Here is a 135,382-nt window from a genome sequence, read left to right as displayed (position 1 = left end):
AAGAGATGTTCAACTACTGTACACTGTATTGAACAAGGGAGAGAGAGAAAAAACCAAAAAACACTAGCACACTTGAAAATTGCATGATGTGTGTGTTCCATATGGACACACGATTCTAAATGCTCATAGATGAACTAAACCCCATTGGTTAGTTATATGTTGTCTAATGCATGTACAAGAAAAGAGAAACGACCAGAGTGCAAAGAGAGAGAGAGAGAGAACATGTACGACATATATTTTTCGAGTCTAAATTTTCGCGAATCGGGAATTTCGTGCGTGGTTAAATAGTGTGTGTGTGTGTGTGTGTGTGTGTGAGTGTGTGCGCTTGTTTGTGTCTGTGAGTATCATTTGCATAGCATCATGTACACCTTAAAGGTTAAGACAATGCTTCTCAGCCATTTTCAACCCAGGGCCCACTTTAGCTCAGACAAATTTCTTCCAAGCCCAGTTAGATATAATACAAATATACTTTGTTTATTTTTTGGCTGACGTCGGGGCCCACCCTAGAGAGAGCATCACGGCCCACTGGTTGAGAAGCGGGGTTCTAAAGGTACATGTAAAGCAGCCTATTTTCCTCCTGCTTTCCCTCACAAAGGAAGACCCCCTTACCATGCTTTACCTCCTCCCCCCATTTCCACCTGTCAAATTAAATTCCCCCCAGTTTGTGTGTTCAGCAGAAGTATGATGCCAAATGTGATCCAAGGGGCTTATGTGATTACATGACATTTGCTCCTCCGACACTTGCTCTGGTCTTTGCTTTCTCCGAGGACTTTTGTAGGGTTAGCATACCTGCCAACCCTGAGACTTAATAAATCTGAACAAGCAAAGAAAAATTATTTAAGAATCTGAACTTTCATAAATTTGATATACTTTACTATTAACAGATATTTCCAACAAATCCGAACACAATGAAATTAATACATTTTCTTTCAGTGAAAAATCTGAATATTCAGATTAAAACTGAACAGTTGGCAGGTATGGGTTAGGGTTGTGATAGGGTTTTAGCTTTAGTTCCATGTGATGATTAGCATTAGGGTTAGGATTATGTTTTGGGGTAGGTTTTGTGTTTGGCATTCATAGCATACAGATATTTCATTGGAGCAATTGTCGCAGGAGCAAATGTCATGGCAAAAGAAGAGGGTGCCAGCATACTATAAAAGTGGATATTTTCGCACGAGTAATTTTTCGCGCTCGGCCGGGTAAGATTTTGTGTGTTTTTAATTCCGCGGAATCAGGACATGAACTACTGGAACATATGGCATGCAAAAATATTTGTGTGCCTTCATTTTTGCGCTAGCGTATGGTTGCGCGAAATGCGCGGAAATTTCCACTTTTACAGTACTTCTTTTGGGACCATTGTGAAACAGAGTCCTGTAAAACCAGAAACATTCTAGAATTGCAACTGGCATTCAGTGCATCGTGTAGACAAAAACATTTGCACGCATTTAACTTTCGCCTATCTTGGCTCCTCATGAAATTTGTGAAAGTTTCATGCATGCTAAAAAGTTTTGGCTTTACAGCAGTTGTCTCAGAACCAGTGCAGCAGTGAGAGCTGGGGGGGGGGGGGGGGGGGGGGTAACGAAAACAGACCTCCAGTTGAGGAAACTATGTTATCTTTAAGCACTTCATAAACTAATTTATGAAGATTTTGTGATCATTGTTTATACACTTAAAATGATTTCAGCTGCCATGGCAATGTCTCTCATCCTAGCAGCTGATTGGTTGTCAGTAAGCTGTTGCCATGGTTACTGCACTTCTTGTTTCTTGTGATCATTTCTAGTACAGAGTGGAATTAGGCCTAGATATAATTCTGATTTTATTGTTCTTGTAATGGAAACATGTCACATTTGTGTCATGTTATATTGTACTTGTACATTTGACTTGATCATAGACATTATATACCTCAGGTTTTTTTGTACCTGTAGTCCCAGACATGCAACACTGCGTGTGGTCTTTGTCAAATAATGGTTTGCGAGAGCTATTCATGGGGCAAGTTGAACATTCCTGTCAATAGCCTTTAAAGTGAATGAAGAATTGTTCATTTGTTTTCACCATGAAATCTTTCATTCCTCACAGCTGAAGAAACAAAATTAGCAAGTATAAAAGACTGCTTCGAGGAATTGTGCTGTACCGTATACTAAGTTCACATGCATTTTCATGCAACCAACTTGTAAGAATAGGCTACTTTTATGAGTATTGCTTGCAAATTGGAATCCTCTATATTTTGGTGCAGTTAAAGCTACAGAAATGCAATCTTTAGAAATTAAGTGTTTGAATAGCCGTGCTCCGAGTGCTAGATTTGAATAGTTTCAGCCTGCTCAGATGAAATTGGAATTGCTGTGGGAAAAAAAAAAATTATGAATTTGTAATTGAGTAGGTGAATCTGATAAATCAATTGAATTTAGCAGGACGATGAAATACCATTGGCGCACTATACAACAATACCTTGCATTATTCCTTCCACCATTACATATAGCATGCTATCAAAGAACTATAGATGTATTGAAATAGATAAAAATGAGCTACATTATTACTGCCTATGTTTTATTATTTAATCCTTAGCTGTGTGTTGGTTTGACTGTCTAGGGGCCTACTCCATAAAGAGTTGTGATTGATTTTACGTTCAATCTTTATGAAACAGGCCCCAGAGTTTGAAATAAGCCACACTTCATACTTTGCGGAAGATCAATGAATATTAGCAAGGAAATGGGCCTGTTTCAGGTTTCATGAGCATTCTTTATTATGGAGAAGGCATTTGAATTCAGATAGAGATGTCACAAAAATTGTATCTTATATCTGAACCAACACTGCACACAAGCAGCATTGTACGTACATGTAGAGTGTCGTATTTTTTTTTTCTTTGTAATAAAATGATGTGATGCTTCACAAACACTTATTAAATGTGCTTTGGCAACTTTCTTATGCAGTGTGATGTGATGACCGGTGCTAAAATTGCCTTTAACAAAATCTGCGAGTGTGTGTACACTTCAGGAAACATCCTTATTATCCTGTTCCATACTGAATTCTGAAATTCCCATAGACTTAATATGCAGGCCACCAGGTTCCCGTATGGAACGGGTTAACAGAATTGGAGCATTCTGAGGGCTGAAAAGGTATATTTTTAGAGGAAAAATAGTGTTTTGACCTTTGACATGTGTGTAGTAATACAACTTGGGAAAAACACTGTTTTCCATGAAACCTGCAGTATTTTTGGCCAAAAAGGTCCAAAATACTGCAAAAAAGTAACAATCGGTATCCTCGATAGTCCTTACCTGGGCTCCTATATCAACATCACTGCTCTATTGTCATACATTGTGTTAATTGGGGTGCTACAAATCAACATGCCTGCCAAGTTTCATAGTTGGGCAAGTAGAAATAAGCCAGTTCAGATTTTCAGTTTGCACTGGAGCAGAAAAACGCCTGTTGCATTTTAAATTCACTGAGATATAAGCTTATGTGAAATAAAGATCATTTATGTAATCCTTATACATCAATTGTAAATTTTGCTTCCCAGTAAATCCACCTGACAGCAAGCCTGGCAGTTGGCAATAGGAAAAGAAAAAAATTGTTACAATGTGTACTGCCTTAAATGCAAAAAAAAAAACAACAACAATAACAACAGCAACAACAAACAAATAAACAAGTGAAGTGAAATGAATATTTCCTAAAGTGATAATTGACAGACTATTGTAGTCACTGGTCTCTGCAAGTTCATTCTTTCCTTTAAAATCAATTCTATAAATTGTCAAGTTGGTCAAGCGTATGCACTATATCACTTTGAAAATGAGTGAAGTACTTAGTAACCAACTGAGAAAAATGAAAGGTCATTTGTACCAATATGCACTTGAGCTAACTCCAAACTGGCTTAACTCCAAACTGGCTTCTTCAACTGTAAATCAGATTCTGTGTTTGCCTAAAAGACCATTCCAAAGGGAATGGAAATCCAATGAAGTGTATTTACCAGGTAGTGTAATGCCCTGGATCACGCGCGTGTGCGTGCATGCGTGTGTGTGTGTGTAGATATATATATATATATATATATATATATATATATATATATATATATATATATATATATATATATATATATATATATATATATATTATATATCTTTATATATGTTCTATATATTCTACATAGATATAGATATAATAGATATAGGTATAAACACTAAACCTGTTCTAGTGACCACCTGCCCTGCCCATAGCAACCAAATGGAAATATTCCTGAAAAAAAAATGTGCTGTTAAAGGTGCATAGTCCCGGTAGTGTAGAGGGCGCTGTTGATGACACTGCCGATCACCGCTAGCATGGATACGAACATTACCGAAGTTGAGCTGTCATCAAGAATAAAGCTCGTTGTCTGCGTTGTCTTCTCTGCGCATCACGCAGTCTGTAGTAATGCAAGGGTGCGTGCATATGTGCTTCTTATTATGACATCACAAAAGAAGTTTGCTAAAGCTGTCATCCCCCTCAGCCGAATCATGAGCCGAACTGTGATCTTCTTCGGACTCGGGGAAGTGGGCCACAGCGTAAGCGCTAAAGAGGAGTCGATAGCGTAGGTCTCTATAGGAAACTCGCGCCATGTGCCCCCGTACACATTTGACTAAAACACCGGGACCATGCACGTTTAAGAACCTGTGCTTAGAGATCACCTGTCTGTAACAACCACATTCCATTTCCCTACAGACAGACAGACAGGCAGAATTGAAGAACTACAGTAAAAGTGGAAATTTTCGCGGTGTTGAAATTTTCACGCATTTCGCGGAACCAGAAACTAGCGCGATAATAAAAGCATGCGAATATTTTTGCTTGCCATAAGTTCCTGTGCGTGATGTCTTGATTCCGCGGAATTAAAAACATGCGAAACTCTTCTTACCCGGCCAAGCGCGAAAAATTAGTCACGCGAAAATATCCACTTTTACAGTATAGTCATTAAATATGAATGGTTTCTCTGGTCACAGAGCATTCTCAACATATAGAGCCATGGAACAATGTTGTCCAATTTATTCACGTAAACAGCTACCTCACTTCTTCTATTTCACACTGATTATGAGCTTCCAGAAAAATATGCTTGTTTGCATTTTGTCCAAATATAAATATAATAAGACCAAAAAAAACATTTCTGTATTGAAACTAGCACATTCTCTCACACAGTGGACAAGACACACAGTGGACAAGACACACATCACAAAATGTTCTGGAAAAAATAACACTGTGACACCAATATCTTATCAAACCAGCATTCAAAACTGACTTTTATTATTTCATAGCATTTTTTAAACACACTTTTTTTTTCTTCTTTTTTTTTTCAAATTAGTTTACAGATTTTACACATTGCAGAAATATCAAGATCACACAAAAATAAACAAATCTGTTTCATCACTTCATCAGAAAATGCATTGACTTTTGTGGGGGACAATGCTCAAAAAAAGAAAAAAAAAGAACAACTTCAACTCGTATCAATTCAACAGTTTGACAAGTCTTTACACAGTCAAAAAACAAAAACAAACAACAAACTGTTGAAATTCCTCCTTCCCCCAGTAAAGATATGAACAGAGAATATGTCCAACATCATCTTTCGCTTCATCCAAATCTTTTCATCTGAAGTGCTGATTCCATTTTGTCAGTCTCTTGCGATCACCTCTCTTTCATCACCTATACAATATTGCACTACGAAGCTACGTGAATATACATGTAGTTTGCTTTTACACCAGTGGCCTTCCAACGCGCAAGTTACATGATCGGCGACCGATTTCGTACCCTCCAATCTACCTACTCGAATCTTCAACACTTTCTTCCCTTCTGTTGCATCACTTGCACTCAGCAAGATGAACTGGACAGATCCACAAAGTATTTCTTAACATCCTCATATATGGCAATAGATACAGACACGGACAAGTTTGTGTATATTTCAAAAACTCGGAACACCTCATAGTGAGCATATATCACTCTCGGAAGTGTTCAGTTATAATCACTCCGAGATAATATCACTGACAGGGATTTGAAGTACCTAGTAATTGTGGTTAGGCTAACTTTACATTCATGCATTTCTCATATGACAGATTTTGCCACGACTGATGATGGCATATCATATATACTACCCATAAATGAAGACGGTGAATGTGACAAATATTACCCAAGATGTTTCAATGGCCTTTAATATGTGTGTGACATGCTGTACAGCAGTTGCATCATCATTGTGAGACATAAGGAAACTTAATATATCACCCACACTGTCTTCACAGCTCTTCACTAGCTGGCCCAGAAAGCTATAAACTTTTCTGCCTCAGAAGAATGTGCTTACAACACCAGCTGATGTACAGAAAGGGACTTTCGACGGTGCTCACAGAATAGATGCTCATCAAATGCCATTAAAATGACTGCAAGTTATTTCTGGCTGAAATACATAATCTGTAGACTCACAGTTACAAAAGCAAGTTGAGGACTAATATCACTTAAATATTGAATAGGTGTACTGATTTAGTAATATTGGTCTGCACAATGTGCTCTATAGTCCCACCTATGTATATCTGTGCATGTACTTTATTTCAAGATGAGAGAATATTACAGGAGCATCTGCAAATATTTCAATAGGTTAAAGCTCTCAATTTTTGTCTCATACATTCATTGATAAAAAAAGCCATGCGATACCAGCAACTGACCGATGTCTTAGTCGCACATCTTAAGCTTCGTAGAAGACTTTGTTACATAATACTTTTGCCTGATACAGCTCTCTGTACTGGTCATGCTCTGAAAGCATGAGACACAAAATACCGTAATGAGCCCTCAATATTCGCTATCAAATCCGCAGAAAAACACCATAGTGAAAGACTGGGTGCGTAGCTTGCGAGAATACTCCCTTACATACGGCATGATCTTGCTTTCTAGAGTCTTATTGCAGTACTCAAAATGATTTGCTTTTGCACATGACAAGCAGAGGATATTACTGCATCATTATAGCCGCTGCTATAAACACAACATGAGCAGAAAAGTGGTAGCATGGATTACACACACACGCCAGACTGTTCAACATTAGCACGAGATGACACAGTGGCGTGTGGTTTAAAAGTTTTGCAACAGCGCCTGGGATTTTGATGTGCCGCGAGCAGTTTTTGATGCATAGCTACGGTGTGAACTAAACAATGTCAAAATAATCCACATCATCCCGGAACGAGTTAATTCTCATTCAGGAGTGACGTCTCTAAGATACGATATTATGCTGTTAGACAGGGTCACAAAACAAGCAACTGAGGAAAAATTTTGGTCTCCCGGGGCAGATCTTCGCTCCCACTTCTGATTGGTCCTCACAGATATTTCGTCATGTGTTATTGATAATTGTACATTACAGTATATGCCAAATATTTCACAAGGTTTTTATTTTCACGAATTTCCCGTGTCAGGTGCTATTCGCGAAATTAAAGACACGCAAAAAACTTGACTCTGATCTTGATATGAATGTGACGTACATTCCCTGTTCAGTTCAGTATTCCACGATCGCGAATTTAACCACATGCAAAATCGTCGGGAAGTCCCGATTCGTGAAAATTTAGACTCATTAAATATATGGCATATACAGTAACTACTGGCAGTTCATTGGTCAAGAACTAAATGTGAAACTTAAATGGCATAATCTGTTGAATATTAACAAAACTGCCACATTCGTCTCTTTCATTTATAGGAATATAGTTCCTTAGCTTGGGGGAAAAAAAAAATTATATATGTAGGTCCTACTGTACATGTATATACTGTATACATATATTCAGTGGAGGTAACCACACCAGGTTCATTTAATAAATTAGTCGATGTAACATATTATGTAGCAACACAAATGAAACTTTACAGGTTTAAGAGCATTAAAGGTGTCTAGAATGACCTTCTGTTTTATCATACAGGAAAAGACAAGACACTACCATTGAGGTCTTCATATCCGTTCACGCCTACTGATGGGACTGTAACCTTTGAAAATAGTATTCCAGATATAAATTGTGAGTTCACTCTCCTGTGTTTTTACCAATGTGAAGTCCTGTGACCAATCCAATGCTTCAACAGAGTTTTCAGTGAGAAAGAATACTCAGTACTGCGCAAACCAATAATGAATTGTAACAAAGAACAAGAGGGAAAAAACTACTAAACCATCTTAATATGCAGACTTAACAAGCAGAGAACTCTATATCAAAAGGTATGCACATATGTTCATTCCTACAAAATAACTGAAAAATGCCCAATGAATGGTTAACTTCTCCAAGCCACCCTGCATTCTGTTGGATTCTTTAAACATGCATGCCAAAGCTATCAAGTAAACCGATTATTCTGATTTTCCCTCAATCACAAGCTAAACAGCAATCCAGCAAAGATGATACAGTACCAACAAATGCATCTCGACAAGTAAGAAAGCAAATGAGTTTCTCTGTTGCCTCTTGATGATATTTTGCTCGGTAGGCCAATTTATAGAAATGTTTACCAAGCAGTGTGAGGTTGTCATGGAAACCATTTGTGGTAAAATAATGCATCTACAATGTGTATCTCAATGAATTATTGTACTGGTCTATTTCCTGCCCTCTACTATGATGCCATGGCATAAAGAGAATCGAGATGATTTAACTGCTAATCTGTCATTGCTTCACGTTTTCTCTTTCACCTTTGTGATAAATCAATCACACACACATCAAATATCTCGGTCAATATTCTCTTACGGCTGTCAATATTCCCTCACACCAGTCAATACAACATAATCGTAAAGCCAAGGCCACATCAAAGCCTGCATCTGGGGTGTTATGAAATCATTACCACTTCATTTCTTGCACGTGTGAGAAAAGGGGGGGGGGGGAGGGATGCCCATGGAATAATGATGGCACACTCTCTGACCAAAAAAAAAAAAAATGAACAAACCTCAGCATATTCATCTTTGTAATACTGGCACTTTCTCTGAGATATTCATCTGTTTAAACCTCTCTTACACCAATCTATTTTTCTATCGATCTATTTACATCCCCTTTCAAATGCTAGTCTTTCAATATGTACCATACATCTCCTGTATTCTTCATCACTACTCCCTTTCCTTCACTTCACATTTCCCTTGACAGGTCTGTTAGGGGCGCAAATATTGAAAGGATAAGGTACCGAAATTTTGTTCCCCAAGGAGCAGAGGAGCAAAAGGCTTGGCTTAGGGACCCTCAGTCTTCAACTGCCGAAATTCCAATGAGTTTGGCAACTTAAGAGATCAAACAGAAATGGCATCAACACCAAAAAAAAAAACAACAACAACAGCAAAAAAGACATAATGAAGGAACAAGTCAACTGCTGTGAGCATATTTCAGGTCATTCTACGTAACAATCACTCCTCAAAATACATCGTCATATTCTTCTCTACATTTCCAACACTTCATCCTATTAGAGTTCATCTCTATCAAACTGAAGTATCTGAATACAACATCTTACCTTCAAATACGAAAGGAAAAAAAAACAACAACTGAGAAGCCTTAACTTTACATACTGAACAGTGGAGTACCTAATACATACAAACAAAGGGCGTGGCTACATAATACGCTTTGAGATGTTCACTTAGATAGAAAGTATTATTTACTGTAAGAATGTGGAGTACAGAAAAACAGGGTGCCTAGGATGGATTGGGAAAAATAATAAAAACACTATCAGCAACCCTCAAGCTTTGAGTGCACTGACCATTCTTGAATTGACACGGCAGGAGAAAAAAAACAACTGCCACATCAATATCAAGAAATATTAGGACCCCATGCCAAGTAAGATTATGATACGTTTATAACCATACTGATATATGATTTGATCAAAACATAAGCATTTCCTTTGCAGAAACTCAGAGTAAACCTTACCAATGTGTTTACACGTTTCCCTGAGAGAATGCAACAACAATGTAAAGGGGGAAAAAACAGAGTAAAATACTGTCATGCTTTCTACATTTTTGCACTTTAGAAAGAAAAATTATTCAAATAATTCACAAAATTCTTTGGTCCGTCCTGAAAGTACATTTCAGTTTCAAACGATTTCCTATATTTCAAGGCTTACAAAAAGATTACAATGATCACCATCTCCAAGAAAAAGTAAGTTCTTCAGCTCACAAAATTATTCTTTTATCATGGATTAATCTAACAATAATTTTACTACCCAATAAATAATCAAAATATCTACCACAGTAGAAGGGTTTAAGTACAGTTTGCAATGATCTACTTCTGAACAAATTTGTGTCATGAACAGTTTGAAAGGAAGGTTGCAGAAAAGTAAATTTGAGCATCTGAAGTAAAACCGTCTTTCGGAGAAGATTTGTTCGGCTTTGTGCTAGGATCCAAATTACACATCATGAAAGTCCTACATATTTCACAAGCTTTGTTTTTATTTTGTGTGTGTGTGTATGTTAACAAAAACTACAGGTAGAACACTGCAGCTCATGCAGGTTTTTCAGAATCTGCAGCAATTCAACAACCAATATCTTAATGTTCAAACAAAGTAACACATATAATGTGAATTAGGATGTAAGTGCACACATAAAAATGAAAATCCATGTTAATGTAAAAGGATTTTTGGGGCTTTTTTTTGGGGGGGGGAAGCATTGTGAAGCAGATCATTCTGAGTTCTTCATCATATGCAATCTTAACATAGTTTCTCTGAAGTAGACAAAATACAAGTAGACTATGCATTTTATGACACAACAATGTGATTTTGACGAGCAAGCACTTCCACTGGCCAGAGTCTCCATTGCATTACTGTAGATTAATTACTTACAATTATAGCTTACGATAGTAACAACTACCATGGCAACAAGCAAAAATAATTGTGATAATTGATTGGTTGTTGGCTGAGGCAATTGCCAGAAACTACTGGTATGGAAAGTTAAATGAAGTTTATCAAGTAAATCAAGGCTTGGAATATCTTTTGCTTTTTTTTTTTTTCAAAAGCACAAATATGAAGCAATTTGTAATCACGTGAATGTGTTTTTCACAAAGGGATTCTTTTTTTTTTGGTAAGGCATACACATTGATGCCAAATGCATGAAGCAATGTAAGTAAGCACAAGGGGAGGAGGATGGTTGAGAATAGATTCAAGCACTTAGTCAGCAGTAGCTCCCCAACATATGGACCTTGACATGATGTGATCGACTTGTCATAAATAAAAGTGACATATAGTGCATTTTATACAATGCCCCAACTAGCAATTAATACATAATCACATGGGAACTGGCATTTTGCTACAGTGTCAGCAAAATGCCTGACACAATTATAAATTCCTCAAAAAATGCCAAATGTGCTCGGCAAGTTACTGTAAAACGAGGAATGTTCGCGTGCATTCTAAATTCGCGAATTTCGCAAGGGCGAAGATTCACAAAATTAAAATGCACACAAAAGTTCTTGTTTACACTATATGTATTGAATGTTAGAGGCAACTCGCGAGAATTTCATGCCGCGAAAAAGGTTGTCAGCCCCAATTCACGAAAATTTCATGCCGTGATAATATCGTGTTTTAGAGTAATTCATGGGAACTCAGTCAGGAAATTGAAATATACATCTGTGTTGTCACAGAAAAATCACAGTTACTTCAGGCCATAGATCCCTCTGTCTGGTGCTGCCAGAGATTTGTTCGTGGTTAAAACAACAGTATGACCCTCAATTCTGAACATTCACATGGTCCACAGGTTTATACGGCTGCTGTCCCTTGTGACAAAACCTAGGACATTTTAACACAACTTCTCTCGTTCAAAAACATTTGTTATTCCCAGGGACATTGTTGCACGCAGTGCAAGAGAGAGTTTCTCAAATTTTCCCTCCCTTTTTTCCACCAGTCCACATGTCCAGGCGGTAAGACGCAACTCAGGTTTCGATTCTTCAATCAAAAAATGTCTCAACGCGACTGCAAACTGAACATGGTAATACCATGGCAGTAAGGGCTACCATGGGAGATTCTGTACGGGGTACGACGAACCAATTATTTTCAAGACTTGACAAGAACTAACTTGTGCATGACTACCCCAGGAAGGTAACCTTTACTTTAGCAATAGTCGTGCTGCATAAAATCAAACCGATCGCCCCGTTAGCATGACATAGTGCGATGACATCATCAATCTCCTCTCCCACACTTTCAGACGAAAACCAAGCAGTATTAGAACGCATCATTTTTCAACAACACTTATTTCGTGAGAACCTACAGCATCTCCTTTCTCTTCCTTCATGTCTTTTTTTGTTTTTGTTGAAGTTCCATTAAGTAGGCAATCACACACTCATACTGCCATCACATGGCATGTTATAATGATCAATTTCAGAGCTGTATAAACACATTTTAGTGTCTCTCTTTCTTCAATATAGATATGTATGTATATTTTCAAATATGTATATATTTACAATCCACACAGGAACCACATTTATACACACTGCTTCCTTCTGTACATTATACAAACACTTATCAGCAACAACAAAAAAATCCTCTCATTTAGAAAAAGAAGAATAACAAAGCTTTCTTCTGTTTCACTGGGGGAGGCATATCTTATCTGTACATTTGCACAAGCGCTGATCTCGCGTATTTCTGTCGTCAGTTGCCCCGCATCAAACTATGCCAGTCATTTATATTTGTACATGCATATAGAACTCCTACAACTGATTCACATTATGATACCACACACATATACAATGTAAATATATATAATATATATATATATATATATAAGTATATACAAACGGTAGAAAGAAAGGTGACACATACAAAAATGCCAGTATCTTTGGATGTAAAGCCGATATGGTCAGTGCTGAGTAAAGACATGTAAACACAAGCTACATCGTAGATAGGGATGGCATTGTTAACCACTAAGTTCATCACAAACTCCACTGTACACAAAGTAAACACATAGGGTCCCCGTTGTGCAGAAAGGTCGCACTTGAAATCAAAAACATGAGGGTCAGACTCGAGCCCTCAGAGCGGGATTCCCCGATGAGAACGACATCACACTTTGATTTTTTTACAATCAATTTGAAACACAAGCATTCATCCAACGGGACCCCAGAATGTGTATGACATCAATATACTGTACACCTAATTAGCTAATAATCACTTCATCTACCTAACATAGAGAGTTGTCTTGTAACACACTATGAAAACAGAGACACAAACATCCTATGACTATCTACCAATGCATAGAGCACTTCGCAAATATATGGCACTTACAAAATTAGAAGCAGATTTAAAGAGACAATGTCAACATCTTCACCTCCTCATTCAAATATGTCACTAGAATAATTATAACTTTCCATAACTCCTCTTTTCCCCCACCCACCCCACCAAGAAACACAATAAGCACAGAAGGACGTATGTGCGGGGATATACAAAGAGGACAAAAATAACAGACTTCCAGGGATGAAATCACATCATCCACGCAAAATGCCTTAAGTACAGATCTACCAAAAACTTGTTAAATTAATCCTGGTCATTTGTTATTTTAGTGTTCATTTCCTGTAGTGGTTAACATCTGTTCACACTTCAGCAATCTCACATTTCATGGCTGGGAAAAGATGGAAGCTGTCATAATGACTCAACAGGCACGTAAAACAGATACGTGCTTCACACATAAACACTTTCCGTATGGCTGCTTTATAGTGATCTTTAAAGATTTGCACCAGTTAAAGTTAATCGAACTTCTTTGTCGCATCTCAACTTGAGATTTGAAACATGACATAAGTGCACAATGCCATGCATCCTGCAGAGAGAAAAACAAAACAAAACAAAACAAAACCAAAACCAAAAAAATATTGTACCTCTCCTGGAAATATACATATAGTCACTGCATGACAAGTGTTTCCCGAAGCTTTCCAAAACACTCAGGGGCAGATATGAGAACCTAGAGAGAATATCACAAAGAAATGGCTCCTTACTAATATGGTTTCAGAGGAAAACTGCTTTGGTTAGCCTGTAGTCCAGAGGATATTTTTTAACTGAGAAATTTTTGTGGTCACATGATGTAGAAGCAAGAGAAATGAAAGAGAATACGAGAGAGAGAGGAAGAGACGGAGATTATTTCGATGGTGCATTCAGACAATCATCATCCGGTCTCTGTCTAAGCATGTTGTACGGACCTAAATGCTTGCATCACATGAAGACAAAAATCAGATTGTTTTTTTTCCAAGTCAGTTTGTGTGTCTCTGCTTCCGGCATTACCAAGACACACAACTTTGGTAGATAGTCTTGTAATCAAAATGCCATACCGTTCACATGAAAACATGAAAAAGATTGAGAGGATTTGAGAGACACTATTGATGGGTACCTTGTATCGTAATGACTGTTCTTATTATGGCACTGCAAATAAATGGACAGCTAAATGAAAGTCTTCCCCGCATTCATTTCCCCGTTCATTATCATTAGGCCCTATTGTCCTGTCGTAATAGCCATAACAGAGGGGAGAAGAGTCTACCTTAAGTTTTTTGCATTGCAACACATAAACATAGCTTTGCATAATAAACATCTCTACAACTAAACAATACTGACATTTGTGCTACGTGACTGATGTTATACTACAGTTTGTGCGAAACAATGGACCTCATTAAAGTAAAAAAAAACCTCTAGTGACGTCAGCTAAACTCTAGGGCGGTGGTGACGAAAACAGAAGATGAAAACAACTCAAAACATGCTCCTTAGACTATGAACTACGAAGGAAATATTGCAGTGAAATCATCACAGTGTGAAATCATCACATTTTGAAACACAGACATCTCGAGACTGTTGACGAGAAGGCAAATCATCGAAAGGAAGACAGGTTAAGTTCGATTTTTTTTAAGAACAGAAATGAAATGAAAAGTTGCTCACTGTATCTCTCACATTCAATGAAGCAATATTTGGCCTCTCTCTGGATAACCGGTATCAGAGAATCGCACTGCATCATCCATTTCTCCTGACTGTGTTACGTCTTGAGACGCGACACATTTTGACCCACTGCCAATTTACAAACAACAAATCACAATGCTCGCATGAAATATACAACTCTGTATGTGAACTGGCAAATTGTGCCTGCGAGAGCAAAAGTTCTCGAAACATTCTCATCTGCTGCAAGTGTCATATCTATCATCGAAAGTCCTCATCGCATATCAAAATAATACCACTACGTACTCCACTGATTTCTGATATTTCTATCTTTCTTTCCAATTCTGACGATCAAATATGCTGATAGTGTCAAGAGCACGCCTAGATATTCAGAGCCTAAATTCATTCAATGCTTTTATAATATTCTTCCGGGTTTTTTTCACAGAACTTAGCACTTCTGTTTAGTTGCTACCAAAAATTGTGCGCAATTTACACCTTTCATGCAAGTACGGTAAGCCCACGGCATATGCCTATCACTGCAATGACAGCCAAAAACACACACAAGAAAATAAGTCTTTGGTCCCAGAGTTTAGGGTGATCGTATGATTGGCCATGCTCTGCAGACTGATTGTACAGTGCGTAATACTGATATGATCGGTATCGTCCATGATTGTTGGACACTCATTCCTTTGTAGACAATGTGCTGAACAGACCGACAAAGTTCATCATCAGCTGCAACAACTGGAACTGATATAAGCTTCAGAAAAAAAAAAAAAAAATCAAGTCTGAATCACGCTGGAGTGACCTCCAGCTCCAATCGTACAATGAACGGCAGTCAAAGAACCATGAGACACCAACAGAAAGATGCAAGACTCAATGGCCCGAAATTCACGAAGGTGGTACAAATGAAACCATGGACAAAAACCATGGAGCGCCAAGTGTCGCACGGGATATTTTGTTACGAAATCAGTCATTTCGTCAATGAAATAATTATTTTGTAACGAAATGACAACATTTTGCAACTAAATGAAGATTTCGTCCACGAAATGATAATTTCGTTCACGAAATGATAATTTCGTTCACGAAACGGTCATTTTGTCAACGAAATGACCAATTTCGTAACGAAATATTCCGTGCAACACTTGGCACTCCATGGTTTTTGTCCGTGGTTTAAACCATGGTTTCATTTGTACCACCTTCGTGAATTCGGGCCAATGAGACCCCACAAGACCTCACAATTTCCCATTAGTATGTGTAAAATGGGCACTGCAAAGTTCAACGTACTGATGTGTCTCAACAAACGATACAGTTATTAGCCCAAGTATTTTTTCATCACTCTGGAAGTAATCTATACAGTACTCTAATGGCCAACATTAGACCAGTCAGTCGCCCCTGTCATACCAGATCCGTGGGCAAAGTTTGACAAAGCTTTGTACGATGCCTCTGAAGTGACTGCAGAAATTTTACAATTTAAGAATCTCGGTCAGACATACAACTCTTGATCTTTGCAAGATCTATCCCACTATCGCAACAGTGCTTACTCTCCAGTTGCTCATACTTGGACCAAGTTTGCCAATTGAATTTTTGTGCTACATTTTTGATGTGATGGCAAACTATCCTCACACAAGCTACCCCAGTGCCAATTAAAAAAAAAAAAAAAAAAAAAATTATTGTGCAACTGCTTAGAGTTACAAATTAAGTTTTGTGTGGCATCTAAAGTGATGGCAAACCTGATTTACCACCTTCATCAGATCTGTAAATAGATAAGAATAATAAGAAAATAAACTAATAATATATATAACAAAATAACAAAATAACAAAATCAAACAGTGAGTAATTTGTCCAATCACTACTAATCCCTGTTTATACAACTTGATCTAATCTTATCGAATCTTGCATTATTGCTTTAAAGCAGGTGATATTTTGGCAACTGACCTTGAGTCTTTGCGACCTATGCCTTCATTTCTGAAGATATGATAGGTTGGCTGTGTGGTCATATATGCATAAAGCAAGCTTTACTCCAGTCAGTCAGATACATGTATGTATAATTTTTAGGTTATTGTGAGATTAAGAAGTTTTTGTGCACAGGTGAACAACCAGACAGCCCCAAAGAAAGAAATAAACTCAGTCACTGCTGCATGGCCGCAGCTGGTGCCTACAAAATACACTTTCAATCAATCTCCTTTCATAACATGAACAGACATTTCTTTTTTCCCCACTAAGTAGTGGCCAGTTCTTGCAATTACCAGTATGAGAGAAGGTTTGTAGTTAGTACAGATGGCTGGACGAGTATGTTAATATGTGTAGTAAATAAATGAACACACAGTCTAAATTTACCGAAGACAGGCCTACGTATATATATATATATATATATATATATCACCTGCAGCTTTTGTCAAACTGCCGCACCGATGTTAACAGTACTTATGAAGTCAGAGAATATATTACATATAAATGTGCAGACTTGCAATATAGTCTCTTCAAAGTGCAGTAGAAAAATAATGAGAGACAAACACTCTGATTGGTCAAAACTCGTACCATATTCATGAAAGGGATGATATGCTCGGACACACAAAAAAATGTTAGTATCATAAATTAAGCTGACAAGTGTAAGATGGGTCGTCTTCTGATTGAAGGTGTAGAGCCTCCGTTTCAATCTCGCCGGACGTCCTGCTCGGGACGTAAGATGGCCGAAGCTTTTATGGAAGAAAAGTTCATCTTTTCTCCCTCCATCTCCAGGCGGGCTGAGTGGACCGATGGACGAGTGCACCACTGCGACACAAGCTGCAGTGTCCGTCAAGGGAATGATCTACTGCGCCTTGCAGGCACAGCTCAGCCGCGAGAGGATCAAACTCCTCCTCCTCCCTCTCCTCCCCTTTCTCCAGAGTGGACTGGTCCGGCAGGGAGACGCCACAGACACACTGGACGGGGAGGAGCCGGAATGTTCTACTGGGCCTTGCAGGTGGAGCTCAGCTTGCGTGTCCTGCTGAGGGGCTTCTTCTGCTTGGAGGTCTCCTCCTCCACAGGGCTGGGCTCTGGCGTCTCGGGCTCTACCACTATCTGAGGTACATCTTAAGGTGGGCACAAAATGGGAGGGACAGGTGTCAGACAAAAAACAAAACAAACAAAACAGAAGAAAGAGAACTCAGTACGGATGTCCTCTAGAACTGTGGTTCTTCCATTCTATGGAATGTTTACCTCCTAAATATTTACCTTCATACTTAAACATATCTCCAATAAAAAGAACATAAAGTATGTAGTGTCTATTCAGGAAAGCAAGATATCGTCTACGACAAACTGAAAGAATCCCTTATCGCTTTTTATTTGATAGTGTACATGTACCTCAATACATTCTCCGATAAATTGTCTCCTTTTTAAACTTTTTTCATTGAGGAGAAAAATGTTCCAATTACTATAGTTTGACTACAATGCACACCTGTGCTTATTTTATATTATCAAACAGAAGGTTTGCACAACATGATCCTGAAATAGTCAGAATATTTTGGCCCGCTCAAAGTATACACCCCCTGGTTATGAAACTTGCCTGTAAGCAAACAGGGCAGAGATAAAACGGACCCCTAGTCAGAGTAGACACTCCACCTGGGTTCTTTTGATTAGGGTGTTTGTTTGTGTGTTTTTTGTTTTTTTTTAATAAATCCTTAAATTAATGGTGAAAATTGGCAAACTTACATTCTGGATTATGTAGAACCTCTGTTTATCTATCCACTTTCATTCAACGTTTTTGCACTTTCATTCAACATTTCTGTACTTCCATTTCAAAACGGTAGTCCATGTAAGTTTGTCAGCTTAAAAAAATTTTAATGCTAAATCTGTTCAACTCAAATAATGAATGTGCATTGGCAGGAAACAAAAGGGGATTGCACAACCACAAAATCAAATTGAATCAGGTGAACAGAGAAGCAGAATCAGTCGTGGGACGAGTGGCGGCGAACACACCTTGTGACGTCAGTGGGCTGTACTGGTCTCTCTCGTCGTAGTACTCGTCCGAATAGGAGCCGTCCTCCGAGGGACACGGGTTGAACATGTCCTCCAAGTAGGGCACCACCGTCATGTTGCGCAGCTCGTCGCTGCTGTCCGGCAGCGGGGGCAGCTGGACGGGATCCCCTTCTACCGGGGGCTTTTTCCTCACCCATCTGTGACAAAGAATTTGGGAGGGTGGTGTGTGTGTGTGGGGGGGGGGGGGGGGGTTATGGAGGCATGGGAGGAGGGTGGTGTTTGATGGAGGAGAAGGAGGAGGGAAAAGGTAGGGATGTTGATGAGAAAAGATGGGAAGAGAAAAGAAGGAACAACAATAGGTGGAGATGAAAGGAGATGAGATGGGGGGGGGGCAAATGACAGAGGGAAGGAAATTAATCAAAATGGAGTACATCATGGACAGCAAGGTTAAGGGGACAAGGGTACAGGCAGAAAGGGGAAGTTAAGGGTTATTGTGGGGAGGGGGTGGTAAAAATGAAAGTGCACAGGGAAGATGATTTCAGATGGAAATGACAAGGGGGCGGGAGGGGATGGGATTAATAGGGAGAGGGCAGAGATAAAGAAATATGTTACATTTTATTGTGAAAAGAACAAAATACATATACATGTACATGGGTTGATATCAATAACTCATCAATGTTCCATTACAACCCCTCCCTTACCCTTCCCCACCCCCCCCCCCAAAAAAAAAAAATGACTTACAAAAAGTTTCAAAAACATCTTTTAAGGTGACAATATATCCTGCAATTGCCAAATCTCAATAAAAATCAGTTTGGAATGATTCAAGAAAGCAAGCAAGGCAGCCTTAAACTTACAGGTGACAATCCTTTTGAGTTTTTGCGAACCAATACATCCAAACAATATCCTACGATATGTTCTTCACGACTGAACACCCACAGGGATCGTGGCAGTCATTGAATATGCTCTAAAAATATAAATACTTCCATCAGCACTGCACATGCCGCTACAATAGTGTCACATTAATTCCAGATCAAGACCTCTTCCTGTATGAGATGACAAATTTAACTTCTGTGCCGAATTTCCTTCCTTTCTTGGCGCACAAATGCAATTGGCAGGCATGAACATCAAAATGTATGCCAAAAAAGTTTTTCAATTTTTCTCTCCAGGCGGTGTGACAATTGGCTGCAAGGAAATGTTGCAGCTCCTCCGCCGAGTCCCTCTGAAGTTAATAGTGGGTTTGTACTTGGTGGAACAAGATACCTCAGAAAGTTAGGTTGATTGTTGCTTTTATTTTCAGAAGCCTATTGTAGACAATAATGTTAGTGGAAGTCACCATGACCATTTACAGATGATTTATTTTCAAAGCATTTAAAAATACCTCCTAGAAGTTGTGTGACAGGTAATTTAGTCACGTATACCACAAAAAAGAATGAATTGATGAATTCACGAAAAAAAAAAATCAAATGTCCTGATACTGAATTTTGAAAGAATGCTATGTCGTTTGTGGACAACTATACTTCTGTTTTTGTTTTTGTTTTTTCTCATATGTAACAATTCCAAATTCTTCTTCAAAGTCATTCTGTCATCCCAACCAAATGGTAAGAGTAACTTAGACAGTAACTGAACATACACATGGAAAACTTTAAACAATGGAACAAGAACTGCGTATTACGCTGAGCGGAGCTACTCACACATGTTCCTTGATCTTTTGCACATCTAACCTGTTATCCGGCTCTATGCACAGCATGCCTGTGGGGAGAATTGCGGGGGGAAAAAAAGCATATGAAATTTGAGATTGGGGAAAGTTGACCGACTGCTACACAAACTTCCGCAGCAATCCACACCAGGCAAAATCGCATGGTGCAGCTACGTAAATCGCAAGTACATTACATATGACCCAAACGTTTCTTTTTGTTTGTTTGGTTTTATTTCTACATTTTTCATAATTTCAATTCAAAATAGCATCATGAATAGTATTTTTCTAAACATTTTCAATACAAAATAACATCATAAATAATATTTTTCAAAATTACGAACGAGAAAATATACAGTGCAAACATAACTTGCAAATCTATTATCAACAATTATAATCAACACTAGATAAAAGGGAATGTTTATAAGGAGAAAATGCTTCAGAACACATATCATAAGCATGTGCTTGAAATGATAGTGGCTTGAGAAATGTCACTCAACTTGTTCTCTGTTTGTGTTTTTGGAGTAATTGTAAAGAATACAAGTGGTTTTTTTTTCCCAGAACTCGCAGCCAATGAGGGCGTCCATTGCCATTTACTTTCATGAATACTCAGTATTTTATATCACCTTACCACTTCATCAAGCAACCATTTTTCTGCTATTTGGACAAGAACACAAACACACCTTAAAAGGCACAACAACATCCAAAACGTTTGCAAACTGCAGGGTTTGTACATTTCTTTTTCATCCTTTCTTTCTTTTACAATAAAGCAGCAAACCTTCTGTCTACATTAGGGAACATTTCATGCTGCAGAATGAGACAGATATACTGGGTCTGTTTGTTTGTTTATATTGTTCATTTCTTTTTGGCTTGTATGTGTGTGTTTGTTTTTGTTCCGTTTTCCTGGGGTGCTTTTGTTTATAAATCTCTCAATTCTCTTCTCTTGGCATTGCATATTGGTGACGCTTTCCACAAAGAAGTAGAGAAAGAGAGTGAAAAATAAAAGGTGACGGAGAGCAAAAAGAGAGAAAAAGAAGAGAGAGGGGGAGGGAGAGATGGAAGATCCAAAATGAACTATGTCAAGACTTTCCAGGTTTAATGCAAAGCTGTTTTGGTAGATTTCAGCTTAGTGTGTCAATATACACTCAAGTTTCCGGAAAAACAGGCAAGTTGGTTTTGAGAAAAACAAGTGCTCATACTCGGCTTTCAATCACAATATCCCAGCCATGAAAAATATCATTATTGCTGTTTTCACTGTCAAGTTATCAAACATTTAGAGCTCTTGGTAATTGATGCACTTAATATTTGCCATATATTTTCTCCTTTAAAAAAAAATGGGGAGTGTCCTATTCCATTCCTGCATTTTAGAGCCATTTCAAAGCCATTGCCACACCTGGACTGCTCCTGTATCTCTCTGTGAGGCTACTTTTGGCTGAGGAATAAACTACAAAACAAATAGCACGGAACATGGGCAGGGGTTTGATTAGGCCTCATCTTTCACTCTTCAATCAACTGAGCCATAGTCCCCTCCATGGACTTTGTGGGATCTTAAACCAAACCTCATGCACAAACTAGCTAGAGTCGGTAATCATGTCGTACCCTCACAAGTCTCTCACTGACCTGTACATTAATATTCACCAAACTGTTTATTGTTGTTGTTGCTGCTGCTACTGCTGTTTTTATGTGAATTCAATTCAGAGTAAGTTACATCCCCTGTGTGAAATTGTTGTGGTGCCATGAAAAAACAAGCCAAGCAATAATGACTGGGAGATGGAAATGCATTGGCAGTTGGTATGGTTATCATCCAAAAATATAGATTTTAATTTTACATTCCAGTATTGGTATACAAGTGACAAAGTTGAAAGGTCATGAAATCACCACCTCTGCTAATATGTGCATGAGTGCTTGTGACCAATATCACAAGTCAGTAAAAGCGTGTGAAACTTTGAAATTCCATAGCTTTCTTTGCATATGTCTGATTTGATGAAACTTCTACCATTCTATTTGTCTGATTTCACTCTACAGTATTTTACCAAAATCATTGTGATGTGGTATATAGAACTGCTCTTTAAAGAGCTGGTAGAGTGGGGACATCATGGAGTGGTAAGGCTAGCCTGGCTCAGATGTTTTTGAGAATCCCTGCAATGAACTGTGTACAGCTCTATCACTGATCTCCGTGTGAGTACACACACACAGCCCAAGAATCTTGACCAGAGCCGACCGTTACCGATAAGCGTATGCTTCCATGTGCATTATATTTGTTGACCAGTGCTATTCATGGTTTTCTATCAATTTATGTTCTACGGTTGGCAGCAAATGAATCGGGTCAGCCATGAATCCCCACACTACTACATCTTTAGATTCTGCCAGTCAGCATCGTCTCTCGAATGGTCACAGCAAAATTAGAGCCCTATTTCATTAAAGGTCAAGTTCACCTTCATAGACATGTGGGTTGAGTGAATGCAGCTATATTAGTAGAACACATCAGTGAGAGTTTGAGGAAAATCACACAATCCGTTCAAAAATTATGAATTTTTGAAGTTTCTGCTCAGTCACGACTGGATGAGAAGACTACTATAGCTTGTTGAATTCACATGTGTACAATGATATAAAGATAGAATAAAGAAAATTCAAAATATTTTCACTTTTCTCGTATAACAAAAGAACACTTGACTTCTCTCTTTCAGAAGGCAGGGGGAATAATATTACCCATAACATACATCAGTGACAAGTCGAAGAAATGTGCACTTTATTCAAAAAGTAAAGTTTTGTTAAATTCTCTTTTTATTTTCCTTATATCGTTGTATGCATGTGACATCATACACTGTAGTAGTCTTCTCATCCAGCAGTGACTGCACAGATACTTTAAAAATTCACAACTTTTGAACGGATTGTCCAATTTCCCCCAAACTTTCACTGATGCGCTCTACTAATATCATTCCCTTCACTCAATCCACATGTATATGAAGGTGGACTTGTCCTTTAACATCCATGGCTTGTTGGCATCACTTCTATTGGCTGCTCTTATTCTTCTCTCTCATCTTTCTTTCTCATAAGAGGAGAGAAGGAAAATAGACAAACTACAAAACGTCCCGGGGTTTAATAGATGACTTACCTTGCAGGAGGTCGGTGAGATGGGGTGGCAAGTCGGTGGGAATAGTGAAGTCCCCCTTGCCGATGTTTTCAAACAACCTGTAAATGGTGTCCCCCGCAAAGGGAAATTTACCCGTGACAATGTTATATCTGCAAAGCAAAAAAAAAAAGAAAGGAGAAATGTTGATAAAATAGTTATAAAAATGTTTATCCAAAATTAATAGGAAGGAAACACCAGAGGTCTGTTTCATTAAGAGTTGCAATTAATCTTACACTCAATTTATTGAGCGCAACTTGGTGAATAGAGTGTAAGTTCAATATTGAGCGCAAGTCCTGTTTCACAAAGACACTTACGCTTGATTTCAAGAAAAATCAAGTGTAACTTGCGATCAATCGCAAAGTTGTTTATGAAACGCAATTTGTGATTGATTGCAACTTACGCTCAATCTTTACAAAACAGGCCCCAGGAAGTAGAATGATGTGGTACATACTGTACTCTGATATTGCAGGAATCACCACAGAGATTGCCATGCATGAACATTGTTATCTTCTTCTAATTTCTGTTTTTTCAACAGAATTTGTTATCTGCGACCCATCAATGTCTTAAAGAGCCAAATGTTCTCATCACTTGCTTCATACAGTCCGCCACATGATCCTCTTCATTGTTTCAGGAGCTAACACCTGCTGTAAAATCAATGAATCAAAATACATATGCAGTCAAGTCTGGAGTTTAAGTTTGATTACCCTTAATGTCCCATATTTTGAAGTGATTTGCACAAATACAATCCAGCAAACCAGTGTAGAAGTAACAGTACACTTTGCTTTATTTTAAGATATCAAAACACATTCAGAAATATCCCCATCCACTAAACTGCAGATAAGTGAAGTTTGAAGAACTTTTGCCCACCATAAAAAGAAACATATACATAAATATAAATAAAGTAAGTCATGCGTAAGTTTCTAAACGCAGCATTTCTAAAACAATAAGTACAATGCTTTTGACTAGGCATACTTTTCCAGTATCGAGGGGAAGAAAGAAATGAACTGGCTTCACAGAAAAAATTTGATATGCGTGTATTCTCTGAAGCTGGAACAAAATACTGTGAAGAGAACTTTAATGTGCTGGCAATATAAAGTCCTCCTCCCTCCAAACACACAAACAGATGCAAGCATATTTGTAACTTCTTGCCAAAGTGCCCCATTTCTGAGAATAGGATCAGACGAACACATCAGACAGAGCAAAACATCAAACTAAAAGTGTCATCAATCCACATCCAAGTGCAAAAAAGCAACATCAACAATACACTGATCTACACTGAAGAAAAAACAAAAAAACAAAAACTAACGCAGCTGGTACACACGCCCATTATCTGCTAAAATTGACAAAAGTCTTCCAACAACAGATAAACTATCTGTAAACCATCTGTAAACTGTGGATCTCAACAGAATAGATTTCATAGATAAAAGATCTTTTTAGAGAGGAAAGCAACCAGCAGATAGTCACGTTGGATGCAACAGGGGCATCTTCGACATAGGCCTCGGTGGTGTATGGTTAGAGAGTACTTTGTTCATGTTCCAAGAGACAAAGGCAGAAAAAGAACAAAATGGGGAGCGGTTTCTGTTACAAGCGTCATAATCTCCACTTCCAGTTTGATTACCTTCTCCTAGGGCAAGGACGATCAGTGCAGTTGCTCCCCTCACTACACTCTCAACATCCAGGACAACCATATGCCCCTGGGGAATGATAATCCATCAACGGCACACAGTATAACGACAACAAAGCTTTCATGCAACAATAAATGGTTAAAGAGCTGCTTGGTCTCAGATAGAAACCGCCATCACCAACAACTGAAAAAAGACAACAACAAAAAAAAACACCATATATGTGAACGAACAGAGCTAAGGCACCATATGTGTATGTTGCATAATACATAAATAACTGATCGCACGACAGAGCGACAAAACACGTATATGTAAATCAGTAGACGCTGGATTGCGATTGGCCAATAACCCTACTGGAGAAAATAGCTTTGACTTGTTGCAAATCGCATGTGTCACGATATGAACATAGGTCTGGCTGGAGCCACAGATGGAACGAAGACGTGATGCAATGAAAAATAAAAATAAATAAAAAGTTGAGACACTGCATCTCCTTTAACTTTTCATAGATTTTTTGTTCAGTGAATTCAAGATATCAGAAAAAGAAAACAAAAGGTACACATCTGTATTGAACATATTTGCAAAGTGTCACAAAATATTTGCACGGTGGCTTTTCTTTTTCAATATTGTAAAATCCTCCGGCATATTTCTCTGTAAAGCAGTTCCCTCCACAATGTCATGGAGAAATAAAATCAGTGCCTGATACAAACAGTTTTTTAAACACTGGCAACATCCAACATTTGCTGAATATACAAACAGGGCACGAACTCTAACGTTCTAAACAGCAAAAGCCATCTCCGGATGCAATCTGGCCGAAATCACGCCGAAATCACGAGCTTTGAGAAAGACATCTTTCATCCTTACATCACATCCTACGTCAAGGCCGGGGCATAAACTCTACGTCGCTTTGTGTACATACGTCAGTTTCTGCCCATGCCAACAACGATGATCGTACAAAAAAGTCCCAGGGGAGGCTTGATGGAAATTCACACAGCTTGAATGGCAGGAATGAAGCACATTCACAGAGCAGATGCAGGAGAGGCAATGTTACTGGCGGGGTCACAATTTCGTCCTACTTCACAGCAGCAACCTTGCACTGCTTTTGGCCATCTCTCATACATACCCCCTTCACTCTCTCTCTCTCTCTCTCTTTCTACCTCTTTCCTTTTTTTTTATTTTTATGTCTTCCCTTTGTATGATCAAGCAGAACACACACACACACACACTACCACTTCTCCCTGTTTTGCCTGCTCCTTTGTAGCAGACATCCATCCGTATCGAACGCACACAAAGTAACCAGGGGTGGCTCCGTCTCTCTCCCTGTTGATACGTCTGTACTTCTCTATCTTCTCCACAGCCCCTCCCCCACCCCTCCTTATCATCCCCTCCACTGCCCCATCTTAACCCCCTCCACCCAATATCACCCCACCCTACCCCAACCCCTACAGTAAAAAACTCAAACAAACGAAGAAGAGAATAACATGAATGCATAAAAGATAAAAGCAGTCCTTGTCTCTAGCAGCTTGGGTTAAATTTATACCCCAGATGTATCTCTCATTTCCCTTCACCGTTTTGCCTTCCTCAAGGACACTAAAACATATCCATGTGCAAGGGTACCACTCTCCACCGTTGGGCCAAAACATTCGGTGCATAAATGACATGGACATGTTCGCAATGCCCAAGCACAGCAGACGTACAGCACGGTACGGGCCAGCCTCTTATCCAGAAAGCGTTTGATTGAGGCTGCACCCTTGCATTATACCAACATGGCTCCAAACCTAAATTTTGTCGAAATCTGGACTTCTTAACGACCTTCGTCATGACAATCACATAAATTTGTATGCAAATTGTCTCATTAAAGAAAAAAAAAAGACTTCTCATGGAGAGACGGCCTTTTTTTCCTGGGTGTTTTTTTTTTACAGTCATACATCTCCCCTTCGTGCCACTTCAGACTATATGGTACAATACCACTGCACCAACAATACTGCTCACTATGCAGAGAATTTTGCTTAAGAATGCAACGTGTAGTAAGGACTGCGCAGTCCTTTTCAAACTTTATGTCTCAAGTCTGGATTGAAAATCAGGCTATGTATGTCCAGAATATAACCATTCAATTCCATGATAAAGGCCTATAGACAACATAATCATGAGCGAAACTTATTTTTATATATTTGAGAAGTAAACACAAACAGAATTTTGGTTGAGGTATTATGGCCCATTGTTATGTAGATTGGATGATGTCATATCCATTGCCATTAATAGATTTGGCATCAACGGGCACTTAATTCCAAATCAATGGGTAAAATGTACACGAATACACACACACAGACACACCTCTTGATCCATGAAAATCACTATATAAAGGGCACTATTCCTGGCCCCGAGTTGGCAAATACATGCCAATATGTTCAAGCACTTATCGCATAATTCTCTCAGTACATCAAGACCGATTCCAAAGTTGCAGTTGTGTCTTATGATATACAGACACTCAATAAAAACTTGGTAATAAAAAACTCTCAACAGAAAACTAGTACATGATGTCACTAATGCGAGAACAATGATGACCATAATACATCCAGAAATAACCATTTCCTCCATCTATTCCGGGTATGTAAAGGTCCTTGCATCAATAAACATATATGATATGTATTCTTGATTCTCAAAAATATTCGGGAATAAATTTGAAGTCTGTGTATGGGGGGGGGGGGGAGGGGGTGGGGGGGTGGATGGAGACAGGAACATGCATTGCTAACAGAGGATCAAAAGAATACCATCTAGGCAAATAAATACATCTGGTATTTTTATCTTTGTTTTCATGCCATATCAACTCACCACTTAAGGTAAATATTCTCTCTTTATGTTTCATTTTTAAAAAGATATCTTTCTCATTCATTATCTAGAAGAGAGTACCTGCAAGTACTAGGTGTAATTCATGTTTGCCATTGCATATCTAATGCACACCAAATCCCAAAGAATTAACTGATCAGTGTCTGTCATCAAAAACAGTTAGAACTGATCCTGAATTAAATTTGCTTCCAACAAACTAATTGGGAATAGTTCAAATTACTTTGTATGAGATTGTGCGTTATACACTTAAATCTTATTTTGCAAAACACAGTAAACAGGGGTGCTGGGGAAGGGCGCGGAGATGTCACAATTTTAAGGGACAAGGACTTTTCTTTCAGATTAAGCACTTCACCAACCTCTAAACAACCACTTAGTCAAGATTTTCAGGGTTCTGTTATCTTGCTCAGCCCCAACCCTAACCACATCACTCTCAGAACCAAAACTGTACGTCACTGGCAGGGACGAGCAATTAATTCAGCTTCCCCCATCTCCCGAAGGCAGCATTTTGTGGCTACGTGGTTTCGCGTTACATCTTGCTTTTCAAAAAACAAACAATAAAATAACATAACAATCAAAACAACAACAACCTCATCTCAAGGCACGCATTCTTTTGTGCTCGGAAGACGATTCTTGGAAGACGAAGCCAAGTCTGCCGCAGATGGTGGGTAACAGCATCCAGCCATGATCAGGAATAATCACCTATACATCTTTCTGACGAAGTTAAGACACACAAAATTCCACTCCGGTCTGACTACAACGACAAAGACAACAACAACAGCAGCAGCGGTAGCCACGACAACTAAAGCAACACAATTGCCGCTGATAATCCAAGCGGCCTTTGTGCATTGCATGACTCATGCTACGAATGACATGCTGGCAAGCGCATCACAGAGATGGCAGTGTGAATGACTTTCAATTAAGACGTCGAAACGGAATCGACAGCAGCAACGGATCACTGAAATCTAATCAAGCCATTTTTTTTTTAGTGTGTGTATATGTACACATAACAGAGACACATGACAGCGCTCAATCGATTAGTCTGCATTTTTTTCTCCGGTCAAATTACAGTTTTGCATTGTTTTATCAAATCACATGGAGAATCACCACCTACTGCACACACAATTCTTATGAATGCAATCAAATCAATCAATATGAGACGTGCTTGATAAAGTGTGCATCATATTAGTGCAGTTGAATGAAGTTTAATAGAAGTTGCATGACATACTGTAAGAGTGGAAATTTTCGCGGTGTTCAAATTTTCGCGCATTTCGCGCAACCAGAAACTAGCACGAAAATAAAAGCACGCGAATATTTTTGCTTGCCATATGTGCCTGTGCGTGATGTCTTGATTCCGCGGAATTAAAAACACGCGAAACTCTTCCGACCCGGCCAAGCGCGAAAAATTAGTCACGCGAAAATATCCACTTTTACAGTAATCCAAACCCATGTTGTGGGTTACCAATGTCCTTTTTCGAGTGGAGCAGGCTGCGTTCTGATATCGATGATTTTTCTTCTTCTTTTTTTGTACGTTTCGACAATGATTATGATCAGGCAGCAAAGGAAATGTAATGCAAATCAGGCAAAATTTCTTAATTTAATACAAGTACCCAAAAAGCAAGTGTGTAAGACTAGATTGAATGAATCAAACTCATTTAAAATAATTCCTCTGTGATTCCACATACCAGCAAATACTCTGCTTTTCATGGAAATTTTCTTATATAAAACTATCTTACATACTGCTGTAACGTGTTCATCTGCCCTCATTTGAAGGTGACAGAAATACACAAATTAATATTTTTTGTATTAATGATTTACAAAATGAAAAGATGGCACTCAGACATATTATGCAAGCTATTAACTCAATACAGCTTTCTCCAGGACATTATAGAATACAGGAAAGAAATCAATTTTGAATGTACTATTGTCATTTTATAAGCCATGTGACTGATCTCTGCTTTTTCACAGCAAGGACAAAACTCACTGCATATCAGATATACAATGTACTCTAGGATAAGCAGTCATTTCAATATTTTTTTTTTCCTAGAGAGAAGGACTGTGCCCTCTGTCATTAATATTGCATTCATTCAGCAAATGTACTGCTAAAATGTCCTAATAAATTGGCTGGTTTGAAATGAGGAAGTCCAAATGTCAAACTGCAAATTGCATCATCGCAAGTTGCATCACCACTAAACATGGTTTATATAGTCATTCAAGTTCTCTGAGTTCTTGAGGTGTGGACGGCTTTTCTTTGTGACCGAGAACTTGACAGGACATACTTTCATCCACAGTTTCAGATATATTTTTGAGCAAGTAATTTTTCGCGCTCACCCGGTCCCGTCTCACATGTTTTGAATTCTGGGCTATCAAAACATTAGATAGTGTTACATATCACAAGCAAAATTATTCACGTGCTTGTATTTTTGCGCTAGTTTCTGGTAGCGAGAAATGCGTGAAAAATTCCACACCATGAAAATCTTCACTTTTACAGTATTGCTAAACTTTTTCTGAGGTACCATGGCCCAATATTTCAGACATACAAGATTTGCAGCATTAGAGTCTCTCCCATAAAGCAATGCAAGGCATCTTGACGAGTTGCAAATCCGCAGAAGTCACACAATACCTCTTTCAGAATACCTTCCCAATGTCCTGAAAATGCCACTTAATGAGATTCAAAATTCCCCCATTAGTCTTTGGAGGTGCAATGCTAAGCAGGGGTCTTCTGTAGAGCCTCGGCTCTTGAACCTGGATACCCGTTCCGACCCCGATCAAGATTCGATATCAATTGTTACAGCGGTCAGATTACCGCAATGGATACGGCTATTAAGCTGGCCATGTCAGGGTCTCGAAATCAAGTCAGACCTTCGCCGCGGGCCTCTACGTGTCCCCGTCCAGGTATCATGCACAGCAAGAAGTGTGTCTTTGGTTGGCACTGACATTTACATTTCATACAGGGACACTGGATATGCAACGTAGATGCAAAACATTGAGGGGTCTGGAGGGGAGATAGGTGCACCTAGCAAATAATGTTCCATCTCTGAATGCAAATTTAGGTTTCTGAAGCACATCCATGCAACGTCTTTACAACACTCCGATGATCCATTCTCGAGTTGAACCTTTTTACAAAGCCAAGTAAATCTCGCATCGATGTTCCTTGCCACAGGTACTGCAATGTTGCTTTGCAGCCATATTTCACAAGTGTGCATGAATTACTAAAATACAGCATGATATTAAACTGACAACGCAATGCCCAATTTATCTCACTCAGTCTGCTGAATGTGCAAATGGCTTTGCTTTCTTGTCTGCTTTTTGAATTACAGAAAACATTGCTAGATGAAAACAAAAAAAAGGTAATAAATGAACAATACAGCCAACATCAATATGACTGTACTAGTAAATGCATTAGTGGTAATATCAGAAATACTTAATGATGATGATGATTATAATCCTACTACTACTACTACTAGTAATGTTATTATTATTATTATTATTATTATTACTATTATTATTATTATTATTATCATTATCATTATCATTATTATTATTATTATTATCATTATTATTATTATTACCATTATTATCATTGTTATTATTATCATTATTATTATTATTATTATTATTATTATTATTATTATTATTATTATTATTATTATTATTATTATCATCATCATTATTAATATCATCATCATCATCATCATCATATCAATAATGATAATGATAATGAACTAAAAGAATATCTTTTAATGAAAAGTATGGATTCAGTGTACACATAATCATTAAGATTCCAACTCTCAGTTAACACCCAGATCAGAGTACGGTGTATGTCGACACTCAATCGTGCTAGTATGTGATGTCACATATTCTAACATGTAAAACGTACAGAAAATCAACCTACACCAGAGTGCAGGACAGCTTTGAAAGCAACACAAAACCAGATATCACTCTTTTTTTCCCCAATTTTTCTTTGTTAGCCCCCACCCTCAACCCTCCAACACACTCACATTATATTACTGCAATTGCTGCTAACAAATTTTGCCTCATTGAAAATTCTTCATCTCCCCCCCCCCCCCCCCCACCACCACCACCACCAAAAAAAAAAAAAAAAATCTGAATGACAAGACAATTGTTACGTACATGCGGCATCTCACTTACCTGGCACACAAAGACAGACCTAATATAAATTGGAGAAAACACTTCACCAGTTCTCCCCATTTTACGAGAGGGGGGTGGGGGGATGAAGATTGAGCCAAATCATGGCAAGCAGAAAAAATTGGGTTAATAAAAGAGGACAGTAGAATTGGTCTTGCCTGGGTATAGGGCCATTTCTGTAAACCATCTTGTTCTGATTTCCGAAATTCCTGACTGCTTAATTCACGAGTATGCATCGAGCGAGCTCTTCTTCTCTCGATTGCTGGAGGACCCCTTGCTTCATTTTAGAACAATCCAAGAGAGGATACAAATTATCCAAGGCCCTGATACATCAGGAGGAGTATCGGCAGAGGTTATTCCCCCCTCTAACAACACCAACCTCATAATCAGCTTTGGTAAAATATTGACTAATACTGGCTCCGGCATCTTCTGATCAGCAACATGGAATGCATTCATTTTCAGAATTGAAGATGCTCTGCACGTACAATATTGTAACTCATCAACACTACGGAAAAAAAAATAATAATAATAATAACTTCACAAGGTTATATGGTGTGAGCTTTAAAGTAGAATCTAATGTTATACTTCTCAAGCAATGCAAACCTATATAACAAAATTTGGCAATTACAATTAACATTGTCACTTGACCCATGACCACTGTCATTTCACAGAAATTTGCCATATGGCTCTTTTAGACTAGCATCCAAGATGATGAAATAAGAGCATCCCTCCTGTTAATTAACAAGCCTTCTGTCAAGATTAATCAATCAAACAGTCACAACTGAAAAACTCTGTTCATAAAATCACCGGTCTACATCATAGGGCAATTTCTAACTATGATGGATATGCCAAATGCACGGGGTGAGGTGTTTTCAGACAAAAGCAATTTCTCCTCATATGGAGAAGGGGGGGGGGGGGGGGGAGGGATGCATACAATTTGCAGTATCCACAGTATTATGAGCTTTTTTTTCCCCCCTCATGATTAAGACAATGCCACAACCATGCCATGAAGGAGGGTATTCTTTCTGCCGCGATGCATCAACTCCGTCTGGTCCACGAGGTATGAGTCATCGGTGCGGTGTTCGTCACCGAGGAGGGGAAAAAAAAAGAGAGTGTGGAGGGGGGGGGGGATGCACTAATGAGGGAAAGTGAATGCGACAGATAACACGGAGAGACAGACAGACGGTCTAACAGACAGACTTCCCACCAGAGCTACGGAGCTGCGGCCATTCATCAGAAGATCTGTTGAACAGCATCAGACGTAGGACATGAGGGAAGAGCATAAGGTCATCTCTTGACATTGGATGAGAGCGCACTTTCATGAAAGCATCACACACAAAACCCTCATGTGATACCCAAAATTCATCTCCATGGGGGGGGGGGGGGGGAGGGGCTCGTATCATCTGTCTGGTGTCAACTGTCCCATTGTAAACACTGGGAGTAGTTTGCATGCTGTGTCAGAACACATGTTCCTTAACAGTAGCCCCCTGCTACACACAATGCCTATACATACAAGCACAGTCAAAAGTCCACTCAAATTGAACAGCAAAATTTTGGTCTCTGTTAATAGGAAACCTCTTTCAGGTGGCCAGTTTTGATTTGAAGGCCAAAATGATATTGGCCGAGATGTCACATTTCCAAGCACGCCACATTTACAAATCAATTTGAGAGATCGATACAAGCTCATTTTCCCTGAAGCAATATATAAAACAACAAAACTGAATACAATGATGAGTTAGACACCCTAGGAAGGTTTAGGACTTTAGTGCACTTGAAAGCACCTGTACACAAAAACATTGAGGGTTCTAAATGGTCCATTTATACTGTCACAAAAAAACCCGCACAGTGTTTAGGACACCCCATCCAGCTCATCTATAGATAATTGTGTGTAATCATCTTGTGCTGTTTGATATTACACTTAGGCAACGGCACAGGAATAATATGTAAAGAAGCTCATTATTTTAGCCATCTGTAAAACATCTTCAGTATGAAAAAGAAAAAAAAAAAGCCAACACCACTTTTGGCAAAACACAAAAACCAGGTTTGCTATCTTTAAAAAAAAAGAAGAAGAAGCTAGAACATTACTCTGTGCTTTGTTTATATCTTGTGAACCCTTTGTGTTTCCAAGAAATCTGAAAATGGAGTGAGCCACTTGAACCGGAAGGCATCTTATATCCTCAAGTACACAGCGAGAGAAAGCTTAGCATCGTGACAATCCAGGCTTGTACAGCGTATTTCGCTTTCGGCAATCAAGACTGTGAGGTGTAAAAGAAAAGGCCACGACTACCCCCCCCCCCCCCCCACCACCCCCACACAACACGTGGAGGGTTCGATAAGTATCAGACATACAATGATTTATCATTGTTTTGCCATTGCCCTCCTGCTAGAACACACCTACCGCGGAGACATAAATAGTCAGGAGCCCTTTGGCGGTGGTACGGATCGTTACCGTAAGTCAATATATATCATAATTAACAGAAGCAGCTCTGCATGGGATGTAAAAACTACAGTGGGGGGGGGGGGGAGGGAGGGGGAGGAGGGATGGTGGATGGCTATGTAGGAGCCAAGATCTATTGCAGCCAAAAATAACTTGTCCAATGTGCTCCCCTGGCGAAAACACTTCAAGCGTTGGACGCGCGCCAAATCTGCACCCGATTCTCACTCCGCTGCTTTGCCATATCTCATCGTTCTCCCCCCCCCCCCCTCCTCGAGCTCTTGGGGTAAGAAGAAAAGAAGGGAAGCAAATGGAAGAGGAAGAAAGGGAAGGAAGGTGGGGGGAGGGTGGGGAGAAGAAAAATTAAAGGTACAGATATTGCAGGACTGAGGTCCATGGTGTCCCAACGTATCATGCCAGAAGGAATCTCATAAAGGACTGATATTTGGGAAGGCTGTGGATAAATGATCAGAATGTGGATGAGTACAATGTCCTTCTTCATAGTGTGTAGTGTCAATTACCATCCCCCATCCCACATCTCTCCCACCGAGTGCGCACTGTAACGAGGAACAATGCCCCTATTCTCCTATTTTCTGCATACTCACCCATGGTCCTACACAGAAGCAGAGACAATTGTCTGTTTCTTGCATACGCTGTACGTTTGTATTTCATTAGTACATCAATAGCTAAATTTTTTATGACATAAGTAGGTTTATCAATCATGTAATTTTACAAAAATCTAAGTGCTCAAAGGTTCTTTGCAACAGTACCTAACTATCACATTTGATTCCAGTGACATTCTTTTTTTTCACAAAAGATGGCAAAAATAAGAGAAACCTGTCACAGATATACGCTGTACACAGAAACATGGAACTCTAAGGTATATGCCTCCTATGCAGCATGATGTAGTACAATGTAAATGCACATTGCAGGACTGATACTGAAGTAGGGTATGAGGCATAAATGTACATTGTATACTTCTATTATATGCAATTTGATACTTCTTCCCTCACCACTCGAGATGAGCTTTACCAGAGAGTGCAATATACTGATGCATTTGGCTGGTAGGGGCTATAGGAAGGGTGGAGGTGGGGGTGGAAGTGGGGGTTAGGGGTGGGGGAGGGGAGGAGGAAGAGGATGATTCCTTCTGCTACAAACACTGTTCATTCCATTCCAGTATTGGTAAGCAGCACATTTTCTGAACCAGAAGGTCAAGAGTATCTCAGCATGCAATTTCTCCTGACTGCTCATGTTGGACCGTGGAGAAGACAAGCAGGGAATGTGTTACAACTGCCAAGGTCTCCATGTGAGAAATCCAGGGTTGGGTGGGGAGGGGAGAGGGAAGGAATGGAAAGTACAGCAGCTCCATATTATGGACACCTGTTTCGGTAATTCTCTTGTAATGACTTTTGTTTTTCTGTTGAGTAATGTCCTGACATGGAAATGAAACAGTGTTCTGTGCATTCTAAATAAAGATAACACAGAGAAATTAATGTCCACTTGTAGGTGTCTTTACGATGAGCAATTCCTAAATGTATCACTTCAATATTCAGATTCTGCTTTAATCCTTGATGTTGTGTCTCTCAACTACCCATTACTTTTCTCCAGCAAAGAAGTCTATGCTACAGAGGAAGTGAAGGAAGTTCATGGGCTAACCTTTGACCTCCGACCCAGGATATAAAACCCTCATCCCCCATCCCATACTCACAGTGTGATTCCAGATGACCAGATGTCAACTTTGAACCCTGAGAAAACGTCCTTTCCGTTGGCAATCTCCGGCGGCTGGAAGGCTGGGGAGCCCTGGCTGGTCCGACAGGCATCATCTTTGGTAAAATGACTCAGAAGCTGTATCAAGCGAGAGAGGGGAAAGAGAGAATGACGGAGAAAAACAGATAGAAACATATTACAAAGAGAAATACATACACAAAGGAATAAAGACAAGAAACACACAGACACACATGCACACACAAATAGAAATAAGAAACATATAAGGGAAACACATACACACATGAATGAAGACAAAGAAACATATAGAAACACATACACACATGAAAGAAGACAAGGAAACATATAGAAATACATACACACATGAATGAAGACAAAGAAACATATAGAAACACATACACACATGAATGAAGATAAGGAAACATATAGAAACACATACACACATGAATGACGACCAAGAAACACACAGAAACACATACACACATGAAAGAAGATAAGGAAACATATAGAAACACATACACACATGAAAGAAGACAAAGAAACATATAGAAACACATACACACATGAAAGAAGACAAAGAAACATATAGAAACACATACACACATGAAAGAAGACAAAGAAACATATAGAAACACATACACACATGAAAGAAGACAAGGAAACATATAGAAATACATACACACATGAAAGAAGACAAGGAAACATATAGAAACACATACACACATGAAAGAAGACAAAGAAACATATACACACGCACATAACGAGACAAACAAGAACATATGGACATAGAAATGAATAGACCGATATACCGAGAAAGTGACAAAGAAGAAACATACAAAAGTATGGGGTGATAATAGGAGAGAGGAAACAGAGAGAAAGAAAATAAAATAATCAGTTTACACTTCCTCAATTTCTACCACCATTCAAATCATCAAGGATGAAATTTGAACTCAAATATATATATCCAGCATATCTCAGTTTCTATTCATGAGATTTTAAGTAACATATAAGCACATGCAACTAAGTTTTTCTTGTGATGTGCAATGGCATTAAATCATAAAGAAACAAAGCCAAGATTTACCACGAGCCAAGGGCAAATGAAGAGCCAACATAGACAGACACTCATACATCAGCCCCGATTCAGACTTAACAAAAAGAGACAACATAGCACGCATGTGACCCAACAGTTGCAACCTACATTTCCAGGGACGCTTGGCGCTGTCCCACTACCAATACAGTTTTAACTCATGCAAAGCAGAACATATCGCATTACACTTGACATAAGTTAAAACCGGTACCCCCCCCCCCCATCACTGACTTATACTCAAACTCAAACATACACACACATACATACACACACACACACACACACACACACACACACACACACACACACACTCAAATGAGTGCCATCCAAGAGACAGACACTATGTACATATTGGTACAAGCACATCCCCAACATGACATGCCGTCATTTGTCAACTCCGATTCTCTGTGATTCGTGATCTGCACCATTGAACAAATTGTGTACTCATGCCATCCCAAACTGAACCATTTCTACAAGACAAGACTCTCTGGTAGGCTCCAGACATGCTGCATCACTTCAAGATTGATAGCTGCCAACACTCCATCAATTCTAATTCCTTATGAAGACTACAGCTTCAGTGCCAACCTTTTTGCTGTTTCCTTCTTTTGCTTGAATATTGCTTTGGTTTATGGTTTTGTTTATTGCTATACTACTCAAATAGTGAGTACAGATCATTTGTGCCTTCTAGATTCAGTAAGCTTTAGCTTCAAAACACAGAAGTCTACCAACAAGAAGAAAAAAAAATCAGATCTAGCTTGAAAATTATTGTCATTCTAACAATAACCAGACATGAAATCATAGATAGCTGAACTATGGGTGTGTGTATCACTGAAGATTTGTATGCACAGATCATAAAAGAAAAAGTATACATATTTTCAGCTTATTGTTGCTATGTTTGTACAATTCATTACGAGGGGAAGATAATGACGTGTGTTGCATAGTTTCGACAAGCATGACTGCATAATTTTGTGGCTGGGTGCGCTTGTTTATGTACCTCTACAATGTATCTTAAGTATACCACTGCAAAAAATCTGTTTCATGGTGGGTAATTTAGCTGCTAAAACTAGGCATCCCCCTTTTGTGACCATCTATTTTCTTATTTCTTACATTTTCATTTCCAAATACTATACGTGAGTTGTGTTGAATAATCATTACCAGGCTCAGAGAGAAAACCATACATAAATCAAACTCAAACATCCCGATAGGTGCAAGGGTTTTGGACACTGGAGGGCTACACTAGAGAGTGCAGCCATCTGGAGTAACTGGTTTTAACTCTCAATACTGCCAAGGCAGCTATATACACCACACCAGCTGTCAATGGTATTTTTGCAAGTCAGAGGCTGAGGGGGTTAATGCACAGCATTGAGGGCAAGTGCCATGAAGACGTTACACTTCTGACTCGCACGGTGGATCCTCAAACAAATCCTGTCAGATTGATCCCTCGTTCGTGGTACGGTATGGGACTATACGGTTTCCCCAAACCTAATGAGTCATTTTCTTTTGCCCTTCTTCTTCTTACTGCTAGAAGGTCCACCCCCCCCCCCCTCCCACACCCCATCATTCATATCAATGAATGATATGTCAGAGTAAACAGATTTGATGGCAATACCAGATTATGAGGCAAACTGTCTCTGTTACTTCTGAGAATGAAGACAGCATTAGTCTCATTCAAGGCCCTTACATTACTGTTTTTGGTCTGATGCAAAGGTTCTTCCAGTATACACGCAAATGTATCGCAGATGCATTTCAGAAACTTCACTTTAATACGCTTCTACTAAATCAGCGATATGGCCATATTGTGGACATGTTTCTTCTACCGCATGTCATTGTTATTAAGTAAAATAGGTCATAAATGTTTCCATGCATCACAGATATTCAGATGAGATACCCTTTTAGCTTGATTCTAGTTGTCATCTACATGCAAGAATACTGTGTATGAAATAAAATGTTACACGCAATATTCCAATGTGTAACATCAATGTGAAATAACGCATATTACACATAAAGGTCAGTAACATTAGAGAGTAATGAGTATTTCAGCCTGTAACAATTTGTTTGTTTGTTTTTTCGGTTCATCTCTATTGTACGCAGTCGAGAAACACAGCGGGCATCATGCCGAATAAAAACTATCCGGATGACAGATGGACGACTTGAGCCACGAGACCATCCAGTCCAAAGTCCGCTGTCTTGTCAATTACCCTCGGGGCATGCCTCAATGTAAATGTAAGCAAATTACCCCCATCGGCCATCCATCAAGCCCCTAGTAATGAGAGCGCAGGAGATACACGGGGTCTATAAACTCCAGTCTACATTTGCACACCTTTATCTATCACAGAACAAGATGTGAAACAATATCGCACTACTGTAAAAGCAGTAACATCCACGGCATGAAAGTTTCACAAACTGGAGCCTACGACCTTTTTTTTAGCATGAAAGTTTCGCAAACTTGAGCTGACGGCCTTTTTTTTTCGGCATGAAATTGCTCGCAAATTGCTGACCATGATGGCATACAGCACTATGCTGGCATTACACTTATTGTGTCGGCAAAAACTTTTGAGTGCATTTTACTTTTGTGAATCTTGGCTCCTCGTGAGATTCACAAAAATTATATGAACACAAATATTTCTGGTTTTACTGTATCTCACTTTAACTCTTCTCCCTCCAACCTTTTCTTCTTCTTTTTTTAAATCAAGGTAAGCATTCCATTTACATCTTTTAAAATCTGGAATAATTCAAAGAATGGCACATAGCTGCCTAGTTGACACAAATGACAGCTGAAGCTTAGATATTTATTTTGTTGGGCTAAAGTCTGCCAGAGAGTGAAATGTTGACACTGGGTCTGAGTCAACAGACTATGCAGAAGCTCTTAAAGTGAAGCTTATAACAACTGACTGTCAGCCGACTGTTCGATTCATTTCAATCAAAATTGAGCACTAAGAAGATAAAACTTCCAATTTTGCAGCATCCTTTGTTACGGTGTGCACAAGACTGCCAAAAAAATGTACCAAATGGATCCGTAAATTCAAAATAATGTCTCAACACTTAAAGGCATTGATAGTGAATAACTTTACACACCGACACCTATTTATTTCAGCAATCAAAACCATACACACTTTCATCACACAAATCTCACGGTGAAAGCTCTTCGAACTTATTTTTTTCAAAAACCAAATAAAGAGGTAAAGATATTTTCTATTTCCTCTTTATTTGGATATATACTGCCTTGATAAAAATATTATACAAATACTGAACGTTTATGATTGCAATGGACAGAATATTTCATGAGGTGGAAGATGAATGATCCATTTAACGAGGCGCAGCTAAGTTGACTGCATCAATAATTTCATCTTTTACCAAATAAAATATTCTGTCCATTGCACAAATGAAAAAAAAAAATCCCCAATTTGTTTTAAATAACACCTAAAAATAGATTCTTGTCATTTCATGTTTTATGAAACTAAAAACAGGAAAGAACATGTGAGATCTGAGAACAAGAGAGTGCTGAGCACTATACGCTAGCGCACTATCCGTCAATATGCTTGATCGAGCACACATTGCAAATGTAAGCATTTTGTGTACAATTTAACGTACATAGTGTGCCAGGCTCTTGGTATGTGTGCAAATAAAGCAAATCGCATGGATCCAAGATTGCAGGGTAAACGGAGCCAAAATGGTATGAATGATGACGTAATATTAGTATAATGGGACAAATGATTAATACATCAAACAATCAATCAAATGACTAGGATTTAGGTGTTATAAATATAATGCACTTTATTATGTTGTTACAGTATTTTGTAGCACATTTTCCTCCATTGGCACTTTGTTTCAACATCAGCAACATAATACTTTTGGCAATTATATGTTTGATCACATGACACTAAGCAGACCAATCACAATACAGGATTTCATAATGACGGATATAACAACAAATATGATCCTTAAAAACACACACACACACATGCTAGCCCTCTCAGTACCATCCACTCAAAATTCTATTGTTACTGTACACACACAGGTTGCTATGGTAACAAAGCGAGTTCAAGTGACTTGTCACTGGAGCGGATTGAACACTTTTTATGTTCCACGCTCCCCCTGGGCGCAGGTGTGTGCACGAGTTCTGATCAACTGTTCCTATCTTGTCTTCGGGGGATTGCCCAATTGTGTGGCGACACAACGATGCGTTTTCTGCCACAGACGCAGGTGCACGTGGAAGCGACGCAACACACTTCATTACCGTCCCCTCAGAAGGAACAATATCAATCAAATATGGTCAGTTTTACGGTAAAGGGTGTAACTTTCAATTTTTAGCCTTTTCGCCCACCCTGAACACATAGATTTACAGATCTCAAAGATTTTTTCCCATGTGAGTCACCTTATGAGTAGCCACCTTGGGTAGCATAATCAGGTCCAGGTATTGATGCGTTTTGTTTTGACAGTCACATATGTACCCTAAAAATGACTATTTTGTTGCATTGAAATTTATATAACAATTTTGAAATGTTAATAATTTTCTACAGCAACTGCAGAGATCTAATTTTTTATGTTAAAAGCATAGTTGTATGGTCAATTGAAATGACCAAATTAGTTTGGTTTGTATCTGGCCCTTCATTTTAGAATACTATGACTTCAAATTTGAGGTTTCGGAGGCTTCATTTTCCGTTAACAATTGTTTACAAACTTTGATGGACAGTAATGATCAGTGGATGTGTTTTGGTTACTTTCTTTTATGCTGAAAATAGTAAGGTACAGCTAAACTTTAGACTTACATCAAAGTTTACTTGATTCTAGGGCTATTTGAAATTTTGTGATAATTTTATTCCATCAAGTGAAATTTCCGTTAGCAGTTTTGAAGCCTCCGAAACAAAGTGTTTAGTCAAATAATATGAATATAGATAAGAGAAGCAACCTAATCTATATGTCAAAATGTAGGATATGGGGCCCTAACCTAATAGACCAAAAATAGTTAAGATCCGCCAAACTCTCTGAAAATAGGAGACAATACAAATTTTCCGTTAACACGTGAAGCCTCTGAGACGCATTGAAGCCTCCGAAACAGCAAAAACATCTAATTTGACATTTCTGATAAATTCTTTGAGTGTCTGCCCCAAATTATGCCATGAAATCATCAACAGACATGGACAGACAACAAAAATAACAAAAACATTATGATACTGCAATAATTTTTTGAGCTAATACACTTTATAGAGAAAAAGTGGTTTCGGAGGCTTCAAAAGGATGTTAACACTGCATTTTTGTGATTTTCTCAGGACAAAATCAAATTAGATTTATTGTTCACCCACCCAATGATCGCTTATGACATATCTAAAGATATTCAATCACATTCAGTTTTCTGGCTGCTTTGTTTACTCACCAATATAGATTTACTATACGATTTACCTATTTTTCTTAAATAGTGCAGACGTGTCACACATAACTCACCTTTTTACTCAGCAATAAGATATTAGCAGATGAGGATGTTGCCCCACAAATATGTTTAAACAGTGTATATCAACCAAAAAAGACACAATTTACCCATCACTTTCTACATAACATACATGATTTTCATAAAAACATACGGCATACCAAATTAATTTTCCAGATGTTTCGGAGGCTTCATTTTATGTTAACAGCATGTAAATGGAATGTTTTGATTATAATTTTGTAATTCTAAGTCTATCAAATAACTGTTTGGACTGAATGAGACTTAATGATTCCTCAAGCAAGGTGTAGATAGTTGTTTAAATGTATGAAAAGCATTTATTTTGTAGGTTTCCTTTTGAAACAATGGAACAGGCTAGATATTGTGAGTAATGAAAGTGACTTCCAGCTTGCGTGCATGCCTACATCATGCAACAGTAGTGCAACAAAGCAAGTAGTTGTGGATACATCAATGTTCTTAAGTTGGATAACTCATTTTTACTCTTGAGAGAAGTTGAAGTGTTGTGACCATATTTGCATCACTCTTTTGACTGGTTAGACTTTGTTAATGAAGACCAAACAATTACTTGATTATTTAGTGTTAAATACACTATTTTTTAAAGAACTAAACACTATTCCTGTCCTGAAGATTCAAGGACTTTAATAGATGGTTATTCAAGAGGGAAGCATACACTTAACTAAGAAATATATTACTTTTGAATTTAAGGTTGTATCTTTTATGCATGATCAAGAGCAAATGGTGGGAAATACTTTTTGGATTTTTACACTTTCGACTCACTATCATCTGAGTGTAATAGTTTCGAAACACAATCTTTTACATGTCCATTTTATATAACCCATTGACAAATCCATTCCATTGTTACTCACATGGCATTTGTTTTTTGCCATACTAAAATCTTGACTTTTTCAGCTTTCCATTTCTTAACAAATTCTTAGGCTTTCATTTCCAATACTTATTTGGAGGAAAGTAATTAATCAATAAATTTGTGATTGGATTTGAAAATAGCTAACATCTTGCAGATTATCATTTCTGTGGAGTGACTTGGATCACAGGGTACTGGTACAAAAGCAGGCCTCCTAGCTGTCACAGGAGTCACACAAACTGGAATTTTATAAAATAACTATAAAAAAAGAAGCCTTGAAGAATAAAAAAAAATAAAAATAAAATGATATGAAATAGGGGTGACTTGTATACCACAAATTCATACACAGTCATGGGTAGGGTAGGGGTACATTTCTTTTCAACAGGCGATTCAAAAAGATGAATGGGATCTTGACCATTTCAATTTCTATTGAGCTCCATGATAATATCACCAATATATAGATTATAATTCCAACTCCATTTTGATGATGACAGTTTGATGATGACCCTTACATGGAATGGCTGATCGGTGTTTAAGATTGCTGTTCTATGACCATGATCACTGCATTTGATAGCTATAGTTGGGGATATCAGGCATGGTCCATATGCAAAAGAATGTTTATATTAAAGCCTTTTTTCCCCTTTCTATATTTTACAATGCTATGTTGTAATCTAACCATCATGCCATTACATAGTCTATTTTCTATCCCTTTCTCATCAGCAGTTGAAATTGATTTCACATGTATATAAAACAATCATTATGATGGGTGGTTTATGTCAATATACATCCCACAAACTGCACTTATAAAGCAAGCAAACATAATCTTTGCATTAAGTCTATAGCTACAGTTCTTACTCACTGAAAGTAATTCTTACTGCATTATGATGAAAAGTTTGACAAATGCATACAGCTGTACATGTGTGTAGCCTAATCATGTTCTGCAATGCCAAAGTCATGGATATGCAAATACAGTGTATGTATACAACTGAGGATAAAGATTTAAAATATTTTTCTTTGTCTCTTAACATATATGTTGGAAAGTCTTTTTTCTGCATACAAATAAATACTATTTTACATGTTACAACATTGTTAGTTATTTGGAAACAATCAGCTGCATTAATGTACTTCATATCACCTTAAAATGGACCATTTTTGCATGTTAACAGTCATGATGAAGCCTCCGAAACATGCGTTGCTGCTAACTTTAAGCCGCAAAAAAAGAAAGAAAAAAAAAAGATGTTCCTAATCAGTGTACTTTTATTGCTACTGTTGCAGTTTCCTTTAGAATCATATTGCCTCATGTAATATCATAAATTCGAACTGAGCATTGCTCAAAGTGTACACAGTTTGTTATTCACTTTTGTGGAAGCCAATTTCCTTATAATTATAAGTACAATTTGTATGAAGGGTAAACATAATGCACTGCCATAAAATGTACATCTGTATACTGTTATTCACATTTTATTGATGCCCTGTTGTTATTCTAGCATGTAGTGATAGTTGCTTACTGTAGTTTTATTATTTTAAGTGAATACAGGACTAGAACTTTGTGTTAGCAGTTTTGAAGCCTCCGAAACACACTAGTTTGTTAACTGAAGCCTCCGAGACTCACAAGTCTGAAAATTTCAACTTTGTCAAAAATAATCAAATTTCTTTGGGATTTGGGTTGATAAATGTTTGTTACCAAGAGATAATTTAGGGCTATGTTTAGAGTGGCTCTTGCTTCTAGAACATTCTTTTAACTTAAAAATAGTTTGTCAGGTACCATTTTTACCTTGGAATTTGAAGTTCACATCCAAATAATTGCAAGAGCGAATATCTGTTGGGGGAAAAGTGTTTTGATATTTCAAATATATGTTCACAGCAAATGAAAAGTTGCATTACATCCACCATTTATCTTCATTTGGTTGCTGTGGGTGACCAAAACATTCTTGTTGTTTTTACCTAAATTTATCTAAAATTCCATAATAGTCACTTCATTTTTCATATTTAGCCTAAGAATTAAGCTCTGGAATGACAAAATATTGAAAATATAGACATTCCTATATAAAATAAAGGCAAAAATAAAAATGGAAATACAACTTTAATTTTTGACCCTTGCCACATCAAAGTTACACCCTTTACTGTAAAACTGACCATATAGCGCAATAGGCTTCCAAAAATATATTCTTTTCTACAATAATCTTCTATTTCATCCAAATTTAGGCTCCAAGGAACTGATAAGAGAAAATTCACACCAAATTCACAGCATAAAAAAAAAAAACATGTATATTCAGTTTTTCTATATTAAGCACACACAGAAAGGTTGTCTACTGACTTCCTTTTACTCAGTAGCAAAAAAGTTGAACAAGTTGGGTCATATAGAAGCCAATTTGTCTTAACTTGTTACAAAACATCACCGAATTAATCTGAGTTTAGCACTTTTCACAGGGAAAGGAATTCATAGCATTCAAAGTCCACACATTGTCCCAGTGTGAAAAATTGGATGCCATTTTAGATAATGATCTTCAAGGATCTTGCATTCCTCAGTGCAAAGAACAGATGAATCCTCTGCATATATTCTGCTTTTGATGGCAAATTTTTCTATTTATTTCCTCAAATATATTAAAAGAAGTTGTGTGTTTGAAGCCATTATGCAGGTGCAGCCACATTTTTGTGCATGAGACAATCCAGAAATATTGGACTATCATTACTACATTTTGTTGTAATTTTGATTTGATTTTGATTTGATTTATTCACAAAATGCATATACATTATTCACAAATATGCACATAGTTTGTACATGAAACATATTACACATTTTGTTTGTATCCCTGCTAGAATACATCAGCAGTTTGAGCTAAAATTTCATCTAAGTTACTATTGGGCAATATGTTTCACCTTAATAGAAAATGGAATGGCTCCAAGAGGAAAGAAGAAGGTACACTGCCAGAACCACAACATTAATAGCTGCAGTGAAATTGTTCTCTTTCCAAAGGACCTACCGTATTCCCCGTTCTGGTTGAGAAATTAAGGCCTCTGCCTTACATCTGTGGCATCACTGCTTTTAGACAACCATGTCACACCCTTGATATATATGCCATTAGCAGCTGATTGATGCGTACTTCACAAACCATTCTGCTGGACTCCAATACTGTCAGAGTGCTCGCTACCCAGTTCTGGGATCGTTCACACTAGGCACCAACATCATGACTGCACACAACATGCTTCATGTAAACCAAAGGCACGAACGGTGGTGGTGATGAAATGATCAACTTCAAATGGTCCTCAAACACTTGCATTTATTTATTTCAAAACCTTTCTTTTGTCTAGGAAAATTGCATCAGAATTGAACTCAGTAATTTCACGGTAAAACTAAAGGCAAAGCAAGTTTTGTATTTCTTTTTTCCTTGCATGAAAGTGACACTGGATAAAAACAATTTCAAGTTCAATATGTATGATTAGTTCACTAACAGCAATGACCATAAACTGATCTTTTGTATGTTATTTTGTCAACAAACTCTTTGGTTTTAAACTGTAAACAAAACTTAAATAAAATTTAAAAAAAGTATGACAATAAAACATGTCATTTGAACTTTAAATACCCAATTTTTTCAAGCTATGTTGTCAAAGTGGAAATTTTTTCACATTTTTTTTTAATTCTGTGGAATCAAAATTACAATGTATATTACTACATACATGTACAACAACACAAGAATCAAAATTTGTATTTCAAGGTAGTTTCACGTCGCGAGAAATGTGTGAAGATTTCCACATCGCAAAAATTTCCATTATTACAGTACACGATCCTTGGAAGGGTTAAAACTAGACTCCCCAGCATTGCCCTTCACTTATTTGCAGACATGGCACAATGCAGCCATCAAATATCTCTTCTTGCTCGCTTGGGTGGGGGGACTGGAGAAAAAGGACCACATCATCTTGACGTTTTTAGTGAGAAGGCATTCTCTTTTCCTCTCCTCGACCGCTATTGGTGATTGCATCGGTGGTACGGGACAGAGCCTATGAAGGTCACCGGCGGTAATTGGTTAAAATGTCACCAATATTTGAAGAAGGGTGGGCACGGCAGCTCAGCTGCTGCAGCACGCGCAACCTGCAGGAATGCATCTTCCAATGCAAATGGCCCATAATGAGCTACTGAATGGATATCAGATTGGTACTAAAAATGATTAAAACTTCTCAGGAAAAATAAATTCCAAATTGTTCATCTGTTTATTTGTTTGTTTATTTTCTTATTGTCAAAGGATGGGTCTTTACCATATATTTGGGGTCTATAACATTCTTGATCAAGTGCACGAGCAAACTTACAATGGAGTGCAAAATTCTAGATAATAAGTAAATACTATCAATGGATTAATAAGAAACAATAAACATGGATGAAAGATAGCAAAACCACTTTATGATAAGTAAGGTTCAACTTCAGATGCAAAATTTGTCAGTATGGAATTATCAGTAGTTTCCATGTTTTATTTTATTTTTTTTAACTATCTACACTATCTGATGTCCTCTATCACATACAAGTGTAAGATAATGATGCTGGGCTCAATCTCATTCTCCTACTGTTCAAATAAAAAAAATATGAAATTGTCATATACATAATATTATGTTTGTGTATATGTGTGTGTGTGTGTTTGTGTATGTGTGTGTTTGCATATCCATAGACAAATTACCAGGCTTTAAATGACATATATACTCAAAAAAGCAAAAAGCTTTTCCTTTTTCTCTAAAAATGCCCAAAACAACGCCTTAAATATGAATTTGGTTTTGTTTTGTCCTAATATTTCTTTTTTTTTTTGTATTAAACAGTTCTCTCTGGTCAAGCTGACTTAATGTTGTCTTAGCTGGCATCCTAAACTGATGTCGACAAAAAAGAAAAAAAAAATCACACACACACACACATACACACACACACAAAATGGTGAAGATCATGCACACACTCTCACATGTCACCGTCGATCTGGACATGCAACTAATACCACTATTTTCATATCTACAGAAGATAGTATATGGTGCACATGTGTGTGTGTATGTTCTTTTTATATTACAGCTCTTAATGTCTTCACTTCACATGATAACATATCATACAATATCGAGCTTTAGAACTGCGATGAGAACGCTACAAGGCATTAGGCAAAAAATGGTGTTCTGCAATGCACAAGACAACTATTTCCACTGTCCAACCTGGGAGGCTGCGTCATCTTAGCGTTCGCACCACATATCTAAAGCTTGCTATTGTCTTCTTTCAGATGTCTTTCAGGGTATTAAAGGGTGTGTACAGTTCTGGTCGAGGTGAAGATTTTGCTTTTAACATTTTGTGAGATATTCAGAAACTACTCTATGAGATGTCAAAGAGCATGCGGTTCTAAGGGGTATCAAAAGTTTATTCGATGAAATTCGGTTTTGAAATGGCTGAGATATCCAAAAACAAGGTGAAACAAAGATATACTAATAAAGTTGGGGCATGTCGCCTTTTATTATTAGCACTTTTTTGGATATCTCAGCCATTTGAAAACCAATTTTCATCAAATAAATGTTGAATCCTTCTTAAAATTACATGCTCTTTCATATTTCATAATAGGCTTTTCATTATCTCACTTAGGAATGTTCAAAACATGAATCCCTACCTCAACCAGTACTGTACAGTCCCTTTAACTTTATGCAGCTCGGCAGCATGGGTCCCCCACATATGAAACATGTGATGCATCGGCTTAACTTCCAATGTTAACATGTGGAGGAGAGGGGAGAGCTCTATGGTGGCTTGCGTAAGCTCCCTGATGGGAGCTCCAAGTACACCAACTTCCAGTCACATGCACCGTGATGTTATAACTCCAGAGTATCAAGGTTTTCCTGCATGTGATTTGCAGGGCTTCAATCATCATGTGCCAAGTCAACTATTAATAAGCATCTCAATATATATATATAATATATATATATATATATATATATATATATATATATATATATATATATATATTATGCAGTGATATATTTGAAATGCTGGCATGTTATTCTCAGCTCTTTCTGTTTGGCTTACAACACTTACAGTACTGCTCAGAGAGATTTGACCAAAAATAGAAATATGTCACCAGTGGTGTAATTTTGTCACATTGTCTGTACTATTTTCTTTTCAACTTTAGACATTTTTTTTTCTTTTCTTTTCCTCTTGTTTCAAGTCAGAAGCAGTCCATCCAAGAGCTCATCTTCAGTTACTAGTACCATCGACATCTTGCTAGCCTAACAAGGTGATGCAATATCAAGGAGACTAGTCTTCCATCAAGACTTTGATGTATAAATAATGTTCTTCACCACTGGCACGATACCACAAGATAGCCACCTGCCTGGAAGTTATTAAAGATGTTTATGAAATACCATACTCCCCACCTGCTCTCCCCAGGGTAAAGTTTTTGAAGCTGCAGGGCTCTAATCATGCACGATTTTAATACTCACTTCAGCTACGCCAAAGTCGGAAATCTTGAGAACTCCGCCGGTTGTCAGCAACAGGTTGCTGGGCTTGATGTCCTTGTGTACCACATGCATGCTGTGCAGGTATTCCAGGCCATCTACCAGCTGGACAAAGTACCTGAAAGCAGCAAACAGAGAACAGCAATGGATCAGTCTCATGAGTTGCATTGTTGCCCAAACACTTTGTATCCTCCTCAGTCCCAGTCCATTTCCTTTCTCGTTTTGTTTTGTAGACTGGTTGGAAGGAAACAATGATGATGATGATGATGATGATGATGATGATGATGAAGACGATGATGATGATGACGATGATAATGATAATGATCTGTTGATGTTGATAATGATGTTCATGATGATGTTCATGAGGATAATGATAACGTTGATGATGATAATACCAATTGCCATGGAAACCTCTGCCATCTTCATGATAACAAATGATCATGACAAGACAGTGCCCAAGACAGACAGCAAAAATGAGAGAAGAAAAGTCTGATGATAAAGACTATTCATAAGCTGAGCTCTCAAAGCATCAGAGTAGACAGTACAGTGAGACTAATGAAATATTTACTAACACACAAACTTGTAAATGGAATGGCAATGGGTAAGAAAGAATGACGAACAAATTTTACTCATCCAAACAAGTTTCAACTCTCATTAGTAATTTCAATATTGCACAACAGGTGTCATCCATGAAACAGCAACAGTGTAATGATTCAGTCTTACTACATTGTATTTACACTTAAAATCAACTCATTCTTCCTTCTAACATCTTTCTTCTTCTGTTTATATTTTTTCTGATTAATCTTTCTTAAATATTTCTTTGTTTCAACATTATAAATTCATGGTGCACTTAACGGTAGATGCCTTTTAGCACGACTTGGTGAACATCAATGAAATACCAAATTCTTCCTGAACAATCAACTTGCATGACTACTTGGTTGGGTTCTTTTTCATTCTTCCCTGGAAAAGTCCCCTGTTTTCATGCTCAATATTCTCGTTGCAGTTTTGCATCATTAAGAGATAGTCAAGTAATGAATTATGATATAATTGAGGTCAATTTCAAATGTACTTAAGCATCACAGTCTTAAGTCTTAATGCTCTTTCTATCTAATTATTGTGAACATTGTTGCTGTAATTTTATCAATTCTTTTGGAGTCTCTTATATGATATACACCCAGTAAATCCAACTTCAGATTTCAACATACTTAATGCACCAGCCTAGTGGTCTCTTACATGACTTTTTTTTTCTTTTTAAATAAAAGAAAACAAGAAAAGAAGAGAGAGAGGGAGAGAGAGAAGCAGTCCAATCCAGAACCTGTATTACGTGATCCAAATTGCTGCTGGCAGCACTCACATCAGACAAATGAGTTAATATTGTCATGGTACGGTTTTGTCTTCATGCATATGAAGCTGCCACAGCCAATCACGTCATCATTACAAGACGCTGCCCAATCTGCCTAAAGAACAGCTGATATCAGAACTCACAAGAATGGACGAGACGGAAGAACAGAAAAGATGTTGACAAGACAGCATATGAATCTGCATGTCGTAGAGCTGCGCATTGTACGGAGATTTGCGATATTGATGATGACAAGAAGACAACAGAGAATGCCAATATGCGGCACTTTAATTCGAGCGCAAACATGTTTGGGACTTTTCACTTTGAATTTATCAACGAGGAACGATTGTTGAAAATGACAAACAACTCCAAATTCAGGGCGGGTTTATTTTCCTGGCAAATGAGTTGACATTGACTTAGGAGAATCTTCAAATTTCAGGTGAAAAACAAACAACCTATAATATCGGTTAATGTAAACGTCATACTGTATATTTTGAGAATATTATGTTTGTACATTGTACACCTGATCCCATGCGAGCAAGTCATGATCATGTGTCTGATTAGTACAAACCTGTAGTTTGTAGCTACAGTGCTCCATATGCAGTACGTAAAAAGACGTTAGGGACTTGTACATTTTTGGAAGTGGGTCAATTGTCAACTGAGACCCACGCTTATGGAATGAGAAAGACGTAGTTATCAAGTTTTTAAAAGAAAAGTTTGTGATTTCTCTTTATGGAGATGATAAACAAGTGATGCATTTGTGTTATGGAAGGCAATATTTCAACAAGTTGTTAACTTTGCAAATATATCTGTTGACTTGAATACTGTATGCGTCATATATTTAGTGGGTCTAATTTTTCATAAATCAGGACTTCCAGACGATTTCGGGAGTGGTTAAATTCGCAATCATAGAGTACAGTACTGAATGGAGAAATGTACGCATGCATTCACATTCATGTCGGGATCAGAGTCAATAATTTTGCATGTCTTTAAATTCGCGAATAGCACCTGACTCGCGAAATTTGCGAAAATAAAATCTCGCCAAATACTCAGCGTATACAGTATTTTGTGAAAATAGAAACACCGCGAAATATATCACATACGAAGTATTATGCATTTCACAGTGACCAAAATGATCTCTGGTTCAAGGACAATACTTCAGGTAGGCCCTAATACACTCAGAGAGAGAATGAAAAAGAGAGGGGGAGGATGGGAAAGGAAGAGTATAAACTCAATTCAGGTCATAACAAAGCAAACTATACCAAAAAGTATAAACTTAATTCAGGTCATAAAAAAGCAAACTATACTATCATGATCATGCATGGAGAACAACCACATAGGAGAATTTTTATTTGTTTGTTTTTTTTTCTGCCTGGATAGAGAGAGTGGCAGAGATTATCAGAAAAGCAACAACGATAACAAAACCAGAATTCAGCTGATCAAATGCAGACCCAATGGGAGATCTCTGCAGAGAGGTCTTTTTTTTCTGACCATAATTGGATTTGATCCCCACACCCCGCTCCCTCTTGGTCTAATTTGTCTCCGTAAAGTAACTCCCTAATGACCACAATTCGCCGGTCAAATCTGACGGGGGAAAAAATGGCATTACCTTCGACTGGACTCTCTACTTGCAGTAACGCACGTACACACTCCCTACCAAAAAAAAAAAAGAAAAAAAAAGAATGAAAGCACGGCATCAATAGACACCACGCTCTTTTATCTCAGCGCAATGGTGGCAGAGAGAAATTACGATCGGCCAATCGATAGCGCCATGTTCCTCAAGAGTTCCATGGAATATAATGATTGGAAGAGGGACCGGTGCATTGATATCAGGCAGCGGTCACGCAGGGCCTGGAGCAAAGAATAATCAAATTATAGACCGCTATGGCTCCAGCATGGATTGGGTGGCAAACTTGTTGCATTCAAAACAGATACAACGTCTCAAGCCTCTTCAATCTTCGTCTAGATATGTTAGCTCTTGTCATATTTTGATCTCTGCTACCCTATAATTAAGTCAAGGTTACTATAAAAGTAGAAATTTTTGTGGTGTTGAAGAACTTTTCGCGCATTTGGCGCAACCAGAAATTAGCGCGAAAATAAAGCACGCCAATGTTTTTGCTTGCCACATGTTCAGTAGTTGATGTCTTGATTCAGTGGGATTAAGAGCTGGCAAAACCCATCTTACCTGGTTGAGTGTGAAAAATTAGTTGCGCGAAAATATCCACTTTTACAGTAATAGGAAAAATTATCTCACTATACACACTATGTATGAAAAGATACCACTTTTATTCTCTATGAAAACTGATATCAACACAGGTACTTCTCTTTTGAGGAAAGACAAAAAATCCTGCATTTAGTGGCAGAGAGACAGTTAGAAACATTGTATGAAAAAGTTTAGCTGCTGCCGTTTAGCTCCATTTTTGATCATTATCAAACTTATTGTCACTGCTGCTGGTACTCTTGTTGTTGTGAATTAAGAGATTGTCCTTGTGGATAGTTTATAGCCTCCCCCCCCCAAAAAAAAAAAGAGAGAAAATGATAATGATACTGAATGCAAAAAAAAAAAAACTGCTTCGTAGAGTGATAAATTCTTTGACTCCCTGCATAAAACACGATGATCGTTGCAAGCAAATGATACACTATATTTTTGTGATGTGTATCACAGGCACCTGCACGGTTGGACTATTAGAATAAAATAAGACAAAAAGAAATGAACAAATGACAAAAAAAAGGATCAAATGAATAAATAAATTGTGACTTCCTGACCATTTTGCGAGTGGTTAAATTCATGATTGTGAAGTAAACTACTGAATGGGGAAATGTGTGCATATATGTAACATTCATGTTGAGATCAGAGTCAATATTATTGTGTTTTCAAATTTGTGAATAGCAACTGACTCACGAAATTTGCGAAAATAAAAACTTCGCGAAATATTCAGTGCATACTGTAAATGGTGAATACTGGTACAATACTCTTAACTTACCCATGTGCTTGCCAGAGAGGAAACTTCTTGTTGGTTACACTATCCAGCATGTCTTGAAGACCTCCAACACAATACTCCATGAAGAGATACGTGATGGATAGAGAAGTCAAGGAGAACATGTACATGTACGCAACAGATTCATCATGCTCGATATCAGCCATTCCAAAAATAGGGAATGCTGTATTTATGGATCTAATTCATATGAAACTCACTCCAATGCTCCAAATACAGGAGTATCATCACAACCAACACAATAAACAAAAGCGCCACGAAGGTATTGAAACCTAAACGTAGTAAGTTGTTTGCACCTGCTTGAGAACATATCACTGTGCAAAACATGACCAAAAATTATTCGACTAATTAATGAATGAAAAATATGTATTTTTTTAAAATTCATACGTTTTCCATGAATTAAAAGGCCATTCACACACCCTCCATTGTATGAGCTAAGACCAAAATATCACAAGTTTTTACCTGGCTGACATAATAAGAAGTGACGTAGACATTTAATAATAAATTGTCATTCATTCCATGACAAAGCTTAGGGATACCATGATGGAATATTATGATGTTGTATTTTTGTTAGTTGGTTGATTGGTTTAAAAAAAAAAAAATAGGGAAAAATCTTTCATTGCAGGGCAAGTCATGGCAATAACATGTAGCAAGATGCTACAGTACAGGTCCTATGGAACAGTGGCGGTGGTGCATGCAGTAGTCTTGGCGCAGACTCCTTTACGACCAACAAGGGTTTGTGCCTGCAAAACTAGGGCATGACACTGATGGAACTCTACCATCCACCACTCTATTCCTATTAAAAAAGGTTCCTTTTTCTAGTTGCTTCACTCAGTCAGACAAACATACCTTTAATGAACGCACTTTAAGTTTTCATTACAAAAATTTAGTCACATGCAAATGTCTGATCCACATGAAAACAACAACAACAAAAAAGAAATGTCCATAGAATAAATGAGATTTGGCATTCCCCCACTAGCTGTTGCCATATATGCATTGCAGGCAACTTCATCTGACAGCAAAATTTTGACGAATCCCTCAATAGCCCCTACATCGTATCCCTGGAAACCAGCAAACACTCATTCAATAGTGATAGCTGCTTTGGCAGTTCGGCAATCAAAAGAAGCGTTTCACAATTATGCTACGTGACGGTGAGAAGTGCCCAATCTGTAGGCAGCATGAATGAACGCAATCACTACTGCGACAATTGTGCGCAATGAAGAATATGGGAAATTATCAGTGCCTATTTACACAAGCACCCCTGCCATAAAGCATGATTAGCAAAACTACATGTATCTAAAAGCCATTGTAACAACCACTGTGGATGATTGCTAAGACTACTCATATATGACCGTTATGTTTGTTGCTATGGTGACTGTTCTTATTTAAACCGTCATTCTGTATCTATCTCTTTATGCCACAGGGCTTCAAGAATACACTTGTATAGTCATTTGTATAATGGTACAGAAAGATACTATGTTTGCCTGCATCTATGTATGCATACAATATGTGTTGATCTCTGGGGCTTCTGATAAACAGAAAAAAAATGAACAATTTAGGAACAACAGAGGCAATTCTCAAATGTTTGAACACACAACACATTTTCAGGGAAAATAAATCTTGCGGTCAAATTGAGCTCTGAGATGATGTCTCTATCCAAATCATATGATTAGAACTACATCAACTGAATTAATGCTGACATGAAAGGTAGTAACAAACCACTACACTCATCAGAGAAATCAAGAGCCTTCAATGAATAAATGATGAATATGACAGACCCATAGAAACCCAGCATTAACATAAAACACTAAATTCCACTGACAAAAGACAAGGTTGTAACTGGCATGAATGATACCAATACTGCATTCTAGAAGGCATTGTCATACAATATGTATGTCATGCATGCAATCTAGACTCAAAATTTGAAAAGGATATATTTTTTGCTTCTCATCATTGTGTAGTACGTCCACTAGCTGGATGATGTTTGGATGGCGCAGACTCTTTAGTAGCTGGATCTCCCTGTATACAAAACGAGACAGACAAGCAATGGGGGAAAATATGATTAGATTATGCATAGACTATCACTATTACAACTGTATCGTTGTTGCTGTTCTCATTATCACCACTGTGAAAGAAAAAATGGTTCACAACAAACATCATCATTATCATCATCATCATCATATTGTAAACTAACACCATCATCATTGCAAACATCACCATCATTTCATCATCATGAACATCACCATCATCATCATCATCATTCACAATCATCACTATCATCATCGTAATCATCATCATCAATCCCAGCAACATCAGAAGTATCATCACCACCTATTACCTCACGTTGGGATGAAAACCACTGCAAAATTCCAACGTCAAGAAATATGTTGAACTCATCAAGTCCAAGGGGAATATTTGCTGCAGTAATCATATGATCTTTGTTGTCACTGAATTGCCATCTCTGAATTTCACAGCATGTTTTATGCTGGAGAAAGTTTTAATGAGCTTGAGAAAGATTTAATTTAATACATTGAATTCACACAAAGTTTGAAAGAAATTTACAACACTTTGGAAGTTTCACTGACTGTGAGGGCGACAGGACTTTAATGTTCTAATAAGTGTTGCCAATTCATGAACCTGTCATAAATTAGAGGCTTCTGATAGGCAAGCAAAGACTGCAAAGCAAAACAAACAATAATATTTGAACAGCAAACAGCTCAAATAAAAGAATCTTTTTTTACTCTACCTTATGAAGCATACAAAGTATTAAAGCAATAATAAGATAAGTATCAACCATACAAATGTGATGTCTGGGACTCGATAGATCTAGCATCCAATGGGCTGAAATACCACAAATTATCGACATCTTCTTAGCCAGCAAATGATAGTACATGGATTTAACCAAAGCTCTAATAATTGATAACTTTTAAACAAATTGTCCAGTTTTCCTCAAACTTCACTGTAAATGTCTAATACTAATATTTCTGGACTCATTCAATCTACATATTTAGCGGTATAAAGGTAAATTCCCTCTTTAAGCCACCACTGAAATATAAACAAAACAAACATCCAGGCAAGCAGCCTCAGAATAAACTATCTGTGTTTTGTTTACACATCAATAGCAAAACAATCAAGTTTCATTTTATACCTACATTGTATGTGAGCAGGGCCCTCCTGCATTAAAGGTGCAATTAAATATAGGTCAGAACATCAAACGTAAAGTCAAATAGAATTCAGTACTTAGAGACTTGTGTTTGGTATTCTGACTTTATATGTTTCATCTCAACTTTTATGCAACAGGGCCCTGGAGAGTATTGACGGTAGCCAGCATATTTTATCACTTTATTTTATTTTATTTTATTTTTTTGCCCTCATCTGGAAACTTGTGGATTTCTTATCTATGACATGTTGCGTATTGTTGACATTCTCCGCATTCTGTTATTTCTGTTTCATTTAGCAGCTTGTAACGGTAATACATGCCACATTTTTATGGCACACGTACAACTATAAACCATAACAAAACTGAGAGGGCAAATATAACGCAACACAAAGTTCTATTGTTTTTGCCCGAGGACACATGTTGCTCATAAAAATCACACTGCAGTTTTTTTGCCTTGAGGAAGCATATTTGCAATATTGCTCATAAAATCACACAGAAGTTATTCTTTAATAAAGTAGCAGCATGCCTTCTCCAATTTACCTGCCAAACAGCTTTAATACACAGAGTTTTAAAAAAGTGGTATATGTACACTAAAATCCACATATAACCCACTACAAAGGTAGATCCGTCTTCAGATCCTTTTCATGGCAATTTAAAGCAGATACTGAATCCAAGCAGCATTAAATCTTCCCGAAGATAACTGAAAGAGTAATTACAGGTGATTCTCAAAATTCATTACATTCATGAACAAGGAACAGATAAGTGCCTATCTTTAATGTCATTCCCAACAGCACATGTGCTATTTGGAAGTAAAATGTAGATTCATCCAATAAGCTAACACTCCCAACACACAAACTCTCCAAAATGAAAGTTGGGTTAATTGGCTGAGGCCTAATTACGGGCGGTTGGCATACACATTAGCCGCGTGCCGATATTGCGTTTGGACTGTGCATGCATTTATGCAGTGGGCATCCCACGTCACTCCCATCACACGTTCATTAAAACCACTGACATGAGTGCAATCAATTGAGAGCCATCGCTGTTTGCCATCCTGCCAACCTTTGGGGAACAGCACCACTGGGTCTACGAAACCTGCTCACGTGAATAGAAGGCAGGAGAAAATATTCTTTGAAATTTTGATACACTTTGCAGCATTTCAACATGGATATGCCGTAACAGATTTCATCACTGTCCCATCATCTTCAGTTGATAAAATGATAACAGTATGCAAATGGATGATATGGGGAGAAAAAAAAGACACAGGGAGCGAATACAACTTCTATGTAAATGCATACAGTAGAGCATATTCTTTGGACCCAAGTGAGCAAAACAGGATAGTTTTTCAGGGCTCGTTGGTTGCCTGCGCCAAACCCTACACAATTTCATTCTTTAACACGTACCGATTTTGATGTCATGAAATAATGTACCTGGGCTGCACATTATTGAGTATGTAGAAGTGTTACAACTGACAGTAAATTTGTTCAGTGCATACTACAAACTGGGTTACAATAATATTTCAACTTTGCAATCGAAGGAAGTTCGATGTCAACTCACTACCTAGGTAGGACTGAACATCACACTATAAATACCAGACGATATTCTTAAAGTTACCTCTTTTAATGTATTCAAACGTAAACTTAAGGAGAATTTCATACAAAATTATCATTCCTAACTTCTTGACATGTTTGGCTGGCATTATTTTATCTAATGATTATAACTCACTTTGTGTTTGTACTGTCTTAGTAATGTAAATGTAGTGTTTCGTGTATCATTGACACTGTATTTTTTTTTTTTCGTTCTGTTCTTACATCATATTTGTTCATCTCTTTGTGTAAAAAAATATGAAAATGATTACCACTAATGCATTTTTTATTGCTTACCTGGGTCGGCCAGATTTTAAGGAAACTTTTAATTCCTCGTTGGCTGCTTTCCTTCAGCCTATCATAAGTATTCCACAGATCCGTCTTTACTCTGTGCTTGTTATGATTGTTTATCATTGTCATACTTTGTTTTTTATGCTGAACAAATGAATTCAATTCAATTCAATAATATGTCATACATCTTAACAATGCATACATTCCTGTTCTTTAATACAAGAGTAGTAAGAATTTCTGGGGCTACAAGGAAAATTAATGAGGTAATCCAACACTGGATCATTTTGAATTATTGCATTCAATAATAGTCAAATTCATATCAAACTGATGATGACCATGAGTTTGACATGTGTCAGCAAACCAATGGCTGAAAGTGCTCAGATATCGATCAATCAATCAATCAATCAATCAATTAATTAATCAATCAATCAATCAATCAATTCAAATCAATTCAATACAATTTAATTCAATATATTTATTTCTGTACGGAATGGACAAGGGAGCTGAGCCAGATCAATCTAGTGGCAAATTTTACCCACTGGGCTATGAATGAAGGCTGCATTCTCTAAAGAAAATTTGCATCTCAAGCACACTTATAACTAGGCTCTCATGGAGTCCAATGCAGGACATAACACCTTTTGAGTAGCCACTGAGCCAAAGAGTGATTAATTGATTACTCTGGACACTGACATTTCTGGAATTGATTTCCACATCAAAACCACTTTGTCAAAGTGGCAAGGCACAATGCAGATTCACCCATCACATCCCCGCACTTCAGTTAAACGCCGAGTATCATTTTTCGGTTCTGAAAGCTTTAGACATCAAAACCAGCACCTGATACTACTGTGACGACACATAATCTGACAACCTTCAAGTCTTGGCAGATGAGGGATGCTGGGATCACCTGACTGTTATTCAGTGATCATGTGATATCAAACATAGTTTAATACTGAACCTTCAGTCCACACAGACACATGAGTGCAGTTTCTTTGAAACAAACGAGTTGTTGACTACAATCATGCACACTGGGGTAGTCTTGTTTCCAGACCTTACTGCTTCAAAGATGCAGACGGCATGGGGGTCCTTACGTGTTACTGCGCTTATAAGAAATTTGCTGGTTCTGTAATGATTGTTGTTACCATGGCAACACTTGTGAGGACTATGCATCCAACTATTGCTATGGCAAGTACAATTATTTGATGACGCAAGTCTCTTCTGTCACATAAACAACATAAACAACATAACCCGAATAAAGCACAAATTCCCGCCTTATATTGTTGCACCTTTCACCATGTGTGGTTAGGCCAATTTTTTGTTTCTGTCGAGCAAAAACGATGAAATTAATGTGATGCAATATCCTTGCTTTTCAATCACATGGGACAAGATAACCTACACTTGGAAGTCTGACGTAGTCTCCTGCATGCAGAATAACAAACTTCTTTGTTGGTGTCATACCATCACAACAAAGGCATATGACACTCAAAACAAAATTTGAGAAGTAGCTAAAATAGGAACAGAGTCAGCTTTCATCATAACAAGACACTGCCTGAACTTACGTACACAACTGGATTTGAGAAGAAAACAAAATTAGTTCTGAAACAGAAGATAGAAAAAAATACTTTTTTTTTGCAACAAAACAAAACAAAATGCAGCTGGTATTAAAATGCAGCTGGTATTAAAATTAGAAATATACTGAAGTAGTTCATAAACTGAAGTTAGAAAATAATTTTTGCAGTTGAAAAAAACAAAATGCAGTTGGTATAGTAATCATACACTTGTAGACATATTGGAAGGGTGCTGCTAGGTAATTTTTTTTTTTTTTTTTTTTTTTTTTTTGGGGGGGGGGGGGCTTTATACAGGTACACCATTCATAAATATACATCACAACTATTTTCATCTCAAAAATTCCTACTCACTCCACAACAGGACAACATTTTACCATGGAGGTTGTACCTCCATGATTTTACGCAATCTTCTCCGAGGTTGACACCCAGTAATGATATAAAATTTACGTAACGTAAATCGGCATATTGCTGACCCCCACATGCATGCACCACCACACGTGATGAGGTATACATGTAGCTGCATGTAGTCCATTGTACCTACTGTAGGTGTGTGCGTGTGTGTGGCTGATGCTTTACTATCGTCCATGAAATAGACCTGACAATTCAAAAGCATTTAATCATATCACTGATGATATAAATAGAAGTCGCGCACACAATTTATATATGGCACTTGATTACTTTGAACTGTAAACATCATCGATGGTTTCTTGGCTTTCTCTCTTTAGAAATTATGCCCGAGCTATAGATATTTCATCGGCAACATGTGTTTTCAAAGCAAAAACAGAAAAATGAAAGTTCTCCTCAGCATGGCGGTTCCCTTTTAAGTTGCTCTGTTCCCCCTGATCAACATCATTCTTTTTAAAATGTCACTATGACTCTGCTACTGCATGTCTTATCAATTATTTGTTATGCACGCTGTTTATCATTAGCGGCAAAAGGCTGTTCCTGTTATCGCAGCTGAATGTCACTTTCTCTGAATGGTGTTATGAAGAAAAAAATACAACTGGGAATGTTTCATTTTTTAAACTGGCATTCACTGTCTAGGTAAACCACCTGCTATAGTTTTCCTGCAGAGTATAAATGGGTAATATCTTATAGCTCTTCAATCTTCACTATGTGCATCGCTGCAATAGTAATCTAGTGCTCACTATACTAAAAAAACGACTTTACAGCATATGCTGATAATTTTGGCACGATCCAGAAAAAATTCACGTGAGCATTGTGAAGAAAAGTTATACAAGTATCTAATTGAGTCATATATATATCCACAGCAACAGAACCTGCAACCATTTCAAATTATTCCATCCATTATCCTACCCCCTGTTCCCGTTGAGGACGGACTGATTTTGCTTCAACATGCATTCCCCATAGACACATGCCCGAGTATACTCGGGACTCATCCTCAATGGGTTAAAAAATAAAATAAAAAAACACAATGTTTCCTCTCAGTTTAATATAAATAGATGTAATTATCATGATGGAGACACAAAACAGTGATAAAAACCAGCCAAGCAGAGCACAGGATCAGACAAGGATAACCCCATCAAAACAGAGCAGCTCACAGGCTCAACAGTCACACTTGTACTGATAATACCCATAGCAGGTGTGAGTCATCCTCTAAGCGCCTCTAAGGACCACATGATTGGAGTCTCAGTATGTTCATGTTTGAATGTGAATGTGGTGTACACGGATGTGTGTGTTTTCAAGTGCTTATGTGTCTGTGTCTGTGTGTTTGAGCAGCATGTCTGTGTGTATCTGTGTGTGTGTACAATGTATGTGTGTATGTGTGTATGTGTGTATGTGTGTATATGTGTGTGTGTGTGTGTGTGTGTGTGTGTGTGTGTGTGTGTGTGAGTGTGTGTACAACGAAGGACTTGTTTGTGTGCACTGATACATGCACAAGCACAGGAACACACACATGGAATTCATCTGTCCTGGGACCTCCCCTCTCCACATCAATTCCCAGGGCATCAACCTGCAGTGGGGCTGAGCAGAGTAGGGGCATCTGCAACAGCTCAACTGAAACCACAAGGGTGACTCCATGTGACCTGACATGAACTTTCTAGTCAAAACTGGGTCAGGGTTGATTTCTGCTCCTCAGAAGGAGAGGAAAGACCCCAGGAGATTATATAGTCTGGCAAAAATAGTCAAAATCATGACTGATTGCCATTAAACCCAAAACAACAACAACAACAGCCAATGGAGTGGGGCATGTGTCATAGTTTTGTTACAGCTGGTCCTGCAGAGATGCAAGAAAGTTTCTCCTCTGTATCGTTTTCTGGTCCTTTTTCTGAAAAGTTCAGTTAGTGTCCTTTGAAATTCCAAGAAAAACAAAATATTGACTCCATGTGAGTTCAATCACGAAATGCTTTAGACAAAGGATCATTTGCACAGTGGCTCTTTCAGTCTAATAATGATCTGAGGTCAGGTTTAGAATGACCATGTGTATTTCAATATATGCCAATTAGTATGAACAAAACATTAAGCTCTTTTCTGATTTTTTTTTCTGTTCCCTTAACCACACAATGAGGGTAGGCCTACATCTTTTCATGACTTTCAGTGGTCTGCATTTAGCAACCACTACATCATAGGTTTTAGCCTGACCATGTACATTCCAATCACTAATCATTGTCAACAAAACTTTTGTTCTTTGATCTATTTCTTAAATTCTCTTAATACAAAAAAAAAAAAAATGAAGGTGCATCTTTTATGACTTTTGATGGTCTCCATAATTTTAACAGACCATTGTTGGCTTTAGATTGATCAACCATGTTTTAATTACCGAGGATCATGAAAAAGTCTTTTGTTCTTTTTTATCTTTTCTTTCCCTCTTAAACCATACAATAACAGGTACATCTTTTACTCTTTCACTCATCTGCATAACTGTAACCCCCTGCAATCAGTTTACAATACCCAGTTCTGGGATTTTACGAGCAGAAAACTGAAAAACACTCCTCTGACAATCAAAATCATTATACCAGTCTCACAGTATAGTCAGGTGACCCACTGCAAATTTCTAACGGTAGCTCACGGATGCGGGTTCCAGCTAAAGCAGTTATCAGGCAATTTCTAGGAACGGCCACATCAACTCTTGTTGACTAACAAAAGGCCACGTGTACGCTCCGCTGAGAATTTGCACTTTTCAAGGACTGTTTGTGAGAATACTGAACGACTTTGTTTATGTCGTTGCCCATCTCTTTTCAGGGGGGTGGAATATAAACACAAAAGCTGATCTATTATTTCATGGTAAAACGCCACTGCATTAGCAGTAAATCAACAACAGTACTGGAACACATTCTGCTGAGCTTAAGATGCAGTGTAAATGTACATGTATATATATGCGTCTGTGTTTGTAGAACATTTAATACTTTAGATACAAGGAAATGAAACTACCAGATCCACAGAGTTATCCTCTCCAACAACTCTGAAAGAAGTTGTGAATGTTATCTTAGAACAGCCATAGTTATCTTCATAACCAGGCATCCATTAGTCATGAAACTACAGGAGCCCATCACACCTCTTAGGCTCCTGCATTTACCATGGCCACCAACTTAGGCCAAAAAAAAAAAAATTGTTGCATTGGCGTAACCTGCCCGACCCTAAAAATTCCGCCGACCCAATGTTTTTTTATAATTTTTTTTGCTATCGATATCAAATATCTTGTTGATTGCGATCGCGATCGCACAAACCCGGAAGTGGAAACGGCTCTGGGGATATCGGATGTACGAGGGAGAGATCTAGCGCCTCGCATAAGCCTTCCTTGATCAGTACGTCATCTGTTTCCAACACGGACACGTACTCTAACAAGATTTATTCAGTGTATACGTAGCATTCAGACTGCGATGTATTGTGCACAGTTTTGCCATAGGTTTCTTGTGTGGAGAACTTACACGAATCTGTATATGTGGGACTGTAATAGAGATCGCCGTGTGCGATGGAAAGATCGTACATATGGGTCAATTTGCATCTATCTTATCTAAGTCAAAATAGTAAAATATGAAGTGAAAACATTCAGGATAGGGATTTCAACATCTTTAAATTCTGTGAAGGGGTATAATTCCAGTAATATCAGCCTCATAAATGATTTGTAGAATAGATGAACACAGCACATTCGGTGCAGCAGTTGTAACTGTTTACTGAGCTGAGCACGAGTTTTACACGTAAAATGCAGGTAGCAAAAAAAAAAAAAAAAAAAAAAAAATCCGCCCGACCGACCCTATTTGAAAATCTCATGTTACGCCAATGCAACAATTTTTTTTTTTGGCCTTATGGCACTATAATCTCACAATTTCTTACAGTGCATCTTCTTCTTTTTTCATTTAACATGAAATTATTTCTCACTCATGATGCAACATTACAGTATCCGAAATCTTGAAAACCCTTCACAATTTCACAAAACTCAGATTACAAATGATAGTAGTCCTAAAGATCTGATACTGAAGTGTCTTTTCACTTCGTGACAAAAACAACAAGATAGAAAAGACTACCACAAATATGATGTTTATAAATTGATTGTCAGATAGAGAAATAGTAGAGAGATACAGTGTAGGAACATGCAGATAAATATAACACCTATGCTGACAAAGGTGGAAATTGTGACTGTCATGTCATAAAATCTCATCTAAAAATGAAATTAGTGACATTTCTGTTCCAGCAGACACCCCAGTGTGAGAGGAGTATGCATAAATGGTATAAAAACCATATCCACAAGACCAGGTAACCCTTCTGTACAAGGGACTATGGACAGCGTGTACAACGCCATGGGGTTTTCTGTGCAAATCTGCACTCAAAGTACATGAAGGATTCAGATGATTGTAGCACTGAACAACTGACTGCCATTCAAATATTGATAGCTGCCTTGATTCTTCCAAAAACATGTCAGAATTTAATTTTTACTATTGTTTTGTTTTGTTTTTATATTGAATTGAAATGGTATGGAGTTTCTTCTAACATTACATCTTCCTTTCAGTACTTTGGAGTTACAAGGTCAACGATCAAAGTTTAGAGTGTGTCCATTAAAGGTGCATGGTCCCTGTGTTTTAGTCAAATGCGTACCCGGGCGCACGGCGCAAGTTTCCTATAGAGACCTACGCTATTGACTCCTCTTTAGCGCTTACGCTTTGGCCCACTTCCCCGAGTCCGAAGAAGTCCGATTCACTTCAGTCAGTGGTCGGATCACAGTTCGGCTCATGATTCGGCTGAGGGGGATGACAGCTTTACCAAACTTCTTTTGTGATGTCATAGTAACAAGCACATATACACGCACCCTGGCATTACTACAGACTGCAAGATGCGCAGAGAAGACAACGAAGGCAACGTTACTTAGCAACACCTACGCACTCTACTCTTGATGACAGCTCAACTTCGGTGATCTTCGTATCAATGCTAACGGTGATCAGCAGTATCATGAACAGCGCCCTCTTCACTACCGGGACTATGCCCCTTTAACTCTTTATGTGCCAGGTTCACACGTCCGACTCAGTCAACGGCGTGCCAACTTCGCATATTCTGCGCAACAAACAAAGCCGCCAAAACCGATCGATAATTCGCTTATCACTGCTAATCCCGCGGCACGATGAAAGTGTTTCTCATGCTTTTGTTCCTCTCATATACGGCTTTCATTCTATGTGGTGATTGACTATCAAGCGGTGTTCCCAACTAGATTTGCTCGTACATTCTACGTTGCTGTCACGGTTTTATGTGCAAAAGTCATGCCTTTACAGTAATGTAGCAACTGGTCATTCAAAAGAAAAACTGAAAATAGATTCGTCATACCATTTATATCGAAACAAAGCTTGGCATTCCTCTTTAACTTTGCCTACTATTATGCTCATCTTAACAGAAATTTGTAGTAGTTATACAAATTGGAAAAACAGAATTCTTTCTCAAAGCATGACTACCTTCGTGTCTCAGAATAACGTGGTACACAGGGGGTTTCCACCATGGCACATAAAGAGTTAAGTGTACCATTAGAGGCACATTTGGTGTTGTTACTGATGTGTTTATCAGAGTTAATGGACACTGTGTTATCTATGGGGACTAACCCTTGCTATTCTTGACTCTGGACTATAATTGGCCCACTGTGTTGTTTTTGCTTAACTGATAAAGTAATGGGTGTTTATCTTTCATACAAGGTCCAGAGATATGGCTCCCTCCACAAGCTATATCCTTAGCCTACAATACAGTTCTACAGAACCATCAATAGAAATATCGCCAATCCACATTTGATTCACATGACTGTGCGTAAATGTACAAGTATGGGCACTGATCAATTTGAAATAATAATTCCAGCAAGTAATGACACTCATTTTGAGAAGGAGTGAAGATTTCATTCGCAGATCATGTACCCATCCATGGTGATTGGCATATTAGTCTCCTGCAACAGCGTTTCTTTTCTACATGTATGTTTGTTTATTTTTTGCCCCCACAAAAAAAAAATCCCACACCAGATCACATCTTCATTTACCCCAACACAAACAACATTTGTACGATCGATTTCACATAATTTGTAATTATATGTCCCAACTTTTTTTCTTAACAAAATCATACTACAATGTAGCTGTAAGACTACCAGCATGTATTAATGTTGTAAATGCATTCTCAATGTGTCATATTTCAATATGAGCACTATAAGCATGCTTAGAATATCATACAGAATGCACTGATAATATAGTTATCAGGCACAAAAGTGAAAAATTGAAATTTAGATAGTAGTTGCAGTATTTTGGTGTTGTGTCTCATAGCATTCATCCTTCTTCACTACCACATAAATGTACCTAAGACTGCTGTGGAACATGGGGGAAAAAAGGGGGCAACATTTTTTTAGAATATATGTCACTCCATTAAAAAAAAAAAAAATACAACCTAAAATGTACAATCCAGGCAACTACCATGGCCAAAAAAAAAAAAAAAAAAAATCATGCAAGCTATTAGTGACTACTGCTAGGCTAGCTGCAATAAACCAGTTCAAAGTTACATTCTGCACATGAGCAGATAAGGATCATATGAAAAAAAAAATATTTATAATGACATACAGACTCGTAATGAGCAATGTTAAGGACAGCACCTGAATGGTTTCTTTAACATCGCAGTGAAAGAACATTCTAAACATTCAAAATTTGGGGTTATTATTTGAACCATCACAAACTTCGAGCTGGTCTATTATGCTATGCTTCCAGTACACACAAACCAAACAAACACATGCACACAAATAATGCAGTAGATTTCATATATATCTAGACTTTAAAAAACACAAAACAAGCATAAATGATGCTGCATATTTTACTTTAATCCGATTTCATCTTTCAAATGCAGAAAACCACTGCACAGCCTCATTCTGCTCGCTCGTTTTCATCAGGCAAGTAGGGCATTCACTCAGTTGCCAGTTGGGTTTTTTTGTTCTTTTTTTTCACAGCGCACAACATATTTGCCCACTTGAATAAGTGGACGGGTAGGAACATTACTTTCGCTCCACTAGTTTCCCATTCTCTTTGATCACGCCCATTAGTGCATGCATGCATGATGTATCTAAAATTAGCAGTCGCTGGTGAAGGATATGGTTGATGTACTGTGGGTGCAGACAACATGACATACAATGTACACGCATAATGACTGAGGGCAATGTTTGTTGCTGTATTTTTTTTTCTCTGTAATCCTCGTATTTCATACTACATGATATACATTTGTATTTGTAATACCTATCTTTTGTTCATTTCCTCCCCCCCCCCCCTTTCTCTGTTGGCAAATGAGAGATTTGGGAGCTGACGATAAAAATCCTAATGGATCGCTCTACTAGTCATACAGTATAGGGCTTTTTACACTTGTAAATTTTTGCTTAGCCCCGGACCAACGGTGGGGCTAAGGGGGGGCCTTAGCCCCTCCGTTGGTACGGGACTATCCTTAGCCCACTTTCTGTTTACACTCGTTTTTGCCAAAGTGGGCTAGCCCCACTGATAGTACGGTACTATCTGGCCCTGCAAAATAGCAGGGGTTAGCACCGCAATTGCGGTGCCAAGCAAGTGAGTGTAAACAGAACGAAAAAATAATCCTGGGCTAAGCGACGGAGACGAAGTCCGACCCTCACTGACCAATCAGAAACGAGGTAATCAAGTGCTGCCGGTGTGTGCGTGTACGTGTACAGTACACAACGTAATTATGAATATTCATGTGGTTTGGAAAGTCCGGGGCTAAGAAATACGAGTGTAAAAAGGTCAGTTTTCTCCTTAGCCCCGGACAAGAGATAGTACGGGACTAATTGGCGAGTGTAAAAAGCTGAAAAAATTGGTACGGGACTAACGATAGTCCTGGGTCAGAGAAAGTCCGGGTTAAGAAACACAAGTGTAAAAAGCCCTTATGTATTCTTCACATTTTACACCTAAAGAGCTCATATGTGACAGTTTGTTTAGGCTAAAAGTCTGTTGTTTAATGTCTTGTTTTTCTATTTCTTTTAATAGCACTGATGTCGTATATACATGACCAGAACAAATTTATGTATCTTATCTTGACATTGCCAAGGAGACTAACGCGACAGGGAATTGACGGGCAGGTACATTTCTTGTGTGTTGTGTGTATAGGTGTGTGTGTGCATGTCATGGTGACAGCTACAAGACTCGCCATCCCTTCAGCAAATATGTGCCATGTTTACCTTGTAAAGTGGGCGTTGTTCCTCTTCAACAGTCCTGCTATTGACATTGAATATGTAGCCCTGCAGTCAGAGTACATGCATTATACACGCTTTAATTTGCACAGCCCGTTCACTGGAGCGGGGTTGGAGTTCTGGGATTTTGAGGGGTGGGGAAAATTTCTAGCCCTGACAAGGTAGGGACTTGGAATAGAAGTGCAGTGGATTAGGAATAGAAGTTTAGGGAGGGTGGGGCATGGGGCAAAGTATATCTGGCCTGGGGCCTTCATTGTAAGACTAGTCTTGGCTTGTTTGCCCAGGTATGACAGCTTTTGTTCATTTCACACTTGTTTGACTCTTGATATCAACTCGAAGCCACTGATAAATCAGGAACTAAAAGCTCACAACTTGATAAAACGCTGCTCCTTGTTAATCTATAGTTTGCAACTATGGCAATGATCAAAGTCAAAATGCTCTTCTGCAATTGTGACAACATTCCGTATTTACAAGAGCCTGCTTGCAAGCACTCTTCCGCGCATTCACAGCAATTTAAAGTACATCGCCATAGTAACAGAAAACATTATATTTCAATAAACCCTTTCTCTTGCTGGATAAGACAGTAAAAGAAATGGGGGTGGGGGAATTGGGAGGAGAGGGGGGAAGCTGCTTGAGTGCATGAAGGCTACTGCTCTACTGACCATGCTGAACGAACCCACCATCAGTAGCCAATTAGCCACCCCACAATGTTAATGCAGCAGGGCAGTCACACCTACTGGAATCGGGCCAGAGCACACGGAGGTGTGCTACCCATGTTAATGCTCCATGTCCGTTTTCTGTGTTTTGTCTCGTCCATGATGAGAGCATTTGATCGGCATTTCTTCCGTTCCCCAGCCCATTTCGGCAAAAATCAATTATTGTAAGTACAGTAGCACTACTAGCAGTAACTGGGGGTTACAACCAGGATATTAACATGTGACTTGTTATTTTGCTGGCTGCTGCTATCGTATTGTATCAATTGAAGCCTCTTTGTGTAATGGACCCCTGACTAATCAGACTAATTAGGGGGAACTTTACTCCAAACATGTGGATTCAGTATTAAATGCAGAAATAGTCAACGAACACATTAGTGAAGTTTGAGGAAATTCAGACAATCTGTTAAAAAGTTAAAAGCGTTTTAAGGCTTTGATTGAATACTCATGCCATCATGGCTAAATAAAAAGACTCCAACAATTTACGATGTCACAGGAGTGGAACAATCTAAAAATGCACAAAAAATTCCACCAAAATGTCACATTTTATGAAACATGCACATTCTCTCAACTTAAAAAACAAAAAACATATTTCAAGTGCAATATCATTCCTGATCTTCATTCTGAAGGAGATCATTCAAGTTCTCTCTTACAAACATTATGCTGGAAAAATGAAAATCAAAAAAGCGGATGCTGCCAACAGGTATTTTTATTTGTTTGTTATTTGTTTTTTAATAGACCAATCACACAACAGCAGCTTTACTCATGCAGTTCCATTGCTTATCTACTTCCCCACACTTGCAGCATCATGGTGTGCAACAATTTCTCATGATTTCTTTCCCAGCACCGTTGCAGGAAGTTTTGACGGATACCATTCAGGAAATCGTGCAGAGTGTCCACACAAACTCATACTCTTCTTCGCTTTGGGGGCGTGTTTTCCTGCATATACACGCTTGGCGCACACAGCTGGCTTACAAGGCAAGTGCGGGAGGAGAAAAATTGTTCCTCTTTTCAATTCAGGATCATCGCTACATGATGGAAGGAAAAAACATTCACAAATTGAATTAAACTGTGTCCATCTCTAATCCACATTTAAAAGCAATGCTGCTAAAATACATTCCACTTTGCTCCCTACAGGGCATATCTCACAGGAGAAGACATCGCGGCCATTGCTGTGACAAATCAGTCACCGCGATTCGTGCAACTTAAGAGACCCAAAATTGTCTTGCGCTCTCACCAAGGAGACTACAGGGCGACTTCAGAGACATCTCCACATTTATATGGTAATTTATTCGTCCGGACGTTGCAGAGACGTTGCTGTGATATCTCTGAGATGCCTCCACAACGTCTCCAATAGATCACCAATGGGTCGCTGCAAAGTCGTGGAGACGTCTCAGAGACCTTGGGAATAAAACTAGTCTCTGCAACTTGGCTGCGACTAGAAGGAGACCTCGTGGAGATGTCGCGGACACGTCACTGCAACGTCACTGCAACCCGCCGGAGACTGGAAAGAGTCCATGGCCTCTAGGAATACAAATAAAAGCCCACAAATTATAATGTATAAATTTGTTCACATGGGCATTTGCACAAGTGTTCAATGCATGTGACATGCAAGTATCTACTCATTTCACTTGCCCTACAGCACATTCTCATTGCCCAGGGCAAGCTGGTGCTCTATGTGGGTTTGTAGCACCCTGGAACTGATGCATAGCTTGAGAGGGTATTCTCCCTGGGGATGAATTAAACTAGAAATGTCGCTACAGCGACTGGTTATACCCCCGTCAAACAACATTTCATAAGCTTTGGTCAAAACAACATTTGATAAGCTTTGGTCAAAAAACTGAGGAAGTAGTTAAATCCGCAAGATCTTTCCTTGATCTTCTGCCATTAATATGCCGTTACCATGGCAACGTACTTTCGGGTACTGTTGAAAAATGCGTCTTGCACATCTACAACCAAAGGCACACGTCTGTACCAAGTTTCATGGAAATTGGGCAAAAACTGAGGAAGTAGTTTGCAACACAAAATTTTCCATCATTTTGGCTCATAATATGTGAGCTGTTACCATGGCAACATACTTTTTGTCACTGTCAAGAAATGTGTCATGCTGACCTATATCCTAAGACAAACATTCAATATGAATTCCATGAGAATTGGAAGAACACTGATGAAGCAGTTTTGCCATGAAGCATTTTGCCCTATATTTTACCAATAACATGCCGTTACCATGGCAACGCACTTTTTGCCACTGCGGAAATATGTGTCTTGCACATTAACATATTCAGATGAACATCTGTACCTAATTTCATAAAAATTGATCAAAAACTGTGGGAGGAGTTCGCGACGCAAGATTTGTACCCATTTTTGCCCATAATATGCCGTTACCATGGCAACATACTTTTGGGTACTGTCAAAAATATGTCTTGCACATCTACAACCCAAGGCACACATCTGTGCCAAGTTTTATGGGAATCGGTTGAAAACTGAGGAAGTAGTTCGCGACGCAAGATTTGCAACGGACCGACCGCCCGACCGCCCGACCGACCGCCCGACCGACCGCCCGACCGACCGCCCGACCGACCGTCCGCTGATTCCTATATACCCCCTTCAAACTTCGTTTGGCGGGGGTATAAAAAGATTATACAGTCCGTGATCCCTACACATAGAACAGATTACTTGAAAGAGCATGGGCAAGAAGAAAAGGTGGGGGCGGGGATTCTACACCTCATGGGATACTGTGACCTGGAGCCTATGGTATCAAATGAAGTGTGGACCCTCCATGCATCCTCTTGGTTAAAGGACAAGTTCACCTTCATAAACATAAGGATTGAGAGAATGCAGCAATATTAGTAGAACGCATCAGTGAAAGTTTGAGGAAAATTGGACAATCGATGCAAAAGTTATGAATTTTTAAAATTTTTGTGTTGGAATCGCTGGATGAGGAGACTACTACAGCTTGTGAGTAATTATGCGTACAACAGTATAAAGAAAATGTAAAGAAAATTCAACATATTTTCACTTTTTTCGCATAATAAAAGAGCACTTGACTTGCCTCTTTCTAAAGGCAGGGGGAATAATATTACCCATAACATATGTCGGTAACGAGTCAAGGGAATGTGTACTTTTTTCAAAAGATGAAATTTTGTGAAATTCTCTTTATATTTTCCTTATATTGTTGTACGCATGTGACATCTAAGTTATTCATACACTGCTGTAGTCTTCTCATCCAGCGGTTACTGCACAAAAACTTCAAAAATTCATAACTTTTGAACGGATTGTCCGATTTTCCTCAAACTTTCAATGATGTGTTATACTAATATTGCTACATTCTCTCAATCCTTATGTTTATGAAGGTGAACTTGTCCTTTAAACTGATGACACTGTGGTTCTTTAATCTGAACACAGGCATGAGGAATCTCTCTGCCTGCCTAACAAGTTTAAACACTTCCTCAAGAAGTTTACACTGGACTTCTCATTATGTAACAAGTGTGTCAATTACCTTCAGGCATGTTTGACCTAAAAGAAAACACTATTGTGATGCACATCCTTGATCCTTCTTCCTTCTCTGAAATGGGTTTATAAATTGTATGTGACCCGGAATAAACCACAATCATCCCTGTAAAACTGAATGAAGTAAACTTTGGAACAAGTGGTTTATACACACATCTCAAGGTCTGGACCTTCATATAAAAAAATAAAAAAAACCTTCCTGATTTCATTCATGGCCCATGTAAACATGACACTTGGCATCAATGACTGTTAATAATGAAAACAAATGAAGTCATTCTGTTACAAATTGGGCTATGGGAAATACCAATGCCTCTCTAACATGAACACTGCTCTACAACTTCTTTTTTTGAATGTGTAAAGTGTATCAGTGTTGCCATACGCTGCAGCGCTCATCTGAATCTCATAGGACAACGGAACCTAAATGGCTTTCTTCCTGTTCACTGAAATTAGATTACCTCTTATGAGGTTGTTATTAAAGAGACTCCACGCTCATTGTCTGAGTTTGCAGCAAGACGCCCCGAACGCTTCTCGAAGGAATGGTGGAATGCTGAGTGTTCACTCAAAGCCGTTGATGAATGGAACTTATTTCAACACAAAAACAGACAAGACAAGGTTTCTTTGTGATGCTTTCTTGCATTAGTGCATACCAACGCCACTATATCTGAGAATGTACAATTTGTACAAACTAAACAATCATCTCTACGAAATTTCATAAATTCTTTGCAAGCGTGCACTGCACATATACATGTAGCTCTCAATACTTGTTCATGTAGGCCTATCTCTTGCTGGTATAAAACATAATGAACAACTTTAGAACACACTAATCATCAAATTGCCCACCCCCCTTTTTCAACTACTTCATGCAAATGTAAAACTCAGTCACATCCACTTAAATTTCAAGAGCAAGAAGCTGACTTCAAATCTTTGCAACATTTTTAATTGTTTGTTTTGTTAACTCCCTATACTTTCTTGGCGACTTGCCTACCTGCCAACCCTGTGAACATTGCACGCCAAGATGGATCCAACCAGGAACATTAATTACACTGAGTCATTGTCAAGTCACCTGTTCATCTTTTTTCCCACTTCCTCCTTTTCCCCACCCATCTCCCTCCCCCCTCCCACCACCACCACCACAGTACAATCAATGTAGGTCATTGACTCAGAATTCCTGGAACTCCAGTGTACTTCTAGACAGCACACAGCTGCAATTCCAAGAAACATTGACATCTTCCTTTCACGCTTGCCCCAGTGTGTGCCACTGATACTTATCAGTGCATGGTGTGCATATTTCTACAGTGTATGATATATCATGACAAGTTTTTAAAGCCCAAACAAAGTTCTGGTACGCCTGCAAAAGTTGTCAAATTTCGCTCCCAAATGTGAACGTATGCTTAGGAAATGTGCAGGATAACGATGTTATGACAAGATATTCGATGGGTAACGACGAAAATGGGAAATATTAACCAAAAAGTTCAGTCTCAGAACTTACCCGAACGGGGTCAGGCTAGACTCGGACTCGGGGATAACTCGGCTTCGCTTTGACGGCGGGATGAGTTGTAATGGTTGTCCCTCTGATTGTACAGTGTTGTCCTATGGGAGCGGCCTGTACTAGCGCCTCGTGTTCTGGCTACTCGCAGTAATGGTCCGAGTTGTTACAACGCGCGCATCAAAAACCTCATTTGCGCGCATGCAAAATTAGTGTGCGTCGATCAAGCACCTCTAAAACAATCAAAAGCGCTTGATAAACAACAACAGAAACTCCAAAGACCGCGCGTCTCAGCAACTGAGGACCGCGCGCTAGCTGTCATTTTTGTTTTGTTTGTACAGGATTACGTTAGCACGCACTTTCCTGTCTATTCACTTATCTGTAGGCCTCATTTGGTATTATGCAGTGGCCAGTAGAATGTGGCGATCACGAACTGCGTGTGAATTGTCTGAAGTAGGGTCGAATTTTTCCCGAGACCGAGTTAGTCTGGAGCCTTCTGGAATAAAAGTCGGTTTTCCTACTATTATTATTTTTCTCAAAATACTCTAAACCGACTCATCATTCCGGCAAACCGCGTCAGCCAGGTAAGTTTCTTATTAATAGTGGACTCTTTCGATATATTGCAAGAAAAAATGAAATGGTGCTAGTCGGGTTCTCAAGCACTTACCGAAACTTAGTTTTCACTTTAAAGATGTACACATTTGTCAATGTTTCACTGTACGAATGAGGTTCATGAGAACGGAGTCACAACAGTCTTATTTCCTTTACTAGATGTTCGATGCCGCCGCTCAAAAATATTTGAAGCATGCGCCAAACAGGATCTGCCACGCAGATAGTAAGACAACTGACTCGTGTCTCATTGCATAATCACCAGCCACTTTCTATAAAGGAAGATATATGTCTTTGTGATGGCAATTACTTTTCGCTGTCCCTTCTTATAAAAGATAGGTGGTACAGACACGAGGATGTGCGAATAGAAACTGCGCAAATGAAATAAAGATGAAAATGACTCAACTGGGCATACCCGGGCACTAATCTGATATACCTATCAATAAAGAATTATACTTGAAGATTATTCCATGTTAGTTTTATTTGTCGGAATTAAGTGGAAAAGTGATAAAACCTGCTTTCCAGGATGGTACAGTTTTAAACATTTTCATATGATACAGCTCTGAGCTACACTTTTGCACAAATTTCTGCACGGGATTGACTTTTGTTTTACATGCTTTATCATTAAGTGAAATTTCATTTCATTTGATAAAAAAATAAGCAAAATATGGCCAATATTCAATATGTTAACCTTCAAAATGAATCTGCAGATTGCTCAGCAAGAGGGCATCAAAGGCACAAATGCACCTGTGAAATTCTTTTGTACATCAATAGAAATCTGACAACTGTTTGAATAATTACAGGCAGTTGGAACTTCAACTCTTAAACCTCCTGATTGTATCATGTACACTGTACAAGAACTATTACAAGCACTTTAATTTTTACAAGCCTGCTTCCCACGATTGTAATGTACGCAGAACACAGACTAGTTGTATGATTGTATGATTGATTTCTATGTTGCACAAGCCAAAATAGAACTTTGGTACCATGGAAAATGTTTAGCATAACAAAGAAGAGAATGAATGTATCAAATCATTGGGGACGATGTCTGTATCAATCAACACACATTAAAACTAGACTATTGGAAGCAAGAATGCACAAGGAAAGGGACCAGCATTTCACATTTGTCACCTTGTAATCAAGGAGTATCAAACACCAAAATCCTTTGACAGCATGTGAGAACATGTCAAGAGGATTAGGTGACATAAAAACAAGACGTCAGGCAATGCTATTGCACTCTGACAAACGGCCGTAATTAAAACTGTCAAAATAAATGCTGGCACATTCTTTGGGTGATCAGATTGCCAGGCAAAACAAAGCAAAGACGAGGGACAGATAGCTTTCTGGCGGTCATCCATAGCACTCCTGGATGGACTTGCATTTAAAGTAGGCCGTTATAATTTCCATGAAGAGGTTGGAAGTGTGATTCATACATAAGCATCCAACGCTTCCTTGAGACTTTGTTCGCGGCAAGTTTCGTGTTCTCATTTGAAATGTAAATAGTTCATATCACACACTAGACAATACACTACCCTATACATGGAGCAGTTTCACAACTGCTGATGCATCCGTATAGGGGAAGTGAAACTAGTACAGTTCAAAACGATTCGTGTTGATGCTCCACTTCTACCAACTGTCACATGTCTTACTCCAGACACATTCAGACTTGTCAACAGACTTACTTACACAGCTTTTAGATTTCTCATGCATGCAGAAATGCTGTAGGTTTTGAGAGTCAAGGAAGTTTGCTTCTGAAAATGTGCCACTAAAGTGGGTGTAATGTAATGCAAGGTAAACACAATAATTTTAAACAAAATTTGACAGAAAATCACAACTTTCTTTCACCTGTCATTGGATATCATTCTTGTGTATGTGTGTGATATTAAATCAGTTTTAGGCCTGATGAATAAAGAATATGGTACATGTATGATATAAAAATTACTTGCTTTGCCTTTGAAGAATACAGAGTGTATGGCACATGAGTCAATGAACTCAATGAATAATATTTCCAAGGAATAAAAGCAAAAATGAAGTAAAGTTACAGTGCATGTCAGGGCGCAGCCAACAGTCGATGGTCCAAGTTTTGATCGCAAATAGTCTGGATTTGTTTATCATAGATACAATAACCTTGCTATAATGATAATCTTATCACTAATGTATCCCTTCTGCTATCTGAGTGTGGATACAGACACAAGCTGCTGTTTTAATATGCTACAAGAACACTCAACAATCCAACTGGTCAGCCATCCATGTGGAATAATGAGAATGATTATAATCATATCACATGGACCCCTTTGAAAATCAGTCTTTTACTGAAAGGGCTATCCACCTTGTGAATAGGGAAAAAATGAATTAGAATAAAATAATTCATAATCATAATCAGTATTAATCATGCTTTTTTTATTATCATCATTATCATTGTTAGCATTGATAATGACAATATCTATTAACGACATCTGAACCTCACACTAGAGAAGGAATCCCATACGGGATAGAAACCAAACAAATGTACAATGTACACATTGTAGCTCTTTACTCTACAACAATACATCAATCAAAGAGATAGTGAGGTATTAGGACCTGGACATCGTAGAGTAATTCACAACAATTATATCAACCATTTCTGTTTCCATAGCAGCAGATGGGTGCAATAACCAATCAGAAGCAAGTATTGAATATTTAAAATGCCTGAATATGATGCATAATTGTAAGTGGGGTCACTGTGGAATTCTTATCCTATGTTTTAGAGGAAAATGTCCAAGGGGGACTTGAAGCTCATACATAATATGTTCCTATACTAGCTGGCATTGCTCCAAAATGGACATCAAAATCTCACAAATGCCCAAGTAGCATCATAATGACATTGCATAGCCTGCAGTGTAAATCTCCAACACAGTCCTCCCTTTTTCTCCCCCTTTCCTTCTCCTCTACAAAAACTCCAAGAATTTCAAGTGAAATTCCTAGCATTGCCCCGGTTCCGTTCCAGAATCTAAATGGGGAGGGGGGTCCCCTCCTTGCAAAGGAAGAGGAGGAAGACAGAAATTTGATACATGCAGTCGACGGAGCATCTGCCTCAATTCGGGAAATCTGCGGGCACGGGAATGAAAGAGGGGCGATGACAAATGGGTGAATATTGTGTAGCCTCCCTGAGCAAACTCCCTGGCAAGAGGCAATTTTGCCTGTGCGGAGGCCTAATCGCCACGCTTAAGACCGCAGATTAAACGGCAAAAGCCCCAGATTTGGCTGTGTGAGACAGAAAGGTTGGCTCTGCCTCTCAGCTGGAGTCAATGACCTTACAAGGCCACTGATCATGTACATTTCGAATCCTGGCGTCTGGGTAATCAGCAAGTCAAGTGCAGGGATATCAAATCGATCTGTATGACTAGCACGGCTTTTGTTCCTTTGAATTTCAAATACCTACTCCATCCCTGTATTTCAATCATATATATCAAAAGGATGACCAATGGTGTGTCTATACTTTTAAGTTTGAACTTGCATAACAAAATGATCTATGATACATGATCCATAAGATTATAAATAAATTCTTTTTCACTGAAGAAGTTTGGTTCTTTTAACAAAAAATAATGACTACAGCAAAACAACAATGATAACAATAATAAAAAAACAATAATGATATTAATGATTATAAAAGTTCTAATAATGAATAAGATGATTTTACCTGTAATAAGAGGCAACATTCCCAAAACATTATCTCTCAAGACAGTAACATTCTAGTAATAAAAAGAAAATTTCTTCATTGAATTATACCTGCTCGTGACCAGATTTTGATTTTCAGATCACTTACAGAACACATCATACGTGTGCATCCACGATCAACACCACAACACTAACCTCAACACAACCGTGAATCCTCTACTCACAAACTCCTGGCCTCCTCCAGTCTCCCCCTCCACCCCTTCATACCACTCCCCTCCCCCTCCCTACACTCCTCCCCCTCCCCCTACCATCCATCTCTGGAATGTTATCAATGGAAGGGACATGGGCTTTCTACCTTGCCTACTTATAACACCACATGATGCATGTGGCGCATTTCGTTCGTTCGTCTCTTTCGTGGAGGCCGGTTTCCCTGGCATAAATGTCACTGCGGGTGGGTGGAAATTGGCAGACGGAGGATGGAAATGACACAGGATGGCACCGGAGGAAAGATAAACCATCTCGTGATGAGGAAGAATATGATGGCAACGTGACATCTAATTTTGAAACGAACATTCCTGAAAGAGGCTACCAAAGTAATCAACAAATGGAAAGACTGCCTTTGCTCTTAATTCTTGCTTATCGCACATGCAACTGATGCGTGTTGGGAAAGAAATATCAACTGTAAGCTCTGAACATTATTTGTCTCGTGAAGTCACAAGTTTTAGTCATGATAAAAAGGAAATAATACTGTAAAAGTGAAAATTTTCACGGTGTTGAAATTTTCACACATTTCGCGCAACCAGAAACTCGGGTGAAAAATAAAAGCATGCGAATATTTTTGTGTGCCATATGTTCCAGTAGTTGATGTCTTGATTCCACAGAATCAAGAACACACAAAACTCTTCTTACCCGGCCAAGCATGAAAGATTAGTCATGCGAAAATATCCACTTTTACAATATATACATGTGCAATTACTGCATAGTGGATGTGCTCTGCGCATGCCTGATGGACGGTAACTCCACATTTACTGGAAGCCCACAAGTTTTAAACACCAAAAATGTGACCCCACTTGACTTCCCCATGTTGGGCGCTGGTGTGTAAAGATCACCTCATTCATGTGCACCAAGCGCACAGCCAGTGTACGAATGTGACTGCTAGCAATGAAATGTTTCCATTTTATATGTGATAGGGAGAACTGTTGGTGCTGGCTTTTGTGGAAACATCGGTACATTGCAACCCAGGGTGCGTTTATCAAAAAAAAAAAATCTGAGGCAGAACCATGAGTATACAGCTCTGCGTTCGAGGCATTCTAAGACGATAGATAAATGCAATGCATGTTTTTAAATGCGCATACAGGTAAAAATGCTGATTTGAAATGCCAAAAAAGGGTGATTTGAAATGAGGTTTGAGGCCACGATCGCCTTTCTGAGAGTAGATAACACAAAGCCGTTTTGAAATGCTTTATATCTCCAGCTCCCCAGATCAACTTTCAGCCGTTTTTAATAGGTTGCGGAGAAAAATGCATGCCATTTGTGTTTTCTACCCACTGTTTGTGCGTGAATGATGAAGGCATGTTTGGTGGTACATATAGCTGACCTCAACTTCCCAGGTCAAACGTTGCAAAGCAGCCGCACAGTGATAACACTCAAATCACAAAATATATGATGGTTAGATAACTATGGCACCCAGAGGATCGCATTTCAAACCACATTCAAAAACGCCATTCGAAATGTGTTTTGAAATGTGATTCTCTCTCTTGAGCTACATACATTGTAAACACGGCAACAAATGCTGAGTCCTCCTGAGGGTAACAACGATATATCTTTAAAGGGATAGTACAGTATTGGTGGAGATGAGAAATGGGCTTTTAACTTTTTGCGAGATACCAAGAAAACATTTATGATATATTACGGAGCATACCATTTTAAGAGAAATTCAAAGTTTATTTGATGAAAATCGGGTTTAGAATGACTGAAACATCCAAAAACAAAGTAAAACAAAGCGATCGTAATAAAGTGTGGGTCCCACACTTTATTAGAATCGCTCTTTTTTGGATATCTCAGCCATTTCAAAACCAATTTTCATCAAATAAAAATTGAATTCCTCACAGAATTACATGCTCTTTCATATTTCAGAAGAGGTTTCTCATTATCTCACCTAAAAATGTTAGAAACCTGAAATTAGGTCTCAACCAAAACTGTACGATCTCTTTAAAGGGACTGTACAGTACTGGTTGAGGTGGGGATTCATGTTCTGAACATTCCCAAGTGAGATAATAAGAAACCTCTTATGAAATATGAAAGAGCATGTAATTTTAAGAAGGTTTCAACGTTTATTTGATGAACATTGGTTTTCAAATGGCTGAGATATCAAAAAAAGTGATAATAATAAAAGGCAACAGGCCACGCCGTTTATTAGGATATGCTCTTTGTTTCACCTTGTTTTTGGATATCTCAGCCATTTCAAAACCGATCTTCATCAAATAAACTTTTGATACCCCTTAGAATTGCATGCTCTTTGACATCTATTTATAGAGTGGTTTCTGAATATCTCGCAAAACATCAAAAGATAATTATCCTCACCTCAACCAGAACTGTACACACCCTTTAAATTACCTTCATTCGTTGTAGCATATTCTTCTGTCACATCAATTTCTTGTTTCATGGTAGGCATTCTCCATTTATTTACATAGCAATCATACTCCTACACTGTATCTTTACCTGCCTACTCAATCTCAAACTCACTTCATCTCTTCTCTTTTTCCACCCCCCCCCCCCCCCTTTCTCTCTCTGACTTCACTGGTTTTCTTCTCCTTCACAATTTGTCTTCCAGCAGCATGCCTGAAGATGATACTGATCAATGGTGATGTCTTCAATTACCTCACCAGTCAACTGACGTACATGGTACACAAATAAATTTTGCAATTAATTTTTACAAGCAAGCACCACTCTGCCTTTCCATTGAAGGCACACCTTCTCCAATCCCCCCCCCCCCCCACCCCCTCCACAGAGCCACAGCATGCTCAGGTCATACATTTACTGATGTCATGTGATTGTCATGCAAAGCGCATCGTTACATCAAACAGCATGAACAGGGCTATAAAATCAAGAAAGGGACGTACAGTACCAGCCACCATCAGCCACAGACTTTCATCACTGTGCCTGAGCAAAACAAATCTCTGGCATCAACATATTCACGCAATCTCAAATAAAAAGGTTAACAGAGACAGTTCAACTAAGCACACTACAGTGTATAAGGTATATTTACCAACTGCAACTGCGAGCAATCTCACCGCGTACCCAATCTTTTTACGAAACACAACAAAGTATGTACACATGCAATTTTAATTAGTTCCTTTTCTACCAGTTGCCCCTTTCACTTGGGATTTTGCATCATTGCTCTTAAATAGCCAAACTAAATTTCACATACTTTCCTCCAGTTATTCCATAACATAAATTTTGTACACGCACACAGACAAAGGCAAAGTAAAAAACGGTCATTAGCGATTAAGCACTCTATCAAGAGTGGAAATATATCAGTTTTTTCTTTATTATTTCTATTATTGCAATAGCTTCAGTATGTTCCTTGCACATGCTATCGAACCAGTTCACATGAATGCGACCAGAAGTCTCGACAGGACTACCTACTACATACATGTACTTCCGTATTATACTGATGATGATGATGATGATGATGATGATGATGATGATGATGATGATGATGATGATGATGATGATGATGCAGAGTACTTTGCATGAACTTAAAAAATATACTGTCCTAGCTCTCACATACAAGGTAGGCCTACAGGTGTACATTGTACATTGTACATTGCAATACACAATGTACAGGCCACAGTGCAGTGCTCCAAATATCTGCAATTTCGAATACCTGGTATACTCTCGCAGTTTCTGATGCCCCTCACAAATTGCTTGCAGGAGTTCTTGGGTCATGTATCCATGCACTATTCCCTAGACAAATTCATACCAGTGATTTCATCCTCCGTGTGGCTGGGATGAAAATGTGAAATCCAGGAAATGCAAACAGACCGACACAAGTATTGAACATGAACTGCTCTGTCAGTCTTCAATATCAGACCCTTTGTAATTTGTCATGCCATGCACATTACACACACACACACATAATCATCATCATCATCATCACCATCATCATACTGCTTATCATCAGCAGAATAGACTGTGATTACCACGGTATGAAGAGTCTAGCTCTGATGGACTTTTATCACCAATAGTGAAAACTGATAGTCTTGTCTCATAGGCAGTACAAGCAAATGATAAATTCTGCAATGCACAAGAGCAACTCTAATACAATGTCAGAAGCGATAAAAGGGTGAGAAAATGTGACCGGCGACAACGGTTTCAGGCAAAAGTTGGGAATTTTGAAAATTCATTTTTTCACTGAATGTTATTGCCCATTTCCAAAGCTTTGCATTGATATAAAACACTTGTATTCTTCGGCACCATAAGTGGGCATAGAAAGAGAAATAAAATGCACTTTTTAAGTTGTTAGCCTGAAAAAATTGCGAGAAAACAGGCTTTGAAGATTCACCTCTTTCTCAAAGACAATGTCCGAGCGGCGATGCGAGGGGAGAATCACCCATCCGTACGATGGTGCCAATCGATGTTAAGCTCCGCCTCTAGCAACCACATCGCCTTCTGATTGGCTCACTGAGAGATTCAAATATCCCGGGCACCTTCCTCGGAGCTCAGCGTATGGAGCCGATTAACAATGCATTTCGCTCGGGTTTTTACCAGTACGTCTTTCAAGATGGCGAATACAATAACTGCACGTCGTATGGTGTACATGTACAATGTACATGTGTATGGTGCACGCATTACGCAATGGCATCCACATGCCACTGCCGTGTGCATGTAACAGGAGCTGTGGCGAATCCACACATTTACAAATCACGTTTTCATTGTGGTGCCTTTTGAAGGCAGAAAATTGCTAGTGCTGGCAAGGGTCACGCTTCCTGTTTGTTTTGCTTTTACAAGACATGCATATGTTGCTTTGTTCAGTGGTGCTAAGTGAATTAAAACAAACAAACAAACAAACAAACAAACAAGCAACTTGTTCGTTTGGTGCGATCTTGACGTGTATGTGAATATGATTGCTTACATGTGACCGCTCCTTTCCTCTCATCTGTACCTTCCATTGAGTCAGTCTGCTATCATAATTTTTACTACAGTACAAGTAGACACATTTGAGAATATTTAGTTTTCTTTCCACACGATTATGTCATGCTACATGATTTTTGTTTCACTTCCATTGTCGAACATTGCGGTAGAATAGTTTGGATAGAAAGCCAAACGAAGACCACGCACTACAGATCGAGGGTATATAAACCACTAGGTATAGCAAGAACAATGGAGCATGTAATCGTACAATCGTACGTGGACAATGCATTCCCCAAACGCTGCAACCGGTGTCTCCGAAAGCCGAATTATGTAAATGTATGCGATGCACCAGCCAATCGCATGCGAGACCCTGCGCCGTAGCAACGCTGAGGATATTGGCGCGGCGTTCGAAAGAAGCTCGAAACTGATGAGTGCGATCAAACATAGGGTGCTTAAAATTCCATTTTCGATAGGAAAAATTTAGTCTTAAGCTATGAAATTTAGTGTAGATGTAGAAAACATATCAAAGATTCGATTTCTGCAAAAAACCTAAATCGACAAAAATAATGGTCAAAATCTTTGTACCCCGCCTAGGAGGGAATTTTCTCTTGCGACTTTTGCCTGAAACCGTTGTCGCGGGTCACAAATGCTCTTATTCTAAAGACTACTCTCAACTGCTGCTCTCAGTGTGAAATTGTGATTGATTGCACACAGGCCTGTTGAGGTCATAGTCCCACAGATAGGAGATGAAGGGTAGGGGGATCTGAGGTGCTACCATGGATGCGCAACTGGATGCGTTTGTCTTTAAACACAGTTCAACTTTCATTGTAGTAGTCATCTGTGTCTTTCATAGTTCAACTTCAGTTCATGTATACATATGGCACCTCTGACTCTAAAAGCTAAAGCCTAGATGTCAATTTCAATTCACCTATAATCTCAAATGCAGAAAATCTTCTTTTTTATCATTCTAATAACATTCCTCATGAAAATTTTAGTATAAAAGTAGTTTGGCAACACTTGAATCTGCAGGTCTAATCAACGTGTGGAAACACATTCAAGTATTAATGCTTGCTGATGACATAGATCAGATGATGCATGAATATTCTTGGACAAATGCAGCATCAACTGCTATGTACACATGGAATGTTCCCATGCTGGAAATTTTTGTACACATTTCTACCTCTACACTGAACTAGAAAAAAAAAAAGAATAATAATAATAAAACATGCAAACATCTGGGAAGGAATAAAAATAATGAAATGTATACACATACACTTGTACTCTCATTCACGCATGGTATGGTGCATTGTATGATGGCACAATACAAGATATTAATACACGGTACAAATACCTGAAGTATTATACATATTTATCCAGGGGTATTAGGTAGGACTGTGATAACATACACTTTACTACAGTTGTACACAACTGCACTAGAATACAAAGTCTTCAGTTTAATAGTCACAATACGCTAATATCGGACTGCTTTGGGCCGCGTTCATGCGAATTTCGTAGCCAGAATCACAAACATGAATCATGATTCAAAACGGCGTTTCAAATCACGGTCTGAGCGGAAGAGCGTTCATGCGGGCTTTCGCAATGCTGATTCTGGCTCTGCTCATCCTTTGCCATTGCGCAGCGCACTGCGCAGTTTCTGCAACTCGAGCCAGACCTCCTTATGCCAACTGATCAGTCAGTTATCATAGGCCTTTACGTTTTAATTTCAGTGAATACTTTCCAATACTAAGGTGTGGCATTCAGGCTCTGCCCACAGAAGGGAATAATCCTAATTCTTCGTCTCTCCAATCGTTTCCCTAGGTAGACACAGCGCTGCAGCCACTACTTTTATCAACTCAATCGGAGAGTAATTACATGTATTATTATATTAAACAGCTAACGTTAGATACTAGCATAGAATCGGTGTATGGTGTTGATGTAAACAAATAAGTGCAAGTATGGTACCGAAACACACGATTCATAAGACGTACACAAGCGCGCGAACAGAGCAAGAAGCTGTGGGATACCCCTCGAGACACGCATGCGCACAACGCACAATGACGTCATAGAATCATGATTGAAATCACGGTTGCGTTCATGCGGTTTCTGCGATCGTGATTCTGGCAGAATCATGATTCAAAACGCCCTATTTTCCGCGTTTCAGATCGGCGTTTTGAAACGCGTTTAAATGGAAAAATCGCATGAACGCAACGCAACTAAACACGTTTAGCGACTAAACGTGTTTAGAAACGCAATTCTAGTTTCGCATGAACGCAGCCTTAGATGCTACAAACCAATCTTGAATACCTTCTTAACCTGATTTTAAAATTGCCCTGAACTACTTTACGTTGTATACGATACCTTGTACCCAACCCACAATTGTACACAGTACAAGTGCATTTTGCAATGTATTCTTTAATACGTGTATTAGCCCTGCCCCATTTCCTTCTCTCCCCCCCCCCCCTACAATAACAAGGGATTTACAGCTCCTTCCAAGTAAGGCACTCAACCACAAATCCCTCATTCCAAAAAGCCCAAACGAAGATTAGGTGGAGAAGGATAAAGGCAATTTGCCCATCATCTGGTTAGCTGTGATAGCCCGAGTCTTTGTGTAGAAGCACCCTCCCTAGATTCGGGATAGGCAAAACACACCAATTACAACAAGGGCAAAGACAGTGAGTATTAAACACAGTCACTCTTCAACTTGGTAGATCTACTTTGAAGAATGTAGGCCTATAATAACCATTTCCTGTACACAGGTCCATAGTATTGATACACCTTGTGATTCTCTTTGTTGACAGTATCACCCTACATGTATGTTAACAACCCCCCCCCCCTTTTCCCTGAACTTGTAGTCTCACTCCAAGCAACTGACGATTAAATTATTGTTTCTATGGTTTTTGTATGAAAGTAGCTTCCTCAAATCCAGGCTGAAAGAAGCTTAGACTATTATCCTGCATTACTGTGCTCTAATTATTTGTCACAAATATTTCCACGGTCCACTTCCCCATACCATACCCTATTGCACATTAAATGCCAAGTACTGTACAGCAATTTATTTTGATCTTTGTTCATCTCACAACTTGCACACAGTGTCTCTAACATAATAGCTACACTGTACATTAGGCATCAGAGACATGAAAGACCTCTCTATTTACACAGAAAAAAAAAACTGTCTTTCTATCTACAATTGTACATACACCGTACATACCTTGTACTAACGAATGTTACAAAGCCATGTAATCAATCAATGAATTCATCACACATGCACTACTTCACAAACCAGAATTCCGTTTGAAGTCGGCTTGTTTGCAACACAAAATCAAGTACATGATTATTGATGCTTATCACTCTCTTCCGAGATAATCCCACACAAGCAAACAAACAAATTGATGATGTTTGCACACCATCTACAATGTATACAAACAGAGACTCCAACCCAAAGCACCTTCTGATCTGGAGATTCTCCCGCCTGAAACCCCTAGCAAACGGGAGATTCCAAGTTGATGTGTGAGAAGCGCGAAATTCCCAGGGTTCTAGATGCTCTCTGGTGCTATCTAAGGCTTATTTTTTCAACATACGATAGCAATAAGTAAGAAATCCTTTCTAACGGGAGACACAGAGCCAGGGCGGGAGAAATTAAATCATAAGCGGGAGAACGGGAGATTTTGCAAAAATGGGTTTTCGGCGGGAGATCTCCCGTCGAAAACGGGAGAGTTGGAGTCTCTGTACAAAGGGGGACAGTTCTCTCGAGTGTTTAATTTGGGTCACGCTGAAGGTCAGTTTAACTGATAATGAAAAATGGACTTCTTGATTTATGATACCTCCAACAATATACTGGTAAGCGTTGGGAGCACAAATAGTCTAAGATCATGGGCCTTATTTTTATACCCTGTGGGGTTTTTTTTTTCCTCTTGTTTTTTTTACCCTCATACACATGTAAATCTCACTCTAAAGATAGTAAAGTTCTACACAGTATCAATATTAAAGCAAGTTGTGAAGGCTAAAAACACTTTGCGGGAGAATGATGATTCTCTGTACAACTGTAAAAGGCTCCAACTGAAACACATTTTATATCAAACTACAAACACCATAGTTTGCAGACAAAACTTGCAGCTTGAGAGAAGTACAATTGTAGCTTCCAATATGATTGAGAAATGGCCATAATGGGCCTGCATAGTAGACTACAAGAAGACACTGTTCCGGCCTGTGACCTGCCCTCCATCCAGGGTCCAGGTTGGTCAAGGTCCAGTTTTTTTCAGGGTCTCCCTACCCCCCCCCCCCCCCCCCCAAAGAAGCTGGAAATGGCTGCCATATGATTGCAGTGTTTTGACACTTTATCAACGAAAAACAACCCCCAACCTGCATTATGATTCATATCAACAAAATTAACCTCCAAATAGAGTGTAGAGTGTAGGTCAACTCCATATGAAAGATCTATTTCCAGTGTGTTACAGCAAGAAGTGTTGGACTCATTATTTCCCTGTTTTATCATAAAGTAGCTGTATTTCCTCACACTTCTGATCTTCACTGCAATGCTGATTTTGTGTATTGTCATTAAATAACACAATACACAGACATGGAATTTAATGTGCTTTACAATTTGTAACGTGACTGAAAAACTTGAGAATTATATGTGTTATTAAAAATATCTTGTGATTTTGTTGAATGTGTTGGCAACCTTTCAACTCTCCCTTAACTATTACAACAGACCTGTCCTGAAAATGTCATCAAAATCCAATTCTGTGCTTTGAATAATGCTACTTTATGAGAGATATACAGTACCTCACGATCAAATGCCAGTAGAAACATATAATCCTCCGTGGCGTACATTGCAATTACCAAACACGTCTCTTGTATCAATTTTTCTGAAGTCTGAATGTACGCAGCATACCTTTATGTCACATACTATTCAAAACTATAGATGTGCTTAACCCGTTCGTTCCACACAGGAACCTTAGTGGCCTGTGTATGAAAGTCTATTGGGATTTCAGAATTCAGTATAGAATGGGTTAGATATGTAGCACTATCATTCTGTCCACATGACGAATCACTCAAAGCATGGATCAAGTCTCCCAGAAGAGCACATATCAACACTATGGGGGGGAATGTTTATAGACGAGAACTTTTGTGTAGCTGAAAATTCTTCCATACATGTACACTCCCATAAATGGACAAAAGGATGCCATTGCTCCATTGTCCAGTTTACCACACTATTATTAAAACTGACAATTTGTTTGAGGTTGGCTTTTTTTTTTTTTTTGGGGGGGGGGGGGTCCTCAGCTACTTTGATTGATCACTGATCTGAAAACTTTGCTGCTCTAGTAAACTAGATCACCTTGAAGTCAAAAGTGCTCCTCTTCCTTTGCTATAAGATCTGAGAAACCATGCAGAAAATATCATCTGTTCACAAGCTTCACTAATTAGGTTTCTTTCTCTTTTTTCTTCCTCTCCGGCAGTAAGCCAGACAAATTAGTGTAAAGTTTTTCTTTGTCTGCAAGAATTTGGCAGCTCTGCAAACAGTTTATGAACTGCCTTGAACCAAATTTGTCTGTACCCCCACGTAGGCTGATATAAAATTTTTTGTTCAGGGTACATTGTAAGATTTGCACATTTCAGTTTCCAGTATGTTATGCACACCCATAGGATAGAAAGATGTATGATAGAGATAATACAAAGGAAAAAATAATGTGCTGGGTCACAATAGAGCCTGTCTAGAAAGTGGCTACACGAGTCTGGAACACTCATGGATCATATTTCACTCTCCTACTGTATATTACAATTTGTATACACATGCATCATGTACATACTGTACATGTATGCTCAATTTCACTTTCATTGGACAAGCATTAAGACTTCAAGATGATAGGATCAAATGAATACAACTTTTCTAAGTCAGATTTCCACCTCTTCACAATATACACATACTGTACATTCACTATAATAACTTTCCTTACAACTGTAGGTTTCTATCAAAGTGGGGTCAGCGGCTGTATGTGAACTTTAAAGCCCAAACAAAGTTCTGGTACGCCTGCAAAAGTTGTCAAATTTCACTCCCAAATGTGAACGTATGCTTAGGAAATGTGCAGGATAACGATGTTATTACAAGATATTCAATGGGTAACGACGAAAATGCGAAATATTAACCAAAAAGGTTCAGTCTCAGTACTTACCCGAGCGGGGTCAGGCTAAACTCGGACTTGGGGATAACTCGGCTTCGCTTTGACGGCGGGATGAGTTGTAATGGTTGTCCCTCTGATTGTACAGTGTTGTCCTATGGGAGCGGCCTGTATAAACTAGCGCTTCGTGTTCTGGCTACTCGCAGTAATGGTCCGAGTTGTTACAATGCGCGCATCAAAAACCTCTTTTGCGCGCATGCAATTTTGCGCGCATGCAAAATTAGTGTGCGCCTATCAAGCACCTCTAAAACAATCAAAGGCGCTTGATAAACAACAACAAAAACTCCAAAGACCGCGCGTCTCAGCAACTGAGGACCGCGCGCTGTCATTTTTGTTTTGTTTTGTACAGGATTACGTTAGCACGCACTTTCCTGTCCATTCACTTAGGCCTCATTTGGTATTATGCAGTGGCCAGTAGAATGTGGCGATCACGTACTGCTTGTGAATTGTCTGAAGGAGGGTCGAATTTTTCCCGAGACCGAGTTAGTCTGGAGCCTTCTGGAATAAAAGTCGGTTTTCCTACTATTATTATTTTTCTCAAAATACTCCAAACCGACTCATCATTCCGGCAAACCGCGTCAGCCAGGTAAGTTTCTTAGTGGACTCTTTCGATATATTGCAAGCAAAAATGAAATGGTGCTAGACGGGTTCTCAAGCACTTACCGAAACTTAGTTTTCACTTTAAATGTGACCTGGATACCATTTTCTTAATGCTCTCTGCTACCATCGGATGCACATAAATCACATAAAGGACCCATACACACAGCACACTTAGGCAGAACTATACATGAAGACTACAGAAACAAGGAAAGAAGCCAATACAAAAGTGTACGAGCTGAAATTTTCGTGAATTTCGCGAATCGCCTTTGAACCGCGAAAATAACAACACATAAAAATAATGCACGAATATTAAACTAAGTTCAGTTAGACACTCGCATCCACGAATTAACAACACGCGAAAATGTCCTCCAAGTACAGTAGCAATTCACGAAAATATCTGTACGCGAAAATTTCAGCTCATACAGTAGCATACTGTACATGGGTCAAGAGGATTCAGTTTTGGGCATCAAAACCAACCCACTTTATGTATCATGACACTGACACACGGAGCCCTTTCACATTATGAAGAAGACAAAGAAGAGCAATTACAGTGTGTTTGTAATCACATTAATAAGATCAGACCTGGGGCACTTGTATTACACTGTATGTAGAAAACTAGAATATAGAATAAATGATTCAACTATTAAGAAACGGTTGACAAATTAGAATGCACTTTTCATAGATAATATACAAGTGTACACTGTAAGTACACATATGATTTATCATTGTTTATCTCGTGTATATGAGCCTGGACCTCTCGCATCAAGATTACTGTAAAAGTGGAAGAAACTAGCGCGAAAATAAAAGCACGCAAATATTTTTGCTTGCCATGTTCCTGTGCGTGATGTCTTGATTCCGCGGAATTAAAAACACGCGAAACTCTTCTGGCCCGGCCAAGCGCGAAAAATTAGTCGCGAGAAAATATCCACTTTTACAGTATTTCTTGTTGTAACACAGCTCTTTCAATTTAATCCAACCTAAACGTAAACTGTAATCTGGAAGCAATATTAAAATCCTGAAAAATCCTGAGATGTGTAATTACTATAAATTTCACTGCCTTATAATACTGTATATTGACCTTGCTGCAACAGTCTCCAGAAGGGTGACTACGAGTATACTGCAAGTTCGCTGGAGAATCCCTCCCGAAACTCCTGAGCTTGTCACGGCACCAGCCAATCAATGCTAGGGAAGAGTGTAAGAAGCGCCCTCTCAACCCCAACTACATGTACACGTATGGAGCAATGTTAATGCGATATAGATAGGATTATTAAATGAGGGCTGGAGAGGTCCAAGAGGGTGGGAATGAAAACCAAGACACCACATGGATGAGAGCCATGGACGTTCATGATATGGCAGTACGGCTCAGTCAACTGCAGCAGTAGTACATCTTCGAGTACCAATAGCTCGAGATGATCTCATGTTACAACTGCACATGTACATGTGTAGGCCTACAATTATACATACGATAGAGAACATTTGTATGTGGTTTTATTCAGTCGTGCTCAACCACCTCTGTACATCTACCCTTGTATACAGTTGTAGATGAAAAGATACTTTTGTATGTGCACATCAAGAGAAGCTACACATACAATGTACAAGTACTGTAAAAGTGTACACCACTTTTGCTAAATTTAGCACTTCCACCCCACGTAGTGTACCTCCCTGGTCCCCATGGTTCATATCAGTCCATGTGCCTGTTCACAATATGAAACTCCCAAACATCTCTCCATTTCCTCTGATGATTTAAATTTCTTTTGTCTTTGCTGGGTTTTTGCTGTTCTTGTTTTAGTTGGGAAGGAAGGGGAGTAGACTCTCTCCTTTCCTCTGTTGCCGGTCCTGATTCAATTCTATCAATTCTGAAGACACTTGTATGCAACATGCAATAGGACAGCTGAGGGCAAATTTTGTTAAATGCACGACAGAAGCTGATGACCCTCACACACAGGATTGATACAGGAACACTGCGTATAGAGCACGTGTCAACAAACTCAGACTTGAATAGACCTCCCGAACCCAATATGATTTTTATCATCTATTTTATGTTCGCGATTCTTTTCTAGCTAAAGAACGGCCTTTAGGAAAATTTATCACAGATTCCAAGCATTTTTTGTGTTTTGTTTTTTACAATTTCTGTTTAGGGTTTTGTGGATGTTTTTTGTTTTTATTTTGTTTTTACCTGAAAGCTATTGAAAGCTATTGCCTCCTGTCTGCATGTAACAAAAGACAGCGAAAACTCACACAGTTACAGTCATTACATGTATGACAAAGCTATATTGTACAAATATGGGCTTGGCATTTGATCTCTAAAGCATGCAATGGTTATTTTATATCTGGTATATACTGTAAATCCAGAAATTATGCTTGTATGCATTTTACTTTTGCAAATTTCATGAGAGTCAAAATACAAACATGGAATTCTCTTTATGTTTGTCATACCGGTACCTTTCTACTACTGTGACATCACAAAGTGTTAAGTGTTGTATGCCTTCCTGTATTTCAGCAATGGTAGCACCAAAACTATCAATATTCATAAAGTTTGAATGAATATTCCGATTTTGCTCTACAAACTGCATTCACAATTTAATCCCACAATGGTGGTACAGGTAATTTTTTTCTTAAACTCAAAGTTTTGCTGATCTGTTTTCTAGATTTCCCTAAACTTATTCCTGACCAGTTCTGCTTCATACAACTGTAGCCACAGGTTGCGATCTAATTGAGCAAGAACAACAGCTGTCTCCAGCATTCACGAAAATTCTGTTGCTTGTTCGTTTGTCATTTCACAATCCACTTGTTTCTTATCATAAACATGATCTAAAATTCTGACAAGTTAAAAATGGCACAAACAACAATTTAAAATAGAAGCTACACCTGTATGATGCCTGGCAGAAGAAGACTACGGTCCACATAATGTACTACTGTAAAAGTGGATATTTCGAAAGACTAATTTTTTCGCGCTGGGCGAGCTGAGAAGAGTTTCGCGTGTTTTTAATTCCGCGGAATCAAGACAGCGACTACTGGAACATATGGCAGGCAAAAATATTTGCATGCTTTTATTTTCGCGCTAGTTTCGGGTTGCGCGAAATGCGTGAAAATATAAACACCGCGAAAATCTCCACTTTTACACTGCTTTTATATCTGTCACTCATCCCCAAAACATATCATAGATATTGTAGCTTTTTGCTTTGTCAATCACAAGCATACAGTACCAGTCGTCATGTACAATCATCAACATCAAATGTACAACTCGTCAAGTGTAGACATTATACAAGTACAATTGTACAATCACTGTAGTAGCGGGCTCCACTGGGCAGTTGATACTGATGTTGCATAACAACTGTGATGAGAGGACTCACATACAGCATGTATGTTGCAGGTGTGGAGCCACAGTACAAGCTCTGAACCGCATGGGGCACATCATGTAGGCCATATGCTACCACACATCTGGCAGAATGTCAGAAATGTCGAGTTCTACAAGTGTACACTGGGATACTGTCTGGAGTCAAACTGGTTTGGGCCAGCGCATTATGACATCACCGTTAAACTCATACGTCTCGTGGGAACAAAAAATCCAACCCTAACTTCACCATGACACACACTTTCAGTGGCTTATTACGGGTTCCGCTTGTGCTACTGATTGTGCACAATTTAAGGTCTTTGCATATTGAACACGATAATGTTTGTCTCATGGACACACATTGTGACTGCGCAAACGCTTGCTCTTGTCATAATCCATAAGCACGCAAATATCTAGACACAAGACTTGTGTCTAGATATAAAGGAGTGACTTGCACTTAGTGCAAGTCACTCCTTTAACAGTGCAGAGTCAACTTCAAAGACTAGTACCCTCTGTAAAAGTGGTTTCTTTCGCGTACAGAAACTTTCGCGGTTTCCATCGGTGCGGACTTTTTCGCATGTGTTTAAATTCGTGGTCGGTAATGATAGTGTTTACAAGCAACGAGTTCAAAACATTTTCGCGTGATGTTAAATTCACGGTTCAACCTCAAAGCGCGAAAATAAAACCACCGCGAAAGAAACCACTTTTACAGTACTAAGACATGCGCTAACTTTTTACAGCTTATGCCTGCTGAAGATATGTCAAATGATCGGATGGCTTTATTTCATGCAATATACGGGAATATTGCACTTATCTTTGATTCGTGCAATATTGGCCCTTACTTGTGCAATATTCCCTGGTATCTCATTCATAATCTCAATGTATATCTCAAGTAACCAAGAGCTAAATCGATGTAAAATATACCTATTTACGGCAAGGTGAATGAAGTCGGTTGAGAAATGCAGTTCCTAGAGCACACATAAACACACACTTTAACACAGACAGACAAACAGGGGCTGACATATGCATGCAGGCAATTTCATACACACATGCTTTCTCAAAAGACATCTCTCAACTTTCCATATTTGTGGACTACCTATATCATTTTTATACAGTTGTCAGTAAGTTGTCAGTATAATTATGTACCGTAGTTATGGGTAAACTCGGCCTAGCGGGTAAAGTCGGCCCCCAGCGCGCGCAGTACAACTAGATAGGCCTAGATATCTACTTGCAATGCGCGCGCTGGAGGCCGACTTTACCCGCTAGGCCAAGTTTACCCATAACTACGGTACAGCTCTTGAGCTCTCTCTAACTAACTTGACCGAAAGATCGGTCTGTATCTGGTCATCGGGGATATGTTTCGCGGAGACGTGTCTGGCTTCATGGATCCCTTCCTGTACCGATAACATCAACAAAATAAAAGACTCCTCTGGACAGATGGATCTTTCTATCTCTAACTTAACGTGAAAAACATATCGCAAATTAATATTGATGGAACAATAGGTTTCAGATAACGCAGGCAGCGAAAAACACACAATTGCTCGTGAGGAGTGAGTTGTTTTGAGCAACGACACGAAAGTCGACGTCAATATCAATGCTTCCCAACAACCAACGCAATTCAAATTTAAATAAGTGATTGGAAATAAGCTAGGTAAATTATTGTTAGACCTCTAGAAATTTCTAAGCATTTCCTGTGATTTGGGTTTAATTTGGTTAAAGAAGGTAGAATTTGAGATATCCAGAATTGACATGGCTATGAAAATAAATTAAATTTACATAAGCATCTACGGTCGTACAGATATGCATGTAAGTTTAATGTTAAATTTAGATCTTTTTATGTCTTATAAATATTACTGTGACTCAGTGTGAGTGTGACTGTGTCTGTGTCTGTGCAAATTGCAGTAAACTTTATTGAATAATTTAGAACTAGTGAGTAGTGTAGTAAAATTTAGATAAAAAGATTACAACCCCGACTTTGTCTCGAGATAATGTAGGCGACGGCAAGCCAGAGCAGGGGAGGTGAACTGGACTAAGGGCAAGGATCCAACAATTTCTTGCTGTCAAATGTTGACTTCGACAAGTTTGTAAATTGTCTCAACAACAACTCAACATTAAATACGAATTTCACAGAATTTGAGAGGGCACATGGAACTATTCTAGTAAAATGTAACATACCTTTTTACGTTCTGTTCCCCGTTTGGAATTCTCTTCAGCTTCTTCTTTTTCAGAATCTTAACGGCTCTTCTGCACAAGGTCTCGGAGTCTAGGACCTCCTTCACCTTTCCGTACGAGCCCTCGCCCAACGCATCGCCCATCAGGTACTTCCCCACCATTTTCGCACGCTTCTTCCGAGGCTGGTAAACAATATCCGCCGAGTCCACTCGGTGTATGAAAACGTGCATATCGTCATCGTCGCCGAAGAATGAGAAGTGGTCATTTTGAGCCCAGTGAGGCGGAATATGGTTGGGCGTATCCTGGTCTAAACACCTTTCTATCATTTCCGCATCTACCATCGTATTTTTCCGCAGTGTTCTCAAGGATTAAGAACAGAGCAATTTGACGAAATTTCGAGATTCATTTGGAATCCTCCGCTGGAACCTTCCATGCGCGATAACTTACCGAGACTTGTATACACGAGCGCGGATCGCCATGTTGTTTATAGGTTTACTTAGTCACGTGACTTTCAGGCTGCGCGCATTAGGTCAAAGTGTATCGGTCAATGAGCTGATAATATTCGCACGTTCTTTCGTCATAGTTTCAGTAGTGAGGCATTATAGTCTTAATTTTCGACGGGAGTTTTAGTTGCTTCAATCCATATTTCTTTCTCTATCTTTTAATATCGGAGTAATTAAAAAGAAAGAACTAAGAAAACATAATATTTCACACGTATACTTGTCTAACGTTGCGGGGTGTCTGGTCAATGTCGACAAACATTTGCAACATTTGTAAATTGTAAGTTTTGTCTTTTGTCATTTGAAGACTACCTGAGTATAGGCTTATAGGCTGAATTTAGTTAATAGTATGATTTTAGCATTACTATTGATGTATGGAAATGAGGGGGTGTCTTTGACTATGGCTATTTAATCAATATGAAAAGAGATACAGATGTGGAACCAGTAAAAGGGTATATTATATGTAGACTAGTTTTGGCCCTGTAGCGTACTGTGACATGGTCCGAGCGAAGAGCAGGCGCCCTCCCTTTGTTTACATTTTACTTCCCCGTTTTTCGACGGTACACGTGTTGAAGGCCGCACGTGCCAAGGTCTGGCTGGAACTCGAAGGTGGTGAATAGCTGGTCGTATCGCATAGCCCTGGGCGGACCAGGCTACCAGGCTCTTCTAGGGTTGCGAACGCCGTATACGAGATATGAATCATTTTTCGTTCTTAACATGGCTTTTTCTTCTGTCTTACGGCGATTATTTTTCATTTCTTCAGGGGACGTTCTTCAGGGGGGCGTTTCATCAACGAGTTCGTCGGAGTTTTCACCGACAAATTTGCTATCAGCCAATCAGACGCAAGGATTTACACTGACAACTGTTAAAAGCTAATGAAATCCTTGGTCTGATTGGCTGATAGCAAATTTGTCGGTGAAAACTCCGACGAACTCGTTGATGAAACGCCCCCCTGACCCGTGTAGAATTCGTGCAGCATTGATACGTTGCATGAGTTACTAAAGGGCTGCACTGGCCTCGGCCCAGAGAATTTCACCATTGACAACAAAACTTCGCACAGGAGTCCTGCTGAGTTTTGGATTGGGTTGTGTATTGTACTTGTAAGAATGTAGGCCCTAGTGGGCGAAAGGCGTGATTTTACTTGCACCAAGGAGTTACCAGTAATCTCCTCGCTTGCACTTATGGTAACCATGCTGTGCTCAGTGTATGTGACTTTAAAAAAGAATGCTTGGGGATTTCCCAAATTACAGTTGGGGAAATGCCATGAAGGATTCACTCGTTTCCGTAGCGAATCATAGTATGTCTTTGAAGTTCTTGTTGCAATGTTTACTATGCTTTGATAACATAGTTTGAGTAATACGTACAACGTGGATGGAGTTAATGCGTACAGTAGATGTCCAGTCATGTTCGTATTCTCTCTATTCACTATTCAATACGTTAACAGTCTCAGTGCGGGCAAACAATGGTAGGCCTACACTGTGATAGCGGAAGTGCGAGCTAAATTTTGTGCCGTACCTTTTGTTACCGCAGGGAGGTGGAAGGCTCTCTTCCACCTCCCTGACCTGGTTACCGTAACTAGGTCAATTACGTAAGCGTCACGCAAAGGGACCGTCAATACCGCAATACAATAATGTGCGACCAAGCTGGGTTGGAGATATCCTGGTGCCACCTCCCTGGTTAGCTCGTCATGAGATTTGAAAACCATTCCATAGAATTATACTACACCTGCGTAAACCATCTGCAAAGTATGATATGCTTTCTATCTTTTGGGCAAGTAACTTATGGGGGATGACTCGATTTTCTCAAACTTAATGGCCCTTTTCAAGAGGATAGGAACCCCCTCATGTAAGGCTCTCCCATTTGAACTTCGTCTCGGAAGTTAGTGTGAAATTCTTCCCCGAGTACAGTGGGCCTCTTTTCTGAGCATTCGGTGAGATATCAAAGTAATTACAAATTCTCAAGAATGTAAGAGATGGTACGCAGAATTCTGCTTTATTCATCACAATATGGAAATTTAGTAAAAATTGTGGAAAGGTCAGAAATTATGTTATCACTGGACTTAGCTTGCGTTGATTATGTCCAATACATGTATTTAATATACTGTTTCGTGAAAACACAGTGGAAACCTGGACATCCCAATACTTTCAAAAAAAAATATATATATACATATATATATATATATATATATATATATATATATATATATTGTGTCCAATAAAGTGCATGAAATATGTCTATACAGTTCTCCTCTTCATTCTAAACCAACAGTATATGAAGTATGTATATTGATTAGCAAAGTGAAATTCAAACATGCACAGTTATACGACAGCAAGGTACTTTTATAGTAATTGGTGTAATTTGAGATAACAGTAATATTAGGGGCATGTGAATAAGGTAGGCCTAATGTGTAGACGGGAGCTTTTCTCCGTATACAATGCCTCAGATCTCCCACACCTGTTATTCTTTAACTTAAATAATCCTGGCCTTTCTCATTTCTTCGGCTTTCTTTGCAATCTACGTTATTTATTTCTCATAATTCACTCCCCTGCATCAATGCATATCTCCTCGAACATCATGTAAATATTCAACGATGGTATAAATGATAAAACAAAAACTGAGAATCACCATGATGCGCAGACTCAACCTGGATGACGCCTAAGGGGCAAGAGAATTTTTTTCACAACTCAAGAAGAATGGAGATTGACGGCGAGAGGATAAATCTACGTTGGCACAAGGTTGCAGGAGTATGCCTCGAAGCAGCTCTTGACAGATTTAACAGATAATCAATTGAGAAGTTCAATACAAGGGGATTGGCTCTTCATCAAAAAAAAAAAGGCACATGCACCCCACCCCAGCGAAGTTGCCTCGTGGTATAGTGTATACTTCATGAAATCGGTGATCGAGGATCGTACGGATCATCAGGGAGACATAGTGTCGTATCAACCGAAATAATATCATACTGTCAGGTGCACGACAATACCGTGCAAAATGATGATGATGATGATGATGATGATGATGATGATGATATTATGGTTATTATTGTTATCATTATTATTATTATTACTATTGCTGTTTATTTACATATTTATTCATTCATTCATTTATTCATTGATTTATTTATTTATTTATCTATCTATTCATTTACTTGGTGATTCAACATGAAATACAAATATACAGTTATAGTACATAATAATAACAAAAGAACGTCGTGATTCTAGGTGCATACCGCTTGTTGCCAGGGGAGGAAAAGGCAAACTTAATCCTTCCTCCCCGACCAGCTAGTGCATGCACCAAGAATCAGCTATACATATCAATGTTAAAAAAAAATGCAAACTACAATATCAAATAATATATTATAAAACAAAAGCAAAATGCACTTTTTAAGTACAAATAAATACAAATGGTAATGAGGACACATTGAAAGTATATACGTACACAAAGTTCAGATGGAATTGGGGATTCGACATTATACATAATTATCATGAAGATACTTTGATACTGAATTTCACAAGCTTTTTTTCTCGGGCTGTCTGGTATTGTCTTCTTCCTTTTAAGAAAAAGTCTCATGAAGAGTAGGAGGAGGAGAAGAAGAATAAGCGCACAGCTGCTTTGCAAAACTTTTTTTTTTGTCCATGAAAAAGTAAGTGTGTTTATTATGCAAGACTGGGATATAAATCTCATTCCACTTTTTTTTTCTCGGAAGTTCTTCACCACAGGTAAACATTAATGAGGTAGACTCGCTCTTCTCATTGTACATGTAGACAAACCTGATGGATGAGAAAAGACCCAAAGGCACAAAGCAGATATACAGATGGAACTAGCAACTGAGTATATTATTATACACCCCCCCCCCCCCGATGTAACAGAATCAGCTAATATGAACACACCCCTCGTCCGAGAAATTCGTAGCTAGATAGAAACTCCAGATCATGTTCACAAAGTTGGACGAGTACACTCAAACAAACAAACAAACAAACAAAAAGAGGATGTTTGGTAACATCAGAATGAGACATGTGAAAGTTTACACATTTATAAGATTTTATTACAATATATATACATGTATAGTTACTGAGTTGCTGATCTGTTTTTCCCTCTTTCTTCTCTATAGGAACTATGAAGCAAAAGTACATCAACCTCTTCCCCTCGGCAATCATGACTCTTGAATCATTACAATCATGCACAATACTTACTTGATAAGAAGAATACATATAAACTCATTCCTTCTACATTTTCAGTCTCTATACGGGGACTTTTCAGTAATAGCTTTGTGCGGTACATTTTGTGAGTATCAGATATTATTATATACATAAAGATATGATCTATGCATGTATTATCCTAGAACAATAAGAAAAGACAAAAGAGATTTGAATTATGGAATATTGATTAGGGTATATGATATATGATAGATCTTAATTACTAGTATTCCAGGGCCTATATTATCTGTGATAGGAATTATGATGTTTTATGTTTGCATATTTCCACATTATTTTCTCTCCTCATACCTCTCTTGATATTCCTATTCATTATGATAGCATTCACCGATTCATCATCATTCATCTCATATTTCATGATAGCACAATTCGTGTTTATATCATAAATCATACGCTATGATCTAGAATTCATAGTTCTTTTGTTTGTTTTTTCACATTTCTATATAAGAATAATAGAATTATTAATAATTTCTGAGGCTATATCAACGTATACACTTCATATACTTCTCCCGTGAGACATTTGAGACGTTTATACACGTAGACTGTGACCAGTATTATTGTTTGGTATTTGTTTTTTAAACAGTTTGAAGCCTACTACTGTATGCGCCATACATTTCGCGAGTCTAAATTTTCGCGAATCGGGAATTCCCCGGTTTCTTATTTCTTTATCTTTTTTCCCCATGTAATTTGTATAATGATCGAAGAGGGTGTACGATTTTATCCTTAACACAAATTTAATCACGATGCACAGGTGCAAGAAATGAGGCTCTGAATCGAATAATGTACTATAGTAGTAGCATCGGCTAGAGGCTTTCCGAAACGGGCACAAAATTACTGGTTCATGCGTCATATTTAATATTTGTCGTTACGATGTGACACTTACTCTGGTGTTAAAACTTTCCTACATTCAATCCAAAAGTTCAAAACCCATTCACGGGCTGCGAGACAGAATACCATGGTAATACTGTGATTTCTCTCATTGAATTGTTATGGGACATTTTGTGTATATCATCTCGACGTTTGATACTTGATATTTTCTTTTAAGGGTAGAATTTAATTTTATACCAATATTTTTGACGGATTATAAGGCATAAAATAAATGAACCTGATGTTTGGGTGCTTGGAGGGAGGGGCGTATAGATGACCTGGGAGGATGGGGTCTCGAAAAACATACTATTGGTTTGTATATCATGTTTAATTCAATCTTATTTTTAGATATTAGTTTATAGTTATAATGTATATTATGTCATGTATGTGTACACTCTGTAATTAACGTTGTAGATTTGTGTCACGAAAATTATTATGCTAACTCTTCACTTCGTTGATGTAGTCCAACAAATTTTGATTTTTATTAATTAAATCATTTCTTATTATATTAACATGGTTCATGTACATTGATTCACGGTCCCATTGAAAAACAGCTTTTGCTGATTTGGCATTTTTATCCGTGGTAAAATAAAAATTAATGAAATGAAATGAAATGATATTGATTGTTGAATAGAGGTGGACATAGAGGTCAGGATTAACTTGACCTGTAGAATAATGGATGCTTTATTTAATTACTTCCAAACGATATAGTTGGCAGGGAGAACGAAATTTACCTTATAGAATGGTTTACATTATTTTTAATACAATGCTTGGAGAAGACAATTTTGTTTGCCATTGTCATCACGGTGTTTTATTGTCCTTCATTATAAGACGTGACGTGAAGTGCATGATAATTGAATGAAACCAACCCTGCAGCTTCTAAATTACGTCTTATGCACTTACGCTCGAAATTTAACGCAGTAATTCAATACTTTGAATGCAAAAACAAAACAACGCCATTTTCATTTTTATAGTATATTAAGGTCATCATCAAAATAGAGAAAATCAAAATCTTTTAGATGATATACTGCTCTCCCTACATGACAGGATATCTTAGTGTAAGATATCAAAATTATCACATATTTTCATAGATATAAGATTTGGTTTTCAACAGATTCAAACTCAAATACCTTAAGTTAATAAAAATTAATTGTTTGGGGTTTTTTTTCATTAGAACTCTTACATTTTTGTGTGCTGCTCTCACATTTTTACTTCTCTTATAAAGTCAATATGATTAGGAACGACAGATCTATTCTCTGGCATCACACGACTTTTACCAGCTTGCTCATGGACAAAATGTAACTTTCATGATAAGTGGTCTGGTACTCTACCTTTCTCTGTCAAAAGGAAGCAAGTGACAAAAGCGCAATTTCTCATTAATGAGTAGAATGTATTAGTCATTTAGCTTGACATTGGTGCAGGGGTTTTTAAGGTCGCGATCTATAGATATCTCTCTGTTAGGATAAATGTTTTGAGGTTTTTGTATCCAGTATGTAAAGGACAACTCAGTACAATCTAAAACACTGGGAGCTCAGATCTGGATGATTTGTTCATTATTTGGTTCATTTTTGCAATTGAAAGGTATAATGTGTTTCAGGATGTCTGTGGTGTCCTAATTTCGGGAATTCTTTTTTTTTTCTCGACGCCCGTAGACCAACTCTCATCATTTTATTGCGGTTTATATCGCTTATAAAAGAGATAAAACACTTGCGAGGGGCTTGATCTGAGGTGATTTCTATTTCTGGTCTTGCGCTGTGTTGTTTCTTTCTGTCGCATTATTATTATCATTATCTAATGTAGATAATGATGTCTTATAACAGTGGAATAACCATACTCTGTGAACAGAACTTTCTTGTTCCCAGCAAAGCCAAGAAACATCCTTTATGATGATGATTGGTAGTATAAAAGGAGACATTACGCAAAAGTTAATCTTGGATACTTCGCTACAATTGGCTTTTGTTTATGCCATTCTATGTAGAAGACGAATCTATTAAGTTGATTTCAATCGATGACCAAAATTTACCTATCAAGGTCAACTTAAAATGCAACTTCATTGCATGTTCCTATTATCCATATCAACCCAAAATGTGGCGAACGCTATATACATCAAAGTCGTTCATTAAAAATAAAGATATTGTGAAACTGTAAACACTGGTACCTGTAAAACAAACGTGTTTTTGGGAGAGAGTGATTCCAGCAGTATAATAACTACGTCAACACATTCACATGACGTTTACACGCTATTTTCGCCTCACAAGCCTCCCATTATCCGCCTGAGCATAAATCTTCCTCATATTCCCTCTTTAAAACCGAATCGAACAAATTAGAATTTGTATCTTTATGGTGTAATTACTGTTGCGTTGTAATTACCTAGCAACCGAGAGGTTCCAAGGTCTGTTGTTCGGTTGCCGAGGTGATTTGTGCATTATTTCTGCGTATGAATTTATGAGAGGATTGTGACGTGTTACCCCATAACCTCATCTAGTTTGCATAATCTACGTCTATTGTGACAATGTCACTTTCATTTGTCCTTTAATCTGCAGTTTCTCCTTTTTAAAGGGATGGTGCAGTATTGGTGGAGATTGAAATTGGGCTTTTAACTTTTTGCGAGATACCAAGAAAACATTTATGATAATATACAGAGCATACCATTTTAAGACGAATTCAAAGTTTATTTGATGAAAATCGGGTTTGACATGACTGAAACATCCAAAAACAAAGTAAAACAAAGCGATCGTAATAAAGTGTGGGTCCCACACTTATTAGAATCGCTCTTTTTTGGATATCTCAGCCATTTCAAAACCAATTTTCATCAAATAAACGTTGAATTCCTCATAGAATTACATGCTCTTTCATATTTCATAAGAGGTTTCTCATTACCTCACACACACACACACACACACACACACACACACACACACACACAAATATTAGAAACCTGAAATTAGGTTGGTCTCAACCAAAACTGTACGATCCCTTTAACTTTCTGGTTGTTTGATTCTCTAGCTGTCAAAAGTCAATTTAAACTTAAAGGTCCAGTTTACCATTGGGAGTAGTGATTTGAAAGAAAAAAAATCGAGTTATCACATTTGATGCATATGTGTAGGTCAGTTGTATTGCAAAACATCCTACCATATAATTATTAAAACATAAGGAGATATCATTACTTTTCTCAATAAACCATAACTGTAAATGGTTTAGTCTAGAAACATTTTTATTATAACTATTGTTCACATTTTGTATTCTTAACAATACTTAATATTGATTATACTGATTCAAAATTTTTACATTGGTTGCCTCTTTCCCTAATTCACATTTTAGAACAATTTTGAAGTACTAAAGCTAGGTTTTTGTTTCATCTGCAAATGGTAAATAATGCCTTTAAAGTGGGATTGCACTTTTAGTTCCTCTGCAGTAAATTGAGAAAAGTAGGAAAAGAAAAACTAGTTTACAATGATGAAGGTGATCTAAATTGATGTATTTCATCAAGATTCCACATCAATGTATCAAGATATTACTTCACTGCTTTATAACATTAAACGTCTCAGGCCGAACGAACGTGAATGAGTGTGTCTTTGGTAACACAGTGTATAGAGGCGAAGCACGCCTGACGATACACTATAAACATGTATGTCGCCCTCTTTTGCCTGAAGTATTACAACGTAAAAGATGCACTCATTCATTCTGTGGGAAACTGTCGTCAAAACAGCTGCAGTGACTGCGTCATGCAAAGTGACATTCAAACTAAACTTTACATAAAATAGATACGTCTGTCTTTGGAGCCCCTCTGTATCCCAATGTATTGCTTATGAATGATTTATTACACGTATTCTGCATTGATTATATACAACGGCTTTTATTGCATGCGGTCTCATACAAAATTTACACTGAAAGCCATAACAATAGTAACAACTTTGTTCACCAAATTTTGTCTTATAAAATCCCTGTGTCGAGCATGCTTCAAGTTAGTCACTGGGGTTAATATGGAGTTAAGATTGTAAGAGTGAGTTTATTATTGTTCTCGCGCTCTCTCTCTCTCTCTTTCTCACACACACTTCGTTCCTGATCTAAACTCCGCCCTGTAAACATCCTTTAACAAAACTGCGTCATTTTCATGTTAGTTCATTTCATTTGCTTTGTGCGTGAAAACAAAATGAACAACAAAAAAGAAAGAATGCTTATATACGTGCCGTGGAGATTTCGCAAACAGATGTTGCCTGAACTGTGTAACTAGACCAGCTTTGAAGTTGAATATGCGCTATCCGTACAGCCATCTTTTCATTCATTCATTTATTCATTTATTTTTCATTTCCAACAAAAACATATAAATATATTACAAAAATTGAATACAGTGCATAAATTTCATCATACAGAGTAAAGGATAAATTTACAGAAAACTTGTAGGTATAGGAAAATGTTGGAAATGGGGAGGAATGCTAAAAAGCTGAGCTTGTAGGCTGCATTCCCCCCACACGTAATACAAGAAATTATATGATCGATAGACTGATAAGCATTGAAAATGGATGAAACAAAGAAACTAAGACAAAAAGACCTATAACCTAACTTATCCGAAACAAAAACCCTGAACAAATCCCTCCACTAAGTCGCTGTCATGCCGGAAAAGAGAGGAGAGAAACAAAATAGTATGTGTGTGTGTGAGTGTGTGTGTGTGTGTATGAGAGAGAGAGAGAGAGGGGGGGGGGGGGAGAAAGCAGCTTAATGCGTGGAGTGAAGATAAAAGACAAAAAAAAAATAGAAGGACACGAGAGGTAGTGGATGGATGGAGCCGCTTAGCTGTAATTCCAATAGAATATAAAGTTGGATTTTACACTTCTTTGCAACCAATAAAGAATCAACAATTCTTATAACTATTCAAAATATTTTTCTTCAGATTACTCTTAAAAGAACTTAAACTTGGAGATGTCCTCAAACTGTTAGAAAGGTTGTTCCAATATTTAGGTCCAGCAAATGTAAATATAGATTGTGTAAACATTGTTCTAGTTAAAGGCAGATGGAATTCATCTGAATGACGAGTTGGATATTTATGGAACGAGCGGTTTCTCGCAAACATGCTTGTGAAGACAGACGGCAACAAATTATTAGAAAGTTTATACATAAATTGGCCAAGACAATAATAATAAATATCAGTTATCTTTAAAATTTTGTTTTCAGAAAATAAAACATCGGTGTGGGCTCTCCAAGAAACATGACAAATTATTCGAAGAGCTTTTTTCTGGAGACGGGACAGTCTGTCGAGATATGTTGGATGTGTGTTCCCCCAAGCTATGATGCCATAATTCAAATAAGGTAAAATCAAAGCTGAATATAACATTAAAAGGATGGGAATAGAAAAATAATATTCAACTCTATTAATAACACCAATATTTCGAGATATTGTGTGACAAATACTATCAATATGTGACTTCCATGAAAGTTTATTGTCAATAACCAAACCTAAAAACTTCATTGATGCAACTTCATCTATAACTATATCATCTATTTTTATATTATTAGGAAGATTATTTAAAGTATTACTAAATAATGTACATTTAGTTTTAAGAAGATTTATAGACAACTTATTTGACCTTATCCAACATAACAATTTCTTTAATTCAGAATTTAACAAATCCACCAAAATATGAGGATCTGAATGAGAAAGAAAAACATTAGAGTCATCAGCAAAAAGTACAAAAGATAAAATATTAGAAGCATTTATTATATCATTTATATACAAAATGAATAAAAGAGGTCCCAGTAAACTACCCTGAGGAACACCACAGGTGACAGATTGGTTGCAGGAGTTTTGACCAGATAGAAAAACGTACTGTTTACGATCAAAGAGGTAACTCCTGAACCACTCCAAGGCCTTGCCACGTATACCATAGTGACATAATTTATGAAGTAATATTTTATGATCAATGGTATCGAAGGCCTTGGAGAGGTCCAGGAAGACACCCACTGTGTGATGAGCCCTATCTACTGCTTTGGCTACTTTTTCAATAAAGGAGAGAATTGCTTGAGAAGTGCTATGTCCTTTGCGGAAACCAAATTGTGAATCAGAAATGATATCATAAAAATCAAGAAATTTAAGGAGTCTAGAATAAACAACTTTTTCTAACAATTTTGAAAACGATGACAACAATGAAATTGGTCTATAATTACTAATATCTTCCTTATTACCTTTCTTATAAATTGGGATTACTTTAGCAATTTTCATTCGTAGCGGAACAACACCACTGCTTAATGACAAATTAAAAATGTAAGTTAAAGGTTCAACAATATTCTCAGCTATATTTTTCAAAATAACGTTATCAATACAATCAGGTCCCGAGCTTCTTTTACTTTCCAAACTCATAATGATATCTTTTACTTCATAACTAATAATCGGATCAAAAAAGAATGAATTTGAGTTGGGTAATTCAAGAAATTCATAGAATTTTTTTTTTGACAAGCAGGGGTTTTATTAGCAAGATCATGTCCAATCTGCGAAAAGTAAAGGTTAAATGCATCTGCAATCATCACAGGGTCTGTGTCTACATCTTGTCGTCTTGAAAACGAAGACAAGAAAACAAACAAACAAACACACAAGCAAACTTCACAATTCAATTCAATTTATTTTCATTTTTCAACAAAAGCATAATATACATCGCTTTTTTGCTAACAGATGGGTAAAAATATGTGAGATGAAAAGAGTGTACAATAATATATTATTGTAGAACCTTATACGATAATTGTATACATTGTCATAAAACTCAAGTGATCAGAGGGAAGTAAACAATATGCAAAATTCGAAAAATGGGGGGACCCATGCACTAAAAAGTATATCTCACTATGATTAACAATAGTATTTGAGATATTTCCGTCATCCCGTTAGACATTCAAGAACTGGTGTTATAGCTTGATTTTAACTTCCATATTAAAAATTATATGAGAAATTTTCCGTAGGAGAGTTTCAAAGTGCGTCTTTTTTTCTCTCTCTCTCTCTCTCACTCTCTGAAGATCATGCTCACATTTTCTTATCTTAGTATTGTCTATATTTGTTTCTTTCTATCTCTTTTTCTTTCTACCCTCATTATCATCTATCTATTTATCTTTCTATCTATATCTATTTATCAATTTGTGATATATGTACATAAGAAAGCCAGATAGTCTGAGAAAAAGGACAGATAAATACTTTTTTTAAGGCATGGAGATGTAAAAGAGTTTTAAGGTGTTTTAATGAGGTTATCTGTATTTGCATAACTATAATTTGATTGTTTATCAGAAAATACCATACCCCCACCCCCAATCAATGAATAGGCCGTATCTCGGCCAAGCAAACTGCTTAGTGATAACCGTCTCCTCCACACGTCCTAACGAGATACCAGTATACGATAAAAATGTGTGTTCGTGTACGCACGTGATTATACGTACATGTATTTCTTTATGTACTTTTTTGAGGTACTCGTATCCATAATATCATTTTAATGTGAACGTTGTTGATTCGTCATAATAATGTCATTAGTACAGGTAAAGAAATAAAACAAACAAACGGAAACTGAAACTTCTGTCATGTGATTTATTTTACAAATTGATCAGTTCTATAGCATGCTATACTGTGAATAATAAACTGGTACCCGATTTGCATGTGTATGTGTGTGTGTGTGCGAGTTTGTTTGTCAAAATACCGATATCCCTCGCTTCTTGATCCTTTTTTCCAAAAATTTTTGTTTTCACTCGCTTCGTAAGTGACGCGATTTGTCGTTCGTCTGTTATTGATAAGGAATATTAGATTAATAAGATGTTGGAGATTGTCGACTACAGTGCACTCCCGTTATAACGAACACGGTTATAACGAAAATTCCGGTTACAACGAAGTAAAAATGTAGACCGCAACATTATCCGCTCTATGTTTTTTTTTTTGTTTTGTTTTTTTTTGTTTATGGTTCGGTCATAACGAATTTCGATATAACGAAAGAAAACTGCCGGTCCCGAGGACTTCGCTATAACAGAAGTCCACCCCTGTATAACATGACATTAATACATAGTGATAGTCATTTGAACTATAGAACAGTCTTATTCCTCATCGCTCAGTTTTATCAATTTATTGCTAGTTAAAGAAAAATAAGAGCATGACGATTTTCTTTTCAAACAATACATCAACAGTACGACGAGCGTAACTAAAATACCATAAAAGTGATTTGAAAGAAAGGCATTTTATTTTTTTAAGACAAAGCTCCTAAAATGGATCAGCAACGTTATTTATAGTCTGATCTTTTTAATAGTTATTTTATCGATTGCAAAGCTTTTTTTCTCACCCTTTTTTCAAAAAATTGCAACCGTGTAAACAGATTGACCGTCAACAGGTTCAAGTAGATACTAGTAGTCTGCGATTATTTTCGTCTGTGCATCCAAACAAAGAACAGCTTCGCATTTCCGTTTTCATTCATCGGTTCAGTCACCAATTTACTCACTCATAGCATTTTATAGCACTTGAACGAAGCTCTGGTCTTCGCGCCTCGGCAAGGCGAAAACATTTCTCCGAAATAGGACACTATTTTGGGGACGGTTACACTTACAGGCCCTACAGCGCCTTTCTGTCGGACGGGCACCAATGCAACAAAATGGCAATCCTTTAAACACGTTAAAGGCTACTAGATAATGCGCAAGGCTATATAGGTACTGGGAGATGCTACTGACGCAAGAAATATCATCCCCGCCCAACAAGCGTCGTCCCCAAACGGTAAGCAACCTACGGAGTCCCTGTGCACATACATCTCGTCTTGCCTCCTCTCTTCTTACCCCATTATCCCCTCCCCACCGCTACCCCCCCCCCCCCCCCCCCCCCCCCCCCCCCCCCGCTCCTCGGCAAATACATCCTTCTTACTCCATCTTTCCCCATCAAATAGCGACTGCTTTGTCATATTGGCTTGTCTTGCGCACAGAAGAAGAAATCAATATACTACGGACATGGGCTCGGCGCATGGAATTATGCTAATTGCCCGGCTTTTACATCACGCATACATTTTCGGTTATAGCGCCACCCGCGGCTCGAGGGATCTCTCACGCATTCGCACGTCACGAGGAGGCAATAATGACTATGAAAAACAATGTAAAAAATGAATAATTAACTAGACGTGATTTACCCGCTTGTTTTTGTGGTAACATCGCCATCGCGTCTAACTCTGTAGCACTTTTGCCCATACTGCTTGGAGGAAAAAAATAGGACATGCCTGCAGAGCGTGGAGAAAGTATATTATACACCGTACATAAAGTCGCGATATTTTTCTTTTCACGTCTTAGGCTATTTCTAGAGTCATCCAGGTACGCAGACGTCAGTGTGACGTCATCGGAGAGGGGCACGCGAACGGAGAGCGAGGAGCGAACCTAAATGTAAACATGCTGCCCGTTTCGAAATTGCATCTTTCTTCGTTACATAGCCAACCATTTTTTTGAGCATCCATAGTACGTCGACGGGTTATGCCGAGCTGCAAATGCCTTCCTGCCTTTCTTGTCTCGTCGAGATGAAAGCCATGATATCTCTCTTCTACCCGGTGCTACACAAAGGGAAAATATCTTGGAAAATGTAAGTTTCCGGCTTTTTTATCCGTCGCCGGAAAGCTGATTTGGACGTAAAATACGACGCGCGTGAGTTTTTCCGCGTGTGTGTCTGCGAGTGATGATACGAGAGCGAGCATTTTTTTTTCTCTCTTCGTGAGGTCTGTGTGTGTGAGAGTGTGTATGCGTGTGCGTTTTCCTGTGGATAGATTGGGGTAAGTGTGCGTGTGTGTATGTGTGTGTGTGCGAGCATGATCATAATATATGGGGATAAGAGTAGATGCTCGTACCAGCTGCTACCGTCTGATAACCCGGCCTTTGTTGGGGCCGTTCTTTGTCTTTTTATCGGCCTTTGAATCCCGTTTTTCGTTATCCTGGTCCGGCACGCGACTGCCACACGAACGTAGGGAGGGCTGGGGACAGGACGTAATGGGGGAACTAGCCGGTCCGGTCGGAGCTGGATTACTACAAGAGAAGGTGGATATCTCGTGAAAGACTCGGTGAGAAATTCGTGTTTTATACTTAAGGCGTGCGTAAATGTGTGTACGATTGCGTCTGTTCCATTATACCATTGAATAAAAAGAACCGGACAGAATGCACACCAGTGGCAATGCGTAGGAATTAACATTATTATAGTAGAAGGACTCAACAGATACTATAAATACCGGCATATTGGTAGTTATCGTATACTATTTTATTATCCACTCAAGTGTGTGTGCGTGCGTTTTTGTTTGTTTGTTGTTGATTTGTGTGTGGTTTTTTTTTTAAGGGGAGAAAAACAGTCAGATGAATAGAATTGAGTTGCAGCGTTTTACCGAATATGCCACCAGTGCACATAAAATGCATTATAATGTGTGCTGCTGGTCAATAATGCGCTGGTGTATGGAGGCATACATGACTATGTCCCATATGTAGGCCTACTAATGACACTGAACTCGACGCATGACACACATGGTGTATTTCTGTGGAGATGTATAACTACATTATTGTGTTCTGGTAATGCAATAGTTGTCAATGATGACGATGTTTACTATGATGATGATTACGTTGTTGATGTTGATGGTGAAGGAGATGATGATAAAGACGATATGACATCATCTGTATTCTAATTTTCGTTGGCAGTATCATAATCACTATTATAATCACATCATGTCCACTATCGAACTCCACTTTTTACCAGAGAGGTACATTGTACCTTAAAAAAAAGAAAGCGGTAAACACCGAATGTAGACAGACACGGCTTATCATTTACAGACTGGCATTTCCAAGGTATATGATTGTGATAACTTTTATATTGGTTTTGTAATCATATCACTCAGTATAAAGAGTTAACATGTAAATTGATGTTTCGTAATTCTATATCTATGAACAATAATCAGTTGGTTTGCTTAGTCATATATTTGCAGGTACTTGTAGCATGCCAACTACTAACACGGCAACCGGTCTATTACATCCCTTTGATGAAATAGTACCAGCAGATGTTATACCCACTTGTATTATAAGCACATGTGTTTGTACAGTTCTCATCGTAAAACAATACTGTGCACGGGCATACAATTGTACGATGCAAACACAGATAAATTAGTAGCAAAGCAGAATGATTAGTTATTGTCAATTAAAAAAAAAAGAAAGAGAGAGAATGATAATATCTAAGATGAATAAGTGATTACTGACAGATCCGTTTGGCCCGTCATTTTGGAGAGGTGTGACTTCATACACGTTGACATTGTTCCCACATTTCTCATGTTACCCGGTCTGTTTCAAAGCTCTAAAATCAATGCTAAGTTAAATTCAACTGATCTTAGGGACAATTCTAAGATCAATCAGTCATCAGAAGTCAGTAACTGTTTCACTAACCCATTTGGGAACAATATCTGCACCCATCTTGTCACGTTCTAGAATGCATCCCGAATGTCTATGATATGTATCCGTCTCAAATATATCTGATCTGAATCTGTCCCAACTTTGGTTTCATTGTTTGGCCCGATTATAGTTCCCCTGTAAATGAAACAGTGCCCACATTCACGATGCGTCGTTTGATAGTCACACTGATCCCTCCATCCCTTCAACTCACTTACGTGCACTTTGTCTCCCAAAACCCATTTCAAAGAAGCCAGTATATACCACATTGTAGAATGTCATCATATCGTCCATAGATTATAATTTCTAGATATACCAACATAAACATTGGGCTAATGCTTCGCACTTTCCCATAATTTGTGCTTGACCTCGAAAAGTTATTCCGTGATTATTTTCACATGTTCGACAGTCATGGTATTCGTGATGATTTACGAAAGAAATAGGATTCAGTGTTCATTGCAAAAGAACAATCATTAACCAGAAATCAACTGGAATATAGGCCTAACCAAAATATTGATTCATTCATTATGTGTAAGTTACTCATTTTTTTACTCAACAATTGCGACTTGCCATCATCTTTTCTGATTACACGTCAATATTTATGTATATACAATTATTGGGGGGGGGGGGAGCGTGGGTTGATCATGAATCGTTGAGATCTTAAAATGCGATGCAAATTAGTTTTGATGATTATCTCCCAAATATGCTGAGAGCATCCCCTAGGATGAAGATCTCCGTGGACCCTCCCTTGTAAATCCCTAGTCAAATGCCTGTGAAATTGAGACAAAGGTCAAACATTAGCCAACGTTATCCCAGCTGTCATTGTCCATAATGGTCCCATCATAATAGTCGCGATCTCCGATATCTAATGAGGTTGTGGCGATTTTTCTTGCTCGTAGTTTCTTTCGCTTATACTGTAGTCTGTTTTCAGCAGTCCGTTGATATTTTTGCTGAGAACAGTTTGTTTTCCACAAAGTCATTTATGTATTCTGCAATTCTATATTTCATACTGATTTTGCCAGCACCGTACATAGCATTGTTATTCATATACCCAATGATATGTATGAACTTGTTGTTAGCCTCTTTCTGTTTGCTGTTTTCATCGTACACCAGTCATCACGTACGGTCTTATGATACGCTATACCTAGTATCCCCCCCCCCCCCTTTCCGCGGAGTAAAATATCGCAGGCACGCGACACACATTTTGATCACTACAAGAACTAGGAATGTTTTTACTCGCGTGTCGTGACCATATAAAGGTGCGGATCGGAGAGACGGTTCTCCGTTTCTCCTGATGTTGTCCTTGCCCCTGCCGAGTACGAGATGTGCATAGTTTGTCCTATACAAAGTGTTACGGGTTTTTGGAGATCGGTTAGCAATCTTTGTGAGCACAAAGACCGCAATATATTGAAGTCCACACCGAACACAGCTTGCAGAACACACCACACACAAAAGAACAGGAGCGGACAACCAATTTTGTATACTGGTATATAATATGTACTGTCCTGTGAATACTAAAGCGCTATTCATGCCGACGGCTATGTTTTGGCGTTGCTTTGATTATTTTTATTGGCACCAAACAATATCCCATGCCCTTTAAATCAAACTTGGTAAAGTACAATGCGTTCACCCTATTGTATACTTGAATGCTTGGTCGTAGACCAGAATCAAAATGCTCATTTGATTATGATAGTACTTAGCATTGTTACAGTTTTCTGTATCTGAATTTTGGCTCAAACTACAAAAAGACACTGCCAAATTAACCTATAGACATGATTTTCTTTTGTGACTGTCGACTGCCAAAATTTCAAAAGGATTTATAGGGTTTGTCTTCTTTTACACGCCGCTTTTACCCTACGACGGTATTGATAATGTTCTAAATGGTTTGACTTTTCCCCCACTTGCCTCCCTTACTTTGGCGTCCGTAATTACTGGCGAAATGTCAACTTGTATTAAAAAGGAGTTAAGCGCGTTTCACAATATGCGGGTAATGATTAGTTCCAGCCCAAGTCGAAAGACCTGGATGTTAGCCACTAATGGCTGTTCAAACAAAGGCCGGTTTCTTTTGTTCTTGGACGTCGGGCAAAATTCGCGTTGACACGGAGGCCCTGGTGCGCTCGTTCCGGCGTTTCGCGACGCAACACGTTCGCTTCTTGCCACTCTAAAAGCATTCGCTGTACGTTATGAAAGCATCACGTTGCGGTGTGAACAAGCCACAAGGGCAGTCTCACGACCGACTGTGCAGGGAGCATCCATGGCGCCTTCTGGCCGTGCGAAATACATGTACCATGACTGTGTAGCGCCATCTCGTGTCAGAAAAATAATCAATTGAAACAATGATCGTTTGGGTTGTTGCTGTTTGTATCGTACTCTACTACAACCCATAACGATATCATTATTCTGGATCGCTGTTAGGCAAAAAAGAAGTTTGTAGAGAATTCAGCGAAAATTTTATTTGTTGTCGTTGTTGTTGTAATTTTTGTTTTGCTGTTAACCTCTTCTGAATTAACTCCTAATAATCACACGAGAACGCTGAAATAGCTATCTTTAATGATTAAAAAATTCTAATTCTTCTTCTGATATTTGGTATTTTGTCAATTGAAAATCCTCACAATGAGGCGCGACATGCATTTTCATTCGGAGGCATGGGCAAACTGATTCATGAACATCATTTGCGAGTTGAGTGATCTCTCAACGCGTTATGCTGTATTTTCCTATAGCTCAAAGCTTTGCACGCGCCTGGCCATACCACCCTATACATTTTACACGTTGTAATGGCCTTGTGATACACGTTGTACTAGTCGATTTGCTCGACAGTAATAAGATATAGTGTATTAGACATGCGACATACACGTGAACTACAAGTGACTACGTGTTTGCTAAGGTCGCAGGGACATTGGACACGCAACGTGACCTATATCAATTCTCCATTATATAACTGCAGCGTATACACGTATAGGATCTTGATAATAGATGCAATCATACGAGTGATCAGCGGCATTACTTCCTTTATAATTTCACAAAAATATTACACACATATTATAGTCACTCACATTGCATTTTATTTTGATACAAACGTTTTCTGCTATGGCCGTTTTGAAAATTCCAACTCATAGAAGTAAGCTGGTAATGATGTAACGAAAAAAAAAAAAGGTTTGTATAGCGAATGCATACTGTTAAGTGTAAGCATGCATTCGTTGTGGGTCACACAGTTTCTATTTAAGTAGACAACCAAGAATGTGATGTGAATATGATTCATTTATCGTCCTACAGCCATTTAAGGAATATTTCCACATACTACATAGCATTAATGCAAAGTCATAGGGCGAGTGACATGTAATCATGTCTGTCTTTTTTTTAAATTGAATTAGATGGTTTGATTAGGCCAAGTAAAAAAAGAAACCAGTTTCTCGTCCTCGCGCGCATCGATTTTGGCCGCCGCATCGATTTTTTTACTATTTACTATTTTCAAAATGGCGCTGAAAATACCAAGAAATTCATAATTCTCGTCCCAGCCCGCTCCCCGCCCGCGTCGATTTTCAGTTGCCGCATCGACTTTTTTGATATTTACTATTTTTTCGGCCGCCGAAAAAAAACAAAAATCGACAATTCACCTACCAATCGTGATGTCTCATTTCTAATTACCAGGGTACGCCTTGCGTCCTCTACTTAGCTGCAGTACAGCTGTATGTAGCTTCTGTAGTACGTGCGTATGTAATAACGCATGCAGTTCACACTGCGAACTCGGCAAGAAGAAATGACCCACAAAGCAGTCGAACTGTAGTTAGATGGGCGGGCCTGGGCTGTGATGTATACATAGCGCACTAGGTACGTCGTGAACGCGATAGCGGCAACATTTCTGCAAACAATCGCTGATACTCCACGCATATTTCGCGCATTGTTCGTATTTTTCCCCGTTTCTCATATTTTAAGCGGATGAATTGTACTGTACAAATGCTTGTGAGGATTGTATCGAGTTTGTATACATTTGCATGTCATTGTGACTATGTGCATGTGTGTGCAGTGTCGGAAGGTACGGTGCCAGTGCAATGGCCGTGCCGCGCCGGCCGCGTATGCGTGTCTAGCTGTCAGGGTCCCCATCCCCTGGTCTGTCGTCTGTCTGCACGCACGCATGAACACATTCGAATGTGTAGAGGCCCGTATACTCTGCTCTGTAACGTTGCATCTGACGGCGATGAATTGTTCTATTTTGAAGAGAAAATGAATGCGCTTTTCCAGCAAATGTAGAATTATTAAATGGGTGTATCTACAAAATATATATAAAGAACTTTTCCACGGATTCTGGTTTGTCTCGTATTTCTGCAGGATACTTTTCTTTACGATGTAAATTCACGGACACGGCCGTGACTCGTATATACCTGTAGTGTGGTATACAATCATTCATCATCCAAATGATGAGTGATTATCAAATGTCTTTTTAGAACATGAAGAAACATCTTTAAATGTTTAATGCTATAAAGACATATCGGTATCATTTTGACATCCATCTGCAATTGTACCAGCCAGTTTCCAGTTGAATGTGCTACAATATTGTACTGTGAAGAGATGTAGATACATACCAGCTGTGTGGACACAAAAAGTCACAAACACCAATGATAAATAAAGCAGTGTTTTGAATATCATGGAATTTATTTCAGTCGTACATTTTATTTTGTTGAAAGACATGTTTTATACCTGTTTTAATTAATAGCACAATACATCAGAATTGCAAGTACACTGGTATCAGAAATGCCATTACAACACTAAATAGTAATACCAGTATTAAGATGGTCATTTTCCTTTGACATCAGTAGTGGAAAGAAAAGCAAATGTATTTCTGCATGCATGAAGTTTTATTTCAAGTACAGTAAACCTCGCATGAGTCGAAGCTCTCGGGACTGACAAAAATGCGTCGACTTAAGTGAACTTCGACTCTTGCGAGAGTCGATTTTTTTTCGACTCACAGTTATGTACATGTATTGTAGTACATTTGCATGCATGTGTGTGTGTGTGTGTGTGTGTGTGTGTGTGCGTGCGTGCGTGTGTGTATTTGCATTCAAATTTGTCTGTTCTTGAAGATAATGTTCTTCTTTTGTTCTAAATTGAACATGGAATTTGTATCAATACTAGTAGTTTAACGTAGTTCTGAGAATGTCTGCGCTAATGCGGCAATGTGCATGTGCTGCATGTATGTCTATGGTGCAACATAAGTAGCCATCACTGAGACAAACACTCTCCCAGGCCCATCCCACCTCCATTGAGCAAAACTATACAGCCAGCCAGGCATGCACAAACAAGCTCCGCCCACTTGGCCTGTCACTAAAATATTAAAGCAGCGATTGGTTGACCAAGGAGTTCTGGCTTGACATGGATAAAGTATGGATGTACTGTGTGTGTGGATAAAGTATGAATCGATGTGCTGTGTGTATACGTGTATACATGTGTATGTATTCGACAGGCGTGCGGAGCGGGACGGTGAGGTGCATGCTTACCTGCAGCAGGTCAGGGACGGGGTTCTGCGACATGCCGATTTTTTTTTTCTCCTCGAGAATGCCAGACAAATCTTCTTCGACTCAAGTGATGTAAACTACATGTATTTTGCACAAAAGGGACTGAATGTTTTACTTCGACACAGCCGAAATTCGACTCTCGTACTTCGGCTTATCCAAATATTTCTTAGAGAAAATACATAGGGAAAAATCGGGACTTTTTATTTCGCTTCGAGTTAAGTGATTTTCGACTCACTCGACGTCGACTTATCCGAGGTTTACTGTATATGGTACATATATCTATTTGTTTGAAAATGCACAGAGTGCAGGCAAGACATACACTTGGGACCTGGTCTCTCATAACACAGCTACCAGAGTGATATTTCATTTCATAAATTGGATATAGAAAATAGTAAAGCCCTCTCTCGTTACCTTTCTCAGAATTACCGGACGAGAAACACATGTTACTTTCATTTTGACAATCCTCGAAAAAATAGTAAGATATCAAATAGTAAGGACCTCCCTCATCGCCTTGCTCAAAAAACCCGGACGAGAAACTACTTTCTTTTTTTACTTGGCCTTACACTGCTTTGCTGCTATGCTCGAACATCACAAGCTATAGGTTGACGATTGTGGACACGATATTCGCTAGTGTTGCAGTTGACTTCAAGATTGTGCACTAGGCATACACTGTTAGCCAATCAGTAACTGGGATTGTGCGCGAGGTCTCCACTGTTAGCCAATTAGTAACTGGGATTGCGCTCGAGGCATAAACTGCTAGCCAATCAGTAACTGGGTTTGGTGTTCAGCCGACAGTCCAGTCACTCGTCTACTGAAACTGCTTTACGCAGCCAAGAAATTAACAGCGATTTTATGAGGGATTATGTACCCAGTCTGCGTGTGTCTGTGTGTGCTCAGGCGTGTGCATGATGTGAGTATGTGAGTCCACACGTGCATTTAATGTGTGTCACTGTCGATCACAGTATGACCTACAGTTTCATGATGATAGTAAAAGTAATGTGTATTATTAGTGAAACATACTTGTCATGCTATTTCGCTGTCTCTGATCAGTCTAAGTTTGAAAATATATTTTCCAAAGCAACAATCTTCGTACAAGAGACGTGACGGTGTGAACTCCATTTCCCCCATTCGCCTTTATACAGTGTATTAGTAGTTGTAAGCGTTTAAAATTACTGCAGCTGTGTCACATTTGGATGTATTGTACAATATATTTGCAAACATAATTATCTTATGGCGTTGCATGATCATGTGTTATTGTAACTGAATGTTCTGAAATCGATAGCAAATATTAATTGGAACTAAACTTCTGTTACTACACCTACATGTAAGTGGATCGGCCAAGATCATTACAACGGCTTTCTTAAATAAATGACTGTGTGGATGCCACCTTGATAAAAAAAAAAGTTAACCCGCCAGCGCATGAACTTTGGAGACACGAGTTTTAGACGAATCTAAATCACGTCACCACTTGAACTTGCGATGTGTAAAAAAATTGTGTTTCTTTATCTCGGTGGCTCATATGACCTATATCTTCTATAATTTAATTGTCACAAATTCATGGTTGTCTTGACCAGTGCAAAATTGTGTGATGTACACTGTTTCCTTTAGTGAGCAGAATAAGAAACACCGACGATCTCTCTCAAACCGTACAAAACATCGTCACACTTTAACGTCAGTAACAATTCAAGCACCAGGGAACTGCTCATCGCCAGTTAGAAGCCCCAATTGTACATTATCATGTCAGTTCTACATCTTGATATTATCTTTCATGTCCCCTTGCCCCCTTTTCGTTCTTTTTTCCCACCAGACGACGGTTTGACAACATCGTGCGGGCAGAATCAGAAACACGATCCAGCGAATGAGCCTTCGTCGGCCTAGCCTCTCTGACGGACGGACGAGCGGTAGTGGTGCGTTCTACTTTCAGCGGGTCTCAGCTCAGAAAATTTTGCAGCTACCAGCAAGAATTGAGAGCCACAAGTATTCTGTCCTGTTGTTAAAGCGCCGCATTCATCGTGGGAGGGAAAGAACTACGAGAGACGAATCGCCGCACCAAACAACACTTGTCATCAGTCTCTGTATGTACCATAGTTCCTATACGCATGAGGAAAGTGGATAATCGTCGAATAAGGCAATATTCGAGTTCGTTGGGAACGGAAAACGTCAGCACCACCGCCTGTATAAGCCAGTACTGATATCGTCTCTTTCGCATCTAAAGTGGCCGCAAATTGGTATCCCTTTACAAGCCACTCTCTTTTCTTTACCCCTTCCCCATTCCCTCTCTTTGTCGCCAACTCTCAGTCTTTGGGCATCCCTCTCTGTTTATCTCTGCCATTTTCTTTATGGTCTCGCGCTCATCAATAATTGAAAATTCGCTCGAATTGACAGCCTCCGTGAAGCGTGAGATGAACTTTACAGCGTTTTGATTCGCCGAAATCGACTTGAGTGCAAATTAATTTCCACGCATCGCCGACACGTGAACAAATTATATTGTGTCTGACCCGAGACGGACAACGCCGTGGGACACGAGAGTGGACGCGTGCACCGACACGGAACTCGTCTTTGCCGTGACTCTAAGTGCAATATAATTGCGACGTTGGTGTTCGTTTCGACATCCAGCCGGCACGCTGACCGTGGGAAGATCCTCGTCGTCACTGACAGATCGTCCAATTAGCTGGCAAACACATCGCCCATAACAACCGCTGTGTGACAGAGGCGTGACTACGTGACGTCGACATCAAGTTCGAAATACGGACGTAATAGTTTGTGAAGACGAGGGAAATTTGAATTGAATATCACCAGGACTTGATCGTTTTGTACGATTTCGAAATGTTGGAATAAATCCATATTGGTGCCAACATCTAAGGGTTTTTGCACTGCCCAGAGCATATCGAATTATTTGAACCTTCAGCTTTTTCTTTTCTTCCTGCTGTTAGAGATCATGACTGTTTTCTAGCGAATTGATTGTTAGGAGTTCAAAGATGGGGAGTTCGAATAGCAAGCAGAGTTCGGAATCACCGCGATACAGCGTCCCGAAAAAGACGCTGAAATCGTTTCCTTGGAAGTCGCTACAGCGCCGACAATGCAGTGTGAACGCGTCGACCATGACCCACTCCCCACCCTCCTCGTCCGCCCCGTCGTCACCTTCGCGCACGTCTTCGACGAACTCGGAACCCCCGTCACCCTCGCGGGCGACCGAGTGTCCGCGCAACACCGGCGGCCAGATCCGCATCGTGATCGACCTGGCACGTTCCTACCACCTCAGTACCCACGAACGTTCGAACATTCGATGGCACACGTCATGCCAGTTCGCCCCCTTCGACGACTCTCGCCTGGTCACGTGTGTTGGCGTGGCCAGCGACGTCACGGGACGACGCATCGACCTCAGCTCGACGTTGTATCAACGGGATGACGTCGTCCATGTCTGGAGCCTCGACGGCGCGAAAAATAGTAAGTAGTCAACCTGTTTCCTTATCAAAATACGCTAATTACCTGTAGTTAACGTGGATAATGAGTACCAGTAGTTCTGCACCTATTATGATGGTGTTCAGAACAATCATTTGAATTGAATTGAACACTGTATGCATGTCTTTGCAAATTTTTGTGTTATTGTAAGAAAACATTATTTTGTACATACTCTTCGAATTCATGTCAAATGATTGTCTATGATTTAATTTATCCTGTAAAATGCATCATGCAAATGTAAATCACGAACTGAAGCTACATTTCGTATTTTCGTTTACATTTTTGCTGATAACATTGCAAATCACATAACTGCTATAGTGTAATACGTTCTTTTGTGACTTTAATCGGTTTCCACTATATGAACAGCAAGAACCGAAACATACTGTCCTTACAACTTCAACAATAATGTAAACGCATACTAATTAATGAATACGCAGGCACAGACTTATATAAATCACAGCAAGAATGATGCATGTGTATATGTGCATGTGTACCGTATCGGCATAATGACGTATTTGTTCATTCTTTAATAAATTAGAAATGATGCCACTTTGTCGTAAAACTACAACGTTATACCTACAACATTGTATTTCAAAGACACCCTCCACAAACTATGTAATTTCATCTGAAAACGATAAGTTATGGACTACCAGAAGATTCCTCACCTATTCACACCTGGCCAACTTTTATTTGGTGAATAAATCCTATAATGTTTACAAATTTCTGCTGCAGAATACAGAATACAAAATAATTTATTCTTAAAGTACACTCTGTAACGACCATGTATTTGCTTCTTCTTCATAAGAACCCATTACGTGCGCATATCTCGTAGCGCGAAGTGTAAATCTTCAGCCATTATTGTATTTAGGTACAAATCAAATTATGTCTTGAGTTAAACCCTTTGGTTTCCATTAATGATGTAATTACCCTCTAAATCTGCGGACATTGAATTGTACCACTAATCCATTGGATACGATTGGACGTTAAGCCGTTGTTCATTTAAAAAAAAAACACTGACTTTTGCGTCTTAACAACGCGAACATGCTACCCTACATGGCAAGCGACGTGCATTATGTTGGACTGTAAACAGTATAGTGATGATATCGAGCTTTAGATCTGCGACGCGAACGCCAAGACGGCACAGTCTCCAGGGTTAACAATGGAAACAGCTGCTTCGCACATGTGCAGAACACCATTATCAGTCTAATAGCGTCGTCTTTAACGTTCGCGTTGCAGATATAAAGTTCGCTAATGTCAATTATGACGGCAATTTATGACATTATCCATTTTTCTTGAAGTGTGAAACCTTTAATCTGTGTTTGATTATGTTACTTGCAGAGTGCTACTCGGTAAGAAAACGTCACAATGACAAAGTAGCCGCCCATTGCAGGATGATGGGCGACGGAAGATTCATCTGCTACGCCGAAGGCAACCGTCTGGTGTTCAGAAGCAGCTCCAACCCAAAGCACTTCTTTCTGCGGGACACGCTCTTTCAGCCGGGCGGCGTCTTCAAGTATTGCGCGGTGTCCTCCAACGACTCGTACGCAGCGGCCATCGTGCAGCTCAAAGGCGTCTACAAGCTCTACGTGTTCTCCACTGATTTCTTCCTGCCTTTTTACGGGCAGGCGTGCCACGAGATGTACCCCGCGTTCCTCAGTGACTGTTGCAACAGCGGAAAGGACAGCGTGGAGTGTCGCTTCACCCCAGACGGGGATTTCATCGCTGTCAGCTCGTCGAAGGGTTCGCTCTTCCTAGTGCGCCGACAGAACCTGTCACTCTTCCGCGGAGTGTTTCCCCGCCTGGACTCGCAGGGTAAGTCCGTGGCACTGTCGGGTGTAGGGGCGTACGCCTTCCACCCGCTGTTTGCGCACCACCTCATCACGTGCTGCACCACGCAGCAGCGTTTGACGACCTACAACCTGAACACCAACTCTTGTACGCTCAACGAGCCGTTGGTCGAGGACATCGGCACCCCCGACCGACTAAGCTACAACAGCGAGGGGACCATGATCGCCGTGGCAGGATCCAAGTCGCGAATCGCGGTCTTCTACTCGGACACGGCACAGGTGCTGGCCACTCTGGACACGAACATCGACTGTACTCACTGTGCCTTGCAGATCCGCAACCCCGTGCCCGGCTACCGGCCCCACATCACAGACCTCTCCTTCTCGCACGACACGTCCCACATCGCTGGCTCCTCGGACGACGGCCTGGTCCGCGTCTGGGAGCTCCCGCCCACCATGGACCTGCAGAGGATGTGTAGGCTGGCCATCTTGCGGCAGGTTCCCGCTCACAAGGTGGCCATGTTGCCGCTGCCGCCGCTACTTAAATCCTACATCATCGGCAATCCTCGCTAACAGGGTGATCGTTGACACACACGCGCTGAAACATTCCTGCTTCAAGGATAAGATAGACATGTAAACATGCCGGAGCTACAATCTCGTAGACATATGCACTTTCACATAATCAACACATTACAGAGACATAAACACACACGTAACACGCACACACACACACACACACATTTATCATCACACATCAAACAGAGACACACTCTGGATAAAGGTGGCGGCTGGAACTCTACCTGCAATGAAGAGCACATTCTCCCTCTAAAACTGATCACATGAGGACAGGAGGGACGTGCAAGTATCCCGGATGTTATTTCACCCATTTCTTTCATTTTCTTGCTCGACGAGTGTGTCAAAAGACCCTTTGAGATTCCGCGAAGTATTAAACTAATATTGGACATCAGTGTTTCTCGAGACGAGTCTAAAACTCTTCTTCGAATATGCCTTGAAAATGCCCAGTGTACTTCTCTCGACAGAAACTTTGACGGATTTTTCCTTCTTCTACACTGTAAACAGAGGACGCCAAAAACAGGACATTTTTTATTACACCACGCCTCTGGATTTAAACTTGATGTTCTTTACCTCTCTCACTTTGTGCAATATAATCGCGGACGACCTGGTTTTGCGAAGAGACGACTAACGGCTACGACAGCTGGGGACAAGACTAGCACCCTGCACTGATCTGCAGAGCTATGAGGGTAAGACTTGGAGAGCAGGTGATGATGTTATCACAGAAACAGACATTTTTTCCCCATAAATATGACGACTATAAACTACAATGTCCCGCCCACATTGCAGTCACAGGTACTGATAATCTAACCCAGTCGATGTACATCAAGTGTCATAATATCATAATTACTTCGAATGCAGTAAAAATCCTTTAAGTTATCATGTGCATCATAGGAAAAATCTCATAATGTTCGAATCTATCAAAACGAATACATAAACAAAAACATGTTGACAGAGTGAAGACAACAAGCATACCTATCAGTTATGCTAGAGTGAAGCTCTGGAAAGACTATCATCCAGAATCAAGTTTTCACCGAGATAAGTTTACAAGCGTGTGAACATAGGATTAAGTAAAGGTGAAATAAGCACGTATAGGTCTACTTCCCAAACTTGTCACCCCTCCTCATCAGATGGCCGAGGTACGACAAACGAGGGTTGTCGTCACACAGATTCTTCGCATCGCTCATGGTTATTGTGTCTCATTGAATAAAGAATTCCTCTCATATTGAAGCAGCTCGGATATACGAACATTACTCCAAATGTAAAAGAAAATGCATATATTTGTAGACCCTTGTCTACATGTTCTGTAACCATTAATACATTTTTAATGGTTAATTTACTGCGAAATTGTCAATCATAAACAGTTCAGGTGTCTGTTGAGGGCATTCTGCAGAAAGGCCGGTAAAGTGTGCTACTCAGAGCTGTATACCCAAGATGTGTGACTTAATCAATCAAACCCAAAGTGCAATACGTAATTGACATGGCGTCGACCCTCGTTTCCAGAATGTACGTGTGTGTATATATATACGTAGCCAATAAATTAATCATTGAAATAAGTCTTTTCCGGGAACAAAGACACCAACAACACAGCACAGTTTCTCGGAACGTAAAGCCATGTCGCGAGAACTAAAATCCTAACCTTGAAATATGTTGATGTCATTAGATTAATTGATCTCCCATAAACTTATACATTATGTCACATAATATTGATGTAGGCCATTTAATCTAAAATGTACCAACACGGATTTGGAAATTTGGGACTACCAATTGTAGGTTTGTCCTCTCTTTGCCCTCTAAAAATTCAGCGATTCTTTCCTCCGTTAAATCCGAAATCAGTGAGTCCCAATAACATCATCTTTAAAGAGAAACGAAGCATAAAACTTTGCTAACTTTCGGTAGTTACACAGGGATGCCACGAGAAGGGTAATCTCAACGCTAAATCCTTGATGTCCAACGGTTTAGTGATATTTAGGGATTCACAGTTACGATGTTTTGCTAATCGCTTTGCCACCTGTTCGGAAGCGAACATTACGGTGTCGAAATCATGATCGCATCACGGGATTTCCTTGTCGCCTCCCAATCGCGTTGTGAAACGCCACAGCAAACAAAATGGTCGATGAACCTCCTTTTATAAAATGTGATGATCAACATTCGGGAGTAAGCGTTATAGTCTACAGTCAACAAAACTGAATATCGTCATTATCATGTTTACTATTACGTTTATTATAGACAAACGCAGCATCATGGGGCCGAAGCTCATTAAAAAAAAAAAAAAAACGTATCAAGAGGGGCGTATCAGTCAAGGGTCTGATACGCTGCATGGGATTGATAACCGATCATCACTGAAGAAGAGAAAACTAAATGATGATCGTTCATCTATAGCAGGCTAAAACATTTATGAAGCTGTTGGTGTACTCTTGACTTCGACGAAATAGTAGTTGACAAAACGTACTATAAAAGACTGTTGGAAGTGTAGGTGTTAACTTACTTCTCTGGTCATCGTAAACCCACTGATGAACCCCGCAAATGGCATGCAGTGGCAAATGGTGATTAATTAAATTCTCTTATTGCCGATGGCAATTATACTACAGAGGATGACAATGGAATTTAAAATACAAGTTGTGGATTTTAGAGAGGCTTTGTTTATGCGTTTTACTCATGATATTAATAATTGCAATCGACCTGCAATATCAACCTGTTTTGGTCATTTGAATCGCATGCCCACGAAGACCGACATGCAGTTCATGAAGACAATAGTTGAATGTCCAGTGAAGACTGACAACGCGTACGATAGTACAGTACACAGTAGTTAATGCAGGCCAGAAGTGTTGCACTGTGAGTGTAATGTTGAATTCAAAATGATTGACTAAAACCGCCAGCCACATAAAAATGTATTGATTACTAGCCTCGTTATGAAAGCTCCATTGTTACCATGGTTGCACGCTGCTGCGTACGGCTTGGAGTATAACGAGTACAAACGTGTCCTTCTTACTTTTGACGGACGTGCGCCACGTTGCGGGGTTCATCTTTTTGTCGGTTTAGAGCCGTGATATCTTTGATGTGACATAGAACTTTTTAGATTGCTGAGACTGTACCTAGCTGTGACAATCATGACTGTATTAATGACGTTCAATGGGCAAGTATTATATGATGTAAAAATGTGTCTAGCAGGTCGTACACACATTGTCAGTGATTGGTTAGAATTCGGCGGGCCTGAGTCTCTCTGACCAATGGGAAGTCGAATTCACCGCGCGTATTTCTCTCATGAAGAACACGTAAACCAGCGCAAAAATGTTCAATTCACATCCTCTTTAGATGAAGGCTGCATCGAGAGGAGGGCCTTGCAAATTCGATCAAATTCTTCGAAGAAGAATTACGATCATGGTGATGTGATGTAATGTCTTTAGATATGAACGTAACGTTTCGAATGCAATATTCGCATGAAAACTTAACTGAATGTTATCTAATCTACGTGCATCATTTCAAGAACTCTTTTGAGCAGGAGAGATCGGAGAAAATGCTCTTTCATGACACAAGCAATTCAAATGCAAAACCTCGTGGCCAGCCATCACCATGTTCGCTCGTCAACCAATGAGCGCGCCGGATGTGATTGTACCTGACAATGTTTGTGCAACCTGTCTGTTTACATGACTTGTATTTATGATGTCTTGACGACTATGTGCAATTACAATCTTTGATTTATGTTTTATCGTTTATGTTAGCGGCTACTAGCATCATTGAGCAATACGTTCCATGTGTTGTGATGATCGTAGAATAATTGTTGTACATGAAATTACAAACTGAATCTGTTCCAATGATCTGTGTCGCAACGAAAATACGGAATAGCAAAAACACAGTCTCGTGTAGGGACCGTATACTGATTAGTAGCTCTGTAGGTATAGCACAGACTCCAATTTATGAAATGTTCTAGCGATATTTCCCGTTGTTCTGTAATGTAAGTTCTTTTGTTTTGTTTTAGATTTGAGTATAGACTATCGAGTAGTAGGCTACCTATCGACTTTTGCCATGCGGGCTATGTGCAATTATCATTTCGGCCGTGCCATACACGTTTATGATATATATTTTGTTATCCGAAACGGTCATGTCTTTGAATCAGCCAATCCTTTTCAGCAAACTTAGTTCTCACTCGTGAACATTTTGCTTTAATCTGTTTATAAGTTCTCTTCATGTTATATAGCAATGTCATGAAATATTTTAAGGGCTCATCCCTGTCATACAAGTATTTTGTATCTGCACAGTTCCCCGTCTCGTATGATGTAGAATAATTATAGACATTCTATTCAGGAACAGGATCTGTATCTATAACTTTGCAATGTGTGATTGGTGCCGTAACCATGACGAGATGATAAGTCAACATCAAAGATAAAGACAACAATAGTAACAATAATGATGAGTGAATAATAATGATGATAATAAGTATATTGAAATAGATGTTTAAAAAACGAAGACTAAATCTTTAAGTCAGTTCGCAAGGGCTCAAGCACAAGGCACGACTTCTTTGCGCAATATATCGACATTTCCACAGAAATCAGTCCGTTTCGATCTTTTTCCTCTTTTTAATTATACGACAATCGAGATTTAGGTCGTATGGACCTTCCCCACGTTCTACCTTTAGTCTATTCCGAACCGGTCGATAAATTAATCATCTTCTCGCGCATGCTCAGTATATACCATCATTATTTACTATACATGAGAGTTCTTCGTCGGCAGCTCTTTCTGTGTCTTCTGAATCATAAATTTTGTCTGTGATCCGGCTTCAGGCGCATATCCAGTTTAAGTTAGAACTACAGACAACTGCACGGACCGATCAAGGTTTTGTTCTCCGACGGAAAGAAATATTTTAGCATGAATTATGCTGTGTAATTAAAGAGACAGATTAGTGAAATCTAGTGCGAAATCCGACGAATGTTGCCAATTTGGTGACCTCCTTTATTTCGGTCAGTCATTTTATGATGACCTTCAATGGCCATTTCGCACAATGGCTGTCGTGATCACGTGGTTGTGACGTTGCTCGCGGAATACCTTGTTTGTTTGACTATTTTTTTTTCTTATGTTAACCGGTAAAATGTCCATGGTCTATCTTCTTCTCCTTCTTCTTCTTCTTCTTCTTGACCCTGCTAATGATGTATTAAGATTATCATATTCTTTAACATTTTTTTTTTCAAAGACACAAAGTTAGTTTCTTTGTAAGAATCGAAGATATTAGTTTTATTAAGTCATATTCGCAATTTGTTAAGTCATATCTGCAAAACGAAGCGATAATTTTACAAACAAGTGATTATAGACAGACACGTGGCCAAGATGGTTGTATTCAGAGCCTGATAAGGCGCCATTCATTATGCGACCATTTCATTCATAATTATCTGTGCTAATCTGAAGTTACGGTTTCACCGGGGTCATTAAGTCACCCTATATACGTAGGTGATTCATCCTTTAAACGCAGGCATACCAACACATCAACAATGTGTCAAATTCTTATGTGCGTGCATGCACAACGGTCACAGTGTAATAAAATATGGTTGCGATGTATAAGTGTATGCATGGCCTGGTGAGATGTTGATTTTCGTGCAAGTATAATCTTGCCAGAGATGAGTTATTTGCGGTCGGATAGGGCATTGCAGCGATAAGCAGGACTCGTCATGGATCATAATGGCATCTCAGGACTGTGCTTATATGCGGGCCCTTAATATAGCTGTGTATAGCATTTCTTAGAATATCACCTTATCGTTTTGATCCGGGTTTGTGCAATCAAAATGAATAGTATAGGTACCCGCATAACGCACACTTCCTTATCATGCATTCCCAATGCTGTCTCAGCTGAAAAAGTTTTATTGTTACCTTTCATCCTCTTGTTCCTCCTCCTCCTCCTCTTCCTCTTTCGTCTTTTCCAGCTTTCTCGCTCTTCATCTCCTCATCTTCCTCCTCCTCCTCCACTTATTATTCTACCCTTTCTTCTCCATTTTTTTCTTCTCCATCTTCTTCAAGTTCGTGACCTGAACGGTAGCTTGTGCTAAATTACTCTACAAATCCATTCTCAGCCTTATTTTGTTTTGTTTTCTACAGAGAGAATATTAGGGTGAAAGGGAACGTCTGCACCCTATATACGCAACCAGCGACCGTATGTGTGAGCTGGTACAATGTAGGTGTCGGGATTAGCCCCAAATGGGGTCTGGGAATGCATTGTCATGGTAACACATGTTGGAAGGTGTGCGCGGGAACCGAGTTGTGTGGCCGACGATTCGCGGGAACAGGGTTCTGATGTGTTGTGTTGTGTCAAGGCTCCCGTCTCTCGTGTAGACCCACGGCGTTAATCGTGGTTCAGGTGTCCACAGGGATCCCCCTCTCTTTGTTAGTTGTTGAAGCTTTCCACCGCCAGACGATTTGAGCCGTCGCGCTCCCAATCAACGAACATAGCACCCATCCCTTCAGGTAAAAACTGAACGTCAATTTCAACCAGTGAAAAACAAGAGGAGAGGGTTGGATTAACATTTTGATCCCGAAATCCAGCATTCAGATATCAAGGATTATTCCAGTGTCTTTTATCAACCCAGTACCTTGTACAATGATTAGCTGAAATCTAGTTACCGTGTCAATCAAGGGCCCATTACCGTAATATTTGCATATACTTAACATTAAGAAAAAGGGATCGACAAAAGCCTTTCTGTTCGCTAGATTACAGACATCCCTACGGTCGTATAACGTAATTTCTTGTGACAGGGTTAAACAGAATCGCGCATACACGAATCAAGCAGTTCCCACTATTCGATATAGTCAGGTGTAATCGGTGCCTTTTAGTGGCGCGTCATCAGTAACTATATAATTATGGTAATAGTGATTGGCGCAAAGCGCTAAAAATCCTTGAATTTCGACGGCGGTCTTCTTTTCGTTCGTGGCGTTTTATTTCGAGGGGATCTTGATGACGCATGGTCCACGTAAATGCACGAGAGACGGGGCCTTTCGCATGAGATAAATGCTTTACGCAAATTGCGAAGTCATCTGACTGCACCTTGACATAATGTAGTGACTATAATGTACGATAAGTTTAGCAGTGGCGCGCTTTTTGCTAGAATTATAGCTATAGACATCAGCCATGCAAAATACAACCAGTAGGTCAGTTTAGGTGTGTGTGTGTGTGTGTGTGTGTGTGTGTGTGTGTAAGTGTGCGTTTATCTTTCTTTTAATGATGATGAAATGCAATTCTGAAATTTATCTTTTCGAGCCAGCGGGCAGAGGTCAGACGGATCGCTACAGCTAATCTGCTTCCGTCTTAATTTGCCCGCATTAGTGATCCTGCCCCAGAAATCTACAAGGGTTAATTCGGTGGATCCTATTCTTTGACCTTTCCCCCAGAAATAATTTCGTTGGACAATTACTGTAAACTGAGCTGGTTAGGTTAGTGAAAAAAAAATCCCCACGTCTGTCTTGTAAGTTCATGGTGATGCCTTTGTTGAAATCAGACTCCGATCAGTGAGCTATAGTTGACTCTAGAATAGAGTATAAATCATCAAACAAACAGAGATGTTAACGTTTCATTGCAATTAATGAAATAAAGTGAGAAAATCACCATTATTATGTCACGTTTGCAGAAATAGTGTTGTTGATACCAACAGCGTATGCCAATCATAAAAAAGGCCACTATATCATTGTATTAGAAGTCTGTGATTGGGTTGTCTTAAATTTCCTCGAAAAGTATGAGTTGCTCAATACTTTAGCAACTACCTCTCCCTATCAAATCTTACTTGCGAAGTTATCATAACGTAAGAAGAATCTGGTAAGATGAAGAAATGTATTCGTATTGATTGCATCAAAAAATACATTGAGTAAAGATTCATAACAGGGGGTCATCGTCACCTCCTTCTATTGTGCAAATGATATCATTGCCAGTAATATCAATGTCTATAGTGGAAACATGTGAAGCTTTAAAAAATATTTTATTTCATGCCCAACTTCAAAGGAACTTCTATAAAACCAATCTATGAGTTTCATTTTCATTTTAGCCTATTCATAGAGGAAGAAATGATATCCAAGGGAATAATCAATTCCATGCCAGTAAACTGTCGGCAAGGCGCTCAATCATTTCCCGAGAGTGTACACAAACACAAACTAGAATTTACGTAGTCGTTGTTATGTTACAGTATATTAGATTTATTTCGCGTAGTTTGTGCAGCTTAAATTTTGCTAGCCTATATCATCAGAGTCATAAAATGCAATGCGATTCTTGTAGCTGGTTTGCCTCTGTCTTTATAATCGTGCTTCATTATGTTATGCCTATGATTTTCTTCTCAGTTAATTTGACTTGATGCAATGAAACTTCTTTCCTAATCGCCAATACGGCGCTGGATCTGGCTTGGACAGTATGTGCAACTCTCTAAATTATCTCTCTTTTTTTTTTCTGTGTGTGTGTGTTTTTTTTTTCTTCTATAGTTATTAGAACTTATTATTAGTATACTTACGTATTTGTACTTTCGTAGTCTAGGGAGGTAGGATTTCAGGTCGCGAGGCAACTGTAGTGTGACAATTGTTTTCGATCGTAGATTATACGATAGATTGGAAGTTGTCCCGCATAATAATGATGACAGAATTAAAGGAAGGTGCAAAGCAGGCCTACTCTGTCGATTGATGGTATTGTGAAGGGAAAAAAAAACAATACACAGTGCGCCATGAGATAACCTCTTATTTGTCAGAAATGCTTGTATTCGCAGAGAGATAAAGAGCTGATATTGCTTTGCATTTTCTTCAGCTGTTCGTTGATAGATTAGCAGATGGTTCGGGACGATAATGTGCAAATCAGTGAAAATTTTCATTCGACACTTTACAACTTAATTGCAACTTGCAATATAATGACAGTCGAGATGGCAACGGCTGTGCAGCAACCAATCAACTGCGAGTATCGTCTTTGCCATGGTAACTGCAATCAGATGGACTTGTAATGAGTGCAAACTTTCTTTTTTTTTTTTAACGGGTAGCAGAACACGCAATGTTGAAACCCTGTCTGGCAGAGCTGCAATGAAGCCAAAATGTGCATATATTCCATGCTCTGCATGGTTTTAAAAAGGCCTGTCATAAATATTATGTTGCACATGGTTGATCCCTTCTTTGGTCAACACCTCGGTTTTTGTTTGTTTGTTTGTTTTTCTTTCTTCATAAAGATGAATTGTGAGGAACCAAAAATGGAAAATGGCGGCAAAGAAAGATACGTGCTTTTTGACATCTTGTCAGTCTTCAACAACACTTCGTAAAACTGTCTAAAGTTGCCAAAAGGCGTCCATTATAAACAAATCATACCGCAGGCAGAAGCAATACTTCGCCCAAACATTATATATATAGGGCCTATGCTCACAGTAATGCACGGATCGAGAAAAGTGTAATCACTGGTTGCGTGTGTCGTTGTGCTTGTTATTATTTTCTGTGCTATATAGGTTCAAACACAGCGCTGCCTGTGACGTCATCAGCTTTCAACTTGTGTATACAACAAACAAATCACGCTTCAATCCAAACTCTCACCCTCTTCATTCTAATACAAGTGAATTCCTTGGTGTTCTTTTTTTATATATCTAGGATCGCTGTTGATATAAGATAGGCGTAGGGTAGCTTTAAGTAGACAATTTTCTTGCTTATTTGAAACAGACGATACAGAGCTAAAAGGACTCGACGATGAAGTGATACGACTTACGGCAACAATTTTATGAGTGACAGACATCATTCGACAACAATGAGCAATACGACTAGGGCTGATTGGACAATGAAATCGATGACGACCTCGCTTTGTGACGTATAGATTCTGATCTTTCCTCTCTAATTGTCTGTTCGTCGAGATCGGGCGGGTACCGATGTGTGGGTGGAAAACAAAAAGAGTGT

The 135,382-nt window shown here is 38.8% G+C and overlaps 2 protein-coding genes across 2 annotated transcripts; one reads left to right on the top strand and one right to left on the bottom strand.

Moving 5' to 3' along the window:
• Positions 1–17,321: 17,321 nt before the first annotated feature.
• On the bottom strand, positions 17,322–97,671 carry LOC139745371 (serine/threonine-protein kinase STK11-like). Its single transcript, XM_071655768.1, has 9 exons — positions 97,203–97,671; positions 56,487–56,570; positions 54,540–54,629; positions 50,202–50,334; positions 36,349–36,485; positions 23,577–23,704; positions 20,460–20,517; positions 18,769–18,965; positions 17,322–17,882 (listed from the first exon to the last, which is right to left on the bottom strand). Exons 1-9 carry the CDS (start codon positions 97,538–97,540, stop codon positions 17,758–17,760), a joined length of 1,290 nt encoding a protein of 429 aa, XP_071511869.1. The 5' UTR covers positions 97,541–97,671; the 3' UTR covers positions 17,322–17,757.
• A 24,858-nt stretch (positions 97,672–122,529) lies between these two features.
• Positions 122,530–125,634, top strand: LOC139745360 (uncharacterized). Its single transcript, XM_071655758.1, has 2 exons — positions 122,530–123,131; positions 124,485–125,634. Exons 1-2 carry the CDS (start codon positions 122,663–122,665, stop codon positions 125,501–125,503), a joined length of 1,488 nt encoding a protein of 495 aa, XP_071511859.1. The 5' UTR covers positions 122,530–122,662; the 3' UTR covers positions 125,504–125,634.
• The last annotated feature ends 9,748 nt before the right edge of the window (positions 125,635–135,382 follow it).

This window comes from Diadema antillarum, unplaced genomic scaffold (genome assembly GCF_040938485.1).
Source record: "Diadema antillarum isolate AM-2024a unplaced genomic scaffold, OU_Dant_1.0 scf00000036, whole genome shotgun sequence".
In the NCBI taxonomy this organism is placed as follows: Eukaryota; Metazoa; Echinodermata; class Echinoidea; order Diadematoida; family Diadematidae; genus Diadema; species Diadema antillarum.
This window is presented reverse-complemented; position numbering and strand designations above follow the sequence as displayed.

Coding starts and splice junctions, on each gene's coding strand:
- LOC139745360 (XM_071655758.1), top strand. CDS start 122,663: ATGGGGAGTTCGAATAGCAAGCAGAGTTCGGAATCACCGCGATACAGC. Junction 123,132..124,484: donor CCTCGACGGCGCGAAAAATA/GTAAGTAGTCAA, acceptor TGTTACTTGCAG/AGTGCTACTCGGTAAGAAAA.
- LOC139745371 (XM_071655768.1), bottom strand. CDS start 97,540: ATGGTAGATGCGGAAATGATAGAAAGGTGTTTAGACCAGGATACGCCC. Junction 50,335..54,539: donor CCTCTCTGGCAAGCACATGG/GTAAGTTAAGAG, acceptor TGCTGCTTTCAG/GTACTTTGTCCAGCTGGTAG. Junction 18,966..20,459: donor CAAAAGATCAAGGAACATGT/GTGAGTAGCTCC, acceptor TCTTTGTCACAG/ATGGGTGAGGAAAAAGCCCC.